Source organism: Alexandromys fortis, unplaced genomic scaffold, assembly GCF_014885135.2.
Source record: "Alexandromys fortis isolate MF-2015 unplaced genomic scaffold, M_Fortis_MF-2015_v1.1 scaffold_281, whole genome shotgun sequence".
Classification (NCBI taxonomy): Eukaryota; Metazoa; Chordata; class Mammalia; order Rodentia; family Cricetidae; genus Alexandromys; species Alexandromys fortis.
The window spans coordinates 538,839-683,017 of NW_026068161.1; positions in this window are offsets into that span (position 1 = coordinate 538,839).

The window sequence follows — 144,179 nt, forward strand, 5'->3', positions numbered from 1 at the left end:
ATGTGGTAGACATGGCTCCTCAGAGACCTAATGGAGACAGTTCTGGAAAGAAATCAGAAGTATGCCCTGTGCAGATGTCAGGAAGTTAGGCTCAAGATAAGGAGGAAAACATAGCCTTGTTCTAGAAATATGCAGAAATCTCTGAGAGAGAATTAGGGTGTCTGGCTTTGCAAGCTACGATATTAGACTCACACACTCCAGCCTTGGCCATATCCACTCTTTCCTAAATATTATAAGCAACACAGCAAAAGCAGCTTCGCTGTGCTTTTCTCTGGCCCTTCTTGGATGTTGAATTAGGAGCGGCGGGTCTGCGTCCCCGGCACCCGGCCGCCCGCATGGCTAGCTTATGCCCAGAAATAATTACACGGAAACTGTATTCTTTCAAACACTGCCTGGCCCGGCTAGTTCCAGCTTCTTATTGGCTAGCTCTTACATATTGTTCTAACCCATTTCTAATATTCTGTGTAGCCCACGAGCTGGCTTACCAGGGAGGATCTTAACCTGCGTCTGTCTGGAGTGGGAGGATCATGGCGACTCCTCTACTAAGCTTCTTTTTCCCAGCATTCTCTTCTGTCTATTCCGCCTACCTAATTTTCTGTCCTATGAGGGCCGAGGCAGTTTCTTTAATATTAACCAATGAAAGCAACAGATAAGATACAAGACCCACCTCCATCACTTGGAGAATACCTGTTTTCCAATGGAAGTGTGTGGGACTTCCTCCAGGAAGCATTCTAGACATTTTTTTTTGTTCTAGCAGGTTATTCTAGAATTATTTTGTCTCCCTCTCTCTCCCTCACCATGTCCCTAGTCACTTTTCCTCTCACATTTTACCCAGTTGATGCTTAGAGAGTATTTCCACCCACTCCAGAAAGGAATGGTCTGTGCTTGCTCTGAATAGCATTGCTGCATTGACATCTGGGAGTACAAAAGCAGCTTTTGCTGTGTTGCTTATAATATTTAGGAAAGAGTGGATATGGCCAAGGCTGAAGTGTGTGAGTCTAATATCGTAGCTTGCAAAGCCAGACACCCTAATTCTCTCTCAGAGATTTCTGCATATTTCTAGAACAAGGCTATGTTTTCCTCCTTGTCAGTCTACATAACGTAGTATGAAAATTGGTTATAATCAATGTGTTATGGAGTTTATGGGTTTCTTCCTGTCTTCCTCATAGTATAAAGGGTTTGTAAAAAAAGAAAGAAAGATTCCCAGGCCACCTACAATCTAAGTGCCATTGGAGGCTTAGTGATAAGGGGTTTCATATGTGGTACTGGCTTAAAAGCAGGAAAGAATCCCAGGGACTGTCTAGTAACTGCCGTGAAACAACTCTAGCTGGTACATTCTTTTTGTGAGACCTAAATATCTTGAGATAAGCCCTGGACTGTGAGGTTGAACCTAAGAGATATCTTGGGTTCTTTTCCACCCTGGTCACCACTTTGTCTTATTGACTTCTCAACCTCTTGTAGTTTCTCATGTGGTTTTATGTTGAATATCTCCCAGGGTCTTGAGACAAAGAGGGGACCCAATAAGACCTGCTGCGTTCAGACAGTCTGTGGATTAAACAAACCTGTATGTGTAAAACTCTAAACACTATGCCTGAAAATCAGATCCCAAGTAAATATAGCCATTATGGGTCTTATTACTAATGGCCAGTTAAGACTAGAGAGCCTCTCTGCTCTCTTTCTTGTTGTTCTTGTTTTTTTTCCACTGAACATGCACAATGCACCATCTTGTACCTTTGAATTATGACCAACCCATGGTGTGTATATTTCTGTTCTGCTGTTTCTGAATTCCCTTACCTGCATATTCTTAGTTCTATTACACCAGTCCAGTACAAGCAGTCTCAGCATGACTCCCCCACCCTGTCAGAAGACATGTGTGTGTGTGTGTGTGTGTGTGTGTGTGTGTGTGTGTGTGTGTGTGTGCTGGATGGGGCAGCTTCAAAGCTGCCTTACCTCTAGAGTCTTGTCCAATGCTAACAGCACCTCTGTCTCTCTTGGCCTCAGTCCTAACCTCTTCTCCTATACTTTCTTCATTTTGTATCTGCTTCTTCTTTTAAACTGTCCTTCTGTTCCCCTGTATTCCCTTTCAAACCAACTTCTGTGTGTTTCCCTTTCGTCTCCCGAGCTTCTGACTTCTCTCTGACAAACGAGCCTGCTTGATTATTTGCTTGGCTCTGTTCCATTCAACTGCACCCAGCGAGTTCCCTTGGTCCCCATCTCATTTTGAGGCTTTAATTTGGGGACTGAAGTGCCATATGGATGTCTGTGGAGGCAGCAGAATCTCACATCAGGGTCTTCTGACCACAACACGGCACTGCCGAAGTAGATATGGGCCAGGTGCCACTGATAACACAAGTATCAGGATGCTGATCCCCAGTCAAGAGAGCTACAAGACCCACGAGAGGAATGAGGCAAAGCCATCTGCAGTCCCTAAGTCTGGCCAGGAGGGCAGTAAAGTCATGGTGCACAGCATTTAATTTCCATTTCCCAAGAATAACCCACAGTGAAATTTGTCCTTTGCAATCCTGTGAATTTTGTCAACACAGAGGGAACAAAACTGCTGCGTTCCCAGTGCCCTCAGCCTAATCTCACCCTGGCTGTCCCTCCGACTGCTGATTCATTTCACACGTTCTTACATAGAAAGAAATGTGTTCCAGAGAAACCGTTTGTGGGAATGAGCTCAGAAGCCAAAGCAAGTCGGAATGATAAGCATAGGACTGAGAGTCAAAGCGCTCTGCTTCTAGGGAAAGCACGGCTCTAAATGTGGGGTGGGTTGGAATCTCAGGCCAGGAGTGAGTCTTGGAGTGAAACTGACTTTCTTTACTGACCCAAACAGTCAAGATGGTTCTTTTTCCACTGTATCTCTTATAGTTAAACACTAGTCTTCCTTACCAAAAATTCTACCAGAGAATTTCTGTTACTAATGTTTTGTTAATATATTTTTGTATACATAGCACACGTGTAAGATAACTTCTGGCAATTCACCCACGACATGAATTATGTAAGGTGAGATGGGCAGAAGGAACTCCAGGTTCAGCTAAATTAAGGAATCCACCTCTCACAGTTTCAGCAACCGCTCATCACGTCATTAGCTATCAAAGAATCGCTGCGTGTGACAGGACCTGGGATGCAAAACTGTAGACAGAGACGACCAAGGTAGGGACGTTTAATATATCACATAAAATCAAGCTTGCTTTTCCTTTCTTGTTGGTTGAAGGCCATATGTTAAATAGTACGTGATTCCCCAGTATGTCTTCTCCCTTCTTGTGAACAGTCTCTCAATTTATCTTTGGGGAACTACCCATCACTCATGGCAAGCACAAAATCATATATGTTTACAGGGGATTTATTTAATCAGATTGCACTCAGGGATAATTTACTTTTCCTTGTGGACCATTTGCAAATCAAGTGATTCCCTTTTGCCTGCTCTTTAATTCATTCTACCTTTCCTACAAATCAATTGACCTGAGCACATGTTTCTCTCAAATTCATGAGCCAGTTGTTTTTCCTTCCTCAACCCCAGCCTTCCTGGGCATCTGCTGATTGCTGTTTCCTGAGAATTCATTGTTTCCCCTGAATTTGGCCTTTTGGGGTCCCTGGGACTGAAGCACTCCTTAATCTGAAGAGCAAAGGGAGTTGAGGGGCGCCCGAAGCACTTCAGCCTGTTAAACAGATGTGAGTCTTTACCAAGGTTGTTTCTGTTCCTTTTAGGTTTGAGGGTATGTGACCCTCCCCATGCTGAGAGACTTAGGAATCAGGCAAGCCTACAGGGCCTCATTAGACCAGTGTCAGCTATCACCGAAGGTCACAGACTGTGCTTTGTGTTGGAATAAGGTGCAGCATCATTAATTCATGAGAAAACCTTGAAGTTTTTGTAGCATTTACTCTCTCTACTGCAAGTGTTAGATCCCAGTGACTTTGCAGAGGGTTACCTGCAGAAATATGTAAAAGCAAATTGTGAAACCCATTGGGTCTTACTATCTGATTACAAGGGTGATTCTCCTTTGGCAAAAATTCGGAATTTAACTAAGTGCTGAGCAGCCCAGGTAGTTTAAGAACCCTATAGGACCTCTTTATAGCCAAGTGATGTCCTCCAAGTACATGTTTGGGGGACATCCATGACTGCAGAGTGGTGGCAACCGCTCCTCTTACATGTTCCCCCGATGCTTCCCATCCTGTCCCTCACCACGAGACAAAGATTATAGGAGTAAAGACATTTTAATCCCAGCTAGATGTTTCCTGACTCTTCAAATTAACCAGCTTTCTCTCAGTTTTCCTGTTGTGGGGTATTTGTCCTTTCAATTTTCCATCCCTTTTACGTGCATATTTCTTATCTGTCTTATTGTATAATACCTTGGAAAACAACAACATGAATAATTGCCTTATTTTCTTTGCTATGAGAAGGAAATATTTACCTATACCCTTCCACTTGGAGTCTAGTGACATTTATTTAGGATTGTTTGGAAGAAGGCTGGATGGATCTCTGTGTCTCTGGAAAAAAAAAAGTGGGCAATTTTGTAGTATCTGTACCTACTAAACAAAAATACTTTTTTAAAATCTGTTATATCATATTACTATGCAATAACACTATGTGATTACTATGCAATAACCATATAATAATGTGGTATATCTATTATGCAATGTTAGTGTGCAATACTGCTGTGCAATATTCATATCTATTATGTAACTGTGTAACACCATTGCAAAATATTGTTTATCTATTATACAGTATGATCCTTTTTTATATATTTTTGGTTGTGAGCCTAGCCTTTAATGACTGAGCCATTTCTCTAGCCTGTGATCATTGAGTTCTTGAAATGATTTTTCATTTTCTAGAAACCATCCGTGTTAGTTGTTTTTCTTCTTATGGTGACAGAATGTTTCATAAAAACTACTAAATGAAGACAGAACGGCAGCCAGCAGAAGGAAAAAAGGTCTTCATCAACCAACTTCAGACAGAGGTCTGATCTCCAAAATATACAAAGGACTTACTCAAGAGATTGGTCATCAAAAGAACGAATTAACTCAATAAAAAATGGGGTAAGAGCTAAACAGAGAACTTTTAACATATGAATCTAAAATGGCTGAAAGACACTTAAAGAAAGGCTTAACATCCTTAACCATCAGAGAAATGCAAATCAAAACAACCCTGAGAGTCCATCTTACATCTGTCAGAATGGCCAAGATCAAAAACACTGTGGGGTAGGGGAGGGAAAACAATGAGAGAGGAAGGAACACTTTTAGAGATGGTTGGACAGTGTTAAGCAACTTGGATTCTAGCAAAGTATTCAAGGCAGGTTTTTCAGTGACATGATAAAAAAAATCAAATTTTGCTAATGACATCTCAGAAAATGCAAGAAAAACGGATACCTTTCACCCTCTGCTGTGGAAAAGCAGCTTGCAGATGGTATGAAGACAGAATTTATTCCCATAAATATCTGACAACTGCATGACTCCCCTTAAGGTTGTTGATTTTAGGAGGGTCGTGCCCACATTTATTCTGTTCACTGTCTTCATATTTAGAAATTCCCTTGAAACCAGCACCCTATAGACCTACTTTGATCAACGTTTTGGAAGATGAAAAGCACCGAAGATGGGATGGGATAATTGAAAAACTAAGGTATCCTTAGTACATCCTTGGGCTGAACCAAGGATGATTTTGATGCAGGAATCTGAGCCACAAATGTTGCAGTAAGAACAGTGATTGGAGTGACAAGGAAGGTTAAAGGTTAGCATGTCACAATGTGGACACACTGAATAGAAGAGCTCATAGTTGGGTATAAGATAACCTAGTTAGATTGATTAGATTAGCGATGAGGTTCTAGGCCAGGGACAGCAGGCCAGCAGCTCTCTGTCCCTCATTAAGCCCTAGAGGACATAAAGAAGGACACTATTGTCCTTTAGTAGATTCCTATGTCTAGTACAGCTAATTGTAAAAGTAAGGATGGGTTTTAACAAGAAACTTCTACTAGTAGATCACTCTAGGCCACTTGCAGACTGGGGATTAATGTCATGGTGGCAGCAGTAGAGATAGCTCTATCCTGTGGCACATCTGTGGGCTGATCATATACATGTGATAACAACAGGATCTGAGGATAAATAACAGCATTTGAGAAACCTGCAAGATTAGAAGCAGCAGCACAGGCCAGGGGCTGAGAGCCAGGAGACGTTCAAGGTCAGCATCTAACAAAACTCAAGGTAGAAGTGGACAGCAGGGACCTTTAAATACATCTAAGTCACTAGGCAGTACATGGATGGTCCATGATCATCTCCCTGTTTTGGTCAGGAGGTCATGCATAGAGGGTCTTCCATTGGCTTAGCATGGGATAACCCAGGGAACAAACCACAATCAATAGAAATTACCTCAGATTTTGTCCAATTTCTGGCATGTTCCTTCAGAAAGAGTTTGATAGCTTTCTCCTCTCCTGGAAATGCCTCCCACTCTCAAAAGTTTCTGTGATTTTTTACCCCATCAACTTCTCAGTTTACTGTAATAATTCTTAATAAATCCTGCGCTGCCCTGCATACTCCCATGAGAGTCTGTATTTTTAATTCCCATTGGCATGAGTTGAAAAATGGGGAGCCACTGCCTCAGGTTGGCCTTTTGTGACCACGCAGTATCCTACACTTTAGCACTCTTGGATATGCACACTCCAAAACCCTGCACTTATTAGACAACACTAACAAGAAAATGTTTGGAGAATGGGGTGTATTGGAGAGGAAAGATTGCTGTCGTGCTACTGTGTATAGGCACACAAGGAAGTATCATGAATTGGGAAAACTGGTTTGTTGGAATAGCGTGCTACAGCCTCCATAATCAGCAGGGCGTGCTCAGAAGTTTTTGAAAAGTGCCACTCTCCCATGCATTGTAGGATGTTTAGAACCATCCATCAATTTGCCAACAGTATGCTGGTAGCATCTCTGTACTTCATATCTCAGCAGTGATGACCACAGGTACCTCTAGACATTGCCACATGTCTTCAGTGACACATAACTCTCCACCAAATCCAGGATCCAGGAAGGGCTGTTCCAGTGAAGACAAGAATTATTAGGACAAACACAACATGCTAACAGAGGGGAAAGCAGAGGGCACATTTTAAAAGACCATGCATGGCATGGCCAAAGAGGATGAGCAGGCTTAGTGTGAGCCTACTGGAAAATTCCCAAAACACAGAAGTAATGCCAAGCGTTTTAGGAAAATCGCTTGGCATTTGTGACTTGTAAAAGCTCAGGCTTGCCTACAGGGAACGGATTTGTTTCCTTAAGGGAAAGAAAAGATGAAAGCTTAAACAGAGGGCGCTTCACGAGAATAGAAGGGGAGTTGAGAGTTACCTAAGTGATTGAAATAACAGAACCTGGTACCAAAAGGAGATGATGTTGGCATAGATGATATGAAGAGCTTCCTCTCAAGTTTCCAAGGGTTAAGGGACCACCAACCCAGAGACCACTGCGTGGAAGCCATACAGTTAACTCAAAGAGGAGGATGCTCATCAAGTGAGCAAGGGTAAAGCGGAAGTGCCAGCCTTGGTGACAAAGAGCTGCCAAAGCCAGCAGAGGGAAAAGGAGGAAAATGTGGGCAGCATTGTGAAGTGCTCCAGAAAGAGGAGCCGAACTGCATTAAAGGATTCAGACAGAGGGAAACAGATGGTCGCTGTGATGTCCTCCACAGCTTGACAAGCTGCATGAGTAACTGTTGCCAGGGAAGAAATAATAAAAGCAGGATTTGGCCAGCATGAGCTGCTGCCATGGCCTCTGGTTCAGGGCATGCTTTTGGAGGCGAGGAAGAAGAAAATAAATATGGAATGATGGTGGGAAATCAATTAGCCCTTCACAGATGGACCTTGCGCATCCCAGAGATGGCTACTGCTGTTAATATGAGAAGTTAAGTTAGATGGGAAAAGAAAGAACACAGGCAAGCCTGTGTGCCAGGTTTTGTGATATTCTCACAGCAGCAGGGTTGTCCAAAAGGATCAAGGCACAGCTGTGCAGGGTGGGATAGAGACCAAGGCTGCCAATCCTGTGCCAAGAGCTCAAACAGGGGATGTGGAAGGTAAGGTTCACAGAAATACATTGACATGGGGCAGGGCCCCCAAATTCCATGGGGAAGATAATGTGCAAAATCTGCCTCGTGGTATTGTTTAGAAGGAGAGATGGGGGATATTGGCCAAAGATAGGCTGTTTTTTTTTTTAATTAAATATGTTTAGAAGGTGGAGGCTATAGTTCAGTGGTAGGGCACTTGCCTAACAAAGACAGACTTGTGCTCAGTGACCAACACACTCACACACACACACACAAACAAACACACACACGAGGGTATTACATACATCCATATATGAGTAGATATATTTTATATAATTTTTAAAAGGCATTATTTAGCTTATATTTTGAGTAAATATTCAGCACACTTGCTAGTCAGAAGACAGAAAGTATACAGAACAGGTAATAATGCACAGGTAAATGTGAAGAATTGCACAAGGCATTTATGTAACACTCAATGAATAGAGATGGAGACCAAGACCAAAGATGTTAGAGAAGGATTTGGAGAAAGATGAGTAAGAGAAAAAAGGCCAAAAGAAAATCAGTGTTGCATGCAAGCTGAGATGGTTTCCCTCCAGTAAAGAATTTATCAGGGTGATAATTTTGAAATTTTGCTAATGACTTTTAGTTGGAATTGAAACGCCGTTCATGTTTTGAAAGGGGGTTCCTGTAGATGAGTTTAACTTGTTCCATTTCCTCTGAGTTTCACAACAGGAATGAAATCAAACAGTGCCCATGGGAGACTTCTAGTGTGGTTGAGAAACAAATCACCTTGCATTACAAACCGCTTGCTTACATGGCTGTTACTGTGTGCTGACGACTGTTTTGTAAAGTTGGGGCGGAGGGGGCACTTTTCTCTACTATCATTCAGTAGTCACAGAAATAAAGACTCATCAAGCCATTGAGTCTGCCATGCTTTCCAGTCAGTTTTACAGGGGAGTGGTGTTACCTCGGGCATTGCGAGTCTCAGCTTCATATCCCTGCCACTATTCAGTGGTGTTTGCTAAAAGGAGAAGCTTTACACAGAATCACAAAACCCAGGGCAGAGCAAGCAAGAGAACCCCAAACCTGCTGCCCACTTTGAGTCTCGATGATACCTCATGCAAAGTATTTTGTACATTTTCCTTTCAAACAACACATCTCCAATTCAGCAGTCCTGGTGTCCTGTAAACTTAAGCTTAATACAGCTCTGTTCTTCTAGAGAGTTTTCTGTGGTAAATGCTATCTCAACTTGATCTTAAAGCTGCAAGTCTCTTAATTCATTGCACCATGTTCGATGGTACATTTATAAATATATATGTATATATATATGGAGAGAGAGAGTTCTTTTTTAGCTATAATGAAACATTTTGAAATACTTTTATGTATCAGAGAAATACTTTTCAAGTATTAGTTGGACAAGCTGAAACTGTTATTTTGTAGGTAGAGGGTAAAACAACAATTTCACATAGTTCAGCTGAATCCTATCCATCATTTTGGGGAAATTGTTTTCCTCTAGTTTCTTCCCTTTCTCTCTTGTGAATCTATGCTGGTCTGAGATAATTGTTGTTTCCACTCCAAAATACAAAGGTGGACACAGGAAGCAAAGGGAAAAGAAGCTTGGTTACCTTTCATGACTCAAGAAATTGAAGAGAAAAAAAAAACTTAAGAAACAGAAAGATGCTCTAGGGAAAAAATTGTAATAAGAGCAAGAGCTTTCTCCTTACATGGCTAGGAGGAAAACAAACAGAAAACACAGTCATCATAACAGGGAGATGCTGGCAAAGGGACCAGAGGGCATGGGGAAGTTTCTGGGTAGGCATTTAAGTGGTCTGACACAGGATGGCAGGCATGAGGGGCACACAAGCAATTGGAAATTCAGAACTCCCAGGCTCCTCTCCAGAATTATGCCGGCCATCAGTGGATGAAAGCCACAGGGAAGCTGAGACAGTCACTAACTGCTGGTTCGGGTGATGATCACCAAATGCTCCATGCCTCAGAGACACACTAAGGCTCCCTGAGAGTACCAGTATGTGACTGCTTGACCACCCCAAGGGAACGATGTTGCATAATTCTTCTTGTGGACATGCGGACAAATGACTGCATTTACCTCTTACAGGTAAATGACGGACCAAAGAAACTGTACTACTTAATCTAGCCTGGGAAACCACCACTGCGTTTATGGGCTTCATTACAGGAGAAGGCAGCTGCAGCCCTGAAAAGTCCTCTGATACCATGGGTGGTAAGTCCTGAACACTGAACATCTGAACTCCCAGCCCAACTTGCAGGCAAGGCCATCAAATGGTTTCCTCTTCCCCAGCAAACGTTATTCCTTGCATAACTCTGGAAAGGGCCCTCATGAGTAGGGAAACTTTCAAAGCTTCCAGATCTTTCTAAGCTTTGCTAGGTTTCTGAGTTTTAGGACTTGGCCTTTCTCACCCTATGAGGCAACATTTCAATTTGGGGGAGAAACAATTATACAAGTAGGTATGTTCTATATCCTGGAATCTTACATAGTTGGAGCTTTCTTCCGTATAGGAAGTACATCTAGAAGAACCCCAAACCAAGTACTGTGTACTGAGTGTTTTTGCAATGTGCTCCATTTATCCAAGGCCAAAGTATCTTTCAGATGAAGTATTTTTTATTTCTTGTAAGTGAATAAAGAAGCTTACAAGCCCAAGTCACTTTTTATTTGAATCTTTCTGCTAGATGTTTCAAATAAATCAAATAGGCAGGAAAGTAATTTTTAAAAAAGCATTTCCCAATGAATTTTCTTTAAAGACCCTACCTGTTGGGATAGATGATCACATTTCAATGTTGACTTTAGATAGAAAGAAGATACTTAGTAACAGCTAACATCAGATGCTTCAAGAAAATCAATCTGGTGCTAGAGTCCTAACTGGAAACAGTATGGAGACTGTGGGTCCAGGCGGCTTTGGCTTTCATCAGGATGTCGTTGTATGAAAAATGTAAAATGTCAGTTATATTAATTGAGTTGCTATGACATCTAGGCTAGTCACTACAACAAATAAATCATTTATTCATACATTTCTTATTCTCTGATGCCCTCAAAATACTGGGAAAATTATGAGACATGTTTAAAGGCCTAAGACAGATTGCTGAAAGGAAGATCAATTTCATGGAGAGTGCCTGCCTGCCATTAACCCTCTCTTTCCTTTTTAAACACCTCTTGTGGCATTTCAGGACTGATGGAATCCAATGTCAGGTTCTGTGAAGACTATTTTTATAGCTGTTTGTTTATAAAAATAAAAATTTACTTTCAGCAGAAGCAGGAATGGGGGAAGCCCAAAGTAAAGGACTATGGAAAGCCGCCATCCTTTTCATGGGCTTTGACTGCAGATTCTGCAGCTCGGAGACTGATCGAGTCCTAGGTGGTCCCTGCCTATGAACCAGTGGGTTGTGAACAAAACCCAGCTTAACAGAAATGTTTGCACATTGTGTATCTTGACTTTTTTATGTTTCCTGTTCTGTAATTTTAATTTTGGAGTGAAAGGTACATTTATTCAGAAGCAATGATGTATTTTAAAATTGGCACATGCAGTGAAAGGCAGGAAGCTTCTCAGTGTGCTCAAATTACTGGCATGTCACTCTTTGAGATTCGAAGACAAGAGAGCAATATTTTCAGGAATTCTCAAAAATTTCAAAATTCTGCATATATTTTAGCATAGTTCTAGTTATTGTCACACTCTGTTATTTGAATAGTTAAGAATTGTGCTTAAATAATAAAATATATTTGATTTAGTAGAGCTTACAAAGAACGGCAGCCTACAGAATATTCAAACATTGAAAAATATAAGTTAAAATTCATATCACCCAGTAAAGTGACAGCCTCCCAGGGAGCACTGACCATTTAAGGAGTTAGTTTGCATTGAAAATGGGTTGAAAAGAAAGGCAATTTAAAAGAGGGGGAAATGCACATCCATGAATTCACACTTAGTATACTTTGTGTAAGCCCTTTGGGTGATCTCTCAAGGAATAGCATATTTTAATGCAAAGTGCCTTCTTTAATGCAACATGCATTTGTTTCCTTCTTTATCTAAGAATCTTAAAACACTGGGTGGGGTGTGAAAATAGTAAGAATGTATTCACTAATGTATGTAATTTAGATATAGTCATTATATAAAGATTATATATTTTTGCTTTTCATTTTTTTACACTCACTTTTCAAGAGTTAATTTGTTTAAATCATGTGTATATATGTGTCTATACATAGATCTGTGGACATGAATGCAGTACCAGAAGGGGCCAAAGAGGGTGTCAGGTTCTGTGGAACTGAAGTTATAGGCAATTGTGAGTCTCTTTTTTTTTTTTTTTTCTGTTTTGTTTTGTTCTGTTCTGTTTTATTTTTTGAGACAGGGTTTCTTGATAGCTTTGGAGCCTGCCCTGAAAACTACCTCTTGTAGACCAGACTGGCCTCCAACTCACAGAAATCAGCCCTACTGTGCCTCCCAAGAGCTGGGATTAACAGCGTGCCTCCGCCCTGCTTAGGCAATTGGGAGTCTCTTAACACAGGTGCTCAGAACTGATCTCAGATCCTCTGCACGAGCATTAAGTACTCTTAATCGCTGAGCCTTCTTTCCAGACCATTGCTTGTTTATTTTAAAACCTAAGTGATTCTTATTTTTTTTCTTTACCAGTATTACAAATGGTCTGTGAATTAGCATTGTAATGAAAGCTTTATTTTCACAGGCAAGGAAATGAGCACAGAAATTGACCGAGGGATTCACCTATCTTTGCCTGCCCAGTGATAGTATTACAAGCACATAGCACTGTGCCTGTTTTTTTTTTTTTTTAACATGTTGCTTTGTTTTGTTTATGTGTTTGTTTTGGTTGTTGTTGTTGTGTGAGGATGAACTCAGGTCTTTGTGATTGCAAAACATGCATTTTTGTCAACTGAAGTATCTTCTCAACCCTCATCTTCCATTTTCCTGGTCTAATACCTTTTCTCCTAAAACCTGAGTTTCTTCTCATGGTCTCTGGTAATATTTGGCAGATAGTAGGCACTCAATTTGATGTTGATTAAAGAACTTACAGCATGTACCTTCTTGAAGTATGGAGGTTTATTTATGTCTTCTTACACTAAACTTTGAAGCTAGAGAGCTTAGCAATATATCCTCAGAGCACATCTCTGGAACTGATCACATAGGTAGGATCATTCGGGGAAGCTTTGAAATACTCGTTTTATTACCGTGATTCACTCAAACACTATAATCAGGACATTTGACTCTGCTAATAGGATCAGACCCGCTACGTTGCCTAACATATAGTAGATTACTCAAAGCTATTTTGTTGAATAAAAACTAGTGTTAAACTGTAGACAAGTGATTATAAACACAGAAGCCAGAGTAACATCGCAAGAGACCCAGGAAATGAAAGCAAGGCTACATCTCACCTTTGAGTATCAAGGTGGCTGTTCAACATTCAGTTCTTGGCCCACATTGTTTTTCTTCAGTTTTCAATCTTTCCTTGCCTTCCCACATAAAACTCCTTTTAAACCTCTGAGTTATCTATAATAAGCTCACCTGTGCCCAACCAGGGGACCCCCCCCCCACTGGAGAGATCATGGAAGACGTATTTATTCTTCCCTAAATGCTACACACATTCATTTGTGAATTCCAGTCGCCATCTAGAACAGAGTGACGCCAGTGTGTACGACTGTGCATTTAGTTATTCAACTCTGCATTTAGTTATTTATTTGGGGCTCAATAAATGTTTGTGTTGTGTTTTTTTGTTTTGTTTTGTTTTGTTTTAAGATCTCATCAGAGGTGAGAACAAGAAGTTGGATACAGCCAGAATTTATGCAGCGAAAATAATAACACATTGGTCGCTTTAAATCTGAATTATTTAGTGACCTAGCAGTTTGTCTCCGAAAACCTGCCAAAATTTCAACCCTGCTGCCTAATGCCAGCATCCATGTTTGGACTGCTGTATCCTGAGGCACAGCAGAGGTTGTAGAAGTAGGCTGGAGAAAGAGGGGAGATTTCCAGACGGGGGTCAGTGAGTTGAACATTTCTAGGTGCCTCTGAGAACTAACTAAACTCTGACTCCAGGCTCCACGTTTTACTGAACCATGAACATGAAAGAGAAGATCCCTGTTATACTTCGTCAGCTTGTTCTCAGCTTGTTCTCCGTAGCTGGGCTGAGACGGCATTGACACATGAGCGATTTTAAAACAAGACTCGAGTCCCAGTGTAGGAAATTCAGATTTTTCTGCCCAGCACTTTCGTGTAAGCAGCAGCAGTTGATAAATAGGTTATGAGCTAAAGGACATGAAACCAAAGCGCCAATGTCAGAGGGATGCTTGCCTCTCGAAGTTGTAGGGTCTCACCTTTTATCCAAGTTTATTTTCCTCAGACTTTAAGGGTTGTGACAGAGGTAGAAACAGAACCTCACTGAAGGAACGGCCCTTATTCTGAGTCTTTCTCTGCTCCTCTACATGGAAAGGCACGTCCCAAGAGTCCCCTTAAACACTCCCGGTCTCCAGGCAGTGGTACTTCAATGTCTTTTAAAGCATGAAAAGCTCCCCCATCGCACAGCCCCCCAGGTGACTTGCTGAACTGCACAGTGTCTCTGCTGCTCCCGTGTTTGATCTTGTGCACATTGAACTGCAGTCCTTGAGCCCTGGACTAAAGACAACTTCCAGCACTTACATAAAGGCTTCTTTGAGCGTTCTGCCAAGGACTTGGAAGACACCTTTTTCAAAGAAACAAATACATTTGGTTTCCAGAGTTAGCAAGAGGTCAGGTCAAATTGCTTTTTTCTTTTCTTTTCCCCCTCCCTACCTCTTCCCTTGCTCCGTCTCAGTCTTATGTGAGGCTAATTATACACAGGGCTCGTGGGAGCAGCACCCAAAACGACTTTTTATGGTAGAATGGAGGAAATCTAGGCCATCGCTGTCCTCCAGAAATTCGGATAAACAGAACAGTCTCTGTCTGCATGCAGGGACCAACGAGCTTTTCAACAGGGCACAAGAGAGGCAATGCCATTCACAAACTCACATTGCCGAAAATATAATCTTTCTTCTTCCGCAGTAAAAATAGATTTTTGCAGGCTTTACACATTGTCCCTCCAATGTCTCCAATGTTAAATCCCTGAAGTCTCTACACAAAGTGGGAAGGTCTGAGAGCCAAGCGAGCAGTTCCTTTGGCCTTGAGTAGGATCTGAGCTTGATAGTTCCAGCAACAAAGCTGTGATCAACAGCTGGCCATATCCTGTGATCAGATTTATCCAATGGTCCAGGTTTGCCAGCACCTAAGCGTAGACAGTGTGTGTCTGTGTGAATATGAGGAAGCCTGCGTGTAACTCATTGGTAAAGGAATAAATATAAGCATACTGAGATTCATATTTGAGGTCATTCTATTCAAGCGTGAGGTCATTATGATCCTAGAATGAGTTACAAGTGGAATGAATTTTAAATTAGTAATTCTCAACACATGCGGTTTGTGCCCAATGAATTACTATCCGTTTTGGAAACGTCCTTCATAATCTTCATTCACTCAAACATAATATTGAGTACCAGGTACTAGATATCTGTTTGAAGCTTTGCTGCTAACTGTGTACTGATGCAGACACATACATGATGTAACTCATTAACTAATTGCCAAAAGTGATAAAGAATAACTAGATTCAGCATGAAGGGGGCTATAAAGGGGAGCATTTACTGAGGGCACTGAGCAGAAGAACCTTCCCAAACAGCCAGCTAAAATGTGGAAGCCATCGGCTATGCAAAGCTCCAGGGAGATGATTTTTTCCAGCTACACTTAGGAGAGAGAACAAGAAAGCCCAAAGCCTTTAGTGGGCCCCTGCTTGGTGCATTTGGGACAGGGCCAGGCTAGAATTGCGTGTGTGTGGGGGGGCTTGGGTGATAATTCTAACTGCAAGTTAGTGATTCCTTCTGCAGGGTTTTCAAGGCCTTCACATTTGTGGTCAGGGACTTCACATTTTGTTTAATTCTAGGATAATGAGTAGCCTTGCTGCATACTTTAAATAATTTTAAAATGAGACCATGAAGTCGGGAGAGGGATTTGATGAAGGGTGTACTGGAAGTAGTTGGAGATGGAGAATGAGGGATGGATATAATGAAAACACATTGTACACTTGTTTGAAAATTTAAAGAATAAAAAAATGGGGGACACTGGAGTAAGTGACCCTCTTGCAGGGGTCCCATGTTCACTTACCAGCACCCATGTATGAAAGCCCACAATACCCTGGAGCTCAGCTCCAGGGGATCCAAGGTTATACACAGACCTGCGCACAAACACACACATATACAGCAAACTCAAGAGGAGGCACTGAAGCAACAAGATGGATTGTGTGAGTGTAGGATCTGACACTTTTCCTTTGCCTGGAAACCGCCTGGGCAACTTTTTAGGTTGGTAGAGTCTTGTACATGCTGGCCCCGTGTTCCTTCCCACTCCACTTGTGTTTAAGGCTTAGGAACTCCAGAATTGGCTTCTGACTTGGTTAAATAGCTCACATTGCCTTTTGATGTTGCTTCCCTCTCAACCTCGCTGATGAGTCACTGCCAAAGAAGCTTCCTTTACAAACTCCCAGCACTGCTTTTGTTGCTCTGGGTAGACAAGGAGATGCTGTGAAAAAAAATTTTGACACAACTGGCTGTTTATTTTCTTGGAGGGCCCCAAGGTTGGTATAAATAATTCAAAATGGTTTTTATGATCTTTCCATCAGTTGCTGGGTGACAAAATTAAAGGGCTCAAGATAAGATGGAAGAGGGAGAACTATACAAGAATTTGAAGGGAAACATAAAGTTAGACTTTGCAGAGCATGTTTACTGAGCACTCACAACTCAAGACCACAAAAGGACTAAATGCCTATGTTCACAGAGGGTACAGTTGAATCCCCAAGACAACGCAGTCAGGAAAAGTTTTATCGCCATTGCATAGAGAGAAATCAATACAGTGAGTGAGCGAGGAAGTAGTTTTTTTCTACCAGAGGTCAACTCCAACTGTTGGAGTTGAAAGTCCCTTTCCAATGTCCTTGGATCTGCTTCTTCCTCAACTCTTTAGGATGGTGGATTAGAACAGGCTGCAAACATTTAGAAGGAATTTGAGATATCAAATTACCATGGTAAAGCTGTCATTTTGCTGGAGTTTGCATAAACATATGACTTAAATAAGAAAGGGGCAATGCTTCAGGTCAAGCCTATAGATAAGAATGATACCTGCATTATTATACAATGGGTGACTGGTTTGCTAAGCAATACCTATTTACTGGTAACATTTACATGTGGTATATAATAAAGTGCATAATTATGCATTAAAATTATGCATTAAAATATTCACTATGTAAAACATTATATTACTTATAATATGTATAAATTTAACAACTTATTATTCTGTAATATAGTCATAATATGCATGTACCTATGGCACATGATGTACCACCATTATCGATTGTATTTTAACATGTATGATGTGTATACAATAATATATGTTGTTTGGTTAAAAGCATCATCCCAGCTCCCTAACACCCATTTCTACATAAAGTCCGGATTGCTTCACTGGGAGCTTCACCCCAGCTTCTGGAATAAGACCCCTCCACAGAGAGGGACAAAACCACTCCCACAGGCTATTTAAACTGCCCCCAAAGAACAAACACATGGTCTCCAGGTTTCTCATGGTCTCTCCCCTTTTCTCTCTTCCCCTTTTCATGCTTTCCCAAAGCCACCCGGGAGCATTTCATTAAACATGGGCATCTTTTAACTCGATTTGATTTGGTCTGATTGGTATTATTTGCATCAGCAGAGAGGCTCATCTAAGAGAAAATATCTAACATATGTGTCTTTTTCATAGCCAGAGACATGTTAACTTCGTAATAAAATTATGTGACAGAGAATCAGCTACCCTTGTGACTATGACAGGAAGATGAGAAGTTCAAGTCCTGCCTCGACCATGAGTGAGTTTGAGGTTATCCTGGGCAACTTAGCAAGGCCTTGTCTCATAATTAAAAACAAAAAGAAGCCTAAAATACAGCTCAGTAGTAGTATGGTTGCCTGGTAAACATGGGTGCAAGGTTCAATGCATGGTATCAGAGGAACAGTGTAGAAGTCTTGAGTTGTGAGTTTTTACAATTTTGTCAATTCTCCTGATTTCTCAGGGTTTCATGTTCCTTCTCTAGAGAAGGGAAATATTTCATTAAATATTACTAAGGCTTGAGGAAGCACTTTCAAAACAGATCTACAAATAGCCAGTGTGTGTGTGTGTGTGTGTGTGTGTGTGTGTGTGTGTGTGCGTGGACATGTGTGTGTGTGTGTTTGAAGTCTCTTACCATCAGGGAATAATGTAAATTAAACACACAAAGGGATTTCATCTCGAAAATACCAGAATGAACATACCAAAGAGATCAAAATCCAACAAATGTTGAAGAGGATATTGAGAAAAGTATTCCTTACACATTGGCAGTGGAAATATAAACCAGCTTAGTTGCAAAGGAAAGCAATGTGGAGGTTCCTCAAAAATTAAAATCAAACCTCCCTGCACTTCTACTACTGGGTATATAGTTAAAGGAAATTACATCAGCACGTTGACGAAGTGTCTTTGTAATCACTGATATTTATCCTTCCAACAAGAAAACTTAGAGCAATTTACTAAAATAACTACTACTTGCCATTTTATGTTGAGATATAAAGGGATCAGCAACTTATTAGCAGCTAATAAATCCCTCACTGACTGGGATTTAAGAATCAGAGCCAGCCCCAGCACGACGATATTCTGCAAAGGGCTGAAGACCGGGCCAGCGATGCTCTTGCGAGCTTTCTGTACTCCCAGCATGCTTAGCATAATCAGTTTACCTGTGTCAATTTCATTACTGTTTATAAATAGGGATGCTGCCTCATGGGAAAAGAAAGGCTTCCTGACTCCCTTTCCATCTTCAAGCAGAGTAATTCACCATTCAAATCTATTCTGAAAGCACACAGAATCTATTCCAGGGGACTGAAAGACGAGGCAGCTCTCTGCAGAGGCAGCTCCGCTGGGGTTTGATTGAGCTGAATGCATCCCAGGTTAGGTGTTATCCACCCCTCAGCTATTCATTCTGGCTGCCTTCTCCATCAGAACCATGTTTGAAAATCCCTTTATCTTCCTTTGACCCTGCTAGGCTGCTACCCAAAGGAATACACTCTAATCCTCCTCTGCCTGTCTGGAGAGATTTAGCTCACTGTGAACGAGGTTTCGAAGTCGAGGCTCTCACCGGTTCTGGAAAGGAAACCGACACATCGTTGTTTATAAATAAGTGGGCCCCGTCCACCTGTGTCTGTGAGTCACACTGAGAGGCTTCGGGAAAATTCACAAATGTGTACGGATAATTTATAGACATGTGTGTACATAGTATGCAAATGTGTGTATCCACACACGTGCTCTCCTTAGCACTCAGTATGTCATGGAGAATGTAAATCACACATTTCCATAAATTTGAATACAGCTAGCTGCATATTCCAGAGGAGCTTGAATTAGAGAATATTCAGCACCAGAAAAGTTGCCCTTTTCTCACTTTGCAATACAGTTAATTCAGATGAATAAAAAATTGTTCCCCAATATGACCCAAAGGGAATTTGCTTTCATGCAGGGGAAAGAACTGTTTAAAATTAGATTAGTTGCACAGTACTTTAAAATTTTGTTTGCCCTTTGTTCGTTATCATTGAAAATGCTCATTTTGTAAACAGCTTTACAGCATTTGTTGGTATATATTTGTTGTGCAAAATAATGGGTTTCATTATAACATTTTATATGTGGATATAAAGTACTCTGGTCCCATTTTCTCCCATGACCTTTTCTTGTCCCCTCAGTCATTGTTCCCTTCTTCCTCTCAAACCATCTTTCTCATCTTTCACGTTTTGTTTTCTGGGTGTAGCCTCCGTGAATGTGTGTGTTTGTGTGTGTGTGTGTGTGTGTGTGTGTGTGTGTGTGTGTGGCATGTACGTGCACCTGTGTGCTTAGATGTATCCACATGTGTGAACACAGTATGGAAAAGGATGTCGGGTTTCTCCCAATTCCCTGCTCTCACTGCATGTGGACCTTGTCATTGTTTGGCTGGACCGGCCGACCAGCAAGCATCAGATCTTCTGTTTCTGCCCTCTCCTGGGTTTTGGAGTAAGGTGTATGGGACAACACCCGGCTGACTCGGGGCTGTGGCTCTGAACTGTGGTCCTCAGGCCTGTGCTTTAAGCACTCTTATTCACTCCATCATTTCCTCAGCCCCACATCCCCTTTAAATCTGTAATTTAGATCCCACTTATAAGAGAAAGTGTGATATTTGTTTTCAGAGCCTGGTTAATTTTACCTAATATGATGATCTCTCCAGTCGCATCAATCTTCTGGAAAGTGACAAGATTTCCTTACTCTTTGTGACTGAATAACACTCCTAACACTTTACACAGCATCTGTATCTATGGAAAATAAGCGTATTGCCTCCTAGGAACAATCTCCACACAGCTCATTGTCAGACCCACTTTTCTCCATGCTCAGAGAGATGATTTGGATGTGTGCAAACCTCTCAGGAAAACCACAGTGCTCTTCTGCTCACAAACCTTGCCCAGGAAAAGGCCATTTGGACAAGACAACGTGAGCACGGGACCCTTGCGTGCCTTGTTCTTCTCCCCCATTTTCTCTGCCTTGCTAAAAACCCTTAGATTGCATTCCTAAAGCTAGCCCCAAAGATTAGGCCCTTATCTGGCCACTTCCTCCTCCTGAGGCTGACTGCGAAGGTCCAGCTATCAATTATTGAAGTCCAACCCTCAAAAACTCTCTTTGTCTCACCTAATAGGCATACCCAGTTAAAATTAAATACCTCATTCTTACACGGGGTTTCCCTTTTTTTTAAGATTACATAATGCTTTATTAACCTTGAATTTTCTTTTTTTTTATTGAAAAATAAATTTCCGCCTCCTCCCCGCCTCCCATTTCCCTCCCCGTTTCCCTTTTCCCTCCCCCTCCTCCCACTCTTCTCCCCCTCCCCCCCCCCCCCCCGCCTCCTCCCCGCCTCCCATTTCCCTCCCCGTTTCCCTTTTCCCTCCCCCTCCTCACACTCATCTCCCCCTCCCTCTCCAGTCTGAAGAGCAGTCAGGGTTCCCTGCCCTGTGGAAAGTCCAAAGTCCTCCCCACTCCATCCTGGTCTAGGAAGGTGAACATCCAAACTGGCTAGGCTCCCACAAAGCCAGAACATGAAGTAGGATCAAAACCCAGTGCCATTGTCCTTGGCTTCTCGGCAGCCCTCATTGTCCGCCATATTCAGAGAGTCCTGTTTTATCCCATGCTTTTTCAGTCGCAGTCCAGCTGGCCTTGGTGAGCTCCCAATAGATCAGCCCCACTGTCTCCGTTTACCTTTATAAACTCCATTTCTCTATGGTCCATGCCTATCTTCTCTCTATCCAGAGGCAGACCTTTGTCCTCTCTCTCATGTTCCCTTCCCTGCTCCCTTGTTCTATACTTTCTGTCTTTGTGTCTTATTTCCTCCCCTGTGTCCCTCAGGGGTGATAAATCTTTGTGCTGAGAACTTGGTTTTGGGGTGTCCTGGGCCAATGCTTTTCCTTTTACCCGCTGCTTATAGAAATTTAAAAAATGCAGATTTCCATTCTTAAGTCAAACTCTGTCCCTATGTCCCTGAAGGCCAAAATAATCAAGATCAAATTAGGAAGACATTTTCTCTGTTATTTCTCCCCTAGCTGTGCTCACTTGCTGCACTTTCCCCCATGGGCTGTGCATCTCATTTATATCTCCATACTGTTTCCCGAAGATACGAATTTGAAATGGGGCATGGCAACCTCTAAAGGAACTGTTGACTTTCTGCTTTTCTTTGAGAAAATATAGTGCCAGATGAGAATGACCAGAGAAGCAGTTACTGTGCTTTAATTAAAATACTATTACTAGTTTAAAGTTATTCATTCTTGGGTATGTCAAATGGAGAGACATTTATGTGTTTGCATGCAAATATGACAGAATAAAAATACACTAAAAACTTCCCATCTCAATATACTCCTTGTTCAATTATTAATTGGCTGTCTTGCAATGAAATGTCTGAATTCTCTGATAATCTAGTTCAACGACAAAATTTGAAAGTAGATATTATAGAGCTTAGAATCTGAAATGCCAGCATGATGAGGGAGTTCAGTGTGGTATTCACTGCTGACAGCCAATTCAAGGTTTTTTTTTTTTTTTTTTTTTTTAAGTGGTCCAGCATTGCCCTCCACTTCAGATGCTCTTGTCAGCTTCTTCTTCCTTGGATTTAAGGAACAGCAGAAACAGCCTTGTCTGTAACAAATGAGTCTACATATACTCCATTTCTCAATTTGTCTACCATCAAGCTTTGTGAGACTTCAAAATTCTCCGAGCTCCTAAACGTAGACCTGATTAAAGATAGAGTCTATCTGAGCTGCAGCAGAAAGGGTGAGGGATGGAGAGTTTCTAGAGAGCCATTTTAAGCTCATGAATTATTAATTGCTCTGGAATCCTTCCCCTGACTTAGGAAATTCAGCATTGCAAATGCAACAAACTACTTTGTCTTGATCCTCCCTTCTTTCGCCCAAAAGGAGCTACAATTCCATCCAAATCAAAAAGTAGACATCATTGGCAAAGGTCATCGTTGGCCCATTTCATGCAGAACAGAAACAGCAGAACATTAGACTTTACCACATTCAGTGATGTGCTTTTTTTTTTTTAAAAAAATTAAGGCTTGATTTATGAAGATTACTTTAAAACACAGGAATGCTTGTTGTGTGTTCTTTCGCTATCCATATAATTATTCATATGCAATAACTTTAGAGTTATGTGACACCAACCATTCTTAACCCATTGTGGCTCTATGACACTAAGGAAATGGCAGTATCTGACTCAGAACGGCTGTTTGAAGGGGGTAGTCTTGTACCCCAGCTTCTGAAGGCAATCTGATTAAGAGCACAGTGCAGGAGAGTGCAATCTTGAAGGATGCTCATTTGTGAGGAGAACACTAAGGAAACTAATATTGTTATAATACAGCAACAATTGCTTTATTATTACCTACTAAACAGCATCAAAAAAAGATTGATATCTTCTCTGAACTCCTCCCTGAAATGGTTCCAAATGCAATTGCTGGTCTGTTTTAGAGGAAAGCAGAACTTCACGAGGAAAATGTCTTTCAACAGGCTCGTGATGATGCAGAGTAGCTTTAATCATCTCCTGTGCTCCCCGGGAAGATGTCTGGGGTGCCTTAAGAAGCCTGTATACTGATTTCATCCTCAGAGAGGAGGAGGGATGCTAAAAGCTCATTATGAACGGATACATTTGCATACAGCCTACTTCATATTCAGAGAGTTAGTGAGATTCACGGCGTCGAATCTCAAACAGAGCATTAGGGGTGTAGAAGCACTGTGTGGCTTCTAATGTAATAAACAGAATTCTTACAGCCTCAAGGCTGCTAGCATAAATGAGCTACTCTCTAACAGCAAACTTAATGCCCACCTTAAACAAATTTAAAATCTGCATGTATAAAGGAGTAAGGAGCTTTTAAATGAAAATGAGTGGCTCCTTGTCTGCCCAGGGATTTATGTGCAGCGCCTTTGCTTTCTGAGTCTATTCTGTCTCCTCTTCCTTTGTTCTTCGCACACCAATTTTGTGCCAAGTGAGACTATTCCAATTCTCTGTACCCGAGCTTGCTTTAGCACTGTTTTGACCCTGCTGCGAAGCCGTTCCTCTCTTCCTAGAACGCCTTCCCTGCTCATTCAACACGAGTCCTTTGAGGCTTGTGTTGGTTACTTTTTATTATTGCTCTTCCCCAAACCTGAGCAGACGTAACTTCAGGAAGGCCTTATCTGCACACATCTGTCAGTGCCTTCAGTTCCCAGTGGCAAGAGAGGCAGAGGGACCGGCTCATTTCATGTCCTTTGGGCCAGGAAGCTGGCAGAAGCTGAATGCTGAAACTCAGATTCATCCTCCTTTCCCTGTTTAGTCTCCCAGGAACCCCCACCCATGGGGTGGACCTCCCACACTGAAAGCAGGTCTTTCTACCTCAAGCAATCTTCTCTGGAAATCCTTTCACAGGAATGCTGCAGGCGTACCTCACCAGTCTCCTTAGTGATTAGAAATCTGTCAAGTTGACAATTGGGATTAAAGTTTATAAGTTCCAGTTCAAATACTACCTCCTTGGGGGTCCAGTGAATGAAGGCAGGTCATTAGAGTCATGACCTTGAAGGGGCTATTGAGGTCTTGACAGGAAAGTAGCAACGATTCCAGGTAAGTCGAGCAGAAAGAAATCAGAGTGAGGCACAAACTTTAGAAAGTTTTGGTTTCCGAAGTCAAAAATATCCCATCTGACCCTTACACATCGGGCACTTTCAGAGATCAGCAGTATCTTCCAACAGAATGTGTATAATTAAAAGCAAATATAGCCATTGAAAGATGTGTTTGCGCACACCGATGGGGTGGCTGAGGAAACAGAAATATATTGAAATACAGAGACAACATGTGAAGATTCAGGTATGTAGTCTTGGAAAGTCTGGAGAGGAGGGACTCGGTGCAGGGTGAAGATGCACCTTTGGGAGACAGAAAGGGCGGGCAGATGTATAGTTGACACTGAGCATTCTGGAATGAGAACAGTACTTCTCCTTTGAAGATTTAATTTTATTTCAATGGCATTGAAAGTGAGGTAACTGGCTGACACTTTAATGTCAGAGAGAATGGGTGTGAGGACTTGAGGTGAGAAAAGAAGTGGTGAGATTTCCCCCTGGGACGATGGGAAATGAACAGCAGAGCTGATTACCTACAAGGGATGTGCTCTCTCTCTGTTTTCAAGGTGATGGGAGTCACTGCCAAGTTGATCTTTTTTTTTTTTTTCCTTTCCATAAATGTTCAGCTCCAGGAGTACAGTCAAAACACAGCAAATAGTTTTATTTGGTGGCAATTGACAGTTCTCCAGGTGAACCCAAGAGAAGAGTGAGGTGCTAAAAAGTTAGCGTTTGCATAGACAGTATGGGATATTAAAAGATATGAGAAGAGTCACGTGAAAATCCAAGAGGCCTACGGGACCCAAGTATAGGCAGGCCCATGAAGAGGGCATTTCAGTCGGGTTGGTATTTGGCAGGGTTTCCATGTTGGCTTGTGATGGAAGTTCAGTCAGAAAGCAGGTCAGAGGTGGGGCAGATGCTGTCAAAGATGAGGTCCAAAAGGCCTTTAACTTAACTGCAAATACCTCTTAGCCTAAGGCAGTTAAGAGCCTGTGGCTTTCTCGCCCATGATCTCCTGAGGTGATTGTGGGGACCTAAGTGGAAGGGAAAGAGCTAGGCTACTGAAGCAGTTGGATGAGCAATCCCTACAGGAAAATGAAAGAAAACTGCCCTGGGCCAGGCGGTGGTGGCGCACGCCTTTAATCCCAGCACTCGGGAGGTAGAGGCAGGCGGATCTCTGTGAGTTCAAGACCAGCCTGGTCTACAGAGCTAGTTCCAGGACAGGCTCAAAGCCACAGAGAAACCCTGTCTCGAAAAACCAAAAAAGAAAACTGCCCTGGAAGCAGAGCTCTCATCTCATACTCCCAGACCTGATGTTAACTTCACCTGTTTCTGTATCACAACCAAGTTTATCTCGCCTGAAGGAGCTAGATTTTTTTTTTCACTGCCAGAAAAACCATCTTTCTGGTAGAGCAAATACATAAATTCTGAAAGAGCACCATCACTATTAGAAATAGTACCAAAAATAAAGCAAAACAAAAATAGATTTTCAATGGAGAAAATGTGTAGCTAAAGCTTGGTCATGTGATCGACTTCTTTTTTCTTCTTTTTTTTATTGAGAATAGGAAAAAAAGTTTCCGCCTCCTCTCAGCCTCCCATTTCCCTTCCCCTCCCCCCCTCCTCTCCTCTCCCCCTCCCCCCACTCCTCTCCCCCTCCCTCTCCAATCCAAAGAGCAGTCAGGGTTCCCTGCCCTGTGGAAAGTCCAAGGTCCTCCCCTCTCCGTCCATGTCTAGGAAGGTGAACATCCAAACTGGCTAGGCTCCCACCAAGCCAGATCATGAAGTAGGATCAAAACCCAGTGCCATTGTCCTTGGCTTCTCATCAGCCCTCATTGTCCGCCGTGTTCAGAGAGTCCGGTTTTATCCCATGCTTTTTCAGTCCCAGTCCAGCTGGCCTTGGTGAGCTCCCAATAGATCAGCCCCACTGTCTCAGTGGGTGGGTGCACCCCCCGTGGTCCTGACATCCTTGCTCATGTTCTCCCTCCATCTGCTCCTCATATGTTATCGACTTCTTACAACAAGTCATTAATGATGTGTAAGAACACAATGAGATGGGCTGTCTGATAGTGAGAACAAACATATGTCAGGGTTTTAGGGCTTCCTTAGGTGTAAGAATGTTGAAGATCACCACACATGACCTCTTCATCTTACATGTAAAAGTATCTAAAATTCAGAATAGTTCAGTGAGCTTTCTAATTGGCCAAGTCACTCAAGGGCAGATCTGGATTTAAATGCTTTTCTTCTATGCCTGACTCTAGAATCTTCACAACTCTACAGTTGCTATCTGGGTGTTCTGAAAGAGTTAAATAAGTTCCCCAATGGTTTTTGTTAACATCTACAGAGAGTAAATACAAGCCAGGAGAATGTTCTATTTGGCAGTCATAGAGACTGCTCAGACAGAAAATTTAGAAGATGGAAGTTATCCCAAGAGAATCTCAGCAAAATATTTAGGGGGGGGGGGGAAGATTCTATCAATCCAATTGAAAAATTTGCATAAATCTCTGGAGTATTAATGCCAGGGAGGTCACAGTCCTTTGAGAAGGATAATGGGGCCAAGCCTTAGTTCCTTCGACTTTAGGTTTTGAAATCCTGCCACTAGATAAATCTGAGGAGTCAGCACAAACTGAACCCTCTTAGAGCAGAGAGTTTGGCACTCAGTCATCGGTCACCTGTGTGCAGTGGCTTTCGGAGCTTGCTGCTGCACCTCAGCCTGTACTTTCCCCTTCTCGGCTTCCTGAAGAAAGTCCCAGGCCCTTGCCTGGACAAGAGATTTGGGATAACACCACATCAGTATTCTACAGTTTTGACACAGATTTCAGATTTTCGAAATTTCTTAATTTAGTTCTTTCATAGCAAGCATCCTATTTCATGTGAAAACAAACCAAGAATTACATTAAATTCCAAACAGCCTGTGGTGATAAGCAGTCTGTCCAAGAAGACCCAGCATCGGAAAGCATCGGTTCATGGTGAACAAGGGTGTGGGTATCCAAGAGAGAGACAAACATTCTATGTATATCTATACCCTCATCTGTGTTCTCTTTTGCTTTATCCTGAGTGTTATGAAGGGCTTCAAAGGAAAAAGATAATAAATCATTATGATAATTCTTCACTAATTCTTTCGCTAATTATCCCTGGAATTTTCAAACTTTTGCACAGTGCAATGCATAAATCCTGCAGTTTCGAGGGAGACTTTGTTCCTGTGTCAAATACACATGTGAATTCATGCCATGTGCTATTTTATCTTCCATGAAGCTTTCACATATCTGTCAATCACACAGTCATTAACAGCTCAACATTTTCATTTGCGATGCTTTGGTTTATTACATTCTTTGATTACATAGTGTTGGGATATTAAGCATTTTCATATGGCTTCCTGGCCATTGTGGAATTTTTCTCCCCTCATGATTTGCCTTCACCTAAACCACTTCCTGTGTCTTTAGTTTATTCTGTTTTTCTTGGTTGACTTATAGGGTTTTGTTTTTAGATATTATTAACCTCTGTGTATCAAACCCATGGCAAATACTTTTCCCACCCCTTAGCTGGACATTGGTATTTTATTTTATTAACAAGCCAAAGGTTTTTATTTTTCATGTGACCAAATTTATCATTTTTTTATGACTCCAGGGTTTGACTCATGCTTAGAAAAGCCTTTCCCATTCTGAGATATACAAATATTCTTCTAAATTATCTTCTAGTGTTTTCCAAGTTTCACAGATCACAATGCTACACCTGCCCACATAGTTATAAACCACATTGCTAAAGAGTATGAACTCCAGAACCACGATGTTTAGGGTAAAGTTCTTGTTCCACATGTTGCTATCAGTATTATCTTGGACATCTGGGAAAGAATGTAACAATAATTCATATAGCACAAGCTTGTTAGAATTAATCAATCCATCTATTTTGTGTGTTTAGAATGGTGTTCCTATAAGTAGTAGCTAAGTAAAGATGATGAATATCATTTATCTTGGAGAAACTAACTGGAGCATACTTCTTGACAGATAGTTCATAACTCTGTAAATAAAATTTAATCAGTTCGCACAAGATTTGTCTTCCCATTCTTCCTTCTCATTAGTAATTTATGAGTGAGCCTGTCAGGCCACAGGCCGCATCGTTTCAGCAACTCTTAGCATGCACAGCTGTTAGGATTCTCAGTGGATCTTTTGAGACTCTTGAATGTAACATGTGAAACAGATCTGTAGAAAGATTTAAGTCAACCTAGGGGAAGGTCAACCCTGGACTTTGTTCACAAATAACAACATGGCCATAGTTCCTTGAAAGGCAATTAGCACTTGTTAGCCCAAAGGCATAAATATGAACCATACATCTTTTCCTCTTGAGGTTTATTGATGTACTTTCGTCTTGCAGCCTCCATTCAGTAGTTCAATGATGATTTGTGTGGTTATCGGAAAAGCCTTCCCATTCTTTCACAACAATAATTCATCAACCAGATGATGGGGTTGGAGTATGTTGTTTTTTTGCCCTGGAGGATCCTAGCAGCTTTACAAGGAAGAAGAGAATGAAATTGAAAGGACACATAAATCCGAAAGCCCAAGCCTCTGTCTCTGTGACAGAACTGCTGATGTGACTCAGAGAACCTCAGCTCGGAGCCAGGGTGGTGTGGCCAGATGTCTCAGACATCCCTCATGTCCAGACTGTAGACACTCACCAGACAATGTTTACACCATCTGCCATTCAGGTCTCTTGAGCTGGGAAAGTCTCGAAGAGAAGACATTGCTGCAAACCAGAAATATTAAATCCAGGTAGATTATAGTTGGCACCTTCCTGAGACTCTAAAGGGAATTTTGCCTTGTCTGCCTCTCATCCATTATACTAATATAGCTTTTAATGCTTACTTGTAGTTCTTGGCACATCGTGGTTTGTGGGCATATTAGTTCAGTCTATGGCTCTGTCTTCAGAAGTCTTTTTCCCCTAAGACACTATATGATTTTTCCTTTTAAAAAATCTCTTGTAAATATCCCTGACTTTGGTTTAAGAATCACTCTAATTCAGAATGATGTCTTCCCAAGATCCATACCTTAACCATGTATGTAAAGTTTCTTGTACAGTACCCGAGCGGTGACTGGCTGATTCGCAAATCTACACTTACCTCTCTTACTCCCTTTCTCTTAATCTTTTTTTTCTTCCCTTGCTTCTTTCTTCCTCTCGGAAATGATGATGCACTAAGATTCAACACAGTTGTCTTTTGACTTTCTGCATAAATACAACAGCAAAGGAACAGCAAAATACAAGAAGAAATTGTGACCAAAGAAATATAAGAAGACATGGTTAGGTCCAGAAATTCAACTTTAAATGTGGCTGTCTAAACTGGAAGATGCCCTTATGATGTTTCCCCCTTTCCACCTCCTTACTTCCTGGAATACAGTTTGGATGGATGGCTTGGCAGTGACCAATGTTTAACTGTGAGGCCACTCTTTAAACGAAGGTCAAGTATTAATCAAAGAGCAATAGGAAGACCGAAGGAGTCTGGGCCATTGGTGCCACAAGAGAACTGTTGCAGTTGTTCCCAGGGAGAATTCTTCTCAGTACTAAGGGCATGAAGAAAGACTCACCCAGAGCCTCATCTTGCTTCAGCCACTAGTTTTCTTTACTACTTTACAAAGAGTCAAACACAGGCACCACAGAGTCATTGAAGGCTCACAGCCTCGGGGAGGAACGGAAAATAAAACAGGACAGAAGTGGAGATAAGCTCTGGGCTAGGACACGTGAAGGACAAGGGATAGAGATTAAATTTGCCAGCTTCAGTGTTCAGGGTAACAAAAGTGAGACAGTGTTGACGGAGACTGAGTGTGGGAGAGCTTCAAGTAGGGAGAGACTTTTAATCACTTTAATGGTGTGCTAAAATGAAATACTGTACCAAGTGCTGATCTAATGTACTTTGCCTAGTCTGTGCTATAACTTGTCTCTGATATATTAAAAAAAAATACAGGTGGCATTTCTCCCATTCTGAACATAAAGAATATTTGTTTGTTTGGGTTTTTTTTTTTGTAGCTGTAGAGACTAGTCCCATTTTGGAAGCTCATTACAAACCTTTCCAATATTTTAATGCTAATAATAATAAGCTGAAAGCTGGTCCCACCTGAAGGATGTAGGTCTCCTCTTCTGCACGTAGGAGGAGCTACAGTAACCTTACTTGACCAGAGCAGATTTAGAGGCAGGCAGACAACAAAGGAGACAGGGTAAGCACTCCCTTGCCCCATTACTGAAAGCCTCTTCTCAAGGACTCAAAGGGAAGAGAGAAGGTTTCTGGGGGAGACACAAAGGTTTGCCGTTTTCCTGTTCTGAGGAATTTAATTAATTTCTCAAGTCAATTTATCAGGGCAGCTGGTATAATCAATATTCTTAGATTTTTATCACTAACTTGGTGATGGTCCCTAAATCACTGCATATTGATGCGTGCTCAAATATGGGGTGGGCATGAGATGAACGTGTTCTTTAACCAGGGCTAATTTTAATTACAAGAAAACATAGAAATCATGGTTTCCTAAGCAGGATTCATAGTCACAGAAACAATATCCTTTATTAGAAAATACTTTAGCTTTCAAAGTACTCTGATGGTGATAATTCAACGTAAGGTTCTAACACATTTTATTTTGTGTTGCATTGAAATAACATGCAGGGATAATTGCAAAATCTGTAACATCATTATTAAAAATGGCACACATATTCACATGCTGCAACTAAAATGAATAGACTTGAAGATTACTGGGTAAACCTTGATTTTAATTTCTTAATGTTGGTTATTTTTTTCTAGCACTCCGTGAGATAGCAGAGAACACTGGAGAATCCTGTACTTCAAGGTGTTATGGAAAAATAAAATGGCACCATTCCCTGAGTGGCAGCAGTAGGCAGCAGGCCATGAGAAGCAGTGAGTCCCAGGCAGGAAGCCATGTGGCAGGTGAGAGACCGAGATGGATAGGCACACCATGCAGAGTGAGGTTGGATAATTACTTAGTGGGTTAACGGAAGGGAAGGGGAAAGGGAAGAGGGAGGGATAAGGGGGATGAGGAGAAAGAGGCAGAGAGAGAGAGAGAGAGAGAGAGAGAGAGAGAGAGAGAGAGAGAGAGAGAGAGAGAGGGGGGGAGGGGAGAGGTGGGGAGAAGGGAGAGAGGCAGAAGCTGCATCTTCAGGAGAGAGGGACAGAAAGGAAGGAGCTCAGACTGGAAGCACAAGGAAGATCCAGCCTGCCTAGGAGGTGGGAGGGGGAGTGGGTGAGGCTTGTCTTTAAAAGGGACTGAATAGACCATGACACAGGGGAGCAGAATTCCTATCACACAGCAAATCCTCCATGAATGCATAGTGGGTGAATTATGACTTATTGGATAAGTCAGAAATGCCTAACTCACATTTTCTGCAACAGTGATATTTGGCACACATGGTACATGTATATTTATACCATGTAAATACCATGGTACAATTGTAGTATCAATCTCTGTGAGAAGAATCAAAGATGAAGAAACTATGGGTTAGACCCCAAGCCCACATACATATGTGTGATGATTCACTCATACCACCACACAATAGGTGATCTGATAGAGGACAATGTCGGAGACCAGCTTTGACAAAAATACCACTTACCAGGGGTAGGGGCATGGGAATTAGAAGAATAGCAAAGAAAATAAAGATGTGAGTGAAAATAATAAAACTGAAACATAGGATAGTATAGTATTGGGAGGGAGTTCCAGTGAATACTGAAATCATCTGCGTTTAATTTCCAATTGCTCAAAATACCCCTGACTCCAAAAGGTAGAAGTAAGATTTAAAAAAAAAAAAACAAACTGCATTAACATGATACGATACAAGGAATTGAACAGAGCAGTTGAAGTCCAAGGGCTACATTTATAATTAAACATTCTATTGCTAGAACAAAGCAAGAAAAGCTCACATCTTAGACCAAAACATTCTGTAGGTAAACCACTCCCTGGGTAGAATCCAATGTTATTTCCCTGAGGGAACTGGAATTTAGTTGGATCCTTAGACTTTTGTTTGGGGTAGAAACAGATCTACTTCTCTGTTCCTGCAACACAAGGTCTGGACAGAAGCCACAACTGTTGACAATAACCTTGAAAAGGCAGAACTCTCTGACCTAAATCTAGGTGGCACCTTGGTTTGAGGTAGAAACAGACTGTAACCTTGAAGGAATAGAAGTAAGTTCGAACTCTCTGACCTTTGGTCTGGGTGGAAAGGTAACAACTTTGAGGAAGTTGAAACTCTCTGACCTTCAGAAGAGGTGGAAACAGGTTACCATTTTGAGACCTCCACAGGACAATGCCAAAAGCAAAGATGTGGTAGGAAGAAAAAATAGAAGCCAAATTGTTGCCGGGTGTTGTGACACACCTATAATTCCAGCACTTGGCAGGCCAAGGCAGGAAGTGCTTGAGGCTAAGCTGATTTAAGTGGTGAATTCAATACCATTCAAGCTGCACAGAAAACCCTTCTTGAGCAAACGAACAATTTATAATTCCTATGGTAGAGACATGGAGCAGAATAAGAAAGCATTCTTGGGAGAGATCTAAGCTAGAAATATGAATCAGGCCATCATTGGCACACTTATGAGTAGCTAAAATTGTAGCAATAAGAGTTAATTTAGCTGGGGAGATGGCTCAGCAGGTAAAGTACTTGCTCCACAAGCCTGAAGACAGGAGTTTGAATCCCCAGAACCCATGTAAAGCCAGACAGAATAGTGTTCTCTTATAATCCCAGCACTTCAACAGCAAGACAATAGGCAGAGACCAGACAATCCCTGGAATTCTACAGACCATGTAGCTTGATGTTTGCAGCAGTGGACAGGAGAACTTGTCCCTGACAAGGGGAAGGCAAGGACCAACACTCAAAGATGTTGTCTGATTGCCACGCATATACTATAACATATGCCCAGCACACACACACACACAAAGAGCGAGAAGGAGGGGCTTTTTAAATTATTAATCTAGAGGAGCATATAGAGACTAAATAAAAATACAATTATATAGTTATTCCTTTTTTCAAAACCCAAATGGTGTTCCAAGTATAGGATTCCTCCTACAGGAGCACTGCATACATGTTCCTTTCCCCTCCCTGAGTGATTGTACATGTCGCAACCTTCTCATTAAGTTTCCAAAGACAGTGAGCAGGTTTCTCTGTGCCTTTGAGCTTACAGCCAGCTTTGCAGGTCAGGGCTCTTACTAATTGTGGATAGGAATGATGACGCCCTGTCTTCATTATTAGATAATGCAACCTAATAGTGGACAGCGAGCGTCTCCAGCGGGAAACCCCAAACACTGTTTATTAAGGGAAAGAAATGCACTGAATTCTCTGTACACCAAGCTCAAGCATAGCAGCAGACACAGCCAAAAGGAGAACAGGAATTTCCTTTTGGTGATTAAGTACGTGGAAGTCTTCAGCTAGGAAGTCACTTTTTCTGTTATGATTTCAGACATTTCTGGGTTCTAGGGCCATGCATGTGTGGACAAGCCCTAAGGCAGAAGTGCCTAATGGTCCCGGGGCCCCATGTGACCCACATGCATGCGTGGTTGCATCATACACGTATGACTCAGATAAGCCCTTGCACGCATGCGTGAGCCCTGTCATCTGCATATGACATAGTCACATCAACCCCCTGTGTACATGTGCTAGGTCCTCTCTCTCTCTCTCTCTCTCTCTCTCTCTCTCTCTCTCTCTCTCTCTCTCTCTCTCTCTCTCTCCCCCCCCCCCCCCCCCCCCCCCTCCCCCTCCCCCCCCCCCCCCNNCCTCCCTCCCCCCTCCCCTCTCTCTGCACACTGACATACCCCTCTAATAAATTCCTAAGCAGGTTTTTTGCATGTTCCATGTTTCCTTCTCACTTTCACCAGGTAATTTCATTTTCCTCCAAGGAGGGTTGTACTACAGTAGTATCCCGTGGAAAGCCTGCAGGAACCTCTTCTGCTTGGACTGTTTCAATGATCAAAACTTATGAGACCCTCACTCCCTTTCCAGAGAAGTGAGAAGATGAGACAAGAGTCAGTGAAACGTGATATCTCGATCAGTGGTTCTCAACCTTCCTGATGCTGCTGACCCCAACCATAAAATTAACTTTATTACTACTTCATAACTGCAATTTTGCTACTACTAGGAATCATAATGTAAATATCTGTGTTTTCTGATGACCTTAGGTGTCCCCTATGAAAGGGTTGTTTGACCCCCCAAAGGGGTCTCAACCCATAGATGGAGAAACAGTAGTCTAGACCCTCCTCGCATTTACTCTCCTCCTTTTGCCCTGATAAATGTGACCTTATAATTTGTCCTCAGAACTCCAGAAACTATTGTTTACACAGGGGTGGCCCCATGCATTTCAATCACCATGTCACAACTTATTTTCCAGGGGATTCTTATAGGAACATCAAGGGATCCTCAGGATCTACTGTTCTTGAGTTCCTCAATGTTGCCCACAATCCATCAATACTACTTTAACTGAATACTCCCATAGCATGAATTTTGAGAAATGTGACTTTGAACCCCTTGTAAACTTCTCTTGTACATAGAATGCAAATACCTATGCAACCTGCTTATTAATTCATATTTATGAAGGCAAAGCAAAATATGTGTGTGCCCATGTACATTCATAATATTTAGCACTCTTTTACTTAGAGGTCACAAATATTGCATCAGAAATCATGAGCTCAGCTACTGACTGGCTCCTCAGTCATGTTCTCCTTAAAAGGCAGCCATGATATCTTGAAAAAAGTTACTAATTTCAGGATTCAAATACAAGATAAATGAGATAAGTCAGTAACATTTCGTTGCACCAAGTAATAGGAGGTCTTCAGATAGTCTAAGAAGCAGAATATATATATGACAACCGGCTGTGGGAATGAATTAAAAGGACCTTCTTTGTTGAAATCTGGGTTAAATTGAAGTTTCAATATAAATAAAGGTATATGACTTTTAGTAAAATATAAATCTATACTAATATAATAAATAAATGCACTATTTTCTTTATAGTAGAACTCTATAAGATACTATAATATAGAGGAAATTATGGCATTTCAAAAGTCATCATTGAATTCTAGTGTTAATTTGATGAGACATATATATTTATATAGACCATACTAACTTCCCACAGACTACTTACAAAGGGAAACCAATTTTTCATAGTGGGGAATTCTGAAAGAGGCTGTAGAACACAAATCATCAAAGGGGAGATCTTCAATGATGAGCCATGGACTGACATCCAAAGACAGCTCTTTGCAGGGCAGACTCGCCTCTCTCTAGTGCCAGCTCAGCCATGCCCACATTGAGCACAGCTTCATTCCATAGTTTATTTCTTACCCGGTGATGACCTTGACAATTAATGTCTTCTACATTTTTTTACAGGTTGGAAATTTCTTAAGTCAGATGTAACATGTCTAAAGTGACTTTATTTTTGTGAGAAAACCTTATTTACCCTTTTCAAAGCAAGCAACAGAGGTTCTAGTGTGTATGAGTCTCCTGGAGAGCACTGGTTCCAAGTCTGGATGAACTGGTCTTGTTCTCAGTTTCCTACACTTATCCCATCTAGATTGGATTGCTCCTCATCACAGGAAAGTTACACGAAAACATTTAGAAATCTAATCTTAAATGCTTGGAATATTGGAAGCAAAAATGAATACATTAGCGAATGACTCGGGCGAGGGGATGCTGGATAGACTGTGAGCAGGAAGTTAAGTTTTGCTGATTTGATTTTCCAGCTCACTGAGAGCTGGTGCTGAATGCTGAAAACTTTCTGGGCTACTGTGATGCATTATCCCATCCAAATGACAACTTCCCACTTTCTTCTTTATAAACAGCTTTATTGGGGTACAATTCACATACCATACAATCCATCCATTCAGTGTGCATAACACAACTTTAGGATATGGGTGGAGTTGAGCAGACCTCATTAAGATCAAATTAAGGAATTTTTCTCAATTCCCTTTTGTGTCTATTATTGATACCAATCTTCTCTTAATTTTCAATCATAGCACATATTTAGGAAGCTGGTATAAATTGTGGAGACACCACAACGAAAACTTCTTGCTGTCAAAGAGGTTCTGGGAGCCATGCACAGAAGTTCGTGCCTGTAACATCATCACTGAGGAGGCCCAGAGAGGATTATTTCAAATTTGAGACTGCCTGAGGCTGTATAGACTCTACCTCAATAAATAAACAAGAAAACAAACAAACAAAAAATATCTCCTGAGAGAAACAGATCATAGGCAATTATTAGAAAAGGCTTATAGAGAAAAAAGTACAAGGCACTGTGCACACAGGTGCAGGCGCCCAACTCACTGGCAGAATAAAATGAGACCAAGGCTGAGAGATGAAGAATATGATGGATGTTGTCTGATATTTGAGGTATTGGGAACATTGGATGATGGATTCAAAGAGTAGAATTATAGGGACCATCTTTCAGTGATGTCTGCTGTAACCTGAAATGATACCGAGACAAATTTACAGAGTTAAAGTGGATCTAGTCTTTTTGTATGGTAGATTTGAAGTTATCTTTTTTAATATATAAATCTCACAGCACCCTTGCTTATAATATTAAAATCTGAAAACTAGGAAATAGCCATCATTGGGCAAACAAATGAATGAGAGCCCATGCAGCAGGGGGATGCCAAAGCTACATAAAAAATGAAATAGTGGGACCCGCAACAACATAGAGAACAAAGCCCCAAAACAAAGGTTCAGCATCTACAGTTCAAACTATATAAATTTATAGAAGATGTAAATTAATCAAGAGTGACAGACAACAGACCAATGGTTGCCTTTGATAGAGTGGGTGTTGTTGAGGGATTAAGGAGAGGCATGAGGAAACTTCACTGCATGACGGAAATGTTCATTATCTTGACTCTGGTCATGGCTCCATATGAGAGAATAAATGTGTTAAAATTCACCTAACTGTGTTTTTTAAACATGTAGCATTCATTGTATGTGGGTTATTTTCTTATAAAGGTTCTAAGAAGGTAAGCCTACTGTAGCGATCAATCGTATCATCTCTCTAGGAGCTGTCACTTCATGGATGCTGAGTTAGGGCTAGGTACTGATTACAGTGACAGTGTTAAGGTAATATAGTATGAACATAACCTACCCCAGTCACAAAATGGAGGAAAGAAACTAAGCGATCCACAGACAGGCTTGGGCAGTGGATGTAGGAGTGGGGAGCTGAACAAGTACAAATTGGTAGTCTGAACTGAAGAGAAGGAAAAATGATTAAATCCCATCTCTGTCATTTCCTAGCTATCTCCAGTGTAACCGTTACCTGATTCAGAATTTATGCTATCCTATTCTGTATTCCCTTAGCTTCCCTAGAACCTCTCACCACAGTGTTTACCTTCTTGTAGATTCAAGCCAACAGCAATTTAACTCAGACAGAAGTAGACAAAAATCTAACAAGATAAAGTCAGGCTTAAATAATGCAATATACAGTTTAAACTTGTCTACAGTTATAATACTTAAAATTATGTAAACTATCTTATTTCTCCTCTTCATTTCAAAAACTATAACTTTTTATTATCTTATTACAAAACAATGCTTACTTTTTCTAGCATGTAGTTACGCATTACTGAGATATCTAACACCAGAAAATTAAAAGTCCCCTTCTTCTCACACCCTCAAGAGTGAGGATAAGTCGTTACTCACATTCTGTTGTCTCAATCCTGTACAACATCACTTTCAGAAGAAAGTGGGAAGAGTCACAACCATGGAGGGCTCAGATGTGCAAAGAGGAAGGAAGGGAGCTACGCTTCTCATGATGTTTGAAATACATGTCCCGTTGAAATCATTTTGAACAGCAGGTAAGACCGTACTTGTGTTGATGACAGTGGAATTAGGAAAGCTTTGTCTAACCATGCTTTAAAAGCTCACTGTTACCAGTTCAGTAAAAGTTTTCCACTTTCGGAACAATGGCACTTTGCAAAGCTGCAGTCTGACGCCTCAAATCGTTTGCCGAGAACTGACAAATTTATCGGTGAACTATTACCTTAGAAATTGGCTTCTTTCTTCGGAGCGACAATTCCACCTCCATTTAGTTTATTGATTTGTTCATCTCAATATTCTCCAAAATCATTAGAATCATAAAAATTTAAAGTATAGAAAAAATCATGCATATTGTTCGGTCCAAATTTAATTTTACAGATAATGGAAACAGGTCTTGAAGGGATAATGATTGAACCACACTCACAGTCACTCGTGTCAATATTTAATGTTGAAACAGGTTCTCAAACAAACAAACAAACAAACAACAACAACAAAAAAAAAACCCAGGTTCTCTATTCTTAACAAGCTGGCTCTCTTCCAGAATGACTTACCAAGCACAGAACAGGGGTTAAGATTTTTTTCTCACAAGACCATGTTTGATTAGGAAGTTGCTTTAGATACAGTTAGATGCCTTCTTTTCTTTCCAAGGCAATTATAATTATTATTTCTTCATAATGAGCTATCCCACTACTAAAGCACCCAAGATGTAAATCATTTTCTTGTTTGCAACATTACAGGCTGTAGCTGCTTGTCTAACTGCTGCAACAATACACCTGACAAAAGTCACTCTAGGAAGGGTGTCCATTTGTGCTGGTAGTCACAGAGATGTCATGGCAAGGCATGGCATCAGGAAGCTGGGGCAGCTGGTCACATTTCGCCACAGAGAGGGATCGATTCTGGTCCTTTGTTTGCCTCCTCCTTTGTATTCAACAAAGAACTCGAGCTCAGAGAATGATGCTAACCGCTGAAGAGCCAGTGTTCTCAATTCACCTTATCTAGATAATCCTTTATACTTTTGCCCACAGGCTAACCTCATCTGGACAACTCCTCACTAGCATGTCTAGAAGCCTGTCTTTTAGGGGAGATCCTGTAACATCGAGAGTAACTATTGACCATGACAATTCCATTCCTTGTTAACTTGACACCTAAAGCTATCACCTTTAAGTCATAAGTTTCCTTCATATGTCCTCAAAGATTCTTGGTCATCTCATTACCCCAAAAACATTACAATTTCAAAGATCCCAACACACTTTTAACAATCCCTAGACTATTTAAAAATCCAAAGTCCAAGTTCAATCTGAGACTCAAGAAAGTCTCTTAACTGTGAACTCCTTTAGCATAAAGGACAACTTACATGTTTCTAGTACATAATGATACAGAATAACGACACTCATTTCAAAGGAATTAGTGAATTTTATAGCAAGGACTGGGTTGACTTAGATCCAACAAGGTAGGCACCAAATGTGGCAGATTCATGTCTAGCATCTGGGACTCAGGAGGAAGTTATCTGGACTCAAAGACCTGGTAAAGCCCCACCTATCCGGCTTTGCTGCCTGAAGCACATCTAGCCTCTCTTTGTGCCCGCAGCTTTCCCGAGAGGATTTTTCCATGATTCTGGTATCTCCAATATTCTGAGGCTTCCACTGTAAATTTGGTGTCACCTTCACAGCTGTATGCAGTGGTCTTCCAACAGCTTCCTGAAAAATCCTCAACCCTGCCATACATCTCCTGGCCTCCGTGGGTCTGTGAAACTGTGGTGCCGGACCCTATGGCTCCCTCAAGCCTTCATCTATTCATGCCTGTTCAGTCAGTACCATGTGTGCACTGCCACAGAGCCCTTCTGCTGGCTTGGAGCAGAGTCTGGTTTGTTTGGATTGTGGCTGCCTCTGTTTCCTTGTGCTGACCCTGGGGAGTTATTTCTCTAGATGGGAGCTTTTGAGGAACAGGGAACCCCTTCAGTGGTCTTCTGAGTTTAGCTCTTTCCTTTCAAATGCAATTCTCAGAAGATGGAGCCTTTGATGGTTTAGATCTTGTGCTCCAGATTCTGTTCTTCTTGCTCCAGTGAAGGGAACCAGGTTTGTCTTCCATTGCCTGGTCTCTTTATCAATGGCAGATATTTTGCATCTGGCTGTGCTCGCCTTATCCAGAATTTTAAAACTGTTTATATATATTTGCTCACCAAACTCCACACTTTAAAAAAAATCTTTCTGCTCCACCATTTTCTTACTCTCACAGTGAATCTGGAGAAGAGCGGTGAATAGAAACCATGACACAACATGACTGTGATGTGGTCTGGAAACTTTCTCTGTCAATCAAATTAGTTAAGTGTCTCTTGCTTCATGCAAGTTCTCAGGACATGGCAGAATGTAGCCATATTCTTTGCCAAAACATCATACGAAGAATGCCTAGCTCAGTTTCCAAATAGAGCCTCTGGTCCCCTCTGACATCTCATGTGCCAGGCACCCCCTGTCCATGATTTCCTCAGAGTTCCTGCTTTTTAGACTCCCACAAAAAATGAACTTAGAAGACCAGGGCTTTTCTGTCTTAAAGCTTCAAAGTTTTCTACATTCTTCCCACAAAGAAGCTACAAAGGCCTAAGGAGAACCACTGGTGAGGTGTAGACACAGGTAATGTGGGCAGATGTAATCAATGGTGATCAACTTTACATTTACCTTCTTTCCAAAGCGATGAGGCTGACGCTGCAGATGATGCTCCGAGCAGCAGATAGCCCACAAGGCAAGTAATAATCTTCGCAATTAGATGCTTGAACCACAAACCGACTACTTAATATCTGAGTTAATGAAAGACCAAGGAGATCTTTCACTATTTCCCTAATGAGCCTGTTGAATTATATCTTATTAAATATCATGATGAGTTAGGCTCCATCTTTTTGAACTTGGTTTTTAAGGTATTGCATAGAGCTAATGTAGAGATTAGTGCTTAATAAATTTCGGATGATAGATGACAGTTTAATTGGAATAGAGGAGTCTACAAATGTCATGACTATAAAAATGCCATGGGGACCATGGTATAGAAGCTTCTGTGATCCTAGCTCCTCCATAACTTTGAGTATGGATGTATTGCTTTACATAACAAATAGAATTATAGGTTAAGGATTTTGAGAAAGGGACATTATGCTGGCCTGGTGTAACCACAAAAGCCCTTGTAAATAACAAAGCAGGAGAGTCCAAAGTTAAAGGGGCGAAATGATGGGAATAAGTTGTCAGAGTCAGGGAAGAAGATTGTACCAGGCAAGTACCAGTCTGTCCTAGAAGCTGGAAACTATATTGTCTTTATCATTCAGATGGAATGCAGCCTTGCCGACCCACTTGAGACTCCCAACCTTGAAAACCATAAGTTAATAGGCTCCTGCTAATTCATTACATTTTTCTATTTGAGCCATGTTGAGGGACTCATCATACATTGTCTTCCAGTAGGCTAGACCAGGTACACAGAGACACCTTTACACAAACACCTCTAAAGTTACTCCTCCAGTGTTCCAGATGCTAGGGTTCCATTTGGCAAAAGATGTCCTGCCCAAGCCCAGAGCTTAGGAAGACTTGCACCATTGACTTTGTGTGAGAGTCCCTGACCTTCTATCTCAGGAAAGGTGCATCATTGGTCCTTCTTGCTCTGAGGCGTTCAGCTTTGTAGATGGAACAATTCCTGGCTTTCTCATCACAGCATCACACTGCCATTGTGGGATAGTCAGCATCTGATCTCTTGAGCCCATACAGCAAATCCAGGAGGGCTCTCATAAACCACCGTCATGGCTGAAGCTAACGGCTTGTCGCTCTTGTTTTCTCTCGTTCTGCTTTCTCCTTCTCTTCTTGAGCTCTGTGTCCCTCCACACAGATGTCTCGGGTTACCACATCATTTAAACATTGGCATTGAGTTTGAGTCTGCAGTATCTTAAAGTACTTTTATTTTTTTTTTAAGAGAAAAAGTTATTTCACATGTACTTCTATGTGGCACAAGCAGTTTCTGTGACTCCATCTTGAGATACTCAATTGCAAGAAATACAGTATCAACTGCCAAGGCTAAGTCCTTGGCATTTTTGTTTTCTGTACATTTCAACTTGTTGGATAACACCTGTTCCAAGGACTTCTAAAAGGCAGAAAGAAAAATCTGCTTCCGTCCAATGTTGTGGGATATTATGTGAACTAGGCAAAGATGTGTTACATTTGTTTATGCTGCATAATGTTACTGTAACTGTGTAAAGGTGTGTTACTATTGTTTGTGTTGCATCTGTTTAACAATGAAAGAATGTGTGTTTAATTATGTAAAGAGGTTGCATCTGCTTCACCTTGCCTGCCTAAGGCACCTGATTGATCTAATAAAAAGCTGAATGGTCAATACCTAAGCAGGAGAAAGAATAGGTGGGATTGGCTGGCAGAAAGAATAAATAGGAGAAATTTAGAAAGAAAAAATGGGAGGGAAGAGAAGGAGAAGGAGAGAATGAGGAAGATGCCCAGGGCCCAAAGCCAGGCAGATGTCAGTCAGCCAAACATAGAGAAGCAATGAAAGTAAGACATACGGAAGAAAGGTAATAATCCTGAGGCAAAAGGTAGATAATGAGAAACAGGTTGATTTAACTTAAAAGCACTAGTCAGAAACATGGCTAAGTGAGGCCAAGCATTCACAATGAATAATATGTCATGATTTGGGAGCTGGTTGGTGGCCTGAAAGAAGAATGCCTGGTGCACTTCCAATTTGCTTTTGTTTACCCTTTAAGTGAGAAATAAGCTACATTAGCAATCTCACATCACTAACAGAATGTGTGGATAAAACTTGCATGCAAATGCTTTCAAAATCAAAGGCTTCCATTGAACCTGCGTTCATCATGTGTAAGCATGAATCTACCGTCTCTCATAACAAACGGAATTGTGCCTAAGTTAAAAGGACCTTGAGAAAGGGACTTGGTGCTGGCGCAGTGAATTTACAAAAGGCTTTGCAGATAGGAAAGCAGAAGAGTTCAGGTCAGAGAGGCTGTAGTGATGGACAAGAGATGGGGAGTCTGGGGAGCTAAGGGGCCAAGAGGCAAGCACCAGCCTGCCCAGGAATCTGGAAATCCTATGGAGATACACAATTCTGTAGACCGTTCATATGGAGGCAAAACTGGATAGTACTTTCTTTCCAAAAGCATTAAAGTTGAGTTTATGTATTTTAATTATCACACTCGATGGCTTTGAAAGTTGATCCAAGCAAAGTTCATGAGTTTCTTGGACAATGTGCTATTGTATCATAGTTTTTATTTTTTACAAGTTCAGTTATTTGCCAATAGATAGGGGTTTCGTCAAAGTCATAAGAAAGCTACTTTCAAACTGTGTCTTTGAGCAATCTCGAATGGTCAAACAAAAATATTAGGAGACCATGACCTCAGCACAGAATGAGTCCCCCAAACCAGGAACCTAACCTTCAGAAGTATGGTTGCAAAAACAAGCTTTTCACTGTTTCTCATGTCCCCAAACTTTCTACCTGCTGAATTTCTTTTCAGTCTTAGTGACCACACAAGCTAAATTAAAAGACTTTCTTAATACATGGAAATAAAAAAAAAGTTCTAGTGATCGTTATGCAAATTATCCTAATTTGATCACTGCATTTTTATTTATTTTTATTTTATCTGTGCTCCACAGATAAAAGTGGCCTTCCTGGACATGGGTTTTCACTAATTCAGAAGCCATAACGACAAATGCTTATCCCTCAACTCTGCTCACAAACAGACCGGCCCAAAGGTCTGAATGCCAGAGTCCCCAAGACTCAGTAGCACAGAGTCCCTAAGACTCAGTAGCCGCCCATCTCCACCTGAGATTGCTTATCTGATCTCCCAGGTTTTAACAGTACGTTTCGACTCCTCTACGCCTCCTTTCTCTAAATATGTCAATACTATTGACTAAGCTATGGTGTCGTGGAAGATTAAGGAGTACACTCAGTGTGCCTCTGCTCTCCTTTTGCTAAACAATTGCTCATTTGAAAGACAGTCCCCCCCCTTGCTACTAACACAGCTCAGCAGGGCGCTCCAGGCAGCTGCTTGCAATCAATGTGAGGAGATACAGGAGATGAAGCCTCCTCGCACACTTCCCACCTCTCAGCAGCAGCTTTTTCCAGGAACAGAGGAGACTACCCGTCTCTTTGCAGCAGGTGCTCATTTCATGGGAAGACGGCATAGCAGGATCCGAGCTCTGTAGTGATGAGCGTGGCAGTGCATTTGTGTCATCGCGGCTCGGGTACCCAATGTCTCACAAGCACAGACACACGTTTCTTTCCACGGAGGTACAAAGGAGAGAAATTCAGGGAGTTAGGACAGGTTAGTGTTTATTAAAGCAATGCGTTGCACCTGTTTCCTTGTCTGCGATCTTCAGACCTTAGGAGACGGTAAGAGTAAGAAGGAAGAATGTATTGTTGTTCTCTCTATTTACAGCCTAGTAAGGCACTGGAATGGGGGAAAGGTCTACATGCATTGTTGGCTGAAGCCTGGACCTGCAGGAGACCAGAGCTCTACCAGTGTTTACAATTTATCAGCGTGTGGACTGTACATTCAATCCTCATACTTCAGAGCCTAGGTGTCCAGCTATTTTCTGTTATGCTTCCTTGTTTTGTATGTCGATTTGTGTGTTTTGAGAATGTCCCCAGGAATCAGTGATGACTCAAATGTTGTCTCCCCCCCTCCCCCCCCTCTTTTCTTCCTTCCTTTATTTCGTTTTTTTTTCAGGCAATACTAATGGTAGAAAACCTCAAAACTGTGCTTAAAAACTCCCTCTGAGAACTGTATCCAAGTGTGTTGAATGACAACACATATTTTTATTATTCTTCCTGTATCACCATCAATTTAGTGCTTGCTGACTCACCCTGAGCAACTTCTAGTCCATCTTTGCTGAGGTGCGTATTAAAACACTTCGAAAAAAAGCGTGTGCAGCCAAATCCAAAACATTTGATAGAAGCAAGCACAAAGAAAGAATTTATTATGGAGAAAAGCTGATCTCTTAGTTCCTTGAGGATGGGTAAGCAAGCCCTTTTATTCACCCCAATGCTGCGTTTCAACCAGATAGAGCCGGATGCAAAGCCTGCCATCCACAGAAGCCTCTCAAGTGGATGAGCAGGGGAATGGATGTGAACTTACCGCTTTGGGCCACATAGAACATTGCACGTAGAGATTCAACGCTAACTTCCTGCCTGCTGTACTCAGTGGCTACTCACTCTTTGTCATTACCCCAGAGGGCCACTCGTGAGTCAGCTGTTTTCTCACGTCACAGATACAATAACCTCCAGATAGCCCTCAATTCCTCCCAGTATGTTACTAGGTCCCCTCACCATGGCCTTGGCTGTGGTCCTGGTAATTCCTTCTGCCTTGGTCTCTACTATCTTCTCTCTTGCTGCCCCCAGAATGCTCTGTCTGTAAAGGTCTGACCAGGTCTCTGCCATTTACGAGACCTCTAATGGCCCTCCACTGACAAAGAAAATTCTGGCGGAAGGTTTTTGTTGCTGGTATCTTTGTTTGTTTTGTTTTGTTTTGTTTTGTTTTCGGCGGGGCACAGGAGACTGGCTCAATCTGGTTCTGGCTTGCCTCTGCAGCTGAACCACTGCCCTCAACCCAGGCTTCATTTTAGCCAAATGACGCCTTATTTCACAGACCTTCGCAGACGCTTATCTCTAGCTGAAATACTAGGCTGGGATTTTCCTACCCCCACTCCTTGCCTGGCTCACTCATAATTGTCCCTACCCTCTCTGTACTCTTGATCTTCTACGACTGAGACGCTAACACGCCGTAGCTCCGCCCTTACTGTGGCGACTATTGCTCCTCTACCGTGCGTGCCCTTTAAAATCTCTGCTACCTAAAGCAAAGGCTTCTTGAGGGCCTGAATATGTCTCAGCCATGGCTGTATTCCTGGCACCTAACTTACGACAGGAAGTACATACACATTTCATGAAAGAGAAAAATGAATGAAGAGAGACAGCATGGTAGATAACCAGGGGTGTCAACCAGAGACTCAACACACTATTTGTAGGAGAAGCTAAAGCTCACAGTCCGGGGCATATTTAGGGCTCTCTTCTAACTTGCTGGGTAAGTTAAAAGATACTCAGAGGCTCTGCAGTCTTGCAGATCCACTTACGGGGTCTAGCAGGACAGATTTTGAAGCCACCCACCCTGACAGAGCACTTGAGGAGCCCTTGGGAGAATGGCGTCCAGGATTGCAATTAGGGCTGGAGGAGAAGAGGAGGAGACAGGGGTCAGAGAACCAATCAATAATCAGCAACTCCTCCCCCACATCTGCCAGGACTGGGAGAGAGCTGAAACCCTCTGCCTGAAGATGCTTCTCTTGGGCGGTGTGCTTCTGCCATCTAGTGGTTTCGGTGCACTTTGCATGGTGCCTTCGAAGTCGCGGCTTCAGGGGCTGGAAACCCCAGAAGTAGAAAAGTCAGATTCAATGTGGTGCTCAAGCCTGTAGAAAACTCACCAGGAGAACCACAGTGGCTTGGGGGCTCTTTGTCAATGACATTTAACAGAGTCTTGACGGGTTAGAATCTTGACAGGTGTGGAATAGAATATGGATCTTTTATCATAGTATCAGTCAAACTAATGCCGGATATGAACTCTGCTGGCTTTTATTTTATGAGAAAATAGGAAGTAGTTGTAGCTTACCTTGGGCTAAAGGTCGAGGGTTTTTGTTTGTTTGTTTGCTTCTCTCCAAATGGTTTGAAATATGTTACAAACACTGTCTAGAGATTCCATCTTTCCCCAGCAGCAAACCAGATAATTGCAAACCACAGAAAGGAAGAGCTCGGAATGGCACAGCTCACACATGCCAGGCTAGTCAGAAGCGACAGTGTTGAGACTTAGCAGGGGAAATATTTCAAGGACCAAGGCTGACAGGAGATGAAACCGCCCCAGGCTTCCAATCCCTTGGGGAAGCTGGCAATCTTATTGCTTTGGTCTCCCCCCCCCATCCCTCGTATCCCAAAGGTGATTCGTTAAAATATTAATAGCTTCTGTTTGCTCTGGGGCAGTGAACTGGGACAGATCCAGCTGTCCGAGAAAGGAACAATATGTGGAAGACATAGATCTTGACCGCGCATCCTCTGCCTGAGAAAACCCATCCTGAAGAGATTTGGAAATGACTGCAAAGCAGCCAGCTTAGCCTCCAGCATCAGTAGTTGCAGATAAATGGCCTCAGGCAGAGAGCAGATCAGACGTATTCGCATTGCATATTAATACAGGGTCGGTTGTCATGACACAAGATTAATATAGTGTGTACTTCAGACATGTTGATTGCTAATGTGTGCAAACATATATCAAACTTATGGTAACCCTCAACAGAATCATGAGGGCAAGGGCTTTTTTGAAGTAGTGAGAAAAATTTGCAGGTGAAATGTTTACACTGTCTTCTCGTGACATGTTCCAATTCTGTACATAGAATAGCTTCCAGGATTGCAATGTGACCTCTGATGAAAACTGCGAAGAACAAGTGTTCACAAACCCCATTTAATCATCTCATGATTCTAGCCTTTTTCTTCCCCTTCCATTCTATGTTGGCACAAGTTTGCTCTGTTTAGATAAATGTGCAAGAATTAAGTTAGGCCCTGGTTATTGTTTAGCTCAGTTGCTAAAGTGAGCTTGAACACCACACACACACACACACACACACACACACACACACACACACACACCCTTTCCAAATGAAATTCTTCTGAACTGCTTACTTCAAGTGTTTGAAATATTTGTTCTACTAGGATGAACACAAACTTATGACATTGAAAACTGCCTTTAGGCTAACAAATGCCTGAGGAGTGAGATTTATATTAACATGTTAAAGAAAAATCCTAGACCTGATAACTACACATTGTATGTATAAAGTAGCACCCTGGGTCCCTAATGTGCATATATACATATACATACGTACATCACACACACACACACACACACACACACACACACACACACACACATTTCAAGCGGCCAGTAAGATGGCTCAGTAAGTAAAAGCATTGCAGTGCAAGGCTGGTTTTCTCACGCTGACCCCAGGGCAAACCAGGGCATGTGCATCCCCACACTCACACACCATGCACACCCACATCAAGTAATAACAATTTGAAATGAATTAAAAACAAGAACATGTGTTGATGGACAGATGACATGTTCTCTTTCATATCCAAACATTTCAGTTTCGAGCCGGGCGGTGGTGGCACACGCCTTTAATCCCAGCACTTGGGAGGCAGAGGCAGGCAAATCTCTGTGAGTTCGAGGCCAGCCTGGTCTACAAGAGCTAGTTCCAGGACAGGAACCAAAAAGCTACGGAGAAACCCTGTCTCGAAAAAAAAAATCAGTTCCAAAACCATCAATAATGGTCATGTTTCAAAAGCCAGGGATTCATATAAAATCCCTATTGAAGAAAATGTGATTCTTTAAGATAAAATTCACTATTTGGTTTAGGAGGAAAAAAAATACTTAAACAATTTTATTCCTATTCTATTGTTTACCATGAAATAGAAACGAGAGAAGGAAAGCCCTATAGGAACATAAAGCTGGGGGCGGGGGGAGGCTGTTCAGTGCTTAAAAGTGTTTGCTTTTCTTGCAGAAGACCCTTATTTGGCCCCCAGCACCACATTTGGCAGTGCTCAACCTCCTGTAACTTTAGGTCCAAAGACTCCAACATCCTTCTGGCTTCTGTGGGTCCATGCACTCACCTGCACACAGCACTTCCCCCCTCTCTCCTCCTGCTCCTCTTCCTCACTCCCTCCCCTTAACAATTATAAAGTATAATAAATAAATCTTACTTTAAAAGAGAATATAAAGCTTGAAGACATTAAGAAAAGAGAAAGGGGCATAGAAATAACCCTTAAACCATAAAGACCAAACATGGCAAGCCTTTGTTTCTCTATTAATTTTGCAATAGCAAGTAATTAACATGAAGCTTCAAGTGAAGTTTTATTAAAAAGATAGTCTTGGATAATCTGTATCTGGCATGTTCAAAGGCTTGCCTGATTATGGGGGTGATTTTCCACGAACCAGAAATATTCTTTTATTAAAAGTGGCCACAGCCGGGCGGTAGTGGTAGACGCCTTTAATCCCAGCACTCAGGAGGCAGAGGCAGCTTCTGTGAGTGCAAGGCCAGCCTGGTCTACAAGAGTTAGTTCCAGGGCAGGCTCCAAAGCAACACAGAGTAAACCCTGTCTTGAAAAACAAAAACAAAAACAAAAAAAGGAAAGAAAAGAAAGTGGCTACTTCATGATATATCATGTCTCCTTCTGAAGGATGCTGAGAATTTCAGGTCATGCGAACTGCCTAACAGCACTTGACCTGGTCAGAGTCCTGAAGATTTGAACCCGGTTCTCCTTGCTATTTGTGTCTGGATCAATTACCAGTACCCTCTGAGACTTTTCCCTTATTGGTCAAAGGAAGATCGCAATTGTCACCCTAGAAAATTCAGGTTTTGTAAATGAAAAGTTATGGGGGGGGGGAAGCAGCAATTTCATTCTTCTAGTAGGTCACAGTTTTCACTGACCTTGGAAGCAACGGAGAAAGGAGAATAGACCTAGCACGAACTAGACCTTAACGTCCGCTCCTAGCTCGCTGATGGACAAATTGGGGAAACGCTTGCTCAGGCAAGAAGGTCTCAGGTGACAAGTCGGCACCAATTTATCTGTCAGCATCATTGGCGGCTGTCAGGGGATAAGTACGTGCGCAAATCAATCAAGTGTCTTAGTGTCCTACACTGGAAAGGTGAAACATCATTTAAACAACGTACAGAAGCAGGAATTACTTCGAGCATGTTGTGCACTGAGTTCGTGTAAGCTTGGAACAGTTAGGTAAGAACGCCCACTCTAGAATCAAGCGGCCGGGTGAGCTTGTCATTGTTTAACCTCTTTCACGTGACGCTTCCTCATCGGATATGATAGGATAATTACTGGGCTACTTTGACCCGGCTGACCCGGCTCTAGCCAGCACTCATGATATGACAGGGAACTTACATGCTAATTACCAGATTCTTGCTATATTAACTGCCTAAAGAAGCTTCTATTGCTAAAATTCCCCCTTTGTAACTGAGGAAACCGGGGCTCCGCACAACAAGGACAGGTTACTGCGGCATTAGAAGGCCGCCCTGAGACATGAGCACCGGCATCTTAGTTAGGGCACCCACTCGCCTGCAGACTTTCTCCTGTTTAGTCGTCAGAACCCTCCAGCCTAGGCCAGACTCAATTTCTTGTTTGCTTCGCTTGACCTTGATTTCTTCTGAAGCTGTGTGAGCAAACAGGACTAGAACCTGCCTCTCAGGTTTTTTTTCTCAAACGGGCACTCTGATGGATTTCAACAAGAGTTTCCGAGAGCCTAGTGTCCAGAAGGATTGCATAAGCTATGTTTTGGGTCAGTGGACAGTCGTAGTGATGTTTTGTTTGTAATCTAAAAAATAAAGCTTACCTGAAGCTCAGAGTGCAGAGCTGAACCACTAGTTGGCCATAAAGGCCAGGCAGTGGTGGCGCGCACCTCTAATTCCAGCACTCCGGAGACAGAGGCAGAGGGATCTCTGTGAGTTCAAGGCCACCCTGGGCTAAACAAGGTTGAGTCTGTCTAAAAGAGCAACAGAGCTCACACAAAGGTGATCCTGGCACTTGAGATCACATGCCTGTAATCCCAGCACCAGGGAGGTGGAGACGGGAGTGATATGGTTGGACAGAGAGGAATATAAGGCAGGAGGAGACAGGAGCTTGGATGCGGTGTGAGGATTCGCAGAGAGAGAGAGATTCAGTCTGAGGATTTGTAGAGAAAGGATAGCCGCTTCAGCCTGAGCATCGGTAGAGGTAGGAACTCTAGTGATGGAGTGCTCGGCTTTCACCCCCTAATATCTGATTCTGGGTTTTCGTTATTAAGAACAATTAAAATTCATGCTATAGGAAACACTGCTGTAACTAACTGGGCACGGTGCGGTGAGACATAAAGTCACCCCTAGGAGACATAAACACCCTTCAGGCTGCTTTGCCTCATTACTGTGAGTCTCCATGCTTCTTTTAGCATCTGGTTTAATCGGATTGAGGAATCAACAGAAAGGTATTTGGAAATGAGACTGAGTAGGAAGCTTCCATGTTTTTATTCTGCACATTTAATCCTCTCTTTCTTCTTGTACATTGCCTCCTCCATCTTTGCCCTGCTGCATGGTGGGAAATCTGCCTGTCAAGAACTTCAGACCCTAGGACAAAACCAGCCACGTCTCACTCTGTTCCCATGTTTTAAAATCTCCAGGAAGAAGTTGATGTATCCTGAGTCAGGTACCCACTCTTTGCAATAATTAGGAGCCAGGAGCCAGAACACACCTAATTAAAGGTATTCCCACTTGGAAGCATAAAGCTGCAGTTGAGAGGAGAAAGGAAGTTCCCAGAAAAGAAAATAATAAAGAACACCTCTTCCAAGAAGAAAGGAAAGGGAGGTTAAGGACACAAGATGGCAAAGTCTCCATTGAAGACACCCCAGGAGGAAAACACAGACAGCATTTCTGCCTCACCAAAGGCTTTTCTCCCTCTTTATAGAGCAAACCAAGCATGACATAGACTCCGCCATCTGTAGAACCCGAATAATCTCGCCCTCTATTAAGACCTGAAAGGGAAGCAGCCAGATGCTTTAATTACCATGGCTGTGGCGGTGAAGAAGAGCCTTCCTGCCTTTGAAACGAAATTTCTATCCTTCCATTAATTGTATCAGGAAATTGAAGAGACGCTTGAGTTTTATATTTGATTATCTCAATAAAAATGTATTTTTGCTTCATTAGCAGTAAAATATGTAAGGATGATGATAGATCATTCTAAGCATTATTTCCTTATTCCTGGTCTTAATCTCTATATTTAATAAGGAAGGGCCAGGTTCAATAAAGGGTGCATCTGGCTTCCAATGATGAATCGATTTTTATAGAATGCACATGCTAGCAATTCTTCGGGAAATTAGACAAGACACCATGAATCACGATTCCCTGCACACACTCGTCAGCCCTTCCTACCAGCTTTGCTTTTACTAATCAGCTTCAATTGACTATCTTGGGGCAGTTTTACAAAGGTGCATCCTATGTCTCTCACATCCTGAATTAATGCCGTGAATAATTAGCTCCAGGGGCCGAGGTCTCTTTCATCTGTATGCAAGCCAACTAAATGGTTTTCCTTTACTGCCTGAAATGTGAGTCCCTTCCTTTCATCCCGACTCTCCTCCTGGCTGCTGTAATTGGGATGTCAAATTGTATCATTCTGTAGGGAGCTGAACTTTCTGAGATTGGTCCAGGACGGACTTTTCTTAAGTTGGGGGGCAATTTTTCTTTGTAATGTCAGTTCCAATTCCTCTGGGCAGGAGATGAATTAGTCTTGTGCATTAACAAGGGGGTGAGCTACGGCCAGCTGCAATTGCTGCAGTTCCGGATGAAATCACCGGGGGAAAAACACACCAAGTGCATGGAGCAGGGATGGTTTGAATGGCAGGACGACATCTCCTGTAAAGGGACCGTAAGCTGAGGTAAAATAAACCCCCACGGATTCTTGCTGCCGGGGAATTTAGTTCCTTAAAAACTATATTTGTATCCGCGTTATTGCCTTATCTCCAGAGACTATAGCAGGACTATACCAAATACCTGGCGTGTTCGCTGTCATTGCTATTTAATCCTTCCTAGACAGGCCAGGCGGCTGATCATTCCTGGCGCCTTCCAGCTGAGCCCACATGTGCATTGGGACTGCGGCAGAGAGAAACCTACGGTTGATCAGAGTTGGCATACAAGGTGGAACTTATTTGTAATGCGTGGTGTAGACCATTGTTAGTGTTTAATAAATATTTGTTGAACGTGAAAATAAATGAAGACAAGATTGTTGGAATTAGGGGACTTTGCGCCTGTCTTCCCCCTTGAGTTTAGAGTGCATTTTGCTGTGTTTTGTTTTTAAATGCTCCCAGCAAATCACAGCCAATATATATATTTTTTTCAATTTAGATCCATCACCTTAACTCTCAACTTGCCCTCAAGCAGGGATGAGCACATGTTGCCACAGGTTGAGATTTTTCTAGCATTTAGGAAAAATGTACACGACTAAATTTTGCTGAGGTGGGTCTCAAGAGTTTCTTCTCAAAGCATGAAAGATGAGCACTTGCCTTTGGTTTGAAGTCACTGGACCAGAACATAAAGGAGGTCACATCATGAGCGCTGAATTTAAGACTGAGAAACTGTCAGCTCTGTCACAGGCCTGCCTCTGAGGGTGAGCCACAGCTGTTGGACTCAACAAGGTAGTTCTGCTCTGGTCTATTAGGTATGGGGAGTGCTGGCAGCAAGAGGCAGTGTGGGCATTGTAAGCATCCCCAGGAGCTGCTTTATAAGCATGCGAATTGAGCGCAAAGCCTAGCTTCCGTCTTGTGACATCTCCATCACCATTTTAAACACCATTCACTTAGCTGCTCTTTGAGAGTGCATTTCAGAGGAGCCCTGCTTTTGCAAGCTGGAGTAGGACAGAATGGTAAATGAGCGGCTGTCTGCACATGGCACAGAAAAGGACTTCCCACTCACAGTTCTAGCCTACTGGAAGTCTCCCCAAGGATGGGGAAGGCATATTGGGACGGAGCATAAGAACCTCTGTAAACACGAGAAACAGTATCACGCTGCTATAATCCCAACTAATGTGAAAAACGGAGAAATTCAGCTTCCAAAAATTTGAAAGACTTTTCTGTCTCTCAATACAAAGTTCTAAGGGCGCAACACACAACACACACACACATGCACTTGCATGCACACACCCACTCCCCCACCCCATCCCCCCATACACACTTACTTCAGAAAACTGTAGTTTCCACAGGCATCTTAATGGCCAGAACGCATTAATTTAATACCCAGTGGCACACAGTATTGGGTCAACTACAAAGAAAACTCTGTGGAATTCAGAATTAGCTCTGCAGGAATGTATATAAATTATGAATACCCAAACATACTATCATGCTAAACCCCAAGGCTAGTCACATAGCACAGGAAAAATGAGTCCAAAATTCTTGGGAGTCTTCCTTTCTCTATGAACTCATCATTCAAGGCCCGGAGCAATGGTTCTTTTAAGGAGTTTTCTATAAGTCCTATGATTTGTATCTACTGGCTTTCATGAATGCCCTGTTCTGCATTTCTAGAGCATCTCTTGTTACTTACCTAATTTATCACTTCCAATAAAAACCTCTGCATTTTTAGTATAATTTTTTCAATTGTTCATCAATAATTTTGAGATACTCTAACAAATGTATTTAATCTAATTATTTTGTGTCTCCAAAGCCTAGAAATTTAACTTGGGTGCTGATGTGGGTGTTAGGAACTGAACGTGGGTTCTCTGCTAGAGCAATACACTCTCTTAATTGCTGAGCCATCTCACTAGTCCTTTAATAATTTTTTATTAGTTCTTTGAGAATTTCATACAAGTTTTGGCCATGTTATTCTTTCATCAACTTCTCCCAGATCCAACCCCCCTTCCCTACCCACATGATTTTATATCTTCCTTTTTTTTAAAAAAAAAAACCTAAATCTCTAAGTATCATATTATGAACATATATTATAATGTGTGACCTTCCTCTGGAGTATAGTGAACTTATTAGGGCTACCTTCTTAAAGAAAATGAAGCCTTTCTTCCCTAGCAGCTATCAACCGCTCCTCAGCTAGGAGTGAGACTTTGTGTCCACATCTCCACTGAGATTTGATCTGGTTTAAGCTTGCACAGAGCTTGTCTATGCTACAAACAGCTACAGAGAGTTACTACATGCAGATGCCCTGCAGTGTCCAGAAAACACTGCCCTTGCAGTCATCCATTGGCTCTGGCTCACAGTATTCTCTCTAACTCCTCTTCAGACTTGATCCCCGAACCTTGGCTGGAGGGATTGTGGTAGGCAGTTTTGTGTCCTGCCACCCAGCTCCCCAAATAGGCACACAGACATTTAATATTAATTATAAATGCTCAGTGGATAGCTTAGGTTTATTACTAACTAACTCTTACAGTTTAAATTAACCCATATTTTTTAATCTTTGTTCTACCACGTGGCTCAGCACCTGATCTCAGTAAGGTGTGTGTTTCCTCTGCCTCTTGCTCTCAACTTCTGAGACTTCACCCTTCTTTTCCCCAGTGTTCTCTACTCTGACTCTCCCACCCAATCTCTCCCTGCCCAGCTATATTTTAAATATATTATCATAAACACACACACACACACACACACACACACACACACACACACACAGCTAGAGAACAGGATTTGCATAGGAAAGAGAAAGTATAAGAGTTGTTTTTCTGAGCCTGAGTTACCTTGCTTAAAATAATGTTTTCTGGTTCCTTCCATGTTCCTGCTTATTTCACTTTTCTTTACAGCTTCTTGGGGGATGGTGCTGCCTGCAGAGTTTGAGTCTTCCTCCATCAGTTAACAATGAAGACTGTTCTCCACAGACAGACCCACAGACCAACTGGATGAAGAATTGCTTTCTGATGTTTAATTTTTATAGATCTTTATAGACCCTATATATTACCCCTTTTGGTGATGATGGCAAATATTTCCTCCCATAATGATGACTGTGTAATCTGCTGATAGTTAATAGAGAAATATTATCATATAATATCATTTGTCAATTCTTGTGGCTGTTCCCTGTGCTGTTGAGGTTCTATTGGGAAATTTATTGTCTGTGCCTATTTCCTGAAGTGTCTTTCCTATTTTCCTTTATCCATTTAGTGATTTTAAGTCATGGTCTCTAATCTAATTTGGTTTATTTTTGTACAGGTGAGTGAGATATGAATCAATTTCACTATTCTAATTCTGCAGGTGAATGTTAAGGTATGTTCTTTGTGCTCCTGGTTTCTTCAGGACTTTTATCTTAAGGGTATGTTGACCTTTGTCAAATGCTTTTCTCTGTCTGTTGAGATGATCATGCAATTTCTATCTATACATCTATTATTATGTTCTGGTACATGTATTGCTTTGGGTTTGTTGAACCAACCTTGCTTCCCTGGAAAAAATCAATTTGGTCGTGGGATATGATCTTCTCAATGTGATCTTGAATTTAGTTTGTAAATATTATGTTTGGGATTTAGATTTACATCTATATTTATCAGGGGGATTGGTTGGTAATATTTCCTGTTATTTCTGTGTGATTATCTGGTTTTGCATACCAGAGTTACTGTCATTTTGTCAAATAAGTTTGGTGTATTTTTTTTCACATTCTATTTTGTGGAACAATTTGAGAAACTTTGGTCTTAGAAAGTCCTTCAGTGTTTGGAAAAAGATACTTTTGAAACCCATGATTAACCTTATAAATAGTAATATTGAAGGAACATTTTTACTCAAAGAAATAAATTAGAGTTTAAAGATGACACAAGACAGAAGAACACAAGCTATACCTTCCTAGAAGTGTGATTCTAATAGTACAATAATAGCTAGTACTAACATGGTGTTCACTAAGTGCCAGAAATGTTCTAAGGGATTTGGATTGTTGATTGTGGTGGCATGATATTGTCATCTATCCCACAGGGAGGCATACCATTTTCTCTGTTTAAAAGAGTGTGAGCAAGAGGGACCATTGACCTCTTCCAAGATGGTACTTCTAAAACTACACCAGGTTTCATCCATTTCTGTTGTTCCTCTGCTTTGTCCATAAGAATAGCATGACTTGACCTTTGACACTGAGTCAGGATATGTAACTGACCTTTAACCTGAAGCAGGATGGGGCCTAGTTGACTTGAAAATGGGGTGTAAAGGCAACACACTCACACCTTTATGAATAATAAATAATAAATACTTGCTTTTTTACAGTGTGCTATTGTACCAGTGGCTGACAATGGTAGGTGCCCAGCCTTGACGTTCTCATGTGTCTTTGATGACCAGAGGTTTTGTTCACAGAGTTCCTGCATCTCCCCAGATCTTTTTCAGTTTAGCAATAAAGTTGTAGATCTGGGCATGGAGATTTCACAGATCCAAGACTGTGGACTCAGGACCCTTGGGGATTTCAAGACTATTGGTAAGGACAGCTCGGTTAAGATTCAGATGCTTGTACTTGCCAGGGAACACACCCATCACCTTCAACATGAATGTATTTAAAACCAAAACAATTTTCACTTGAATACCCTATCCCAGATGAAATAAAATTAACTTTCTAGTAATTAGCCACAATTTTAATGTGTTTATTTTTTTCGCATATGCTTCTCAGCTCTGCTAAATTGGAAGCCTCAAATCTATCAACCACTAAATTGTTCCTTGAGTTCCTCTTGGGGGACCAATTAAAAGCGTCAACATGTTTTTCTCCACTAAACTGGGAGTTTTATCTCCAGCTGTTGGGATCTGGGCTTCTAAACGTATGATGCATGATCAACCAGGGGGAAGGCACTTGAGACAATGGGAGGGAAAGAGATGCGGTTGAGAGCTTTTTATGTGGGTTTGGTGGTTCCATCTCTTCCCTCCATTTGGAGGGCACACGCTCTATGGAACATGTGGCAGGTAACACAGCTGGCAGCACATCAGGGAAGGTGCTGCTCCCCAACCTCCAGGGAGAGCTCCTGGCAGAGAAGTAGACCGGTCATTTATCACTTTCACAGATGCAGCGCCTCTGGAGTGTCTCCTTTTCAGCTCCCATTCCGAAGACTTGTCACCGAAGACTTGGATAAATGTTTTCCAGATGGTGTCAATCACGGTGTTACCTCCTAAGAGGAATCAAGGAAGAGTGATTGAATTAACTAGCAAGTCAGAAAGGAAGTGAGACTGTGAAACAAGACGAGGGAGGACCTCAAAGCTATCTAACCATCTGCAGCCAAGGTCATTTAGGAAAAGGGGAGTTTATTGAACATCGACATCTTGAAATTTGCAGGCAAATGGATGGAGCTAAAAAACATCATATTTAGTGAGGTAACCCAGACCCAGAAAGACAATTATCGTATGTACTCACTTATAAGTGGTTTTTGAACATAAAGCAAAAAAAAAAAAAAAGCCAGCCTACAAATCACAATCCCAGAGAACCTAGACAACAATGAGGACCTAAGAGAGACATACATGGATCTAATCTACATGGGAAATAGAAAAAGACAAGATCTCCTGAGTAAACTGGGAGCATGGGGACCATGGGAGAGGGTTGAAGGGGAGGAGAGAGGCAGGGAGGAGAGAAAAGAATATGTAGAGCTCAATAAAATCAATTTAAAAAAGAAAGAAAGAAAATTGAGACCTAGCCAACAGTATAGTCTTTCAAGGCATAAATTTCGATTTTGACATGGTAAAATCTTAATCTCACATTATCTGTACACAATGAACAGGTTACTTGGCCTCATGGAACCTCATTTGACACATATCAGGGAAAGAAAAAACACAAACTGTATATCATTTTTGTAGACAGATATGTAACATGAAAAGCATATGCCTGCCTATCAGTTTGAGGTAATCTGAGCGAGAAATGTTCCCCGTTGGCTCAGGCCTTTGGAGACATGGTTCCCCGTTGGTTGTAGTATTTGGAAAGGTTTAGGAGGTACATCTAAAGAAGGAAGTACATCTCTGGAGGTAGTCATTCACAGTGTAAAGCCTCTGCACCACTTCCAGTTTGTTCTGTCTACTTTGTACTTGACATGAAACACAGGACTGCTCGGCTTCCTTATCCTGTTTCCCTACCTGCTGCTGGCTGCCACGCACCCCTGCCATGATGGACTTTCAGCTCTGAAATGCCAAAATAAACCCTTCTTTCATAAGTTGTTTTTGACCAATGTGTTTTATCACAGTAACAGTAACTAATGCATACACAGCTGTAACGCAAAAATAAAATAAAATGGAAATGTTCTCTTCTGCCATGGTCCATTGAATAGCAAGACTCAGTTCTTTACCTGCCCCCACTGTTTTGCTCAGAGTGCCTTTGCCTACCTCCTGCTTGCACTTGACATGACTTGCTTGGACAAATGATGGTAGGTAAAAGTATAATGGACCATCTTGAAAGTTAGTCATAAAACGTATCATCTGTTTCTATTTTCCCATTACCCCTTCATAACTACCATAAAAAAATACTTGTTTGTTAACCTAATGGCCAAAGCCGGAGGAATAAGACAGGTCGGCCCACGCTGATCTGTAGAGTCACCAAGCAAAGCCATGCTGAGCCAAGTCTAGAACATCTAAATCCTACTTAGTAAGAAGACAGCGGTAAGACAATAATGGCCAGTTTTGGTAATTGAGTCTTGGTGCATATCAGTTGAACCTGAAATTGAGGACAGGCTCTGTTATCCTATACCCTTTCTGTGAGTTCTATTTGAATGGCATCTTGCCCCAAGATTTATTGAATCAACATCTTTTGAAGTACAGATATTAGACATGTACCCAGACATTATTAAGTGTAACTGTATCACAGAACGTTTCCCTACACTCTTGGTATAAATTTTAATATCCAAATTCAGGTGTGCAATAAGAGAATTTAATATTTTATGAGAATATTAAACATGTATTATGAATCCACTATTTTGCTGAGTAGAAGAAGAAGAAAGCATCTTTCCATCCATTTATAGTTTATCCTTCCTTGAGAGCTTTGTTCGAGTTTTGAAAGTTTTTCGAACTAAGGACTGTGAAAAGGGTTGGGAGGGAGAACCTGAATGCGCCTGTTCTTCGGTTGTTATTTCTATGATTCTCTGTTGAAGTGATCAGCATTTCTCAGATGTGCTGAGCTCCACGTCAGCAAGGGTCCAGGGTCATTCCACCCTTTTATGGAAACCCATAATTATTTTCAGCTAAAGGAAGCAGAAACAGGATCTGGTCTCATATAAGCAAAAATTAGTCTGAATCCTGGAGAACCTGTTGGGGTAGACAGCAATAAATACTTCCGGACTTCGATCTGTTTGGAAATCCGCGTTTCAGCTTCAAACAAAGTCTTCCCTTTTCTGCATCTTACAAGGGAGAAAGCATCAATGTCTTTCACATAGATGCCCTTTCCCTCTGGCAGCAGACAAGGAGTGTGATAAAATGCAACGCCTCTCTTTCCCAGAAACCCAAGTGTGTACTCAAAATATCCAGTTTCTGACTCTTTCTCGGGGCCCTTTTCTAGTGTCACCAGGGGAACTTTGTTCTTGTTGTTTTCCTTATAATTTAGTTTTGGAAACTCAGAGCTCAGGGAACTCTCCTGTCTCTCTATCTGGATCATTATTCTATTTAAAGACTGAGCAGGCAAAGCCCTAGCTGCGGCTATCAAGAGCTAGAGACAATTCTAAGGAAAGGAACATCACAAGCTATTTGCTTCAAAATTCTATTTGTTTTATGGAAAGCAAGACATTAACAGGCTAAGTACCATTTTGCATATGTCCTCTGTTAGATTTGACCTATACGTTACTGCCTAACTCAACATGTTGGGTAAATAAATGAGTTAATGAACAGGAATTTCGATATTGACCTTTGGCCTTAGCTCTGTTTTGTTTTTATTTTGTTTGTTTGTTTTGGGACTTTCTTTCTTTTAAATGCTTATTCACTGGTACAGCTGTATTTACGCCTAGATTAATCAGAGAAGTTGCCAGCTGTTCTTTGCAGATGTGCTCCATTTCCCAACGCCAGAAAAATTCAATTATGTGTACGAGGGTCATCGCTATAAAGCATGACCACGCTGACATTTTATGGTGAATGGTGACCATTGGAATACTTAGCCTGCAGCAGACTGTATCTGCTTAGATTATAATGTCCAAAATAACCATGTGTGAAACCATTATTTTAGTTACATTTACAGCTAAATTGAGCTAGGCAGTGATCCAAGCAATGGGCTGGCAATCAGCCCAATTCAAGCCGAGCAAAGGCGATTTCGCACTGCAAAATATGAACAAACGTATGAAGCATTACAGTGTGCATGAAAAGTTCAAGTAGGACACACCCTTCAGCAAGAGCAACTGGAAGTGGATAATTGGACTTTTAAGTATTTGCTGCAATTTCATGTATAGGGTGCAGGCTAGAATTCTATTGTATACTATGATTCTGGGGAGCTTTCTGTAGGGAGTGATTACCAATCTGCCATGATGCTCAAAAGAGCCATACCCACGTCCTACTTCCAAACTCCACGTTTTTTTTTATGACTGAGGGGGAAGGAAAGGACTGACCCCATCACCTTGTGAAAAAGCTAACAACAGAAGAGTGCACAAAATAAGGCTCTTCAGAAATCAAAGAAAAAGAAATGCAGAAGAATAAAAAAAAAAAGACAGACAAGAACAAGGAGTCTAGTGACCTCCCATCTTAGTGCTTGGAAGGTATTCATGCTGGACAACAGCAGGCCAAATGCAAGCAGCGCCCCAGGGTCTCCTTGATATAGTAAAGCAGATTTCAGACTGTGGGCATTTCACAGTGGTCCTAAATTAAATAAGAAAGCACAGATAAGATTGCTCCACAGAGAGAAGGGTCCACCAGGTGCAGTGCCCTAGAAATCTCAAGGTCCAAATCACGAGCGAGCGAGCACGAGCAAGGAACTCAGGACCGCGAGGGGGGCAACCACACACTGAGACAATGGGGATGTTCTATCGGGAACTCACCAAGGCCAGCTGGCCTGGGTCTGAAAAAGCCTGGGATAAAACCGGACTCGCTGAACATAGCGGACAATGAAGACTACTGAGAACTCAAGAACAATGGCAATGGGTTTTTGATCCTACTGCATGTACTGGCTTTGTGGGAGCCTAGGCAGTTTGGATGCTCACCTTACTAGACCTGGATGGAGGTGGGTGGTCCTTGGACTTCCCACAGGGCAGGGAACCCTGATTGCTCTTTGGGCTGACGAGAGAGGGGGACTTTATTGGGGGAGGGGGAGGGAAATGGGAGGCGGTGGCAGGAAGATACAGAAATCTTTAATAATAAATAAATAAATAAAAGAAATTGGACCCCCCCCAAAAAAAGAAAAAAAAAGATTTGCAATGTTCTTCTCATGCCCACCACTGCACACTGCATTGGACACACATGCGTGTGCACGCTCCGATACACACACACACACGTGAAAATCAAGGAATCATCAGGTAGGGACAAAAATAATATCACAAAAGCTTCACATGGAGCACGGACTGCTGTCAACTCTTACTGTCTAGATATGGAAAAAAAAAAAACCATTTAGCTCACGTGAAATCATTTTACTATTTCAAAAGGCACCACTCCAGGACTAGGGCCGAATCAGCTTGTGACTAAAGCCTGTTCTTATCTCACCTTTAAAAAAAAATGAATGCTTGAAAATGAAGACATCAGCCCTCGTCCAAACAACCTCACTTTGCTAGAAGACAGATCAATAATCTAAAAGTTACACCGAACTATCAGCAAGCATAGTGAAATGCGGAGCATCCAGAATTCTAAAATATTATGAGACAGTCCAAGAACCAGGCTGGAATGGTCACCATGGGGAGAACCCAAGAACAGTGAAAATACATTAGATGAGAGCTACATTAGACAGGAGTATTAAAAAATGCATATGGATTATATCTGCGGTTCTAAATGACAGAATACATCACGAGAAGTAAAGCAGACGCATGAAAGATATAAAAAATATATAAACTTCTAGAAATCAAAAATAAAGTGTCTGAAATTAAGAGTAGTACAAATATCAGGTTACCAGTATAAGGACAATATTAATAAACACAGAAATTGAAACCATCTAAAGTTTAAAGCAAGACAGATGATGGGGGAAAGCCAATGTGGGCTGTAAAAAACATTAGGATGGCCAGTGTAGATGTGATTGGAGCTCCTGGACATGGAGTGTTCAAAAAAAAATGACAGAATAATACTAACTTTCTCCAAATTTCATGAAAATCCTAGAATTCACAGAGGCAGGAATCTCTATGACTTTTAAGCAAATAAATCTATTCCCAGGCACATGATAAGAATATGATTCACATACGTGATTAAGAAAAACTTTAAAAAGAGAGAATTTTGAGCAGCAGGGGGGACACTTCCTAGGAGAGGAGTAACATCTTCAAAGACTGGGAAGTTTCAAGTCAAAATTCTATTCCCAGGGAAAACACTTTTCAAGTCTGAATGCGGAATAAAGACTTCATGATACATACCAAAGCTGCAAAGATTTATCAGCAATACACTTCAAACAATAGAAAGGTACAATAAGATCTTTCAAGGGGAAAAAAAGACTGTTAGGAAATAGAATTCTGAAAATATCCAAACTGAAGAAAAGATGACTATGGGATTGCATGAGTGAAAATACAAGGCTAAAATAACTACTGTCTCAACATAGTGGCAAGTAGCTAGGTACACACACACACACAGAGAGAAAGAGAGAGAGAGAGAGAGAGAGAGAGAGAGAGAGAGAGAGAGAGAGAGAATGCGTATTAAGCAGAGCACAAAGCACTGGAGAGAGAGTTTGAAAAACACTACAGAAAGTTTGCAATACAGGTATCAGGGGCCACCCTCTGCACAGACTCCGAGACGATAAAATTGTATCTAGTAAACCCCAAACCAATAACTACAAAAACAAGTGATTTTATCAAATCAGGCAAAAGAGAAGACAAAGTGAAACTGTACCAAAGTATTCCAAGAGGAGAATATACATATATATGTATATATATATTCACATATATAATATTATGAAAATATAGTTTCATGTATATATGAAAAAAGATGCCAAAGAAAACCAGAATAAAACAACCTGTTGCCTCTGTGAAATGTTTCTTACATATAGTGACACAAGAAAATTGAACACGCAGGGGAAGTAAAAGAATATACTAATTCCAGTGTGGTACAGTATTTAAAAAATATCACTCCATATAATTTGCTGTGCTAATCAGTTTTTGCCAGCTGGACATACACTAGATCCACCTGAGCTGAGGGAACTTGAGACTGAGCAGTCGCCTCCATCAGACAGGTCTGTGGGCATGCCCGTGGGGACATTTTCTTGATGAGTGATGGATGAATGAGTACCCAGATCATTGTTGGCAGTGTCACCTTGGGTAGGTGGCCCTTGGAGGTGTGAAGAAAACTGGCTGAGCACTCCATGAAGAACAAGCCAGCAAGCAGAGTTCATCCATGGTCTCTGCTTCAGTTTCTATCTTGAGTTCCTGCCTTAGTTCCCCTTGATGGTGGGTTGTGACCTGTAAGCTCAGCCCTTTCCTTCCTGGATTGTATTTGGTCAGTGTTTTATCATAACAACAGAAACTAAACTAAAACATTTACCATGTTACAAACTAAAAGTCAAAAAAAACAACCCAACAGTAAAGAAACAAACAAAACAACAACAACAAAATAATGATAACTTCAACCTGTATAAAATATTTTTAAAAACGCTGGCATTTGTGATGATAATTTTGGGTAGGTTGGAATAGGAGAAACATCCTTGCTCAGACACGAGATACTGTGAACAAACTGGACTAACATTGCCTCTGGTCTTTAAAGAATCCTGAGGGAATGAAAACAAGAACTAGGAAGGACATTGGTTCCTACTACTCCTGCTTAACAGGGTCCTACAAGTTGTAACCTGTTAAAATGTGCAGGAAAATAAGGAAATAAAAAGTAACTGTCAACTTCTGCAGGCACTCCCTGGGAATCCGCTGGCCACACTGGCCAGGGAAGCAGGTAGGCAATCTCCAGACCTTCACTCTCTTTCCTCTACTTCAAATCCAGTCCCCAGTCTCATGCCCAGATCTGTAGCAGAGTACGTGCTGTGGCCTCTCCTCTCTCTGGCCCCTAATCTTGGTGGCACACCCTGCTTTCCTCCTTACTGTGGGTCTCCTTAGCCCAGCCCCCTTAGCCCATCTCCATCTGGAGGTGGCAGCTCCCAATACCAAGAAACACATTCTACCTGTAACCTTAGGTGGCCATACCTGGCAGCATCTCAGAAGAATTCACTATCAGAAAACCAGTGTCACCACATTCTTCTAAAAACCAGAAATGGCAACGGAAAGAACTGAACACACACCCAACAAAACAAGGCTAAATATCAGCACCAAGAATCATCCCAAACTCAGATGCCTAGACGCCAGTGCAAAAGCCATATCAGTAATGCTAGGACAATATGTCTCCACTAAAACCCAGCAATCCTGCTACAGCAGATCCCGAGAGATCCAATATCGCTGAAGCACCATAAGCAGACTTCAAAATAACCTTTATGAATATGTTAGATGTCTTTAAAGAGGAAATCAACACAACCTTTAATGAAGTCTATGGGAAAAAAAAACAATCAAACAGTGGAATGAAATGAATTAAACAGTTCAAGGCTTGTAAGTAAAAAAAATATAACCCCCCCCCAAAAAAAACCCCACAAACTGAAGGAAAATAAGAAATGACAAATTTAGGAACTTGAACAGGAAACTCAAAAAGCAAACTTTGCCAGTAGAATACAAGACAGGGAAAAAGAAGATTAGTGACTGAAGACAAAATAGAAGCGTTTTTAACTAAAGTCCCATGGGAACACCCCCCCCAAAAAAAAAAAACTCAGGTTATTGCCAAAGCAATTGGTGGCACAAAGTGCCAGTGAGGCCCTATTGCTTACCACAACACCTACGTGACTCAATTAGCATGAGTTGTTACCATTATCTTGAATAGAGAAACCGATTCTTTGATTCTTTGCCATAACCAAAAGAAAAAACTAAAACGTGTTATGGTTTGGTTTAATAGCACTAGGTGGCAGGTAATAAAGTACATGATAGACCGAATATCTGGAGAGTTTTCTTAGGTTCGCTTGGCAAAATTTCTCTATATGCTTGAAGGGGGCACCTTTTTGTTGTTGGTTTGTTTGTTTGTTTTTTCGAGACAGGGTTTCACTGTGTAGTCCTGGCTGTCCTGGAACTCACTCTGTAGATCAGGCTGGCCTCAAACTCACAGACATCCACCTGCCTCTGCCTCCTGAGTGATTAAAGTCAGGCAGCACCACTGCCCAGCAGGGGAGACCATTCTTTATGGACAAAAGCAATCTATGTCTTTGTCTCTTGTATGATATCAAATCATGTTCTGCTTCTTTCTCTTAACGAAATATGTGTGATTGCACTCAAGATACACCTGAAAAAAAATCCAGGATAAATCTCATTTCAGGAGCCCCCACCACATCTTTAAAGACCGTTTCTAAAGAAGATAACAGATGTGTAAGCGAATAATACGAATAGAGAGCAAGGCCCTTCCAGGTCTGGAAGAACTGATGGAGTCAGGATATCAACTGAGATTCCAAGCTTACAAAGATCTTACATATAAAAGACTTAATGTGAGTCTCAGTTAGACCAGATAACTCTGAGTGGGAAAAAGACCAGTTAAATGGGCTCTGCTTTTGGTCCATCTTGTGTGTGGGATACCTGGGAAGTGATTTCTCATCTCACAAGAAGAGAGTAAAGCGTTAAGGGGACAAAGAACTAAGACAGTTGAGAATTTTACCTAGAGGAAAACTTTGATTATTCTCATATGGAAGTGAGCTGGAAATGTTTAGAAAGAAGCTGCCAAGGTTGCTGCTAGGAAATCCCAAGCGGTGTCTAGTCACTCTGTGAATATCTGTTAAACTTCAAAACTGTCACGGAGCGGAGCCAAGCTATCCAACACTGGCTTCCAAGTGGACAAAGATGATGAAACTTGAAAATATATATTGGAGAAGGGACAGCGTCTTCAACAAAGGGAGCTGGACAATGTCGGTCTTTCACCCTGTACAAAAACCAGCTCCAGATGAATCGGGGGCTTACTGTAAGACCAGAAAGTGTTACAGGAAGAAGGAGGGGAAACACATCAAGATGTGGGTAGATGCGCAGGCTTTCTGAATGGAACCCAGTCTCAGGAAATCATGGCAACAACTGACAAATGGGATCTCGTGGCATTAAAAAGCTTAACCAAGTAAAGAAATGTCCTGTAGCCATCTGACAAAGAATATCTGGAATATGCACTAAACCCTATAAGAAATCAAATGACCAATCAATAAAGGGGCTAATGAGAAGAATGAAGAGTTTGTAAAAGATGAATGGTCAGTCAGAGAAATGCATTGAGATGCCATTTCACCCTCATCAGATCATCAGTCATTAAGAAAGCAAGAACAAATCTTAACAGTGATGGGGCAAAAGGGACCCTTACATATTGCTGGTGGGGAGGCGACGCCAGCCAGTCACAATGCAAGTTAGTGTGGAGATTCTTCAAAAATTCAGAATATATCTTACACCTGGGTAAATAGCCAAAGGCTCCAAGTCAATGTGTCACTGAGGCAGTACAATTCACAGCAGGTAAAGTATGGAGATAGCATTGGTGGCCAACAAAAGAGGTGTGTGTGTGTGTGTGTGTGTGTGTGAATGTGTGTGTGATCTCAAAGTGTCTAACAGAAGAAAGAGGAATAACACTAACAGAGGAATAAAGAGAAGACAAATGAGGACAAGTGGGTGGGAAACAGAATATGTTCAACATAAACTATATACTTGAGTGAAAGCTTAAAGAATAAATCATTGTTTTCAAAAGTTTTATTATATAAAAATGCGGAGGCTACATCAAAAAGAGCGATGGATGAGGAAATCCACCACCAAAGTGAATAAGAGCCTCAAAAATCAAATTTATCTATTCCCATATAGAGGGTTTTAGAGTAAATGCTCCAGGAGATCTCCAGCTTCTAGGGACTGTGTAAGATACCTAACTTCCATGGACCATGTATCTTCCTATTTTTCCCTCATCAACAAAAGAGAATTTTGAACTGTTGCTCTTTTTTATAATCTTCATCATTTTGTTTTTTGTATTTTTATTTGGGGTGATAGAAATGGGCAAAGTCTACTAAGTTATAAAAATGTTAGGTATGAAAAAGAAAGCCTGATTTTATTGGTCTTTGATTTATTGATGGACATGACACCTTCCCAACAGAGAGGTTATGTAGAGTACTTTCCAAGGTTATTATGACCTCAAAATATATTTTTATTTAGCATTCAGATTGATTAAAAAATTTCTTCTGTACAGAAAAAAAAGGAATTAACTAGACCTTAACTTTTAGATTCAGAAATAGAAACAATAGAAAACAGAAAAGGAAAATCCTGAATAAATTTAAAATAAACAGAGATAGAGGAAGAGTTTTGAGATTAACATAGAAGTTATCTAGAGAGAAAGTTTCGAGATAGAACAATGTCAAATGCTCATAGAACAATGTAATACAAAGTATTAATTAAAAAGTTGATTCTTTTAGAAAATCAGTGATCAATAAACCCTCATCCAGAGTAACTGAAAGGCAGACAGAGCATATCTAAATTAACAAAATTAGAGATGAAAGGGTTGGGTGCCAATTTATGGAGGAGGGTCCACTTGTTTGTCCCGGCCACCTGGCTAGCTTTGCCCTGAAAGAACCACACAGAAACTGTATTATTTAAATCACTGCTTGGTCCATTAGCTTTAGCTTCTTATTGGCTAACTCCTACATCTTAACCCATTTCTATCAATCTGTATATCACCACGAGGTTGTGGCCTACCAGCAAAGTTTCAGCACATCTTATTCTGGCGGCCGTTCCAGAGCATCTCCTTCTGCCTTCTTCCTCCCAACCCTCTGTTTAGTTTTCCCTGCCTAGCTCTGTTCCCCTAAAGCTCTCCTATAGGCCCAAAGCAGTTTCTTTATTAGCCAATGAAAGCAACACATAGACAGAAGGACCTCCTACAGGGAACATAACAACAGATATTGAGGAGAGACCATGCTTTAACAATATGTACTCCATCAAACTAGAAATCTAAAAGAAACAGTTGTTTTTCTCAATACATACTACCTACCAAAGTTAAGTCAAGATCAGGCAAGCAATTTAAACAAATCTATAATCCTTAGTGAAATGGAAGCAGACATTAAAAATCTCTCAACCATAAAAAGCCCAGGGGCAGGTGGTTTGAGTGCAGAACTCTATCAGACTTCAAACAAAGGTTCACTCAAAAACTCCTCAAATTATTCCTCAAAAGGAACAAACAGAAGGAACATTGCCCAGTTCTTTTTAACAAGGCCACAGTCACTTTGATACCTAAACCATGCCAAAAGGAAAACAAACTTGGCTGGTAGCTCTTTATATACATTTTAAAGGTATTCCGTTGATAGTCTTTTATGCAAGTGTTTTTTTCAAAAGAATGAAAAAGAATCTCTAAGATTCTACCTGAGTTTAGATAGATCCAATCTTGTTTTTATAAAAACAGTGTAAACTTTATTCTCTGAGCTTTCATGTCTGCATTTATGAAATATTAAAAATATTAAATCTTAGAGTTGCCAGGCATTGTACCAGAGACTTAATTCTCCCTTCTATTCCCATCCACAGCGTGTATACACATGCTGACACTAATGTGTACTGCACACACATATACACACGAAGTTTGACTAACTGTAGTAGAAATTACAATATTATTTTTATTGTAAACAGGCAAATATTTTTCTGTAAATATTTCTTCACCGATTATACTATTACTTCTAAAACTTGAAATTAATGACCCACTGTTAGGTGAATCTCTTGCCATCTGTCAGATGGTCAATTGTAGTGCCCATGAGTCTACCCCTGCTTCCGGGTTTCATCTTGAAGACAGTTTCTGGCCAGCCAGCTAAACATCCTGTTTGTTCCTGTGCTCCCTCTGCACCCCTGGTGGTTAGCTGTAGGGCCACTGTTGACTCCACCTTGGGCGTGGTAATTTCCCACTTGTCAGGAGCGGGTATTCCATTGTGCAGCAGATAGGTATTTAAGGATTTCCCTAAATTTGAATGGCGTTTGGCTGATCTCCTTTCGAAAGACCCAGGTCTCTTGTGTGTTCTTTCAATCTCCAGGCCCGTGCCTGGCTAACGAGCCATGCAGTGGTGCACGAAGTATACCCAGAGTAACTCAGGTGTTACAGTTGGAGGCCCATCGGTGAGATCAGGAGTTACAGTTGGAGACCCATTAGTGAGATCAGGAGTTACAGTCAATACCAGTCTAGCTTTAATGAAAGATTCAGGCAACACAAGATGAATATGTGACCATCTTGTATGTGTTGTTGAGGCCCTTGGTGCAGCATGAGCCAGACAGCAGCTACCTTCCCTTCTGCTAAGAATTTTGGAGCAGCTTTTATGCAGTCTTTGAGGGATCCTAAAACATGGGGGTCTTATTAAAATTTGCTGAGAGCACATTAGAATATTGTTGAGGTGGGGAAAGGGTTGAAATGGAGTTGAGGTGGAAAACAAGTAGCTGGGCAAGCAGACTCAAATTCAAACACTCAACTGAGATTAGACACTTGCTTAAAAGTCTAAACTATGAAGTGGCCAAGCCAGTTTTTACAAGTAATCCAAAATAAACAGTAAAGAATCCACAAAAAATTAGATTTTTACTAAATTCCACTTTGACTTTAAGCATCAGAAAAGAGACTGGATGATGTGGGTTTTGCTGTCCACATCCTGCAGTTCTTTTTAAACCCTGGGTATTAATACCATATTTGACATGTAAGTTAGAAGACATATAGACTGATTCTTCACTTGAGCAAATGCTTCCTTTGCTGTGTGGAATCTTCCTTAGTTTCCTATAAACCCCTTTGTCAAGCCTTGGGATTGCTCCCTCTGCTGTTGGGTTCCTGTTTAAAAAGTCTTTGCCTGTTCCCTGGTTTGGGAGTGTCTCACCTATATTTTCTTCTATCAGCTTCAAAGTTTCAAGTCTTAAATTCAGTCCTTTGATCTACTGTGGAGCTGATTTGTGTGCTGCGTGAGAGATGTGGATTAGTTCCATTGTTCTCCTGTGAAATCCAGTTACCCCAGCACATATAATAGCGAAGCTGTCCTTTATGTAATGTGTGCTTTTGACATCTTTTTCAGAATTGGGTGGGTGTAGCTGTGCAGGCTTGTTTCTGGGCCTTCTGTTTTATTTCAGTGCCTCACATGTGTGTCTGTGCCCGTACCTTGCTGTTTCTGATCCTAGGGCTCTACAGTCAGATTTGAGTTAGTGTGCTATGGTAGCTCCGGTATTGCTTTCCGTTAAGGGTTACTCTGGCTGTTCCTTATCGTCTGTGCTTCCGTATAGATCTTAGGATTCAGTTTGTTATTTGGTCCTATGATGAACATTATTAGCAATTTGATGGCGGATTGAATCGAATCTGCAGACCAATTTCCTGTTTTGTATACTGAAAGCAAAAAACTACTTTTCCACAGCTTGGTCCAACAGTAAATGCCATTTGTTTTCAGCGATGATTCTTGCGGGGGATAAAGGGCGCATGGGCTTCCTCTAGGGCCGCAGTCTGTTAGGAACCAACATGGCAATGAGCATCCAATAACTGAAGAGGATTTATTTTCTCCTCGTAATAAAGAACTGGCAAATATTTCATTCACATCATCTCCTCTAATCAACACAGAGGCCTTCGTGATTGGAATATTTGCTCCAGCTTTGCAGACAGAAATTCACATTATTTCTTAATTTATTCAGATGTATGCAGCAGCTAAGCCGCTGAGCTGGGATTCTAATGATTTTCATCTGACCCTGAGTTATATCCTAGGTATCCCTCTCTCTCACCTTTCCGAAATGACAAGGCACATTTGTATTCTCCATGAATATATCTTAAATGACAATAAACTCTCAGATTTATCTCTCTTTATTTGGAGTTATTATGAAAAATACTGTTTACTGATCAAAGACAGGCCGTCTAGCTTCAAATTCATTCACTTATGATGCAAAGAACAAACCAGAAAGATGCCCACGTCGTGCATAAGGAAAGAACACATTCTCCAAAGAGTTCAGAATATGATTTGCTTTCTGCTGGAGGGATCCCATTCCAGAAAGCCGGTCTAGATTAGGAGGATAGATATTGCTCTAGATAAACATACCTGGAATAATGCCCTAAAAAGAGCTAGCTGCAATATTAGTTCATAGACCTTTTGTTTTTAGGGCATTTCACAAAGCCCAACTCTGTGGTTCTCTTTTCAGACATAAAAAAAAAAAAAAAAAAGGAACAAGGCAAAACCATCACAGACCAACCCAAGTGGACCATGAGGCAACAGCGCCCCCTGCAGCATCCGAAGAGGTAACGTTTCAAAGCTTTCTAGGTGGATTCAATTTTAGAAAATTAACCTGCCCCAAGTGCCGGTTTTCTGACTCATCTCCATCCTGGGTCAGGTGTGCTTCATTCTCCTTCCCAGATTCCCGGGAATCTTTTCCTCCAATCGGAAACTCTGTCAAGACATGTCTTAACTTCACTCAATACTTGATGGAGAGTGACAATTTAAGAGCCAGTACGTCCCCTCAGCAGAGAAACTTCAATTCTGACGAAGACGAGGGAAATGTTAACTCCGTGCAATAGGCTGTCCTCACTGTATCAGTGTGAGGCTTCAGAAAGAGAAAGGGGGGGGGAGGGAGAAAGGGAGGAAGGGAGAGACTGACTAATGCACTCCCCGTGCATGTGTGAACCCCTTACCCTTCAAATAGTGGCTGTTCTGCTTTTTAACATTTAGACTTAAGTTCCAGTCTGACCACAAGATGGCATCACTCTCCAACAGTTAACTTCTGCACCAGGCAGGGTCTGGCGTGCAGAGATGCCCAGCAGGCCAAAAACAAACAACTAACAAATAAAGAAAACCAACTAACCAACCAACCAAAACCAAAATGAAATGGAACAAAAAAACTCGGTGAAGGCAGTAGGCATAGCCCTTCACACTCTCTTTTTAACCACGTTTTGAAATTTTTATTTTAAATTTTATTATAAAAAGTTGCAAATAAAAAAGAAAAGAAAGAAAATAACCGGACCCGAAGACTCTACAGCTCAATGAACCCCTTTCTTTCCAGTTACAGCAACCATTGAAAGCAGAGGCTGCGGGGCATCGCACTGGGTTGTATGCTCTCGCTAGTTTGGTTTTGTTTTTTAGCTTAGCTTTAGATCCCCTTTCATAGCTCGTTGCCTGGACTCAGTCCTTCCTTGGGGCTAATATTTAACCTTCTGCTCTCCCTTGTCCGTATTATTCCCCACCCACAAGCCCACTTGTTTACACATAAACACATATTGTTGACTAGATTTCCCATATCAGGGAGAACATGCAGGATTTTTTTCTCTATTATTTTGCCAAACAATTTTTAAAAGAACAGACTTCATTTTCCAATGAGCTTCAGAAATAAAGAGAAGAAATTTTGAGTAATTCTGTCCTAATCCTAGTTAAATATTAAAGCATGGAGCCTTTAATCCACAACCTATGAAATGATCCCTTTACAGAAAAGAATCACACAGAAAGCCATTTCAGGGGAAATGTCGACTTTTTTTTTTTTTTTATTTCACTGTCTCGAGGAAGAAAGAATGATGGGTTCTTTCTTGAAAAACTTCCTCATGTTTGAGACGAGCTTGTACTATTTATGGACAGAGGGAGAAATGGTCCAATTGGCTGACTCTGTTGTGGTTTTCCAGCTGGTCCCAATCGTTGAATCAGAACACAGATATCCAAATTCGTGTGCACACAAATGCGCGCAATTCCAATAATCTAAGGCTAGTGCACTGCACCCCGCTTCACTCCCCACAATTGGACTCAAGAAACGCCCCCCCCCCGCGCCGTGTCCCCGCTCTCCCCAACACCTCCTCTCCTGCAGCTTGACCTAGGCAAAACCTCCATCCGCACTTAGCCAGCCTCACTGGGTCTCCCTGTCTGTCACCTAGCTTTTCTCGAGAGACACATTTGATTAAAAGTATCACCAGGTCATCGTGTGAATGTGAGGGAAAACAGCTTCTCCCACACAAGACAAAATCTGTACTTTGATTGCAAAACAAGCTGCCCTCTAGGAGATGGAGCTTCACAGGCAGAGGAGAAATTCTAGAGGCCGGGCAGGAGCGTAAGGTTGTTCGGCAGGGATTTGTTCTAGATAGCACACATTTTCTCCGTCAAAACATGGTGAGCCAAAGTGATAACATTTGGCAGAAATATGAGCTCAGGACTTTTTTTTTTTTTTTTTCCTTTTGTTTTATTTCTCACACTGAAAGCTTCACTTAAGACCTGTTCCTCCCTGTGCGGTTTTCCCAGAGCTCTACTCCAGGTTCCAGGACGAAGCACGAGCTCCCCCTACCGACATCCTTGGAGAAAGACAGGCTCTGTGAACCTTCAGAGATTTTTCTCCTGAGTTTGGTCCAACTTGTGAAAAATTGTTTAAACACACGAGCAGTTGAAAATTCTTGCGTTTTGAACGAGCACTCAATTTAAACTTCTGGGAAAAATGTTTTATCCAGGGTACTAATGCAAACACATGCGATGACATAATCAACTTTCTGCTCCAGCTTGTGCAGGTCGTACATTATTCAGCGGTCTGATAAAATAATTGGAAATCCCTATTCCATTTTACAGCACGGCAGTAGCATTTCTATGTCTATGGCCACTGAGCAGGATCCTATGAGACGAGAGAAGATATTATTTGAATCTAGAGACAACGTGTAAGTTCCAGGCACATGAAGATATTTTGGCTGGAGGTGAGGGGGGGCTTCCAGTTTCTTCCCGGTCTAGCTTGAGCTTACTCTGAGTGCCAAGTTCCCTTCTTTCCTTACCGTAGATGACGGCTTTCTTCTAAGTTCTTATAATCAGTGATGCATTGTGTAGAATTGTCCCGGCATCTTCGTGGTTACTTGGTACATTTGCCTGGCAAACGCTGTGTGTCCGGTGGTGGTTGGGATGAGATTGGCTCCCAGAGGCTCGTGTATTTGATTGTTTCATTCCTAAATGGTGGGCTGTTTAGGAAAGATTAGGCGGTGTGGTCTTGTTGGAGGAAGTGTGGTCACTTGGGGTGGGCTTTTGAGGTTTCAAAAGCCGTGCTGAGCTCAATCTTGCTCTCTTTCTCTCTCTGATGAATGTTAACAGACCAGATGTAATCTCTAACTTACAGCCAGTGCTCCAGGGTCATGGTTGCCTACCTGCTGCTGCACCCCTCCCAGGATAGCCACGAACGCATCTCTGAAACTATAAGTAAGCCCCCAGCTAAGTGCTTTCTTTTACAAGTTTCTTCGGTCAGGGTGTAGCAGTAGCTGAGGCACATCCTAACTCTGTCAGATTCATAACTGAAGGGATGAAGTAAACAAGGTTTTCCTGGTCTAGATTCCCACGCCCAATAGAAGCAAAAATCTTGCAAAGAATAGAGGACATTGGGGTCGTGAACTGAGGGCTTTGGTGACCGAGATAGGGCTCTGGTACTAAGAGCTATGTGGGGTGCTGGTCTTTAGGGTGCACCTCCTTTTGCCTGTAGGCATCCAACCTCTCGTCACTGTAACTCAGGCCATTTTAGACTGTAATTAGTAAAGTCTTCCATAGGTGAAATCATGAGAGCCTGTTTAAAGGGGTATCAAGGATTTATTAGGGTACACTCACGGATACACTATGGTCCTCCGTTCTGCCTGGGGGTGAGGGGAACCAGCAGTCCAATCTCCAACCACCACGCAAAAGAATGAGCTTCTGCCCCTTCCCCCCCTCTTTCATTTTAAGATGTCATGTCTGTAGACAAGAAGAAGCACCGCCTCTATCAGATCAGATAGCTCAAGATCATGAGCAGAGAGAATGCCCACTAGATATCCTCCTGTCGACTCTCGGTTCTCAGTATTTCATTTATATGTAGTCAAAACACACTTGATGCCTTTAAAATAAATCACTATCCCTTCTGCTTTCTCCCAAAGTAGCAATGGCTAGATTTCCAGTACTGGGTATGCTTTCCCTCCTGTAAGTTCCCAGGAGCTAGTGAGGTCATGGGTCTTCATGGAGGGCCTGCTACAGCCACATTCCCAGACTATCATAATTCTAAAACTCATCCTTAAACCCACAGGCCACTGTAGCTCCCACACTTCTCAAGTCAGATTATCTTTGCAGCCGGTGGAGACCATTATAGAAAACCACAACTGGTCCAAATGCAGAGATCAACTGATGGCAGGATGCCCAACCCTGGTTCACACCTCTATGATGCATCTTCTGCACTGAAGGCTTGGGGGACATCACAGAAGAGGGGGTGAAAGATGGTAAGAGACAGACGATCAGTAAGTCCACTGTGAGCTGTGACTCTGAAAAGTGACAGGCAAGCTACACCCATGATACTCCAGTTACGTGGCCACCTAAACAAAGCCTGAACAATGACAATCCCAACAGACATGTTACCATAGAAGGAGGAGATCTCATGGAGCCCCAGCAAGAGACACAGAACTAGCAGAAACGAATAACTGCCGAGAGAGGGAGAATTTGTCTTCCCCGGGCATGAGCTCTCTAATTGGTTTTCCAATACCAAGTAGTTAGCCCTTAAATCATATACATACAGGGAACAATAAACAGGCGCAATAGGTTACAGTTATCTATTTATACACATTGGTAGTAATAATAAGCAAGGAGACTATGAATTCGAGAGGGAGGAAGGACATAGAAAGGGTTGGAAGGAAGAAAGGGTAATACGGTATAATTACATCTTAATTAAATTTTAAAAACTATCAGAGGATGCCACACGATGGGTAGTGGTGACTCTCAGAGCTGTGCAGTCGTAATGATTGGCTGAGAGGGCAGAGCATCTGTAGGGATGTTAAGGGGACAGATTCTGACCCTGGTAAAATGTGCTGCCCTGTCCTCTCGCACCCATTAAGACCATAGCATTGATCCAGTCGGAGCAAGGTGGTGCCGTTTGGAAGGAAGTAGTCATTTACTAGGCTGGGTGTTCCAGCATGAAATTGATGCAAAACTCTGTAGTTTTGTCACTGCAGAAGGAAAACAAAGCTTATCTCAGAGCTCCAAGAGTTCAGAATGAGCATGGATCAGGCAGTGGAGAACGGACAGCCATGAGCCCGGAGCCGGCAGGACCCACGGGAGGATGTTGAGATTTTGGGAAACAGTTTTGGGTAAGGTGTCAAGTACACGTGGGCTCACTTTGATTTTCCTGATACCTTTAATCCTGGAGTTTAAGGTCTGGGATACAATTACCAATGGCAGGTGGATTTACATGCTTGGTGACGTGTATTCCATGTGCATGAATTTGGGGGAAAGTAAGATTCGAGGTTTCAGAATACCTTAAAATCCAGAAGGTTTCATACTGACATGGCACAAGGGAATGGTTTAGAAGAAAGTCTAAAGATGCCTCCCAGATTGAGGGAAATCCAGGGGGAAGAGCTGATGGAACAAGAGGGTGGGAACGTGAGGCTGTAGCAGGTAAAACCCTTGAAGCTAGAGATGACAGGATTCGCAGCTACCTGTAATGGCAGTCAGTGTTAAATTCAATAGGGCATTGGTCTGCTGGTGTTTTGAGGACACTGCTAAAAGATCAGGAATGATAAAGGGTGTGGGGACGGCTTAAAGAAGTCTAGGGGTGAGCTAGAGGAAGATCACTGCCCACAGACAATGGTATTCATCTGCTGATCCGAAGGTTCTTAGGCCAAAGCTGCACCCAGTCCATTTTTGGCAGGACTGAGTACAAACCCCTGAAGGAACAACACCGCCCTGCCCTGCTGTGGAGGTTCAGGTTTGTATGTGTGTCTAGGATGCTAACGGGGCCGCAAGTCAAAGCTTCCCTTGTTCATCTCGTCTTGATTTCGCGTTCAGTAACATTAGGGCGGTAACCAAAATCAGCCCCCAGGAGTACATTTCCACCATGGAAATTGGCAGATGATACAAACAGAAGATCCTGAATCTCCAGGAAAACTGACGGCTAACCACAGGTCATCAGTATATTATTATACATGCCATGTGCATGTATGTGCATAGTGTGTGCTCATGCTTCTGTGTGTAGTCACCGGGGAATCTTAAACAAAAAGAGCTGAAGTTACTTTATTAAATGTTCTCCCCCACGCCACTCTCTAAAACATTCGCAGATTCTGAATGCACGCGTCCCATTATCAAAGTCAGATATGAGAATTTCAGCGCAGGATGAAACCTGTTATCTTAAAAGAAAAAAAAAAAGCAACCATCATCCTGCACACCTGAGACATGAAAACTAAGTTTCAACCCTGCTATGCTTAATAAGGAGAACAATCCCTTCTGGGTCATTATTGGAAATGCCAGCTGCTCCAGGATGTCATCTTATGGATGATGGCGCATGCACATTCCATGCAAGTCTTTGCATTTGGCTCTCAACTCACAGCCCTCGCTGTGTGGTCCTTTCAGCCTCATCTGTAAAAGGGAGACAACCTACTCCTTCCGACCAGGGCAACTGAGGACAGCAGAGCAATAGAAATGCCAGTGTGTATTAGTCATCGTCAGGCTTAATAAAAAATGGCTACAGATAAAGAGCTATCAGCCCAATCATTCTCTGCAGTCACTTTCTGCCATTCACCTTTGATGAGTTACAGAAAATCCACTGGGAACGGGAGACGAGAGAATCAGGGTCTACGATGTAAGGGGTTCTACCTCGTATTGCTTACAACAGCTTATGAACGGTGCGGGTGGTCTAGGGTGGGCCTGCAGGAAGGTGGGTACGGTAGAGTCTGTGTCCCACGCTCTCTCTAAAAATAAACTCCAAATAATCTTCTACCTGCTTATATACATACACACACTTCCCTGAATGCAAGATCTCGATGTGCCAAGCGATAGTACAGCGGTAGCCAGCGTGGAAGCGATGGCGGACGCGGAATAAGACTGAATTCATCACAGGCTCCCCTCCAGAAACAGAAAGGGAGGTGAAGAAAAAAAAATCTCAGGGAGGTGAACAAGAGCATGAAAGGCTTTTTTAAAATTCCCAATTAAGTGTGGCATGGAAGGACATGATCCACGTGAGAAAGAACAAGGCAGCTGACGGCAGCGGCGGATGCCGAGTGCAGTTTTAATATTTGCCGTCTGCCATTGGGAAGAAAGAGTCTGGATAAGTGCCCAAATTTCCTAACCGTTAATTATATACATCCCAGAGGACAAATTAAAGAATGTGCCAATAATACCCGAGACTTAGGTTAGAGTTCTAGAGGCTGTCAGACACTTGCCTCACAGGGGCGGAGAAATTTTCTTCGATACTTTTCACACTCTGTGGGGGAGGGGGAGAAAGATAGCCGCTAGGGGATGGGTTTCCGAATCCTGATGTGGCTCTCACTTCACTTGTGTCCGCTCCCCCTTTTCTTCACCGTCACGTGAGCACCCAGCAGTGAAGGGCCTCCGGGGAAAGATTTCAAGCAGTCCCATTTATGATCTATTTTACAGGATCAAAGAGCAGAGTAGCCTCAATGGCCTGGTCTTCACAGTCTTGTTTGTCCGATTCCTTTGAAGATATGACATGGTACTCCTGGGATTGCCCTCCTTTCGCAGAGCTTTCATGGGGAGCCTGGCAAGGTTTTCAGTGCTTCAAACAGATGTGTAGACGCGAGACCTAGGAGACTGAAACCAGGACTGATTGATGGAAGAGGAAAAGCTGGTCTGAGCACCCGAGAGGACAGGAGAAGAGGACATACCAGAGCCAGACTGGAGGAAACTGTGGGCATCTGCCGCATGCTCACGATCAGCTGTTGCAATTGGCATTTCCAGCCTCTGATCTGGGGGTGACAGTGCCTCACTGTATCTTGTAAGCCCCAAAGGATGCCTTTGTCGGAATTAGAGAACTGGAAAATGGGATTGGGGAAATTGGTCAGAATGTTAGATAAGTCCCTATGCAGAGCCTCCTCATTGGCACACACACAAACACATGCCACTTGTCATTAGTCTCTCCCTGTAATCATATATGTTTATAAATACCAGCCTTGTTTCATTGCTGGGCAAGGCATAAGGTTTCCTGGAGATGCTGGACTCAAGATACCCGAAGTGCAGTAGAAAAGATGAGGATGCAACATGAAAACTGTACACTTGTCCAAGTGATAAACAAACAAGTTTGTGGAACCTACAAATGGCTGGTCAGTATTCCATAAGGACCTTTAGATCAAGGAAGATAATTTTACCTTTCAGTCCATCTTTATCAATACATTAACCAGAGTTAACCAGAGAAACATAACGTCCCCCCCCCGTGTGTGTGTGTGTGTGTGTATGATAGATAGAAAGAGATCAATAGATAGATGATAGATAGATAGATAGATGGATAGATAGATTGATGGATAGATAGACAGATGGACAGGCAGACAGACAGACAGATATGTGCACATGATGGGATTTATTATGGGCATTGGTTCAAGCAGCTGCAGAGGCTGAGAAGCCCCGCTGCCTGTCATCTATAGGATGATGAGACAGAAGGGCCAATGGTTTCTTCCATACACTGGAGAACTGAGGAGAGCCTAACCGTGAGTCCAGTAGTGTGAGGACCAGACACGCCAGCGTTGAAGGGCAAGGGAACCTGTATGTGAGCTGAAGCAGACTCAGAGGACTCCTCCTTTCTCAGGTATTATTTTGATCCGAGAAATTGATTGATGTCCATTTACATAAGTGAAGGTAGTTTTCTTTACCCCATCTCCTGACTCATACAAATTTCCCTCTCTTATCCAAAGCTGCTTAACTCCAGGGCAGAATGGGTTTTTCTCCCAGATGAAATAAACTGAAAGAAATATGCAGGCTTTAGTGTCAAGCTTTTAAAAATGCCCTGTCTGGATACTGTAGCCAGCACTGACATTTCTCCAAGGAGCCTTCGAAATATCACAAACATTTGACAAGACAGATATCTAGATACTTCCTTCTCTTATAAATAATAAAAAGCCAAGATACATAGTTCAGAATTCACCACCCCTGGATTTCATAGCTTGCCCTCTAAAACACTCTCAAACCACGAAGGCAGCCAGGCAGTATGCCTTTGTCTGTGCTTCTGGAGCAAAATATGTGAGTCTGTGTAATTTGTAAAGAATGGGAATTTATTTTTGAGCATTTTGAAGGCTGGGAAATCCAAGGTCGAGTTGCCAGCAGGTGTCTTGTCGGGGGCTGTCCTTCACAGATGGCTCTATCTGGGTGTTCTCACATGGTGTAACAGACAGAAAAGATAAAAGCTCCCGTGGCACACAGCAGCATGAGAGAGACCAAACTCACCCCTACAGTCCCTCCCCCAAATGTCTGGAACTCATCCATTTGATGCCTTCACACTCCCACCACACCTACAGACCTACATCTTCATGTTCTTGTATTGATCAGTAAGTTTTCACGTGGAAGGGAGAGTCAGATCACAGCAAAACAGGGGGTTAGACTAGGTACCTAGATACTTCTCCTCTGACTTTACCATAAAAACAAGGATCAGTCAACTTAAGGAAATTTTATGATTTCCATTTCCCTTTGTAGATTAGTAGTGATGAAAATCTTGGACACTTTTAGTCAACAAATCCAGTCTAGTTAGATTTTAATGCACACTAAACATTAAAAGACACAGTGATTCAGAGGATGGGAAAAGAGTAAGGTTTGTACGTGTTGCTCTACACAGAAAAAAACACCTTTTCTACCTCATCCTCCTCCTTTTGAGAACACCTGAGAGGTACCTAATTTAAATAGATCTGGGACAAAGTAATAGTGAAATACTAATACCCAGATCTTTAAACTTTTGTTGATTTTTACGTGCTCTTTGGGCAAGAAAAGAAACAGCAGTCTTTGTGTGTGTGTGTGTGTGTGTGTGTGTGTGTGTGTGTGTGTGTGTGTGTGTGTGATAAAAAACCTCACAAGCAACAGTTTCAAAAGGCTCTCCCAATGAACATTGCATTCAAATGGCTGAGAAGGCTAAAACCCAGGTGGAGATGTTCAGGATATGCAATAGTCATCTTGCCTGGCTTACGTAACAGAGATAAAAGCTTAGGGAAACTTAGGTAGCTGAGGTGTTGAGAGGAAGGAACCAGAGGCATGTAAGTCACAGAAGAAAACAACTGTAAAATACCCAGTGATGATCACAGACACGTAGCTACATGTTAAGCTACACGAACCACAGGAGTGTCATGAGACCAGCCTGAAACTAGTGACATGGGCAGGAGCCATGAGAAAAAAAAATCATAGATCAAGCAATCTGGCTTGAATACAGCTGAGAAAAATTTGACAAACCAGATACTGAGAGTATTTAATGGCGACACCATACTGTCTGCGTGCTGATGTCCATCCCATGGCGGAGGATACAGGAAAGATGGCAGGGGAGGGGTTTTCTACCATTATTTCCACGTGGTACACAGATGGAATAAAATGACCTGAGATGGAACACAGTGAAGGAGAGTGATTTCATTTCATCTTTATTGACCTTCCTTCAATGTAGTAAACTTTGTGTCATGAGATTCCCAGTTAGTTTCCCAGAGGGAAAAATGAGTCTTCAGAGAGGAATACAGGGCTTTCCTGAGTGCGCAGAATGTTTCAACAAGGCTCAATGCTTTCTCCCCAAACCCAAGGGGTGATTGGCACAGAGGAATATTTGGAGGAGTACCTAGGAGCAGAAAAGAAACTGATTACTGCTTCGGTAGGGATGAGTTCTGACCACTCACAGCAATCTACATTTCCAATGCAACACTAACAAAATTCCAGGAGCATTTTCACAATGTTAGGAAAACCAATCCTGGAGCTTAAAATCTGTAAAGAAAAGTAAAGACAAAGAACAGCAAATTTAGTCTTATGCAAGAAGGAAGCTGAGGTCATCACACCTCTGACTCCAAACTCTATTACAAAGCCATAGTCCACCAAAGCACATGGCATTGGCAGAGAAGGAAGTATAGACCTGAAACATAAACATAGCATAGCCCAAAGGAACAGAACAAAACAAAGTGCAGAAGGAAACCCATGGCCAGCTAATCTTCAACAAAGATGCCAAGGGTGCCCCTATGGGAAAGAATAGTCCGCTTGACAAACATTGCTTAGCAAAATTGTATATCCACAAGAAATGCATCAAATGTGATCCTTATTTTTACAGCTTATATAAAAAGCAATTTTAAGGGGATCAAAGACTTAAGCATAAGTCCTAAAAGTCCTAAAACGCCTAGAAGAAAACACAAGGAAAAGCTCCTGGAAGCCAGTCTTGGCAATGGCTATTTTGAGGAGAAATATGACATTGTGAGCACAGTCAACAAAATAGAAGTGAAGAGATTTCATGATATCAAACCGAGAAGCTTTAATAGAGCAAAGGAATCGGGTAGCAAAGTAAAGAGACAGCCCAGGCAACGGGACAAAATATGTGCAAGCCATGTAACTGACAGTTGACCAATATCCAAAATAAATAAAGAATTCTTAGAATTTAATGGCAGAAATAAACATAATTTTAAAGCAGGCCAAGAGCACCAACAGATGTTTTGTCTGAAGAAGACATAAACGAGCCAAAGAAGAAGATAATTTCACCTATCACCTGCAAAATGTAAACCAAAACCACAAGGACACACACCTTGACACCAAGCATGAAAGTTCAATTTATTTTTTCATGGAAACAAGTGTTGTCAAGAGTGTTGAGAAATTAGAGGCATTGTACAATGTTGGCGAGACATCAATCTGATGTAGTCACCATGAACAGAAGTATGGAGGTCCCTCAAAACATTGAAAATAGAATTTTTATGAGATACATTAATCTTAATTCAGGTTTATATTTAAAGGAAATAAAACAGTATTATCTATATATTAAGGTGTTACCTCACTTCTCCTCATATTTATGGCAGAATTATCTATAAGACAGAAATACCTAAATGTTCATTGACAGATGAATGAAAGAAAAGTTTAGTGCATGTGCACGTACATGTGTGCATGTGTGCACACACCACACACACTGAGGGGGTTTGTTATTCAGCCATGAAGAGGATCTGGAAAACATTGTGCTAAATAAAATAAATTAAGCACAAGACAAATACTTGTGATCTCACGTATGTGTTGAGTCTAAAAGTAAGTTGAAAAGAGAACAGAATGACAGATACTATGGTCTACAGCAGTGGTTCTCAAACTGTGGTTCATGACTCCTAGGGGTCAAAGAGCAGATATTATTCAGATCAGATATTTACATTATTTATAACAGTAGCAAAATTACAGTTATGAAGCAGCAACCAATATAATTTTATGGTTGGAAGTCACCACAATATAAGGTACTGTATTAAAGGGTCACAGGATTACAAAGGTTTAGAATCACTGGTCTAGAAACTTGGTAATGAGATAATGTATACGTTTTCAGCTATGAGTTGAATAGGTTATTGATATGTAATGTAAAGTATGATGACAGTAGTTTATAATAATGTGTTATGTGCATGACTCCTTGAAATTTGCTAAGGGAGGACATGTAAGTAAGTGATGAATATATTTGTTAGCTTGATTATAGTAATTATTTTACAAAGTATACACATATTCAAACCTGACATTTATACCTCAAATGTTTATAATTTTATTCAACAATAATTCTTCAATAAAAGAAATAAAAAACTAAACAGTATGGTAGCCAGTGAATTTACATACCTAGTAAAACCCTTATAAGTCTTCAGAATAAGCTTGTGGAGTCTGGAGCTAACTTAAAAGTAAAGATAAAAACACCCAGAGTCAAATGTGATGATACACACACACACACACACACACACACACACACACACACGGTAGAAAGAAATATCTCAGAAAAATCCAGGTGGTGGTGGTACATGCCTTTAATCCCAGCACTTGGAAGGAAGAGGCAAGTGCATGGTTTTGAGTTTGAGGCCAGCCTGGTCTACAGAGTGAGTTCCAGGGCAGAAGGGCTACACATAGAAACCCTCTCTCAAGAAACAAAACAAAATAAAACAAACACTCTCAGAAGAAGAGTGGCCAAGCCAAACAGAAGCAGCAGAAATCCTCTGAAGTGAGGCATAGATAAAAGGGCACAAACACAAGGTCGTCTCACTAACCATCTGGCAGTATCCAAAACCCATACAGAGATTCAACAGCTCAGTGATATACAAACAAGACAATAAAAGCCTGACATAAGAACAGACAGAGAGTTCCTAAGAAGACATTCAAGTTGCTTGGGTAGATAATAAGCATGAGAAAAAAATGTTCTAAGTCATTGTTTATCAAAGACTTACCATCACATATGCACTACAAACTATGTCTACTGAAAATCTAAGAATGATCAGACCATTTCTGGTCCAAGACGTAGAGAGACTTGAACTTTCATACACTGATAACGGGAGCACTAAAGGGAGCAATTCTACCAGGACTCGGAATGTGGTAGTGTCGGGCTCCTGTGTGATTACAGCCTCTCTATGAGAAAGGCCAACATATTCCACACAGACATTTGAACACAGAACAGAGACAACATACAGATGCATCATGAGGTTGATGGTTAACTCTCTGTGGCACAGCAACATAACAGACTATTAGCAAATAAAAGACGTGAACTGCTAACATTTCAACCTGGATAAATCTAAATTCAATATACGAATATACAAAAATTCTATGTAATTCTATTCATAAGAAACAAGGCTTTAGACATAGAAAAATTTCAGTATTTGGGACCAAACTCATGAAAAGTGAGTCTGCAAAAAGACATGTAGAAAACACTAAGGATAATCGAAAAATTAGTTCATTTTTATTGTATTGGAATAACCACAGCTCTTGTACATCATTAAACTGTATGAGTAAATTTAGAATATTAAGTTGCAGACAAATTTTACCCCCACAAAACTGATAAAAAACCAATAACCATATAGAAACTTTATCTATAAATACAGAGACCAAAGATCAGTAGGCAACTGAGTTGCTAGAGATTTTTAGAAATTTAGTGAAATGGTTTCTACCAGGAACACAAATGATCATCTCTTAGACTATGAAAACAGAGATTAAACAACTACCTCTTATCTAGGATTGCTATGTATTTAGAGAGACAGAGACAAAGAGATCAAGAGATAGAGAGAAATAAGAAGAAAGGGAGAGAAAGAGGAGGCACAGCTTCAACTAAATCCTGGCAGACATCAAACATTTAATGAAGGTTAGCTATAGTTATCACTGTTGCAGTCAATGGTGAGGAACTATACCGGCCATGAAGTAGGCTACAATGATAGCAATGTACCTGTTCTCCCACATGGGAAACTTTGGTGTTGATTAAAAGCCCAACCAAACAACTCTCTTCAGTCAACAAAGGGCTAATAGCCCTTCCCAAATATCAAAGCTTCCCAAAGCCATTTAATGCAGAATCCACCTATAAATGTAAAATAAAGAGAGATTATTTATATAGTGTAAAATAATTGTAAAGAAAGAAAAAATTAAAGAGTCAAGCAATAATGAGAAGTACTCCTTCTCATTCCCCAGAGAAGGATGTCCTTCTCCTCCTATGCTTAAATGATTACTTAACTGTCAATCATCTTCCACATATTTTAGTGCTCTGAGCTATTCCAGTTTTAAGGATTTTCATTTTAATCCTCAGACCTCCTTCTTGGTCAACTGGTGGAGTCAAATTCCTGTGGAACAGCTGTCTTTTTCCCAGTGGTCTAGGTTCTTGCATAGGTTCTTCCATTGCATAAAGAGTTTTTTCGTATTTTCCTATGCAAGTCTATTATTTTTTCCTTTCTCTCTTTCTCACCCTAAGGAGCTGGTAATAAACACATCAAGGCTGGCTCAATGCCACTTTCCCCAGGTGGGACTTGGCAGATTGTCTTGGATTTAAAGGCAATCTTTCATTTTTTTTCCCCTAGGCTGTTCCTGCAAACTGCTAAACTTACAGCTCTTTAAATGCTCACATTTTGCATCTCAATTTTTTAAATTTTGATTACATTTATTTGCTTATTGTGCATGCTTCTGTGCATACACACACGTACATATATGTTTGTAGTCATGTCTGTGACACATGGCATGCGGATAACTTTCAGTAATTGCTTCTCTTCTTCCACCAAGTGGGTCAAACTCAGGTCTTTAGGCCTGGGGCAAGTGACATCACCTGCTGAGTGTTCTCATTGGCCCATAGTTTCAAATGCTAAGGCAGTTCTTCTGGTATGTCCCAAGTAGACTTTTCATATTGCCAGAAATCATATTAAGAACCATAGGCTCCATTCAAACAGTCTCATGTTTCACTAGAGGTTGTCAAGTTAATGTGTACCAACCTAAATTCTACAGGGTCACTAGTAAAAACCTTGACTTTCTAGTTCTGGTAGAGAACCTCTTAAAAATGTATCCCTTTCTCTCCAACTTCACATTAAACTCCCGTACACACCCTCTGCAGTCCATATTCTAAATATAACTTTCAAGGATGGTTAAACTTCTGCTACAGTGGACACCTCAGTGGTACCTGCCTTCATCCTGTCAATGTCTTGTGTTTGACTTGGCTTCTTGACTCTTCCTCTCTGTCTTCTGCAGAGACTATTAGGGACAAGTCACCACGCTGGCAGAAGGAGATAAATTAAGAAAGCTTTACTGGCAATTTGTCAGGAAGCTGCCGCAAGGTAGACTCATGAATTTCCCCCTAAGCTTCCGCTGTCCATTCACCTCTTACACTACAGTGATAATGCCTTGTAACAACATAATGGCACCCATCCTTCACTCGCCAGTGACATTGCCCATGGTTAATTGGTTCTTACAGCATGTCCCACAGGGTAAGCAAGTGTTGTTACCTCTGTCCCCAATTTGCCAATAATTGAGACACAGAGCAGTCAAATGTCTCTTGGAAGGCCATAGAGAATGTCATTCAGACAATTTCTTTGATGTTATCTGTCCAAATCACTGGGCTTTCCCGCAGCTCTTACTTCTGAGTGAATGTCACTAATCAGTGTGCTGCTGGGGACCAGCAGATGAGGAGTTGAAGAATGGATGCTCTTCTCAGACTGTAGCCACCACCTCTTTATGGAGAACATGTGTTAAAATTGAGCTTTTATTGCTCTGACTTAAGAATTTATGGTCTTTTGCAGGTGGATGTTTCCAAAAGGTCATAATCTGTCATTATTTTATGATGCTTCATCAGAAAAGATCTCACCAACTGCGGGAAGGTAACGTCCCACAGTAGCTACAAGAAAGATAAATGATTCTCTCAGAATCCAGAATGAAGCCTTGACTGTCTTCTAGTCTCCAGCCAGCCAAACATAAACTACCAACAGATTTTTTTTTCATAGTCTCAGCTGCCAGAACTAAACATTAAGTGTGCTGGTGGCTATTTTGTTTGTTTGTTTTTTAAATAGGGACTTTATCAGGATGTCAATGTGTGAGTAGACCCAAATTTGATTTTACTTCACAATACTTAGAAACAAAGAGGCTTCAATCATGGAACTAAAAAGGGCTTATCAAAATTTTCCTAAATACCAGGCATTGTGTTATAGAATAATAGGAAGTTACACACACAGTTTTTGTACTTGTGAATCTTAAATTCAAAATATTTTCTATTTGGCATGTTTGAAGGTTGAAGGATGAATTCTCCAAAAGACAGGTTTGCATTCAATTTCCCAGCGAACTTGTGAATGTTGCCTAATTTGGAAGAGGGGTCTTTGTAAAAATAATGAAGTTAAAAATTTTCAGATAAAACCATCACAAGTTACAAGGGAGGGATAAGTCAAATAAAAAAATGCCGTTAGAAGTAATAATGGACAAAAAGTCATGGATAGAAGGGTAGGTTGCAAGGTCAAGACAAAGGGAGCAGTACAGCTTAGGCTTTCTAAGGGTTATCAACAAAAATCAAACTAAGAAACCGTCCTGAAGTAGATTCCCTATCCAGACTCTTCAGGTTTAGGACTCTTAGCCTAGAGAAGTGGGAAAGAATAAAGTTCTGCAATTTGTTCAATTTGCTGCTACCCTGTCTACTCATTAGAGCAACACAGGACACGAGAAGCCCAAGACACACTGATCTTAGAAGATGGACACACGGAATGTTTACCTTCCAATGCATGGCCAGTGGCTACATTCAGGCTACTTCTCCCAAGTCTGATCTTTGTATCATATTTCCAAGGCTGAATCCTACTAACATCCCATCAGGATTTTGTTAATTCCTTTATGGATCATTCCACATTCCTTTATGAAGAACAACATCAAAACAGCATGCAAGTAAAATTCCAAACAAAATATTTAAAAATGCCTGTGTTTTTCCACGTATTCATGTAGATGCTAGTGTGAATTTTACAATGATAATAGGCAGTAGGAATAATTTGCCAAACTCTGTCATTTCGAGAGGTAAAAATTAGCCAGGTGTGGTGGGATATGCGTACATCTAGCACTGTGGAGGGTGAGACAGGAGAATCATGAATTTGAGGCTAGCTTAGTGCTACATAGTGAGATCCTGTCTCAATCAAGAACAATAAGAAAGTAAACAAAATTTAGATGTCTTCCAGAGCTTACATCTCAGATTAAATAAGATAAATGCTCTAAGGAGATGTCATGGGAGGTTGGAGGAAAGAAAGATAAATTCTACTCGGTTTAGAAAAGTAGTTGAAACAAAACCCAAAACCCTATACAAAAGAGATGACTCAAATGTAGATAAATAACGTCTCACTCTTCTTTTTGAAGTTTCTTGTAGTCTCCATTTCATAAAATCCCAGGACATTTGTATACTATCCTACATACTTTACAAGTTAGGCACACCTTCAGCAAGAAATGAGAAATGACCCACCCACAAAAGGAAGAGCAAAAGCAAGAGTCCCACGTTGAAATCCCAAATGCTAAGTCCTGGTCCTTTCTACTACTTAAATCATAGCTTCAAGGAGGAAATAGTCGTCCCTCAAGGTAGGAAAGCATAATGTCTGGGCTCTCCATAGGAGAATGAACGGCCTGTTCCACAAAGGGCGTGTTTGTATTACACAGCTTACAAAGTGCATAAATTTCTAAGTTGTCCTGTTACCTGGTTTAGATGGAGTTAAAGGATCAGAAGGATGTGGGAAGGAAGACTTTGCATCTTGGCGATCTCCACCAAGGCAAGCCCTCATTATGAAATGTTGCGGAAGGCGGTTTATCTGGAGGAGACCGGAGAGGTGCAATAGCATCCGCATACACGTTGTCCAGGTGGAAAATTGACCACTGTGAGGTTGCTTCTGGTTTCTTCTCCAGGTTTTCACCTGGGAGTGCTTCAGTGGCAAAGGATGGAGAAATGCATTAAAACAGGAGAAGCGGAGCAACGCCAGGGCCAAACGTGTTAGCTCCTCTTGTACGTTTTCGATAATCAGCCCAGGTATTTGGATGTGGTGGAGGGGAGCAGTTTTCCACCGGTTCTTTTCTCTTTCTAATATTGGCTTGGGAAGATCATTAAATTAGATGGCAGAAAAAGAACAACCAAACCAGCTTCTGGTGGACATTGATGCAAATTTAAGTGTGATGCTAGAACCTCTGAGATAGAGGGCAGCTGCACAAGCTCAGTAGGCCTATCACACTCTCAGGGTTCCCTCCTCCCTGAACACATTAAATGAGACATAATTACATCTAACAATTCTAAATCAAGGGCAAGAGTTAAGGTGGGTAAATGCAGGCAATAATTCCAGAAACTTCCTGCACCTAATTGTGTATCCCGACAACATTATACCTACTCACGCACGGAAAGTACACACGTGCGCAAAGACTTTCTACCACTATCTAGAAGCACCTGTTGGCAGGTTTACCATTTCGATGCCACATTACCTACAGAGGTAAATAAAATACTCATGGAAATATAGTAAACAAAGAAAATGCTAAAAGATATTCAGGAAATAATAGCTATGAAAGGAAGACAATAAAAAGGATAGATCTACCTATGGTAAAAACATAACTAATATTCTAAGAAGAGGAATAACTTTAAAATGGATAACTCCAATCCAACTCTCCCACTGATGTCCCTGGTTAAACTAAATGGGTTATAGCACAAACCCAAAAGGCATGAATCTGGGAAGAGGACTGGGAGAGGACGGGTGTGGTGATAAGGCTAAAAGAGATAGGAGTAGTGAGGAAAGAGTAATCAATGTATATTCTATACATATATGAAACTGTCAAAACACAAAATTAAACAATAAAATGTATTTTTTAAATTAGGTATTAAATTTTTAAAGAAACATGGGAAAGAATATTAGATCAGTGAAAATCAGAGAAATTGTAAATCAATCAATCAAACAAACAAACGAACAAACAAACAAAAAATATCCAGACATTGCAGGCAAAGTGGCACATATCTTTGGTCCAGCACTTGGGCAGCAGAAACTTGGGATCTCTGTGAGGTCAAGGCCAGCCTGGTATATGCAGTGAGTTTTAGAACAACCAGAGCTACATAATGAGACCTTGTCTATAAAAATCAAAAACAAAACACAAAACAAAACAAAACAAGAACAACAAATATAGAATCAATTGAAGATCTGGTGGAAAAAAAATACACAGTTGACATGAGGACTCTATTGAATGGCAGAGACATACAAATACGGTACTGACTCAGAAGCTTCATCCCTACTGGCTAACTTTAATAGTGCTCAGAGGCCCTACATATACCACCAGTGGAAAACAATAAGCATTGATCTTATCCAGCTGTGAACCCTGTAATCTACAAATGATACACCCACTCAGTGAGATTCTTTTACTCCTATTAGCTTGCCTTGTCCAACCTTGATATGAGGCTTTGTCTTGTCTTATTGTATCTTGTTTTGTCTTGTTTGACTGTTGCCTCTGTTGATTTTGTGGGTTTTCATGTGGTGTCCTGACTCTCTGGCTCCTATAATCCTTCTTCCTCATAGTCCACCATCCACCTAATGTTTGGCAGCAAATCTTTGCATCTGCTCCCATAAGTTGCAGGATGAAGCTTCTCTAATGATGATTATGGTAGGCTCCAATTTACGAGTAGACTATAGCAAAGTATCACTAGGAATTATTTGTTGACTTTTTTTTTGGTTCTTATTTGGTTCTATTCTAGGTCTCTGGGCCATCTAGCCTATATTTGGGTGGCCTGCCATTTTCTGAAGAGAGACAGAGGAAGAGTGGAATCTGGATTGTGTGTGTGTCGGGGGGAGGTGGGCCTGGGTGGAAAGGAGAGAGAGGAAATTGTAGTCAGGATGTAATATATGAGAGAAGAATAAAGAAACAAACAAACAAATAAATAAAAGTGGAACCTGCTCAGGTTCCATACATAAGTACTGGGCACAGCACATTGAGTAGGTGAAAAGCAGTTTTTTTTTTTTTAAATAAGCAAATGAAAACACACATGGTTACTATCTCCAAGCCCAAACTAAAAAAAAAAAAAAAAAAAAAGTAAGGAATGTTGTATTGGTTCAGCTGTGAAAAGTCATACAATCAAAATGATTGGCTGTTGATCCAAGCAGCATAATGGTATGATTTTGTTGGGAGGGTAGCATAGTAGAAAAGGTGCATACCCATGATAGAAGCAGATAAAAAGGAAAGCTCCTATTTCCTCACTGCTGGTAAGTTCAAGATCTAAAAAACTAAGCAGAATCAGACACCAAAAATGACGTTAACAGATGCCAACAATTCAAGTAGGCTTTATTTAATTCATAGTTTCTACACAACGAAGACACACTCAACAAAGTGAAAAGGAAACGTAAGAGAGCAGGAGAAAATACATTGAAAACTTACCTCATAAGGGTATATATCTAAAAGATATATGAAGTTGTGTAACCCAATATCAAAAACAAGCAAACAGACAACTCAACTGAAAGGATGTTCAGAGGACCTGAGCAGACATTTTTTCTTCCAAAAGATATGTACAAATGGCCGTAAGGGAATGAACAGGTTTCTTCACATCCATGATAAACACGAATCAGTTTGCCAGTACTGTAACAAATATCCAAGATAAATAAACTAAACAACAACAGCAAGACAAATACTGGGGGAAACAATGTCTCAAGTAGACAGCACATGCTACTAAGTAAAGCCCACAGAACCAGGAATGAGTTACATATTTGTGAACTATTGGTCAAATGGATCCCATAGACCTTCTCCAACATTATATGCTACTACCAAGACAAGAAATACTCTTGAAAATAATGTTCTTTTAAAATCAGTCTAAGTCTAAAATCAGTCTAATAAAGTCTGAGAGCCAATGTTTTGATTAAAGAAATTAGTAAAATGTATTGCTGATTGGAACTTTGGAATTTAATATAAATGCAAATAAAATTTGAACTCACATATTAAATATAAAAACAGAATATAACATATTATTTATTAGAACTACTTAAATGAACACAATTTGAAGAAATATAAACATATTATATATGGAGATATGACAAAATTATGCAAATAAATCATGACAATAATTTTAACATTATTTGAAAAAAATCATAGAGGAAATATATTTAAGTGATTATGCTCATAATGAACAATATATCAAAAAATTTTAGCAATCAGAATACATTTGTGCCTAAAAGTGGAGTCACAAAATTTATAAAACATCCAACAGAGTCAAATAAGCACTAGATTGCTTGGTAACTCATATATTTTAGAACAAATATCTCAGAAACTAGTGAACTAATTTAAAAGGGGCCAGAATATAGAGGAAGAAAATGATTAGGATGTGAGTGAAATATGAAACAATTTAAATAGCATTTATGCTTTCTCTGTTCCAGCATGTAAGAAAGAGTAGGGGGTGGAGGCTAGCACCAGTTAACAGACACCCGTGAATATAGGAAAGCCTAGACTTACAGAAATTAAGACACATATGTTTTGGGTATGCCAGTTGCACTTCCTGTAGGAGTTACAAACTGCCACTAGGTTTGTTAGATGTTGCTGTATGCAGAGGAGAGCGACGTAGGATGCATAACCCCTGTTTCTAGTCTTCATCTCTTCTTTGGGGAAAAGCATTGAGGATTGCCAAACGTACGTGCTCGAAAGGGTTATTGCCATTGAACTATCACGGGTAAGTAAATTCTTAGCAGAATTAGCCTCATTGTCATCAGAGATTTGGAACAATTATATGGCATGGCCCAGGATACATGGGAACTAACAGGGAGAAAGAAGAGAGATGTAGGCTCATCACAAGGTTTCTGTGTACCACTTTCTTGGTTGATACATATCTTTTTTCTATAATCACACTTGTACTCAAATCCATGTTTCTAACCTCTGGTCCTATGACTTCTTTCTTAACAATTATTTATTATAAGAAATTTTACTATAAGACAGAATTGAAGTTTTTCAGTCACATCTTTAATATATTATGTATTCATTTATACACACATACAGCTATCTACCGTTGAAATTCATCATTAGCCTCTTACGTTACTTGTTCATATTTATCCATCCCCCTAGTTATTTATGTCTTCCCTATTATTTATGCACTTTAAATTAAATGGCATATAGTAATACTTTCTCCTAAGTAGGTCAACATATATACTTACCTAGAGTTAAGTATATTTACTATAGAACATGATGAAATGCATGCATCTTACCTGTGCATTTTCCAATATGTGCACATATTGGAAAATGCACACCCTTCCGTGACCCAGACCTGTTCAATAATTTGTAATATTATCACCCTCTCCCCACAGTGCCTCTTTATTTTCTTTCTCATTTAACCCAAACCTTGCTTTCTAGAGCTGACTTCTCCTAGAGCAGTGGTTCTGAACCTTCCTAATGCTGCAACCCTTTAATGCAACCCAGTTCCTCATGTTGTGGTGACTCCCCCAACCCTAAAACTATTTTCGTTGCTGGAATCCATAGTTATCTCACTAAGGGCATAGGAACCTAGTTGGATCCTTAGATTTTTGTTTGAGGTAGAAACAGATCTGCTTTTTAATACCTGAAATACCAGATCTGGATATTAGCCACACCAGTTGACAATAACCTTGAGAGAGCAGAACTCTCTGTTCTAAATCAAGGTGAAATGACCTTTACCTTTGTTTGAGGTAGAAACAGACCTCCTCCTCCTCCTTATTATTATTATTATTATTACTTTATTTTTTTGGTTTTTCGAGACAGGGTTTCTCTGTAGCTTTGGAGCCTGTTCTGGAACTAGCTCATGTAGACCAGACTGGCCCGAACTCACAAAGATCTGCCTGTCTCTGCCTCCCTGAGTGCTGGGTTTAAAGGCGTGTGCCACCACCGCCTGGCAAAACAGATCTTCTTAATACCTGAAATACCAGGTTTGGAAATTAGCCACACTCTTGATAATAACCTTGAAGGAGCAGAAGTTCCAACTCTCTGACCTTCAGTCAAGATAGAATGAACCCTTATCTATGGGACCTGTCAGTCATATCCCCTATAAGCCCAATTATACAAACGTCAAACTTCTGAAACTGTCTAGGGTTTCTGAGGCTTCCTCTCTTTATTCTTCCCCTTGCTGTTCCTAACAGTCCTCTGCTTGGTGGCATTCCTGCTTTGCTTTCCATCATCACAGATTTTACTCTAAAATCCATTTGTTCTAGGTTGTCTAGACTATGCAGGGTGGACCACATCTAGTTCTTCAAAGATCAAGACACTCTCAGTTACATTTTAGGGGGCAATATTAAGGATCATCATATTTCTCAGAACAGTGGGTATATTGCTTGTTTTAGCTGCCATATAAGCTGGTTGGGTCCAAACCACAAATTCTCTTTTCCAAAGCAGCTTCGGCTTCAGTTTAAATTCTTCATCGTTAGCTAAATTAAGTTTTAATTGGGTAGGCTTTATCTATAGAAGTTAGGAGTTGCTCTCTCATATAATTTCTTTCCCTGGATTTCCACCTTTCTTATTTTCCATCAGGTAGGATTTCACTGAATTCTGTTCTCTGATTCTTCCAGTTAGGAGGTATTATTCTTAGTAGTATTATTACTACTTAAAATTTAACTGCTCACATGCTTAAAAGTTAACTGCTATAACAATGGAGTATATACCTAGTTCTTTTTCTTGGACATTTTGATACTTCTCCAGAGTCTGCCTCCTTTTGTTCACACTCTATCTTACTTTTGTATTTTACAGAGTTGAAAGATATTATGCAAAGGAAAACAAGCCCTCTTGGGTTTACTTTTGTCTACCATTCCAGAAGTAGAATTGAATCTCAGCTTCTTTAAGATATTACTGTCAAAATTTCTAACATTTTTAGTTACTGGAACTACTTGGTCTTCTTTGGGGGATACAATCACAGTTTCTTTCTTTTTATCCATGAGTGAGTTCTTCTTGTAAGCACGTACGTCTTCTTCTGAGATACTTTATTCCACAGACCTGGAGCTTCCTATTTAGAGGATCTGGTCTCTTGTAGACAGCTTATCTCCTTTTGCTATTAAAATCTGAATGGTTCCTGTAAACCAGAGACTGGCAAGAATTCCCTTTGTTGACATGCTGAGGAAGACTTCTTGAAATCAAAGGTTATTGAGAGTTAGAAGACTCCAGAGAAAACAAAGGAAGAGGCTCTTGATGCCAATTTAACTCTGGAATTGCCTCCTCCTCAAAGCCAGCGTCATACCTTTGGATTTCAAGTTATGAGAGTCACGAATGTTTATGAGGAAATAATTTGCATTTCTTTTCTTTTTAATTTTTTTCTTTCCTTTTTTATTACGAAATTTAAATAAAATCTTTTCTCATTTTACAAGCTATCTCTGTTTCCACTCCCTCCCCTCTTTCTGCCTCCCTCTTCACCCCACTCCCATCTCCATCCACTCTTCAAAAGGGCTAAGGCTTCCCAAGGGGAGTCAACAAAGTCTAACACTTCACTTCCAGGCAAGATCAAGGCCCTCCCCACAATATCTAGCTGAGGAAGGTATTGGTGCAAAGAGAATGTGCTCCTAAATGCCAGATCAAGCACTAGGGATAATCTTGGTGCCACTACTAGTGACCCCACAGACTGCCCAAGCCTCAAAACTGTCCCCCACATTTATTGGGCCTAATTTGGTCCTATGCAGGTTCCCTCATTATCAGTCCAGAGTCAGTGAGCTCTCACTAGCTCAGGTCAGCTGTTTCTGTGGGTGTCCCCATCATAGTCTTGACCCCTTTGCTCATATTATTGCTCCCTCTCTTGGGCTGGTCTCTGGTAGCTTGGCCCAGTGCTTCACTGTAGAACTCTGTACCTGTTTTCATCAGTTGCTGGTTGAAGGTTCTATGATGACAATTAAGGTAGTCATTAGTCTGATAACAGGTGAAGGCCATTTAGGCATCCTCCCCACTGTTGCTTCAAGTCTTTAAGCTGGGGTCATCCTTGTGGATTCCTGTGAATTTCCCTAGTGCCATGTTTCTTGCTAGCCCTTTAACGGCTCTGTCAATATCTCTTTCCTTTCTCTCTCTCTCTCTCTCTCTCTCTCTCTCTCTCTCTCTCTCTCTCTCTCTCCTTCCCACTTCTTGAGCATCCCATTCCCTCATGTTCTCCTCCTCCCTCACTTTCTCCCGTCCCTCTCCCCTTCACCCATCCCCCTCCCCTTCCATCCCCCCTTCTCTCCCGCCCATGCATTTGTTTTCTAACACTGGTAATATCTCTAAGACAAAGCCCGCCATCCCTACCGTAGTAAGTGAGATGATGAATGTTCACTGTTATAAATGAGCCCTCTGTGGCCATTCAAGCTTACACATAGGTTGCAGAGAGGGAAGTGAAAACACCTCAGCTCACCTGTCTGTATGGTGAAGTCTGGAGCAGAGAGTCCCCTTTTCAGCTTTTCACGTGTAGGCATAAAGTGAAAACAGACAATTTTTTTTTGGACAACTTTGTTGTAATTGCCTTCGTCTTCAATGACAACATATTTATGAGATATATGTTTATTTTCTTAGTCCTTTGAGAGTTTCATACGATGAGTTTTAACCATCCTCATCTCCTCCTCCAACTCCTCCCAGATCCATCGCCACCTGCCCAGTTTTCTATTTTATAATTTTTTTTGCTCACTTCTAAGTTTTCCATTTGGCATGAATAATGATTGGGATCGGTTAAATGACCCTCTCTTCTACTATCTTCATTTGGCCATGTAATATTGGTGAAAAGAAGGCTTTTGCTTGGTGATGTGTTGCTCACAGTGTGGACAGCCTAGCTCACAGGGTCTCCCTCCGGTCACATTTACGACAGGGTGCCCCACAACAAGGAGCGCCTGTGAAAGTGCTTTTTTCATCTCTTGCCAAGAATTCAATCTGTTTCTGGATTTTCCGCAAACTAACAAAAGCTGTTGCTACGTTATCACTCAGAAAGATAAAGAGACATAGTCACATACAGGCTTCCCCTGTATGGCGAAATGCCACCCACTGATAGACACAGCGCTTAGGAAACAACATCTGAAGACTTAGCATGTCTGCCAGCAGCACGTTGGCAGTTTTCAGTGCAAACTGAATACCTGATTGATGATGCCTAACCTAGGCTACACCCTCCTACTGATATCAGCAATTGCCTCCTAAGATAAGTGCAAGATTCAATTCTAGGAGTAGAAACAGAAGGAAAAATATTGCAAGACCAAATTTAGAGGGGAATTTTCAGTGGTTATAGGATAGATATACAATTCTAATATATGAAAAGTTAATAAAATTGTGGGAAAAGTCCTCTCAATATTACAAAATAGAAATAGGTGAAATATAAGATGAGAAGTCTAGAAGAAGATTATATATAATATATATACATATTCATATATATTCATTTATATATATTGAAGTAGACAGGCAAACTGTAGATCCTCACTTCTGCCTCAATTCCTCCAGATCAAATTCTTCTTTCTTATCCCCAGATTTCTGGAAGACCACAGGCTACAGTCTTTCTTCCCTATCTGCCCCTATCTCCAGTGGACCATACAGATCTTCCAAACTCCCTTTTCCACAACTCATTGCTTTATCCCAGTCCCCAACTCTAACAGACATTTCCAGAGTGTAGGCCACTCTGACCACAGAAGCAAGCATGCTAACTGCAGATCCTCAGCCCCCTCTCCAGTCTCCCAAGTCCAATCCTACAATCTCCCCCCAGATCTGGAGCAGATCTTCCACGGTGGCCTCCCTTCACTCTCAGGTAACTGAGCAGATGCAGGTAGAATACCTTGCTTTCCTCCCTCATGAGGACCTCCTCAGCACCTCCCAAAGACCATTTCTAAGCATTGGCTCTCAATATCTAGGAACATATTTTACCTGAAATCCCCAGAGGCCACACTTTTTCCTGATCCCAGAAAAATTTCCAACCAGTCAACATACAATCACCAGTCTCCTAAGAACCAAAAAGGGCAGAAGAAACCAAGGAACAAAATATCCAACAGAGACAAGATCATATTCAGCAACTAGAATTACTATCTTTCCAAACACAGATGCCTAGACAACAGTGTAAAAACACAATCAATAATGGCCAGGACAGTAGATCTTCACTAGGGGCCAGCAACCCTACCAGAGAACATCCTGAATATGGTAAAATAGCTAAACCACACGAAAAAAGACCTCAAAATGGCCTTCATGAATATTTTAGAGGTCCTTCAAAAAATAAATGAGTAAATCCCTTAAAGAAGCCCAGGAAAACACAAAGAAACAGTAGAAAGAAATGTGTACAACCACTTAAGACCTGAAAGCAGAAATAAAACCAATAAAGCAAATCCAAACTGAGGGAAATCTGAGATTTGAACAGGAATCTCAGAGGCAAGCCTCATCAACAGAATACAAGAGATGGAAAAGACAATCTCAGGCACTGAAAAAAATAGAAGAAATAAATACCTTGGTGAAAGACAATGTTAAATTTTTGTGATGCAAAACAACAAGGAAATCTGGGACACTACAAAAAGACCAAAATATAAGAATAATAGGAATAGAGGAAGGAGAAGAAACCCCAGTAAAAGGTCCAGAAAATATTTCCAACAAAATCACAAAAGAAAATATTCCCGAAGGTAAAGAAAGACATACTCATAAAGATACAAGCACACAGAACACCATAGACTAGACTAATAAAGAAAGTGTCCGAGGTACATAATAATCAAAACACTGAATGTATAGAACAGTGGTGAAAGAATATTAAAAGATTCAATGGAAAAATACCAAATAATATTCAAAGGCAGACCTATTAGAATTACACTTGACTTCTCAGTGGGGACTCTAAAATCCAGAAGGCCCTGGATAAAAGTGCTGCAGCATTTAAGAGACCATTAATACCAGCTAAGACTACACTATCCAGGGAAAGTGTTAATCATCATAGATAGAGAAAATAAGACATTTCATAATAAAACTAAATTTAAGGAATAGCTATCTACAAACCCAATCCTACAGAAGGCAATAGAAGGAAAATATCAACCTGAAGTGGTTAACTGCACCCTCTATAACAATAGCAGACCAGCAAATTTAAAGAGGAAAAGTACATGTACACACCGCCACCACCATTAACATGCCAGAAATCAATACCACTGCTCATTGATAGCTCTCAACATCAATTGTCTCGATTTACTAATAAAAAGACCCAGAAAAACAGCATGGATACAAAGAAGAATGTTTAATACTCTAAGAATATTAAAAAGAATATTTGGCTGTTACAAATAATACTGTTATGAACATACTTGAACACATGTCTTGTGTTGTGATTGCGCATCCTTTGGGTTTATATTCAAAAGTAGTATTTCTGGGTCTTGAGATAGATTGTTTCCTAATTTTCTGAGAAATTGCCATACTGATTTCCAAAGTGGCTGTACAAGTTTGCACTCCTACCAGAAATGAAAGAGTGTTCTCTTTTCCCCACAACCTTTCCAGCATAAGTATATTTCCTGCTCAGATTCTTCACAGGACCAGAAAGCTCCCTAATGTTGACCTCTGCATGGTGGCTTAGGTTTTCCAGGCTTCTTTAGCATCACGGTCCTGTGACACATAGCATGCTCCCCTAATCACCATGCAGGAAAAAGTGGTCCAGTACCCGCCCTCTTTGTGCACAGTGACACAAGTTATTAACGTTTATATATTCTATCTGCTGCTTTGAAATAACGGGGAAATTCCCATTTGCCTAAAAGTAGGAATGTGATTTAGTTGTGAGTTATGTTTATGTGTGTGCACTCAGAGCACGTCTCACACATCTCTCCTCAACTTCCCACAGCCCCGGGGAAGGAATTCTTGGAGATTTTTTTTCCTGTGAGAATTTAACTGACCTTCTGAGTTAGAATATTGAGACCCAGATCCAGGCAGTGAAAAACACATAGAATATTTGATGATGCTCAAAAAAAAAAAGTAGAAGTCTGGCTGTGTTGTTCAACTACTTGCCTATGACTCAATCCCCGTGTGACTTTGAGAAAACAACTTACATTCACTAGTCTTCATTTTCTCAACTTAAAATGAAGAAAATATCAGTTAGGTGTTGTTGAGATTCAGTTCACATATGACACGCCACGGGACAAACAATTCCACCTGGCACATGGTGAAGAATTCAGTTTATGCTGCTCTATTCCTTAATAGCAGATTCTGTCTCCATTTGGGATATGCTAAGAACCGACACGATATTAATTTCCCACAGAAGCACTGGTATTTAGCACAAATGTTAAGTTCACTAACAATATCCTGAAATCAGTTTTAATTTGTCAAAGATGCAGACATTATCTTCAAGTTGGAAGTGGCTGGAGATAACCTATAGGAAGAATTAATTAATCTAAGGACAGCATCGTTATTCATGAGTGTATCTCAAAGTATTCTTCCTGTCATAACCCTGCACACCAACAAGTCTGATGTTAAATGGACTGACTGGGTGGGCATTTGAGACCTAGTATAGCTGTCATGGAATGCCGTTATCACTGGTGTGTGGCTGAATGAAAGAACTGGGAGATTTGGTCCAGACTCCAGATCTTTACACGTGCTCACACGTGAGTGCACATCTCTTCTCTTCTCTCTCTCTCTCTCTCTCTCTCTCTCTCTCTCTCTCACACACACACACACATACACACACTTCTCTTCCCCTTCCCATCCCCAGCCTCAGCTAGAAACAGGAAGATTACCTTACCAACGTTTGTCTCAACACTTTTCCAGACCCTTTATGACCTCAACTGAGAGGAAGTGGAAAGTTACATAAAGTCTTAAATGGAGAACTCAGGCGATACATTTTCCTTCTTTTTTTGACTTTGTTTTGGAAAAAAAGATGGTTTAGGTTTTTTTTCTTCCCAGATGCTGAACCTCGGGCCAACACTAATTAGCTACTTGAAATGAGGGCACCTGTGAAATTCACCTTACTTCAATTTTGAATACAAAGAGCTGAGTCATCACAATTGCTCAACATCATCTTAATTTCTGATTATGTAATTTCATATCAACTTAAAAAAAACCCAGTAGCTCCAAATATAAATAGTATAATGAGGATGAGAGCTGTGGAAATTTAAAGAAACATTTCAAAGAAATTGTTTTGCTCAAAGAGTAAAGGCTATTAGGTTAAACATACAGGACTCGTTTAAAGTATGCTTTCCTTCTCTGACAGAAAAAAATAGCAGCAGTTGAATATCTAATACATTTCAGAACCTTACATATATTCTTCCATATTATTACATAAAAAATCTCATCTAACAAATGAGGTAATGGAGGTTTTGAGGGGCCTAATTACTTACCTGAGATGAATCACAGAGTTGTCAGCAGAGACAGAACCTAGTTGATTAATCATGTTATTAATCCAGAGAAAATTTATTTAATCACAAAGCCACATTACTCCAGAAGAATTGCTTGCCTCTTGATATATATTGTAATAACATTTGACATTTAAAAAACAATGCAGAAAAGAAAAGTTGTTTTATATTGACATTTAAATTAGCAAGAAATGTATGGCTAGGCAATATGAAGTCTGGAAAATGTTCCTTAAATGCCACTCCATGATTGGAAGCTGCCCATGCGGGTCAAGAGTCACTAACCCTGGAATAACATTGGGAGTGTGGCGCTGATGGTGGAGTGGGCGGGCCGTTCTTAACGTTGCCCCTAATATGATGCTTTCAAAAAGCGCTTTGAACTGAAAATTCTAAAATTACTATGGGTTGGCTTACTCTTTTACTTGAATCTTTCCAGTTGCATACCCATCAGCTAAACACACTCCTTTAGACAAAAATAACTAAAACCAATTCTTCCCATGTTCATATGAGATTTGACTTTTCTCCACAGTCCCCCATAACTGGACTCTAAAGCAATGAACTACGTCAGTGGTTTGGGTGCTAGTTTCCTGAGATTTCTATCATGACACATGTTGTGTATGTGAAATTCAGCTGAACTAAGTTGGTTATTCATTGCTTTTACTGTTCTTCTTCTCGGATTTGATTTTAAAGCCCGTGGTTTGAATTCCGAGCCAGGACCACGCTTTCGCTTTAGAGTCCTCTGAGCGTTTTGATCTTGGAGACAAGCTCTGTGCTACAACTACTTCAATACACCATCAAATATGGCATGTCTTCTGTGTGCCAGACACTGATGCACGCAACAGGGAAAGATGGACAATGGGAGACTTTCTGAAGAAGAGTCTTGGTCCCCAAATAGAGAGATTATTATGATGCTCTGCTACAATGGAGCAGAGTAGCTCACCACAAGGAGAAATGCTGTGTCCTGGGGGATGCTCTCAAGACTATGGCGTCTAGGACGAGGAAAAACAGATTATGAGATGAACAGTGGGGAAAGGTTTGCAAATCTGCAGGAGGAAAAGGCTTAAACGCCCTTCCCCATGGAGGACCAAGTTCTTATTGATGGTAAATCACAGCTGGGGAAAATGTAAAACTTCCAAATACAAGCTAGACTAGTTTAATTCTAACTTACTTGCAGCAGTAGCAACAGAGAACATATTTTTATTTATAAAAATCTTTCTCTAGACATTGATTTGGTAAGAGTGTGAAACATCAGACAGATTTGCAACTTATAAAAGGAACAGCCCTTTGTAAGTGTTATTTTAATCGGATAATTTGGCATGCATACCTGCAAAATACCAGATGGACTTTACAGGAGAGCACAAGCCTTATGGGGACATTCTTTCCTGCTTCTAAAATAGTTTCCAAGGAAATATTAATAAATTCTGAAGAGACCAGTTATCAACAAGGCTTCCTTTTTTCCTTCCCTTGGTGTAGAGCCTGCAAGCAAACTCATTAATTCCCTTTAAATCTTTTGACATAGCCACTTATTGTGGGATTTTCCCATTCTTATTCCTAAATCGTGTGTGTGTGTGTGTGTGTGTGTGTGTGTGTGTGTGTGTGTGTGAAAGAGCTTCCTTTCAGTGGTTCAAACTTAGAAAAGGAAACCTGAAGGCAGAGAGAGGACAGTGAAGAAAAGTAGTAGGAAGTATTCTCATCCAGGAAGCAGGTTCACTATTAGGTTAGTCTCTGATGTGAGGGCAGGGGACCCTAAGTTTGAACTCCCCCGCCACTATCATTAGTTGCCAATTAACCTAGGACATCTCTCTACAAAGTCATTGCCTCTGTGGTTGAATAGTGAAAGCTACCCTGACAAAGCTGTCTTTAGAAGGAACTGAAAAAAGTCTGGAATAGAATTCAATGCAGTGCCTAGCACGAAGGGTCTGATAAGTCTCTTTTCTTCTGCTATTTCAAAATATTTCTGTATTCATCAAAAGTGTTTTCAGGTAAGCACAGGTCTCTTCAAAGTAGACAGAGAGAACTGGGTTTGACAAAGGACATGCATGGACTCTTCCTGCAGTTAGTCTAAGAGTATAGGCCTAATCAAGATTTTTAAAGAGGAAAAGGGGACCCTCTTTCCTCGACAACAATGCCTACTTGAGGATATTGGTATTGACTTTTTTCAAACACAGAGAGAAAGCCTTTCTATAACATGGAAGGATGAAGCCATGGGAGGTGGGAGATGATTGGTCCAGATCGTTGGAGTGGAGGACTAATGATTGAATCCTAGTAGGAGGAGCAAACAAAGAAGAGGAGGAGACCATATACACAAGGAGACACGCAAAGGCTGCCACCACAATGTGAAACAGCCAGAACAAGCATTGTGCTATTTGAATTCACAGCCTAGAAAACTGAGCTAAATAAAATTTCTTCTTATGAACTTATGAAAAGCAAATTTAATCAATAATAAGCACAGCTAGGAAATGAAAATCAAAATATCTGACAAGATAGAAAGGCTGGCATCCTTCACCACTGGTCTTCACACGATGGGTCAAAAAACTCTCTTTGTAGCTTAAGTGATTCAGATTGCTTATTTAGATTTGTAGAAGGATGTGTCATTTTACCTTTGGTTTTGTTAGTCTGTTCTTGGGCCAGCACAAAGTCCCTGAAGTTTGTACCAGAAGACCAGCGAGAATTCTGTAGCTCATTAATGGGTTTTGTGTTGTTAAAAAAAAATTATCTTGCTGCTTCTGGATTTTAGTTTTGGGGACATTGGTCTTAATATTCTTTTAGGTCCCTTGAATGGAATTTTAAAAGTTGCTAATATAAATCCTTGTGTCATTTCATCACTATATATGTAAATATTTGAATCTGACACTAATCTATAAATGTCTTAACATCAAAACTGTGATTACTTTTTTTTTTAACAGGGAAAAGGTTCATAATCAGAGGCAATGGAGTGTGATAGTCTGTGAATTTAAAATTTTATTTAAAAAGAAGCACTACAAAGTTATATTCACTCACCCATCCTTTGGGGGAGGCCATAGGAGCTAAAAGCCAAAGCTTAGTTGGTAGAAGTAGGTCACTGCGGGGCGGGGGGACTTTGGTAGCTGTTATCCCAGTTCCTCTGCACTGAGCTCTCTACTTCCTGTCTGATATCACACAAACAGCTCTCCGCATGCTTCTGCCAACATCATGGGCTGTGCAAGGAGGGAGAACCAAGTAACAATAGGTTGAGCCCTCAGAAACCACGAATATATATATGTATATATATACATATATATGTATATGTATATTCCTTTGTTCTGCTAGTTTTCTGTGTCAGATATTTGGTCCCAGTGACAAAAAGCTAACTAATAACAGTGATTCTCCTCTGGCTACATCAGCCCAACTTTTATACAAAGAGCAACTCCATTCCTTTGCAGGCTCACACAGTATCGACTGCATAATGCCTAATTACAATACTATGTTCGGGTGGCATGAGTAAGTCTGCACATAAACAGAACTCACTGAAACCCAACACCCGGGATCAGACGAACAGAGGCAAAGTAGAGCTTCGTTTATTCAGTCAACTGTAAGTACCAAGGACATGGATGCTCATAAATTTTAGGAAACGGGTCACATAAATTTATCTATCCTGGTGGTTAGGTCAAGGTTAGTTAGGAGAGCTCTACCTGAAATAATCTCTATTTTCTCCCTGCTAGGACATTGCTGGGCACATGTTAGGAGCTGAGCCCACGTCCATTGAAAAAAAAAATAATTCTACAAAGTTCTCAAGAGTTTTTGCTCTGAACAAAGCTTTGGATTAATCACTGAGGGTAAAACAAAGAAGCATACATTTTCTTTCTGACTTTTGCTGAGCTCATGGATAGCATAGGGGTATATTAATGAAGAACCACATTGGGCTGGCGGAAACAAAAAGCAGAAATAACAGCATTTAAGCAAGTTATTTATTTCCTTGTATAACCTGGAAGTTCGGAGTTTATCAGTCTAGGACTAGAAGAATCATTCTATGAAATGGCCCAAAGCCAGCCTCCTCTGGTTCTGCAGCATTGTCCTTGAATGTGTTTTCTACTTTTAAAGTTATTTATATGGTTCTATTAATCAGATTGCCCTCCCCCCCCCCTAGAAAGAAAGGAAGCGGAGGCAGAGGGATAGCTCATAGGGTTATAGAGGCTGCGAAATCCCAAATTCTATGGTTAGCAAGCCAAGAACAGACAACAGTAAACTATGAGTCAAAAACCCACTAGATTTCAGATACAAGAAGAGCTGGTGTTTTCATTTGAGTCCAGAGGAAGTCAGATAATCATACTCCAGGTAAGAGAGGAAGAAGTACTTAATTTTATTTCACTCTAAGAACATCATTTCTTTTGTTCCGTTCCCTTTATTCTGTGATTATTTGAGGTTCACCTACCCTGGGGAAAGCATTCTGCTTTATACAGTTTACCAACACAAGCTTTCATGTCATCCATGAAGAACTTTCCAGATATTCCGAGAGAACATCTGATCAATATCTGCATACCCCCATGGTCCAGGCACGTTTTGAAACATTAAGTCAATCAATCAAGTCAGCCGATGGAGCATAAACCATCAGAAGCAAATGCCAGATTGTAGGGAGAGGGAGGTCACATTAAAGGGGCAGGTTTGTCTGTGATTTCACACAGTTTTAAGTCTTATTCTACCTTTCATGTAACTTTCTCTTTAGCCCATCAAGAGAAAGATCCAATTTCATGGCTATACAGCCCCAAATGAAAGGCAAGAGAAATACGTTTTTCCATCCGTGAATCATTGTCCCCCAAATAAAACCAATATCCCGTTACTAATGAAAAGAAGCAACTTGATTTTAAAGGACTACCAACCATTTCTTCCCGCAGGGGACTTGTAGCTAAAGTATGTACTCTATGTTCTTCAATTCCAGATTCTCCAAACTAACAGACATGCAGCCATTCTAAGATAATTAAATACTAAGTTGAGGCAAAAGACATTTAATAAGGAAGGATATTACTCTTCCACATGGGCCAGAGACTTGAGCAGGCATAGATAGACTATCTTCAAGACCCTCAAAACTTCAACATTGCTTTAGAGATTTCAAAAGCTAACTCAATTAAACACTCAAGTTTCTCAATTCAGGAATTAAGGGTGAGAGGCCAGTTTAGAGAACGAGAAGACATAAGTGCCCAGGCCCTCACGCATTTCCCAGCACCACACTGGCTTCCCCCTGAAGTGTGAATTTGGTTTTGTTCTCATAAAAGCACACACATGGCCCAGTAAACAGAATCCCAAAGTTTATAAACACTGGAGGCTCCAGAGTGATGCGAACCACATGTGCCTCACTTCCTCTCCCCTATGACTGAATTACGGGTTAATAAGCAAAATTTTTATTCGTAACCTCAGCGCAGGACTTGTTTGACTGATCATTAATTATTACACCCTCTTTGTGGTGACACGCACAACCCACGGCTCAGTTTTGTATCCTAAAAAACTTGCGAAAATGAAACAACACCAGATTTTCTCACTGACATCACCGTGCTTCTAGTGACAGATCTGTGCATGTTAAATCTGGTGTTATAAAAAAAAAACTTTAGCTGCTGTTCAAACTGTCAGATATGCCATGGAGGCCCCAACTTGTGAGATGTGGCTTCTTGTTTTGACTATTCTGGTTGATTTCTGCTCTCCCCTCCCCTTAATCTTGTAAGATAAGAAATACATGGTTGGTGTTGAAGGAATTTTCATCTTCTTTTGGGTCAACAATTCTCACCTCTGGGGCACTCCCTTTCTTGCTGGGTTCTGAAGACACAGCAGGAATTTATTGTTTTAATTTCAGGGGATTTTGTTTTGACAATCTCTTGACGATGGTTGAAGCTGAAGACACCTTAGGATAGAGTAAGACAAGGATTCTAAATGACTGTCTTGCTCTCAGAGAGAATAGAACCACTTCTTTATCATATAGAAAGAAACGAGTAGAGAGAAGAATTTGAAGTTGGCAGATTCTCTAAAGGGCTCCAAATTCAATACTATTTGTTTTCCTCAAAGAAGGATTTGGAAAATTGTTAACTGATGGATAATTGATTAACATCATAGCAAAGCACGACTGGGGAAGCTCCTACTTATTTTTCATTATTGTAAGGACATTTTGCATGCTTTTCAATACCAAAGATAAAGAAAGGAAGAAAAGAACATATCCAAGATTGTTAAGCTTTGAGATGTAGGTTGGGAGAGGAGTGCAATCTCCTGTAATACATGATATTTCCTGTAATACCATGGCTATGTGGAATAATCAAGAGATATCTAAACTGCCAACAGGGACCCCTTAACTAAGCAGAATGTGTTAGGAGACTTCTGGAAGAGGTCACTATTGTGGCAACTTGAACAATAGAAGTGAAGAGAGAAGAGGAGGGGAGGGGAGGGGAGGGGAGGAGAGGAGAGCTGAGAGACCAAGAGAGAGGACTGTGAATTTTGTTAATGTTCATTCTACCACCAATAATTATGGGCAAATCAGTGTTTATCAGACGAGGTTAAAGGATTACCAAGTTCCTTTCAGTCCTACATATATGCTCTAGTGATTCTTTACAGTCTTAAGTTTCTCTAAATATGAGGAAAGAACAGGCTTTGATATTCCAAACCTTACAATAATTTTGCAAGAAAGTATGCATTCCTTCACCATCAAATATGATTCCTTCACTCTTTTCAAATACAATTAATGAACATACAAAGGGAAGGAGGTACTTGAGTTGCACAAGTACTACCCTCTATACACATGAACACAATATTGTGATCTTGGCAGTGTATGGGCTATTGCTACTTAGCTTTACATATGGTGATATATTCAACTTCAGTTGTCCTAAATGGCACAGGGTGGAGCTATAAGAAAAGGAAGCCATCTGACAGTATGCTTTACACTTACAGGCTCCATGGCAAGTCTGGTTAGTGTTCAGACTCCAGTAACCTTACGGCCAGTGTTACAATCTTATAAAACTCTCTTCTAGAGACCGGTGAGCTCCAGACTTTGCAAAACAAAATATCAGGAAGGTTAATTTCCCACTGGGTGGGACCATGAAAAGTACCGACGCTCTGAAGAACTGGCATTCTTTACATTATGCAGCCAATCCTTCAACTGATGAGAATTTCCGAAATACCAGTCTAGAGTTACCCTAAAGGAATGCAGGGATGAAGAAGAAACCATGAGGGCATCCGTGGGAGGAGGTGGACACGTTCACAAGCTAACGAGCACGCTGGGCACAGTTACGGGAATGCATACGCTTACTTGGGGCTTTCCACAGAAAATTCAAGAAACCACCTTGCAGTAAGCCATGAGAATGCTTCCCGAATGAGACGATATTTAAAGAGAACTTTAAGGTAAAATTAGCTGTTGAAAAGGCCCAGAAACGCTAGGGACACTATATTACCCCAGAGAAAGAAAAAGTGTGAAAGCGAGAAACTCCAGTCAGAAAAGAGGCCAGAGGGTTGTTTACTGTGAAAACCCTCCCGGCGAGTCTCATTATGCATCACCCCTGGGTGAGCCAGGGTGAGGTTAAGATGCCTGGGGTGAGGAAGAGTGCCAGTACTTAGAAGATGAACAAATTATCGCAACCGGTTTTGTTTGTTTGCTTTTTTAATCTTAGGAGTAAGGCATTCCTGAGATCCATTACAACTTAAGTTTTCAAATCTCACAACTGACGTCCTGTTGTTTAACATTTAGTTGGACGGCTTTTCAGAGCTGACAGAATAATAGTGACATATCTATACTTCTATATACATTCTCCCCCAAATAAATAATATCAGGAGCTAGAAGATCATCGTTTCTGCAATCTGGCTGAGAGTAATCTTGAATCAAGAGCCTAGTTAGCTTTCTAAAACAATTGCTTTATTTGCTTATAATGGCTATCTTTAATCTTGGAAAGTCAATATTTGAAAATAACATATTTATTTTCAAAATAAAAGCATAGGTGACATCCATTCAAAGTTAGATATAAAAAAGGCAAAATGATAAACATACAAAAAAATAAGCATTTTTTTTCCCAGTGTGGTGGCACATCCCTTTAATTCCAGTGCTTCTGTTGAGTACACTTAGCATAGCTTGTGTTTATAGGATTTTAGGACTGACCACTTTGTATTTGGATAAGCAACCAGGGAGCTCCTTACTGGAGAGGCTCTTTGTCTGGAATTCTCCATTTAGGGTTGAGATTAAGTGAGATTTCTTCCTTATGCATTATCATATTTATTGATATTAGTGTTCCAAATTACTTTAATGGAAATATACTGAATTGAAATTTAATGAGGACCCCTTGGCAATCAAGAGAATGAAAACAGGATAGAGAAGGAGACGACACTTAGATATTGACTTGACAGAGGGAATGAAGAGTCAACATATAAATAGCTGGAATCTCCAAAGATGAAAAACAGAGCACAGAACAGCTTTTCAGACCATAATCCAAGAATGTTTTCCAGAAATAAAGGAAGACATTTTCCCACACATTGGCAGGATCCGTTGTGTATACACTATGCAATGAAACCCATCTGATATGAATTAGTTATCTCCAAGACATCTCAGAAAAACTATTGTATTTTTTAAAAAGTTCCCATGGCTTATAAAGCAACAACAACAAATAAAAAATCAAACGACACATCACTTACAAAAGTCATATAATCAAATTAGCATAATATGTACTTACAAAAACATGAAAAGACAGACAATAAAGATATTGTCTAAAGTGGCTGAACTTTTTCTCAAGCTCAAAAAGAAATAGATAAATAAAAATGTGAGTCAACTATTTCATATCTGGCCAAATTGTCTTTCAAGTGTCCATGTGTTAGGTATACACAAATCAAGGAACATTGTGTGTGTATGTATATGTAAATATTTATATAAATAGTTTTGAGGAAAAAAATTCATTCAATTGAAAAAATAACTCAAAAACTTTTTGAAAAGAGGGAAATAAAGAAAATCAGGTCTTAAAGAATACTAGTTAGAGCTCTTAAATAACTGAAAATCAGATAAGAACAAAAGGAATGAAGAACATTTTTAATCTCTTAGTGTGTAGCCAACTCTCAGGATTAAATAAAAGTATTTCCAAGAGGTATCAGATATAATAAAACAGAGTTCACACCGAGTGATGGAAACGATGTCACCACTCAGCCTTCCCCCACTGAAGGACAGGAGAGTACAGGAACCCAGTCCCCACCTCCTGAAATTTAAGATAACTGAAGGGCCATTTCTGCCCTTAAGTACTATGTGACATTGACTCCCTTGGGTCTGCACCACAGTCTCATGTACCATGTCTCTTCCGGCATAATCCTGCCTTCTCGCATCTCTTCCAAAACTATTGATAAAAGTGTGCCTGATCATACATCCGTGTAATCATTTCAATTTCTGAGTCTACTCCCTGGATAATATAATCTGCAGTGCTTTTACAAGAAATATCTTACAGACAAGAAAAGAACCTACTAGCCAGATGGCTGTCAATGAGGACCACATTTCCAAAGGCAAATGGACTACAAAATTAGTTTCAGTGTTTTATTAGTTGATGAGAATCCATTAATTGCTGTTATTAGGAGTTTGAGGAAGATGAAGGAGATGGAAATTTTGGAAGCAGAAACTGAGTGACTATTCAAGTGTTTCTAAGCATCACTGATACTGTAGAAAAGATATAATTATCAAAGCTTCATTACTAATCATCAAATAAAATCAAGATATAAATCTGAAAAAAATCTCCTTGGTAGCATAACAAAGACTTTCTCTTACCTCTGGGGAGTACTGAAAGCCAAGATTCAAGCTTAGCATTTAGGTGTGAGAACAACTCTGGTAAAAACGATTCAGCTTTCAGCAATGACAAATGAGATAGAGAAATATGAATAGATGGGTCTGAAATTCTTGAACACTCTAATTTTCTTGAAAACACTAATGATCCAGAAATAGCTACCTCTCCTACTACTGAGGCCCATCACCTCCCCTTCACGTCAGAGAGAGCAGTGGGGGTCGGGGAGAAAATGAGAATCATATGATGAATATATAAAATAATTACATAAAAGTACCTGGTTAGAGAAAGCACCACATCTTTCTAACAAATGTGTGTGCTATGGATGCTTGGCCTCTGCCCAGTGTGTGTACCACTCATGACTACTGAAAGTATTGAGTCATTCCACAGCCTAGTCAAAAGTGTGTTAAGTTTGGAAAGGAGGAAAGTGAATCAACCTAGTGGCATTGCCTACTTAATACCATGTACCGTAAGAGTATGCCTGAGACTGGAGACTGAGGAATTGTATCATATGGAAACACTGCCCTCTGATACAGAGTTAAACATCCTAATCAAAACCTGGAGGGCGACATAAACACAGTTTAGATGGCAACTAAATGCATGAAAAACAAAATAAAACAACCCAAACATGACTCACGTGACGTAAAGGAGAAATTTAGAATGCTCACGGCAGATGGTAGAAGAAACAAAACCCAAAGATTGCCGTTTGAATAAACTTGGACGGTATCTAAACTAAGTCACCATGTACAGCTACTCCTTATGACGCTAGTGCTTCGTTAGATTTCTTGATCAAATGGGGACTGTGGCGGCATCATGACGTCACTACATAGTCTTCTTGTGCTGTTCAATTCCGGGTGATACCTGGAACCTCCAACCAATCGTGCTCTCAGCCTTTGATATGCATAAGAATCACAGAGGTATCTCGTTAAAATGCATTCTGATTTCAGAAGATGGGTTGCTTGGGATCTGCGCATATACATATTCCTGACAGATTTGTGGGGTATGCATTATGTTGCCAGCTGAAGGAGCTGAGACTTAAGAGAACATCCTTATGAATGTTGAGACCCCCAAATGTCCAAATTACTCTACTCTCTCAATATATGCCTCTCCAATACATATCTAACAGTATCCAGCAGTGTTTATTTCTTCCTAGAAACAAATGCTGTATGCTGCTACTAGATCTGAAGCTCAGAAGCTTCCTTCCCTGGCGTTATGCTTAGACATTGGTGTCTTACATCAACTTTAGATGGTCTTCTCAGCACACAGGCTCCAACATTGACTCAAGAAGCTGTTATTTTTCTGGCCATAAACCTGCTATTAATATGGATAGGATTGCATGGGCCCAGAACCACTGTTCCCATGGCAGCTGCCCCTCTTGCCTAAGAGGGCAATCGTTTTACTTCTTTTTAATTTCAAGGCAGTGTTTGAAGTTCCTGATGCCCTTTCTCATGGTTAGGGTTCCCTTCCGAAAGGGCTATGAAAAGATATTTTAGTACCTTTCAATACTAGGAAGAAAGACTCTGACACTCTATATGTTTTTATGTCCAGAAGTCTTCTTGCCTCCTTACATAGAGATGACCCTTCTCACGTGTATTGTTCAGCTATTGTTGGACTAGATACAAGGCAAGCTCTGGGGTGCAGCCATTTATAGGCTAAACCATGGTCACTCAAATTAGTCTTCATGAAACTCTTAAGTCTAGCATTTCATAGTAAGAATATTTTTGAAAATTTTCAAATAAGTAATGAAGGAAAATGAGTCACAGAGATAATGTCAGACTAACATTGGCTTACTTGGGTGGCTTTACTTGCAGTTTGAAGCTAGTGACCAGCCAGTTATTCTCAATGTGCCGTTTACCCTCTCTATACCAGAGGGTGGCTAAGCCATGCTCTTCCTCTGGTGAGCCAGAAGTCAAGGTAAAGGTCAAACCTACTATGGAACCTAAGGCCCAGAGCTGATCAATATTAGTAAAAGGGATCCCATCAATATTTCTATAAAAATGTGTATACACACCTAAAATATTTTAATATGGTATATCCCCATAGTAAAGAATCAACAAGATGCCAGATAGAGAAATATGTCTCTCAAATTGAATATCTATTTTTAAGGAAAGTAGTAGACAGATCATTCAATTAATATTTGAATAACTAAGGTAAAATTTCCTGGGATTGATTAACTTCTAATTATAATTGAAATAAAAATGATCATGGAACAGACAAAAGAGAGAATGAATGGCCATAAAAGCCGCATTAAACAGCAAAAGAACAGGTGATGATCAAGTGTGCATAGTGCTCTCTCAGCTGAAGCTAAATTATTTTCATGATCTCTACAACCCACCTCTCACCCAAGAACAGCTTCCCCAGAGGAATGGAAGCCTCAAAGAACAAATATTCTCAGAAGAATTGGATGATTCATGAGATGGCTCCTAAGAAAACTGTCGGAAATGAAATTCTCAGGAAAAGCAAGAGAGATGCAGAGGAAGAGGAAGAGAGAGATTAAAAGAAGTTGTCAGATTTATTTCCTGTTGCTCACTCATCTGGTACTACTTCCAGGCAATAAATACTCTAAAAAGAGGCAAAATGTTACAGAACTGAGGAGTCGGCAGAGTTGACTGGTCAAGCAGACTGAGAGACTTTGCGTAGAACAGGTATGAAGGAAGCAATGTTTACTTCAATAATCCCTAGTGTTTGAAATCTTCTAGAATATTCTCTGGGAAAAATTTTCAGAGCCGCACAGTTTCAAGAATCTTAGGTCATCTTTTTTTTCTGAATTACCCTGTAGGTTTTAACAGCAACACACTTTCTTGCTGAATGGTTAACGTGGCCACTCTTATCCTGGTCTGATCCACGAAAGCCAAGACAACTTTATCTGGCTAACAGAATCACAGGATTTCAGAATTTGAAACATCTCTTAAGCCACATCTGTCTCCTGCACTGAATATAAAAGGAGTGAAGAATCTTAAGCACTTTTGAACTTGCAAGACTCTTATTTTAGGACACTGGTTCTCAACCTTCCCAATGCGGAGACCCTTAAGTTTCTCACATTGTGGTGACTCCCCCAAAATAAAATTATTTTGTTGCTACTTCATAACTGTAATGTTGCTACTGTTGTGAATCATAATGTAGATCTGATATACCAGATATCTTATATTTGACCCTCAAGGGGTTCCTGCCCCATGGATTGAGAACTGCTGTTCTAGGAGAACATATTTGTGATGGAGGTGGTGTTAAGTTGCCAAGTAGTTAATTGATTAAATTAAATATTAAGATCTTCAGGGAGTGAGTTACATACAGGTTGACAATAGTAAAAGATATTTTAGAAAATGGTTCTTTGTCATATAATAACCCTACTGGTAGTGTTTCTCTGTTTCTCAAATTTCAAGAGGCAGTACTTACTGGACTCAAAATTCTAACTTTACTTTCAAGCCCAGCACTTTGCTAACAATCTTAGCCCTTGATTGTAAGGTCAAACCTTAAGATCTCTTCCCAGCCATTCAAAGCCCAGAGAACAAACTGACTCAGCCCAGGCATTCAATGTCAGAATTTTCTTTGTGCTCTGATGTCTACAACATAAGAACTTCCCTAACAATTTAAGCTCCAGAAATCTCAGTGCTGACTTCAGGTGAGGTCAAGGCTAATAATATACAGCGGATATGCCTCCTCTCAGCCAGAATTTTTTTGAATAACCATCATGGAACAGTTCTTGTCTATCAACATAGGCAATAACATCATCATTGGTGACGTCACAGTGACCAAAGCCACATGTGGGAGACACAGAGCAAACCAATTTTAAGTAGACTTGAAGGATGAAAGGTTTCTTGGTGGCGGCATACGAGTTACTAACAGTTCATATTTATCAATGTGCCATGCTATAGATTCGATTCTCTACAAAATAATAAGTAAATAACAGATGAATTAATGGATAAAATAATAAACAAATTAATAGTAACATCACCAAGAAGAAAGAAGAAAGATTTGTTACAATGTTCCTAGAAAGCTGTCATTCATTGCTAGGTTTCAGCATATTTCTTAATGTTACAGATCTGACTGTTAGTCTAGGCTGTATTCTGTATGGTATACTGGTGTTCCTGATCCTACTTATGAAGGAAATGTGTACAAAGTATGGCCTTCTAACCATCCCATGAAAAACAGTACTTAGGCTGTGGAGAAAAGAGTGATCAAGGAAAAGGGTCCTGTGTGCTGCTTCGGCTGAAGCTGTCGGGGTCAGCCTATCTGAGAACTGATTGTTGAAGGGTAAGAAGGAAGCCTCCACACAAAGGGGCAGAGAAGGAAAGTGTGTGGCAAAAGCAACACTTAGAAAAAAAAGGTGTTGGAGTCATAGCTTATTCCTCAAGGCAGAGGACACATTCCACAAAAAGAGAGTAACTTCCCATTATCTAGACACCTTGGAAAGGTGCACTCAAGGAAGATTCCATACAAGGCAGCATTTCTTTTTCTAGAATCACTAGCTCTAACTTTTTATTTTCTTCAAAGACCAATATCTTTGAGTCTCAGCATAGCCTGAACAAGGATTCAGGATTTACTATCCTGGCATTAAGATCTGGAACTGACCCCAGTCTGCTGCTTGGATGCTTTTTTTTCGAAGGTCATACAAAGTAGCAGACAACAGTAAAGGAGATGGAGGTGCCAGGACTACCTACACAGAATTACAAAAAGCCAAAGGGCTGGGAGGAAGTGAGAGCGTTAAATAGGCTTACTAGTTGAGACCAGAATACACCCTGAACTACTTACTAGAAGAAACTACAGATATTGCCCTATAGAGGTCACAACAAAGGTACTGCTGATGATGGAGAGCCAATATGCAGAGCTCTCCAGAAGGGGAAGGTTTCCATCCATTGTCATGACAGCCAAATGCACTACTTTGGTACTAGGATGTTTTCTATTGGGAGAGGACTATGAAATTATCCCAAATAACAAAGGCCAAGTGACAGCACTTAACCTTCAGAGGCAAAGTAGATGTGATTATCAGAATGGAAAGGGCCAGGGAGAAGTCAAACTGCTTTGACCTGAAGGGGTCTACAAAATTGTTTAGAATGTCCCAGGAAACAAGAAAGATGGACAACCATGAGGATGTTGTTCAACTTGGATTAACATAATCCCTACCCCACCCTTCACCACAATCAAGACAGCACAATAATAAATTTGTTACCATTCATCAAATTTCTGGCCCCAAATTAACTTAAAAGCTCAGAGGCTTTTTCCCTTCCTTTTTGAAAATGAATTCTTTCAATCTAATACATCCTGACTGCAACCTTCCCTCCCTTCACTCTTCCCAGCCCCCACCTCTCCCACACATCCATTGTTCCTCTGTTTCCCTTCAGAAAAGAACAGGCTTCCCAGAGATTTCAACCAAACATCTCGCAACAAGATGCAATGAGACTAGGTACCAACCCTCATATCAAGACTGAATGAGGTGACCCAGTAGGAGGAAAAGAGTCCCAAGAGCAGGTGAAAGAGTCAGAGACCCCCTACTCACACTGTTAGGAGTCCCACAAGAACTCCAAGCTACAAAACCGTAACATCTCTGCAGAGGTACTAGCTCAGACCCATGCAGAATCTGTGGTTGTTGCTTCAGTTTTTGTGAGTTCCTATGAGGTCTGCTTAGTTGATTCTGTGGGTGTTTTCTTTTGGTGCCTTTGACCCCTCTGGCTTCTATAATCTTTCTTTTCCATTTTATGCAGTATGCCCTAAGCTGTGCCTAATATTTGACCATGGGTCCCTTCATCTGCTCCCATCAGCTGCTAGAGGAAGCTTCTCTGATGATGATTGGCTAGGCCTACCAATCTATGAATGTAGCAGAAGTATCATTTAGGAATTGTTTCATTGACACTTTTCTTTTTCTTTCTTCTTCTTTTTTTTTTTTTTTCAATTTTGCCATTCCTGCTTGGTTCTAGCCTAGGTCTCTGGACCATCCAGGCAGTGCTGGGCATTGGCTTCTTGTGGCTTGAACCTCAAGTCAGGCCAGTTATTGGTTGGCCATTCCCTCAAGCTCTGAGCCACTATTGCCCCAGCACATCTATAGACAGGATATGTTGTAGGTGAAAGACTTTGTGGCTGGGTTGGTATCCCAGTCCCACTACTGTAAGCCTTGCCTGGGTACAGATGATGGTCAATTCAGACTCTGCATCCTCCTTTATTAGGAGTCTTCTCTAGGGTCTCCCTCAAAGGTTCCAGGGAGTTTCCACTTCACTAGGTTACCAAATTGCCCCTATTGGCCCCCCAAATTCCAGTCATCTCTCCCTTCAGTTTCTGCTTTCCCCATCCAATCCCTCTTGTTCCCATCCCCTCCTGCCCCCAGTACACTTGCAAAATCTTTTCTATTTCCCCTTCCCAGGAAGATCCATGCATCCCTCCCTTCCTCCAGAGACAGAGATTAACAATGTAAAGCATTAGCTATATACCGTTTACCATATTTGTGAAGTTGTTAGGAGCCCAGTGGCTCAAGACAGGGCGAGAAACATCTTCTAAAGCAGGGAAAATTTCACATCTTGTACCCAGTATTATTAAAATAAAGCCAGAACACTTGTGTACCATTGTGGATTTTGGAGACTGCTTACTAACTGCATTTAAGAGTACTTTTCCAATTAGACTATCTAGCATCTTAAAGTTCTATCATTTTGAATGTGGTCCAGAGGATAGGCGGGGGGGGGGGGGAAGCTCTGCAATAGTTCTAGACCATTAGTTCTAGACTAATAGGGATTAACTGCCTGCAACATAGTGTCCATGAACGGGCAGCCATGCTTGTGATAGATAAGAAAGTGATCTACAATCCTTTAAAGTGAGTAGAAGTGACATATCTCAGATTGTTTCTACAACAAAGAATGATTATTTTAATTGGTAACTAAAATGGTGCTGGTCATGGTACAGATGGAGTGTCTACTCACAAGTTACTAAAGAGAGAGATCACCATAAGCTTGAGTTTACCAGATTACCTTAATCATAACATTGGATGAGCAAAGCAACAATCTACTAGATCAGGGGCTGGAGAGATGGCTCAGTGGTTAAGAGCTCTGGCTGCTCTTCCAAAGGTCCTGAGTTCAATTCCCAGTAACCACATGGTGGCTTACAACCATCTGTAATGAGATTTGATGCCCTCTTCTGGCCTGCAGGGATACATGCAGGCAGAACTCTGTATACATAATAAATAATTTTTTTTTTTAAAAAAAGAAGTTCTCAGCTTGTGGGTCTCAACCCCTTTGGGGGTTAAATGTTTGGGGGATGAATGACCTTTTCTCCAGGGTTTCCTAAGACCACTGGAAAACACAGATATTTACATTATGACTTCTAACAGTAGCAAAATTACAGATATGAAGTAGCAATGAAAATAATTTTGTGGTTGGGGTCCCTACAACACAAGGAACTATGTAAGGGTTGCAGCATTAGGAAGATTGAGAAACACTGGATTAGATGATAGAAGGGTTATATTCAGAATCACACCAAGTGAAGTCAATGAGAGACTTATAAAAGGGAATTTTAGCCTAAGAAGGATGGCCATTGCCCTTGCGGCTTCTGCCCTTCGGAGCCTTTCCTGGCTGGGCTCATCAGTATGGAAGTGGGTTTTGGCATACCATTATGAGTCCTCCTCCACTCCTCGCTGCTTGTGGTCTCAACACTTCAACTCACCATTGAGCTCCTGCTTTGGGCACCCTGCTGACATCTAAACTGGAGAAATCTTCACTATGCATGAACAGCGTAATTACACAGACTGACTTCTCCCTTCTGAGATAATTACAGAAATAAACTGCATTCTTCCAAACAAATCAAATGTACAGATGAGGGCAGGGGTATCTCGATGGGCTTAGGGGAACTCAAACATATTCTGGCTGTATGCCCACCATCAGAAGCACAGCGAGCCTTTTGCCTTAGCAGGGAAAGGCTTCCTATCAGAACTCTTATGGGAAATTTGTACCAGCAATTCCTAGCCTCATAAACAGGAATCCTGCTGGCAATTTGTTCTGTAAGGAAAACAGAAAAAGTGCTGATGTGGCTTCATCAGGACCTATATCCTGGGTTTCAGCAAGAAACGAAGTAATTGAAACAATTCCTGACTTGTGGCCTGAAGGGCTTTGCAATTTTCTTATTTCGTGTCTCACAAAAGTTCTGAGCTCAGAATACTAAGTGTAATAAATCCAGTGAATAAAATAAAGGATTATGAATCCGGACAGCCAAAGACAAAGCAAAATAAAAATTCTGTGAGGTTTAACTCACAGACATCTTTGAGTGATAAGCCATGTGGCCTTCCCTCTAGTCTAGCTCCACTTATTTTTGATGATCAATCCATTTTTTTTGTGTCCTGGCCTGAAGAATCAGCAGTATTGAATACAAAGGAAGATGAGATGCTAACACTGCACTCACATATTTTGTACAGAAGTAAAAATATAAGACTTCAGGAACATCAATGTGATGAGGACATAGGCAGTATGAATTGAGAATCCAGAACTGAGATAAGTCAGGCAATTGTAGATGTCTATCTGGCCAGCGACATTCTGGGCCGAAGATACTAGCAACGAATGAAGTCTGAAAAGATAAAGAATAATTGGCTCTGGGTTGGTCTCTGTGAATATCTCACCTTCAGATAGAAACACATGGGAAGAGGTTCAGCGTTGGGACAGAACTCTTTCAAGAACCGGCAAGGATGCTGCCTAGAATTCCAAGCAGTCCCCTAAACTAGGTGAAGGAACTAAACAGAGAAACTGTGCGAAAACTGTGAAAAAAGGAAAATAACAAAGGAGCCACTTCAGCCTATGGCAGGGCAGAATACAGCCAGGCTTAAAGAGATATACAGAGAAAGTAAGCAGAGTCAAAGAGAAGCCATGTAGCTGCCAAAGGAGACAGACACTCTGAAAACTTACCAGTAGGCCACAGCCTTGTGGTAATGCACAGATTAATAGAAATGGGTTAATTTAAGATGCAAGAGTTAGTTAATAAGAAGACTGGGCTAATAGGCCCAACAGTGTTATAATTAATAGAGTTTCTGTGTGGTTATTTGGGTCTGGGCAACTGGGAATGAACAAACAGCCTTTGCTTACAAAGAAATTTTTTAGTGGAAACTTTGAAGCAGGTTTCCTCCAGTGCAGGATCGTAACTGAATCGCTAATTTTCCATGTTTGAGTCCAAGCCAGCTTCCAAAAGTACAGGCCTTACTAGAGCACCCTCTAAACTGATCCATGATGTAAGACGATGTGTACACCTGTCCCACATCAGTAGCTCTGAACACAGCCAAAGTAGGGAGGTTACTAGAATTTTTCTTTGAGCTCAAAACAGAAAGTAACACAGATACCAAAAGTTTCCCCACTGAACTGAGTTTTGAGAGAAATTCAAAGTTTCCTAAGAATTTTGATCTGTTTTAATTGTTGGAGAGAGAGGAACAATCCATGTTAATCCCTGTACTGACACTTTAAATCTCTAATCCAAGTGGATGCTGTTCGTCTGAAATTCATGATTCAGAGTTTGGGAATAGAAATATGGTACCCAGGCCCATCTGTCTGGACTCACACTCTATGATAAAACAGTCTCACATTTCTAGTGAAGCATGTGAAATTCATACAACTCTGGATAAAGACAAGGCTAGCATCCCTACATGTGACACAGAGGACTCTAAATAGCCTTGGATGATGTTTTGCCGTCAAATGCTTTGCAAAACAACTTTGGATTTTTCAGGATTTGGGGATTTAAGACTTACAAATAAGAGATTACTTTCCTGTAGTAATATTGATAAGCTCTGAAAATAATTACACTAAGAATTTACATATATTATTTTATTTAATCCTCTCAGCAGCCTTATTAAAAGACAACTATTCTAGTTCTCATATAAATGTTTTTAAAAATGACTTAAGCTAGCTAGTTAGAGTAAGAACACGGTTTGAATCCAAGAATTCTAGCATCAGAGGCTGGGATTGCATTGATTCTATTTTTAAATTTTAAATTGTATCATTTTAAAATGTCACAATTAAAAAAAATAACGTGTTGAAATCAACCAGACCCTGAAAGCTATGGTTTTAAATATCTATTATATTTTCTTCTTCACTAATGGCATAGTGTTGTTCTCAATAGAGAATTAAACTGGGCCCATATATCACTAGAATTGTTCCTAAGAATGGCAAAAGAGCCTTTAAGAACGACTGCAACCATTTCTTTCCCTGATATCAAATGGCTGTCAGAAATGACCTCTTTTTCCTGATACTAGGGTTTAGAGTTTAGTATGCCTACTCCTTGGACTGACAGAGCTTTTCTTTCGGGCCTTCATGGTTAGGCCGGGACAGGTACTCAAGTAGATGGAGTCCATTCACAATGGAGTGGCTACATCTTTTTCTCCCATCTACCTGCGTAGTTCAACATTCCCTCTTTGATGCAAGATGGATGATGTAGTCTTCACCTTCATAGATTCTAGATCACAAATAAGAACTCAGCAGGTTCCTTTGTACATGGGTCGTTTAAATAAGGAATGATCAAGTGTATGAGCATGCAGAACTCACCCGCTGCTGACGAATAGGCAGTCCTGTGGACTTTTTGTCTCCTGGAACAAAACATATCTGTTCAACCTTATTCAAGGAGGAAGAAGAACTGTGCGGGATTCTAGGGAAGGAATTAATTTAAAAGCGTATGGACTATTTCCTTCCCATTTCAATGTAAAGAACAAAGCAGGTTAATCCTTTCATCAGGATTCTTTCTAGTTCCAAAGTAGCGCTGCCTCTATTTGCAATTGCCATAAACTTGCTGTACACTGTTGCTGTATTAGGTGCCCTCCCGAACATACCTCGGTATGCCACGCCATTGAACAGATGGCGCCTTTCTGAAATGTCTTTATCTAACCTTTGTTTGCTAACAAATTAAATACGTGATGCTAATTAACAGAACTCAGCATCTCTCATCAGATGTTCTAACTTATCTTGCATTTACACTACAGTATAGAAGATAAGTTAGTGTGCTCCGTATTACACTCAGTTTATAGACGACCATATCTGTTTAGCGGATTGCTGTCTGGAAAGGCCCCTGCAATGATTTGAACCATCCCTAAGATTATGAAGCCAAGTTGTGCAGTGGGTACTTGCACATCCACTCCAAACAGAAGAAGTCTACTTTGGATATTGACTAGCAAGGAGAAATAGGTGAGCATGCCATCTAACTGGACTGAAAAAGTGGAGGCTCAGACCATCCCAGAAGGGCTGAGTGGCAAGCCCAAAAGTAAGAGGTAAGAAGTAAGAGAACTCAGAGATGGTAATTCTCAAAGAGGGATTTAACAAACAGGACAAAGCAAGGGCAAATAGATAGTCATCTCTCCCTTTTCTCAGCCAGAAAACCTTATTAGGTAGTGGAGCTCATGTTATGCAGCTTAGAAACTGGTAGACCCTTTAGGTAATAGCCCAAAACCTAAAGCCGTCTACCGTTTAGGATTGAAGCCTTCAGTTTTGCATCTCTCTCTCTCTCTCTCTCTCTCTCTCTCTCTCTCTCTCTCTCTCTCTCTCCTTCATTCTTTTTCATCCATACCCTTGCCTTCACTAAGATTAGTCCACCCAGTACAATTTTAGCTCTAAGCTTTGAGCACATGTTCTGTTATTTAGCAAAACTAGGTTTTCTTACACCCCAAATCTCTCTCTCTAAGAGTTCTTTATTTATTATGTATAGTGTTCTGCCTGCATGTATCCTTGCAGGCCAGAAGATGGCACCAGATCCCATTCTAGGTGGTTGTGAGCCACTATGTTTGCTGGGAATTGAACTCAGGACCTTTGGAAGAGCAGTCAGCACTCTTAACAGCTGAACCATCTCTTCAGCCCACAGCCTAAATCTATTAGCAGTCCTTTATTTCTTTCTCTTTTTAAATTTTCCCCTCCTGATTTCTGTTTATAACTCCAGATATCCCCCAAAATTTCAGCTCCTTTTCAAGATGCTTTATTAGCATCAATTAATATTCTGGTCCTCCAATAAGATATAATTTTTCTTATTGAAAACAAAATCTCAATTGTGGTCATTTGAATAAGAAAGCCCCCAATAGGCGTGCGTATTTGAATGATTAGTCACCAGGGCAGCACTATTTGGAAGGATTAAAAGGATTAAGAAGTGTGGCCTTGTTGGAGGAAGTGTGTCACTAGGGACAAGTTTTGAGGTTTCAAAATCCATGGCAAGCCCAGAATCTCCCTCCCGCTTGGCTAGCAGATCAGGATATAGCTCTAGCTGCTTCTCCCAGTGCCGAGAGCACTGCCATAATCTCCACCTTGATAATCACGGACTAAACCTCTAACACTGTAAACAAATCCCCAGCAAAATGCTTTTCTTTTCTAACAGTTGTCTTGGTCATGGTGTCAATTCACAGCAATGGAACAGTGAGTAAGATACCTATTATTATTGTATCTGGTATATATATATATATATATATATATATATATATATATATATTTATGTCCTTTGCTAAACATTTGTGTCTAAATGTTACTAAACATTTGCGTCTCCTATTAGAGGTTGAACTTAATGAAGGTGAACACTGCAGTCTATTAATCTGAAATATCTTTCCACACAGAGTACATATGTAAGAACTTTTCAATATACGCTAAAGCAGTGGTCCAGACATGTAAGTGCAGCATTCTAGAGACGAGAGATGCGAGAACTGTTAATTGGAGGCCTGTCTTGGTTCCCTGTCTAGACTGTCTTGAAAGACTAAAGGAGGGGCAGAATCAGGAGGCGAAAGATGAGTGGAGAGAAGAGAAGACTGGGGGTGAAGACTATGAAATCTTTAATACAAGGTCATCCACACCAGATGTTGCCTAATTGTCCTTACTTTGCTGTTGTTGGTCATACACTCCAACCTGTGCTTCTATCAGAACAGAAAGGGTAGACAGGTTTACCTGTTATTTCTTACTGTTTTTATCCCCGTAGTTATAAAAGCACTACATTAATTTCTTAATATCCAGAAACCCCTTTTTGTCTTTTAAATATAAAAACAAATGCCACGTGTCAACTCTTCTTTGAAGCTTCCACTAATATTCCTGGGCCCTCCTCCGATAATTTAATGATCTTGGATTTAACTTCATTATAACAATTGAGTTTATCTTGCATCACCAAGCTATTTTTTTTATAAAAGTCAAATATAAATACCATTTTTATTTTTCAAGGCTATACAGTCTTTGTCCCTGCTATTCAATGCTGCATGGCATGGCAGTATAAAATATAGACAACATGAGAATAAATGGGCCAATAAACTGCACAAAAAAAAAAAGGCGATGGATAGACTTAATCAATAGGCATACTATGCCAACTCCTGGAAAAATCCACTGTAATTTTTTTAAATATCAATAAGCTCTTTATTCTTTTTAACTCACAGCAACATTTGGCACTTTTTAGGTGTTCAAGAAATATGCATTCCATGAGGGAGTTTACCAACGAAGATGAGTCCTTAAATTTTGATTTTCATATTCTCCCTCTGTGTTTCCAATACAGAAAATCCCTCCTGAGAATGACTCTCTTTTTGCTTGCATCTGTTTTTAAGTGTGGAATTGGCCTGGTGAGATGTAGTAGAGAGTTTCATGCCAAACCCTGAGGAACGTTACTGTTTTTGCCAGACAGCTTTCTGCCAAAGTCTGGAATCAATCTTTTCATTACAGGGGTCTTAGTAGATATTGAAATTGTCACATTTATCTGGCCAGTGAACAATCCCATTGACTCGTTCTCCACTCCCTAATAAGGTTTTCTGGCTGTGAAAGGTATCGCTGTATTGTTAAATGGTATTGAAAGTACAAGCGGCTACACAAAAGTATACATTTGTGTGATTCTCATTGTTAATTCTTCATTTTGAATTCTTCTACTGTTAGTGGTTTTTCACGCTGAAGTGAATCTACCGTCATTCATTTCTTCCATCAGCTATTCTGCGTTTCACGTTGCTTCTGTGATACCCATTTTTGGCTGCTCCTGCACATGTGGCTCCATTCATCTTTCAGCCCCACTATGTGACGGTCACTAGGATCGCAGGCAGGGCGACGCATCCCTGTCTATAAGCTCAGCAAGGGAGTCAGAAGTTCAGGGCGAGCCCCTGTCAAAGGCAAGCCTGAAATGCAGGAGAACTTGTTTCAGGAAAGAAACATGAGCGAAGGTATTTGCATCTCAAATTCTTCCCCTCTGCTCTTTAAAACCCACTAGCCTGCTTCCGCCAGTCTTCAATCTCACCAACATCTATGTTCCATAATTTACATTATCTGAAGATCTGAAAAATCAGTTTAGTAAATTCTAATCACAGTATGTAGAAAGATATTGTGAGATCAATGATATCAACAAATTTAACGACAAATAGTGCACTGTGCTTGTGGTTTAAAGATACAAGCATTTGTTGTTTGGGGGATGATTAATATGCCAATTTCTCTTTTCCTTAAAAAGCTGTGTTGATACCACATAGAGGGAAAAGCATATGGTAATATGTGAAAGGCAGACTGTGCTAAATGTAATAGTCAGATGAATTACAACAAAAACTGGTGGAATAATCAAATACATTAAGTTCACATTTAAGGATTAAGACATTGGCTGTCATTTTCTGACAATATTGTGTAGTAACCTCATGTTAATCAAATCCAATCTTAAAGAGTCTTATACATTTACTCAAGAAATATTACTAAATTCACATATTATATAAATAGAAAAAAGTTCTGACTTCACTCATGGATTCCAGTAGCTTCTCCTTACAAGCGTGATTTGAGTGACAGTTATTTTGATGGAGAAAAAGGTCTGAAGACCAATAACCCCTGAGGTTTCTTTCAAAACATCACAATGGCTGATGTCACCCCAACACAGCTAGAGAAAAGCTGAGACCAGAACACCCACTGATCCATTTGAGATGCTTAGGAGATTTTAAGTGTATCCAGTAAAACAGTAGGAAGCTTGAAGAATGTGTCTGTGCACCAGAGTCTTTGATATTTGTAGGAATAAGGAAATGTTCAATAAGAGAAAGGACAAGTGATGTTAGCATTGCTGAACATTTACTGAATAAATCGTATGATAAAATACTGACTTCGATTTTGAAAATCTTCTATCACGACATGTAGTATAAACACCTCGGTCTTCAACAGTGCGCTGAGAGAAATCCCAGCCCTTAAGAAAATGAGAGAGCGAAGATTTTCCAGAGGAGATGATAACTTGAGAAGCATTTTCAGATTTGGCAATTAATTTGGTTGTTAAAGAGAGAGAAGTGAAACGTGAGTGGGTGGGTGGGAGTCAGGGTGTTTAGAGCTGAAACGCCATAGTTTAGAAGTATAGGAACTAGAGAGCAAAGTGAAGTTCTGTATATTTGTACACAGGTCCTGAGACAACCATGCTTCAGCTAGAGGTTGAGAAGTATGTTCCTCTGACTACAGGGGAAGGCCAGTTCAGGCACCCTCTACTACTATTGATAGAGGGCAGAGGAAGGTGAAGGACATGACGGGGAAATGTACAGAGACAGTCGAACCAAAGCTCTTCAGAACTCATGAACTCTAGACCAACAGCTGTGGAGCCTGCATGGGACCAAACTAGGCCCTCTGCATGTGGGAGACAGTTGTGCAGCTTGGTCTATCTGAGGGGTCCCTATTAGTGGGACCAGGGTCTATCCCTAGCACATGTGCTGGCGTTTGGAACCCATTCCCTATGGTGGGATGCTTTGCTCAGCCTTGATGCGGTGGGAGGGACTTGGTCCTGCCTCAACTTAATGTACCAGACTTTGTTGACTTCCTTGCACATTGGTAAGAGTGGATGGAGGTGAACGAGGGGAGAGGCTGGGAGCCAAAAGTAGGGATGTGAGAACTGTGGTAGGAATGTAAAATGAAATTAAAAAAATAAATAAAAGCATCAAACCAGAAAAAAAAAGAAAGGAAATTATGGTCCTCATCCCTTGCCCTCTTGAGGAAGACCCTGAGGCTGTACTGATGCTACAAATATGCTTGAAAAAAAATTCTTATATAAAAGTAGGAGCGTACTTTTCTTTTGTGGGCATTTCTTTTGATTCCACAGGTCTATGACTTTATGCCTCCTAACAGTTTAATGAAAAATTAAAAAATTCAAATCCTCTTTTTTCTTATGCCATAATTCACTTTCCTTTTTAAAAACTATTTTTAGTAGTTTTTCAAACCTCAGATATTAAATGCTTTAGTTTAATTAGCTTAAATCAACATTGGAAACAAATGAGATGTATAAGGAAGAGAACTGGCTGACTAAGTCCAATTAGAAAAATGTGATATACTTGAGTTATGGAATTATGAACTATCATACATTAACTGAAAAGAGAGATTAAGATCTGTGAACCAAACAGAACATAAAGGCACATTGTTGAGAGAATAAGAAAAGAATTCAGAACAATGGTTATAGAATGGTATAATTTATATAAACACATAAAAAACAAACAATTTTGAAGCAATCTTCTGTGTGTTCTAACTAAAGCACACAACCCATGGATTTTCTGCTCTTAGGAAATCTTATTTCAGGAGATGCTTGAGAGCTCAACCCACCCTGCAGACTTTGCAATGTCATATTTAGAAGATAATAAACACATGTAATACTTGGAAATCATTTGAAGGTAGAAAAGAGGGGTTGGACGTCATCCAGAAGAAAACACAACTCAAAAAAATAGTGGGAAAGGAGCCAAAGCATCGAAATTCCAGGCATGACTGTCAATAGCTCAGACTTTAGCCTGGATAGCCCCAGTTCTCTCTGAATTAGAGCTTCCTCCTTTGACTACAGAAGGGGGAATATCTAGAGGAAGACCAAAGCGCCACGTGTTATGACACTGAGATGCTCCTGGATTATTGTGATAAAATAAACATGATGTTTAGCACAAACGTTAGAACTGTGGATTGAAAAAAAAATCATGATTTAAAGTACTCAGATGCAATTGTTTAGTGATTCATGAATGTGACGTTCCCTAAGTGACACATCTAGAGGTTGACAGTGAACCAGCCTTGCTGGGTCTCCCTCCCCTTCTAGGCCTCCTGAATTCTGGGTGGAATATGATTATTTTCACTACTCCATGTGACAGTGTGTGATAGCATATCAGGGAGAATGCTAAATCAAGATTCTCAGAAAATGACAAACGGATTGATTGACAATCACCAAATTATGCTTAGGAAAAAGACCCATATATTTACTTAAGCTCTATACTTAATGGTATCATTTATAAATGATTCACAGTGGATTCTAGCATTGTCTATGGTTTCTCTTCACAAGGTAGTTTGATGCTAAGTCTTTGATACAGTGGCTAGGGAACAAGTCTCTGGATTGGTCTTCTAAGATTATCACATGGTTGGCTTGGGGGTGTCCACTTCCAGGAGTAAAAACTTCATCACGTCAGAGTCCTTGCATGAGAGTTTTGCTTGATGTTCTACACTTACTTGCCGATGTACTCATGCCTGCTGTCCAGCTCTGACTTGAGAGTGTCTGCTACATTTCTGTTCCCCTTGCATGAATCCTGGCTCTGTGGTGATCTCATGTAACCTCGTGCCCATGCTAAGTGTTCTTAAATCAATTGGTGGAGCGATTTTTCCTATTTAGAGTACAAGTTGAAATCAATCTCTCTTTTGCACAATGCAGTATTAGCTCCAATGTGTAACGGGAATTAGTATTTCCTTCTCCCTTTTTGCATGTAATAGAATATTAATTTTAGTTCAGCACAAGGCTAACAATATTCACTGTGTGTTGTATGTGACTGGTCTCAGGCCAATGTAATACCGTAACAATTCACATAACCTCCATGTTATGCCCCAAAGAGAAGGTGTGTGCCTTACAATTACAATTTCTTCATCTCAGTAACTAAAATATGATAATGAAGGCTTACACAGGGATGGGAATAATACTTAGAGATGGCTAAAAAATGAGAGAGAACTTCAAATTATGAACCCAGAGAATATAACCACATCAACTCTATCCTATTTCTCTTCAAACATTAAGGTCTACCTTGTTTAAGTGAGATTTGTTCAGTCTTTATAGAAGCATGAAGGTGTGTTTTATTGGTCAAAATCTGGCACTTATAAATTGAGTAATAATATATCACAAGTGAAAAGAGACAGCACTGGCTTAGTGGTTGGACAGTGGATTGCAAGTCTGTAAAATTTTCAAACCAGGATTCTAATATCAAACATTAGATATAACACTGCATTTATTTCATGTGTCTGTTGCATTTGCCCCATAAACTGCCCCAGGAGTGAGTATCAGACAAACCAATACAAATTCATCACTTTTCAATTCTAAAGACCTAAATTACAAACTGGAACATACTGGTACAATGCAAAGGTGTGAACAAGGTTGGATTCTGTTTTAGATCTAGGAGGCGTCTTACGTCCTTGTCCGTAAGAGTTCTGGAAGCCTCCTATAGTCTAAGACTATGGCTTCTTCCTCCGTCTTCAAAGAGAGGGACAATAGATCAAATGTGTCTTAAGTCGAATCACTTTAATCTCTTCCTTCATTTATAATCAAAAACACATGTGCTTATAATGCAGCCACCTAGATGGCCCCGTATCCAGGATCAGTTTCCTATCTTTAAAACAGCTAATTAGTCACATGATCGCATCCATTCCCTTAATTCCTCTTTGGCATCTGAGGTAATGTACTCCCAGTTTTCAGGGTAGCACGTGCATATCTTTGTTGGGGGACATTGTTGTGTCTACCACATATCAGCCAGCAACAACTTGAAAATCAGAGCCCGTTCTGGGTCCGCTAGAAGAACACGTTGTACGTTTTCATATCCGTATATAACAATGGTAAATAAAACAAACTACTCTCTTGCTCTTTGAAAGATTACCAGTACTGTGAATGTAGGCACTAGTTTTCTCTCTTTTCCCTTTGACCTGGAGCAGGATTCTGATTTTAGAGTCTTAGAACTGGGGAATTAATAGTTTCTTCACTTGGGTGACTCTGAAGAAGCAAACTCCTCAGGAGACAAGCTGGCAGCGCGAGTCAGTGTGTTCTGCCAGACAATAGGAGAGGGCACTTGGCACATATCTTAAAAAGGATATTTTATTCTCATAAAAAAATCTTTTCTTAATGGATTGAGGTCTCAGGTACCTTAGAGAAAAGGCCCAGCAAGGAAATCCAGATTGCCAAAGTCTGAAGTGTCTATAACTGAAACCTTACATGTCTTTGAGCCTGAAATAGCAGATTTGACCACGAAGGAGGATATTCTCTCCCATGTCCACTTCAGATGCAATGAAAGAAGTCTATTGATAAGAAAAATTCCCAGAAGCAAAGGCTAAAACTTGTGGATAGGCAGCCAGACAGGATAAATGAATTGAGATACTGACCTTGATATAAAAAAAAAATCAAGGTAGCACAGGATCAGTAATTAGGGTAATATTTTAATTTAAGTATTTCATTAAGTAAATTTAGCACAAAATTCTGCAGTGAACAAACTGTTCTTAAATGCAAACAATGACAAGATCAGCACCAGTGCCCTAGGAGCCGTACTGGAGCCAGAGGAAAAAGGAAGAGACAACAATACTGATCCTGTCTTTATGAAAAATTGACAACTCATTCATCACAGATCCTTTGCCTTCATTTTATTTGTTTAAAAATGTTTCATCAAATTACTTTTACCTTGAGGGGATATCAGAGAAGGTAAGGCATAGTCATGAACAGGATTAAAAATGTATTGTAAGTATGAGAACGTCATACAAGTAGTAACAGATATATGAAAGTGAAGGTTTGCACTCGAGTTCAAACTCTAGTACATATACAAAAATACCCTCAGTAATATACAAATTAGGTTTCAAAAATAAATCACTGAGATGTGTATACATGTCCTGCACATGTGTATACATGTATGTGTGTGCATGTGTGTGTCACCTTGTGCCGTCTTCTATTTTGTACCTCGGAAACTGCTTTGTTCTCTTGGCTGTCCATTCCTTGTGGTCTGACATCTAGGAGAAACACAGAAAGGTCTGCCAAGACAGCAGAATGAGAGGGGCCAGATGCACTATGAACGAGTTTACTCCACTTCAAAATGAAAGGGCTACCATACGATGAATGTATCTCCCTTAAAATCCTGTGGTAAGTCCTAATCCCTAGGCACCTCATTCAGAAAGTGACCATATTTGGGAACCAGGTCTCTAGAGGCAAATATATAATGAGGCACCTTAGATAAGCAGTCATCCAGAATGCCTTGTATTCTTTATGTAAAAGCCAGAGACACTGTTGATGCACCCAAAGGAAAGAGAGCAGGCGGTCTACGTGTGGTGGTCACCTGCAAGCAAACGAGAGGAGCATGGGAGGAAAATGGCACATCGATACCTTGGCCTCAGATTTTTACCTTCCAGCACTGTAAGAAGATCTAGTTCTGTTGCTTACAGGTCTCTGTTAGTGGTACTTCGCTACAGCAGTCCTACTTAATGTACACGAGTCCTTAGGATGCCTGTTCGGACTTGGTTGTGTGATGTTTTATTCTTTTCCGGGGGTGCCTGCCACCCAACTCCCAAATAAATCACACAGGGAGGCTTATTCTTAGTTATGAATGCCTGGCCTTAGCTTGGCTTGTTTCTGGCCAGCTTGTCTTACCTTCAATTATTCCATCTACCTTTTGCCTCTGGGCTTTTATCTTTCTCTATTTCTGTGTACTTTACTTTTTTCTCCACCACGTGCTGTGTAGTTGAGAGGGTGGCTCTTTGGTGACCTCCTCCCCTTGTTCTCATTGCTCCTCTTTCTTCTCGGTCACCATTCTCCTTTTATTTACACTCTGCCTGTTAGCCCTGCCTATCTGTGCTCCTGCCTCACTATTGGCTGTTCTTCTCTTTCTTAGGACCATCAGGTGTTTTAGGCAGGCACAGTAACACAGTTTCACAGAGTTAAACAAATGCAGCGTAAACAAAAGCCACACACCTGAAAATAATTTTCCCCAACAAGTACTCATCACTTTTTCTGTGTGAGAAGACACAGGAATTTGTTTCTAAGTTTTAATTGCAGTTAAGGAGGTTTGGGCTGTGTCTAACTCACGGTTTATATGCTGTATGCATCCAAGAGAAGTTATGAACACAGGACAATGCAAAGCCATGAGCGTAGCCCTTGAAATGTTATCCAATCCCAGATGATCAGGACTCTAGGCATGTATATATGAACAATACTAAATGGACTCAGTAGGTTGTATTTGTTCATATGCACATGAGTGTATACATATAATAATAAAGGATACGTCATGAATTTGAAAGGGAGTAGAAGGATTTGGAGATGGGAGAGGTTGAGATGAAAATCATGTAAATAAAGTATTCATGCATAAAATTCTCAAATATTTTAGTTAAGAAATGAAATAAAGCACGACATTTTACGGATGTGTGTGTTTCTAAACATATATTAAAAGGGTTGGGCACCACTGAATGGAAGGTAACATAATAGGCTGTTCAGTTTCAATATGCTGGACCAAGAACTGTACCTTCTCCTCCTGTAGAGGACTGTGGTTCACCTGGAAATCTGAGAGGCCGAGTTGGGAGCAATCACTGGTGTGTCACCTTCAGAGAAGATATCTGTTTGTTTTCAGAGAATAGAGAAGGGCACATAAGGACATCAGAGTGGGCCAGCATCAGAATTACTACAGACCCCACCATCTACAAATTATTGTTTTTCTTTCAAATTCTTTAGGGGGACATTGTTTTTATTTATTTATTTATCTATCTATCTATCTATCTATCTATTTATTTATTTATGTATTTATTAATTAAAGATTTCTGTCTCTTCCCCCCAGCCGCCTCCCCTTTCCCACCCCCTCCCCCAATCAAGTCCCCCTCCCTCGTCAGCCCAAAGAGCAATCAGGGTTCCCTGCCCTGTGGGAAGTCCAAGGACCACCCACCTCCATCCAGGTCTAGTAAGGTGAGCATCCAAACTGCCTAGACTCCCACAAAACCAATAAGTGCAGTAGGATCAAAAACCCATTGCCATTGTTCTTGAGGTCTCAGTAGACATCATTGACCGCTAAGTTCAGCGAGACCAGTTTTAACCCAGGCTTTTTCAGACCCAGGCCAGCTGGCCTTGGTGAGTTCCCGATAGAACATCCCCATTGTCTCAGTGTGTGGGTGCACCCCTCGCGGTCCTGAGTTTCTTGCTCGTGCTCTCTCTCCTTGTGCTCCTGATTTGGACCTTGAGATTTCAGTCCGGTGCTCCAATGTGGGTCTCTGTCTCTGTCTCTGTCTCCTTTCATCGCCTGATGAAGGTTAATATTCAGGAGGATGCCTATATGTTTTTCATTGGGTTCTCCTTCTTATTTAGCTTCTTTTGTTTGTTTTGGTTTCTTGAGAGAGTGTTTCTCTGTGTAACAGTCCTGGATGTCTTAGAACTTTCTTCGTAGATCAGGCTGGCCTCGAACTCACTGAGATCTGCCTGCCTCTGCTGGGATTAAAGGTGTGCGCCACCACCACCTGGCTAACACCTACATATCTTTAGTAACAGAACCTTAAATCTCAGCTAAACTGAAGGCATTCAATAAAACAAAGGTTTAAATGGTATTGACTTTTATATACTTAACAAGAGATTATACATAGAGGCGTGTGTGTGTCCAAATGCAAGATCAGGTCCTATTTAGAAAACGGAAGCCCCTCCAATTTTTCCTCACCAAGATGTTTCAAGTGTTGACCTCATGATTGAGATGTTTTCAACTGTACAAATAAAGTCTGCTCTCACTATTCAGCTCAAACCACAGATGTCTTTTTCACCCAGTTTGCACCAGCAAGTTTAGGCAAGAACATATCAGGAAATATTCCTGGCTATGTCCCTAAATATTCAGCAAAACAAGCTAGATTTTATTCTTTTCTGAACTTGATTTGAGCAATTTTGGTAGTTCAAATTATACTGAATATAAAGTGATTAAACATCTCAGGCAGCCGTTAGGGTGGTAGTTCAGCAGCTATAAGATCTCAAGTATTAAGACCCTGGAGAAGAAAAAGGCATCTCTCTGCATAACGTTTCATATGTGAGCAGCTGGGGTTGGTAAGCTAGTGATGAAGCAAGCAGGACCAAGGCCTTTTCTCATTAGCATTGCCAACTCACCCTTCTGTTCCCACTCCTGACCTATCTTCTGAACTTTATTCTATTTTATCCAGCTGCCTGATCAGCATTTCCTCTTGGCTATCTAAAAGAAATTTCAAAATGAAATTTCTAAACCAAAATTCTTGTTTTCCTACCCACAACACTACATATCTTCCCCATGTTGGCAAAAACACGGCTCCTTTTCTGGATGTTGAATCTCAATGGCTTTAAGAGAAAAATTCCAAGAATTATCCTAAATTATTTATGTCCCCAACACAAACCAGAGTATAATATTTTATTTTTTATTATAATATGCCACCACAATTTAATAATTTGTCACATAATATAGATAGATAGATAGATAGTTTTGTTCATCAGAAATCCAACTTTAATGTCAATAGATAAAACCCAGTGCTTCTGGCTGCCTTAAGGCTCTAGTGTAGAATCCATTACTTTTTTCTTTAGCTTCTTCAAGGTCTCCATACTCCATGGATCATGTCTCTGCTCCAGAAAAAGGCATCACAGTAGACTAAGTCCTTGTCACACTTCATCACTTTGATGCCTTTTCTGAGGTTCCTTTACTCTTGAAGACACTTGTGATTTACATTAGGACTATCTTCAACATCTGAAATAACCTCTTTCATTCAACACTCTTTGGTTGGCAGCATTACTTATATCTGAGACTGCCCTTTGCCATGATGTCATGTAACATATTTATAGTTTTCAGGACTTGGGCCATAGGTATATTTGTCTATTTCTTTCTTTATAATATTGATGGGTATAAATCAGATCTTATTTCCCACTTCTTACGTACTCTATTGCTTTCTTACTTACAATTGGAACAAAACCCAAGAATATGTGTTTCCTAAAATGTCTATTTCTACTTTCTGGTATTACTCCCCATTTTCCTGTCTACACTCATTTCTATATCGTTTCATCCACATCACCCCTCCTCTCTGTCTCTCTCTCTGTGTATGTGAGATAGATAGATAGATAGATAGATAGATAGATAGATAGATAGATAGAGAATAAAAACTAAAAACATCACTCCTGCATCAACACCTCCCAGGATTCTTTTTTCCTAGGTGTATCTACATGGTCCTTTTCCTCATTTCGTTAACGTCTCTAACCAAAGGGCACTGGTTCAAAAGTACCAACCCTGAACAATATCTATCATTGTCACTCATGATAATGGTGCCAGACATTGTGGTAGCTAAGTTACTATTATTCACTGATGGCATTATTTTATGTGTTTATATATTGACTTATTAAAATCATCCGTTTCAGCCACCAAAATATAGATTCTGTGAGGGCAGAATAACTGTATGTCCTATTCTCAGCTTCAACTGTAGCATATATTAGATGTTCAATAAATATTGGCTGAATTGGCAAATAAACAGTTGAATACAAAAATAAAATAGTTATTATGCTTTTTTTTTTTTTTTGCTAGACTCAAGTATCAAAACACCACAGGTACTCTTTACCTAGAGATGAGCCTTTTAGGTTCAGAACAACCCAAACAGCATTTAACAAATAGGCCTCACTTGGTTCTATTTGCATTGCAATTGAAAATGAGGGACATGCTCTATTCTCTTTTTTTTTTTTTTTGTCTTGGTTTTTAAATGTGGTGTTTAATTCTAGCCAGTATGCTTAGCATATGCAAGCTCTGTGTTGAGCCTCCTATCTCACCTTGGGGATTCTCAAACAAACCAGGATAGCATTATTAATCCGGTATCTACAGATGCTGCCCTCACACCTTGCAGATTGTCAAAGAAAAATGACAGATGCGCAGTGCCCAGCAGCCCCTAAAGGCAATCCACGGGGTTCTAGACTAATAACTTTCAGAGAAGCTGTTGTTGATCAAATAGTTTCCAACTTGATCAAAACATGCTTTACAGAAAGCAGCATTGTTTGAAAACAGAGATGGCTTGATCTGTATTGAGCTCCACGTTGTGAAGATAATCATCTCAATTTTAAAAATGCTTATAAAAGAAACTTACAAGTTCCAAAGCATATGTCAGGGGACATGATTCCAAATGAGAAGGAAATCTATCCCTTCTAGTTGCTTTTCTGTTGCCTTGATAAAACACATTGACCAAAAGCAACTTAGGGGAGGAAAGGATTTATTTGACTTCATTTGACACTTCCAGGTAGCAATCCATCATTGGGGAAAGTTAGGACAAAAAAAAAAAAAAAAAACAAAAAAACAAAAAAACAACAACAAAAAAAAAAACTTAAGCAGAAACTGAAGGAATAACCACGGAGGAACGTTGATGGCTTTCTTATACAGCCTGGCCTGGGACCACCTTCCTAGGAGGCGGAGCTGCCTTCAGCAGTCTGAGCCCTCCTGCATCATTTAACAATTAAGACAACCCTCAGAGACATGGCCATGGGCCAATATGCTCTGGAAAGTCTGTGGTTGAATTTCTCTTGTTAGGTGACTATGTGCTGTATCATAAAGCTAACTTGGAGTCTTCACTCCTTGTCAACTTTACACACCAACACATCACTTTTTTTAGTTTCATTTATTTATTTATTTATTTATTTATTTATTTATTTATTTATTTATTTAACTTTTTTATCCTTTGTCTCCAAGATCTCATATAAATTCATTTATGCAACATAAAAATGTATTTTAGATGTCTCAAAGTCTTTACATTTTTCCAATGTTTTAAAAGCCCAAGATCTCTTTAAAAGTCCAAACTGTGGGATCCTATAAAATCAAAAATCAATGACATGCTTTGTTATTTCTAAAGGGAAGAACTGAGACATAGAAATAATTGGATCAAAACCTAAGTCCAGCAATGCAAATCAAAATCCTGTAACTCAATGCCTGGCATCTTGAACACACTCATGATCTTCTGAGCTCCAAAAGGCTTGAATTGCCCCACTTGGCCAGCTCTGCCACCCCCAGCACGCTTAGTTTATCTTGTGGGCTTGGCCTCACTTCCTTCCACACCATGTCAATACCTGCCGCTATCTTAGGCAGACATCACCTTGTCCTGGCATCACCAATATCCTGAGGCTTCTACCACAACTTCATCAATATCCTTTCATGGTATCTCCTCAGGAACATTGATCCTGCCTTTCAAAAACAGCCATCAGCCACTCTCCATGACCACGCAATCTTGTATCTGTCATCTCTTCATAACTAGTATCACATCGATGACAACTCTTACATGTCGAGATGTAGCTTTGGCTCCCTTGAACCACAAGTACTATGTGGTGACTCTGGGAAAAGTAATTTCCTATTGCCCCAATGAAGCATGATGTTTTCCCCTGAATTGTGGTCATCAGTGGATTTCTCAGCCCCAGATGATTGGTACAGACAGACCATTTGCTAAAATAGCCTCTCTTCCTCATCTCAACAGAAGCTTTGCTTTCCTCTGCAACGTCATGAACCAGGCTTCCACTGTCTGCATTTTTCTCATCATTCTTATCTTTTAAGTTCCCACGAGAACAGCTCATCAAGTTGTTCCCATAACACTCAATGGCTTTTCCAGCCGAAAGTTTCCAAACGCTGTTATGTTTCTCCCGCAGAAAAGTAGTACAAGTCGTAAAAGACACAGGGGTCAAGTCTATCACAGCAACACCCTGCTTCTCTGGTACCAATTACTGTTCTAATATTGTTTACGTTGCGTGATAAAGCACTCTGACCAAGAACAGCTTAAGGGAGGAAAATATTTACTTGGCTTGCCCTTCTATGCCACAGTCCCTCATTTTCCTCAATGAGGGAAATCAGGGCAGGAACTCACGCAGGACATTGGAACCGAAACCCTGGAAATGCTGATAGTAGACTCACTCACAGACTCATACTTAGCTCATTTTCCTCTTCATTTTTAGTTTATTGGGGTTACTTACAGGAGTATGGGTGAGGTCTTCTAAGCGCATGGATGGCTCAGAGGCAACTGCATCATCAAATAGCTTATCCCTTGGGTGTCTTTTTATACAGCCTAGGACCACTTTCCCAGGGATGATGCCTCCCATGGTGGTCTGGACCCTTAAACATCAATTAACATTCAAGACAGCCCTCCACAAATATCTGTGGGCCAGAGTCATCTGAACAACCTGCCCAGTTGAAACTCCCTTCTTACCCTAAGTTGATAGTTGAAGCTAGCAAGAAGACAATCTTTGTTTTCTATACTTTCCCACTCAGGGACAAATTCTCACAAAACTCTATGTGTGTGTCAAGAATATGTCTCTTTGAAATTTAGAAAAGTGTCCTGAATTTGATTCGCCATTTGAAATATCACTGTGGGGCTTTGGTATTTTCTGTACAAAGCAAACAAAGCAGGCTACATGAGAAAAAAAAAATAACGTACTATTAAATTCCTTGGATATGTGAATGAAAACTAAATTAATAGTTGTGACAGTTGTCATATGTTCCTTGATTATTCAAATTTCAAATTTTTCACACTGTATATATTTTGGTGCCCAAGTCTTATTACAGCTAAAATCTATCTCCTTTTCCCCTGTTTGACTTCTGAGTTCTGTGTTTGAAAATCTGCTGGGCAAAGATGGCACGTGCCTTTAATTACAGCACTTGGGCGGCAGAGCCAAGGTGGATCTCTGTTGGGAGCAGTGAGACCCCAGATTCTGAATTTCTTGTAAACAACTTGTTTTCCCCTGATCTGAGTGCCTACAGCTGCTCTGAGCATGAGACCTTCAGGAGTCCCTGATGGCAGGAGAGTGGTTTCTGGTGGGTTTGGCTGGGGCGTGGCTATCTGAATCTGCCCCTGAACACAATAAAGGGGGGCTTTCTGAACCAGCGTTTGGAGGTTCCTGTGTCGGTCTGTCTCTGCGGCTGTATTCTCAACCTCCAGCCCCCTTGCCCGAAGCTCGGTAACTGAGTAATAGCGCACAGAGCGCAGACACGGGGGGGGGGGGGGGGGGGGGGGGGGGGGGGGGGGGGGGGGGGGGGGGGGGGGGGGGAGGGCACCGTGCGCGGCAGATCTTGGTGAGTTTGAGGCCAGTCTGGCCTTCAAAGTGAGTTCCAGGACAGGATCCAAAGCTACAGAGAAACCCTGTCTCAAAACAAACAAACAAACAAAACCAAAAACGAATAGAGAAAAGAAAAGAAAAAAGCATTTCCTTGAACTATACGTATTTGAATTCTTGACTACTTTATCATTCCTAGTCATTTATAAATTCCCAATATTCCAAAATTTTAGGAGAAAATTCCCAAGTAGTTCTCTTGCTGGTGGCATAGCTCCAGCCTGACTTTGCGGTCTCAATTCTGAATAAGGTGTCCTCCTCTGTTGCTATCAGCCTCATCATGAAGTTACAGGGACCCACCGAGGAAAGTGAAAATGGGCTTATCTGGAGATTGGCCTCTCTTTGGGTTCTTCTGCTGGATGGCATTATATTTTCTGAAGGCCTAAAATTTGAGCTCTAGGGAGAGAATTTTTTTTTTTTAAATTTTTGGATCTTTTCAAATAATGTGCGAATGCCCACAACATGAACACATTTTATTAAATAGAATTTTAATTAAAGATGAGGCAGAGTGGAGGGGAGGGGTAGGAGAAGCCTTGCCACAGGTGAGTTGTGGATGACTGTGGGAAAGATGTCACCACGGGAATAGTAGGTAGGTGGTGCTATCTTTCAAGCCGGCAGAGTTCAAAATAGTCCTGGGGCAGACTATGAAGGTATCTGACAGCTGATTGACACCACATTTCGGGGTTCACTTGGCAGTTTGGGGGGATGTTTTTTTCTACCAGTGTTTAGTCAAGTCAAAGGAAGGGAAGACCACCGGAACTTGATCACTAATGGTGCCATGGTGGGAGCCACTCTGGCAGAAGAAATGAGAGCCTTGTTAGGAAGTAGGCATGCCCTGTATTCTCTTGGCTTTAACTGTAGGCGCAGACACCTTGTGAAGACTCTTGCCTCTGCACAATTTTCCAATGGCCCTCCGTTTGCTAGAGATACCTCCCACTTCTCTTCACCCTGGTTGACATCCTCGCCTTTTGGAGAATACCAGCCTTACCGGTGAAATTTCTCTCCTGGAAATTCTTTGAGTTATCCCTAGTTCAAGGAAAAGTCCAAAAGATCAAAAAGCGTGTCAGTACTTCACTCAGAGACTTCTAAGTGGACCCACATGGAACTGATGACAGCCATGGGATTCAGCCTTTAAAGGAAACTTCCTCTTCGAGTAGGCATCTTAACTCAATTAAGGGTTATTATCTTCTTAGGTGCTAGCATCTCTACGTTCTTCTAGGAAATGAATCAAATATATTTCTTCTTTTGTGAGTGGAGACAATGGTTGTATGTGAGAGCTACGGGGACTGAAGTTTACTCAGCAACAACTATTTAATATATAGTTACAAATTAATTTAATCTAATCCTTGCAAGTAACCTGTCTTTTTCTAATACTTCAATTTTATAACTTAGAAGTCTGAAAACAAACATTAGTTATGTTTGGAATATAGATCAAGGTGAGTTTAAGTTCTTGCCAACGTACTATTGAGACTTGAGGTTTCGAGGAAGGCAAAAGGAGGATTACAAAGGAAAGAAGAGCATAGAGCTCCAATATTACTCCACTTACGCCAGACCTTATAATCTGAATCCAGAGCCCATAGAGCCTACTTGGCCTGTCATGGAGGGCAAATGATATGCAAATACTTGAATTTCCTTGAAGAACTGTGTGTGTGTGTGTGTGAGTATGAGTATCTACTACATATATATGGGTGCCTCCAAAGGCCAGAAGATGACATCAGATTCCCCGGAGCTAGAGTTACAGTGGAGTAATCACTGAGACATTTTTTTAGTCCCCCAGATATTGAAATCTTGATGTAAAAACTTTATTAGTGACCAAGGAATTCACATCATACCCTTTAAGGAAATTAAGATTCAGAAAGAGAAATATTCCTAGCCAAATTCAAACTTTTTTTCAGTTCAAATACATTCATTTTTACTAATGTATGTGGTCATACTTAATTTTAACAATTTTCAACAGCAGAGCTAAACTCTACAATTCACGCATCTTGACTCTCACTTCAACATTCTTTTTATTATTGCACTCAATCTTCCTCAAGTAAAAAATCCTCAGAGGTCAAATTCTACTGTGGAAGAAAGGAATGAAGTCTCAGAGTAGAGATTTCAGAAATCCTAATATCAAGCAATGGGTACTTTGAAAAGACTTCTTATTATAGTAAAGCACAAATTCAAATTGTTACAGATTGTGGGAGAGGAGCAGATTTCCTTTTGACCCCCATGCCTATCTGCCTCTTTGCATAAGGAGCATGGATTAAAAACGGGGCACTTACTTGTTCCACCTTCAGTCACTAAACTTCTGAGCTACATTTTAATCATCTATAAAATGAAGACAGTAATAATACAGAGGTTCCTCATTATCTCAGTTTTATTATGTGTCTGCATCATAATGAGGCTGCGCAGGAAAGAAAAAGCCATCATGACACGAAAATATTCTCTAATGCTCTAATGAGTTGATCATTTATAAAATTAGTCTGCTCTCCACATCCCTGCTCTCTGAAGATTCATATCTAGATCTAACCATTAAATCAATGTCTTTGATCGTTCGTCTATAAATATCATGCAAATCCTTCGCCAAATAGAATACTAAGTCTCAGGAAGGCTTCTGAACTTCGAGCAATAAGAGAGAGTATTAATGGAGAGCAGTGTGAACCACACTCGGTGCAACCGGCATACAAGGATTTGGCCTACTTAAGCCGCTCAAAACTGAGAAGAGAGAAGAAGATAAGGCCGGCGACAAGGTGGAAACTTGAAGGTGAAAGGATTTCACTATCAGAAGAATAAAAGTCCTTGGGAAAGCTGATTAAACCTTGTCCAGTGCTCCACAGCGATCTCCTTTCACTCGATGTGTTGTAAGTTAATTAAACGTGAAAGGATGTGGCACTGTGTTCTCGCACAGTTTGGCCAGAATTATGTTCTTTTAATAAAACCCATTATTTCCAATAGTCCTCACTCGTGGCCATTATAACTAAAAGTATTTTTAAAAAAAAAAAAACACAACAACTTTTTTTTGTTACTTTAATTCCATTTTAAAAGATAAAGCCTTAATTGAGTCATTTTTCCCTTTCAGACCGTGAAATTTTTGTTGCAGTTTTAAGTATATTCCTATGTAGTGAATAATTATCTTTGCACAAGAAAGCGCTCTTTTATGCACACCACTTCCTATTGTTATGGGGAACAAATGAGATGAGACTTACAAATGCATTTTGGGAATTCTAAAGTGCTATATTAATGGTAGAATTTACTTTGTTTCTGAAGAACGTTTTGTTTACTACGTGCAAGTCACTTTCACCTACGTTATTTATTTTGGTCCCCCAACAACTGTTGGAGACAGAATGCATCATCTCCTAACTAGAAAAGAAAATAAATCGCTTCAAGGTCATATAGGGATCCCGAATAGGTGTTTTCTTTCCCGGGATCTTCTTTCTACTCGTTTATACTATAAGAATCCTACACTTTATAATTCAGGAGTAGTCATATATCTGCACTCCATAGATTCGACTTGACACATTAATTTAAGAAGTATTTATTGGCTACCTACTTCCCATTATATGCCAGTCTGGATTCTCGGGATGCAAGGGTAATCATTTTGAGCAATGTGTTATATTCATACAGGCTGCATTCTAGCAGTGTATGGCATACTAACAATGAAGCCAATAATGTAGCAGAAAAGAAACCTTGTTGTGTCTAAATGTTCTCTAAATATCCTAAGTGACAGAGAGTCTGCCACAGGCAGAATATTGTAGCAAGTTGCACAAATCAATTCATGTAATTCTAATAGTAACTGTAAGAAGTATTGTAATCTTTGTTTACTAAAGGAAAGCAATGCGAGACAGTAAGGTCAAGTAGCTGCCTCTTGTCGCCTGATGAGTAGTGGAAGACCAAGCTTCAACATTCATTGATGTGTCAATGGCACTCTGAGAAAATAACAGGCGAGCTAACCGTTTGCTACAGTTGCTTCCTGCATGTTTCATTAGCAATAGCACAGTGTGCAGATTCTATTGTTTTTATAAAATAGATTGTCTTAAACAACACATTTCTCTAGTTTTTTTCTTACAAACGGTGATACTAGGAATTGAAACACATCACATAAGAATACATTCTGCCACTGTTTTCACAGCTGTTTAAGTTCTCGGCATCCCCATCGGGAGTTCCTGAAAACTTTCGTTAATATTGGCGTAAGTAATTGTCGTCTGTGGAACAATAGTTTACTCCGCAATAATAGCGGAACCAGCCCAAGGAGCTCTGCGGCGACTGCATCAGAGAAAACGGAAAACTCGGGAGTACAGAATGAACTGGGGGCTGCAAACAGCTGATTTCAGGCTAAGTCCATCCCTTTCCAGATGCCTACTTACTTACCATCCTTCTGTGATCCTTGCTTATCCTGAGATCTGCAGATCAGAGGCAATGATGATCGTACTTCCAATTAGAACAAAGAGTAGCTCTCTTGAGTTGAGTCATTAATCCTTTCAGGGACATTTGTATTGTGTTACTTATTCTGTAGCCTAATGAGGCATAAAAGAAAAAGCT